Source organism: Mytilus edulis, chromosome 13 (assembly GCF_963676685.1).
Source record: "Mytilus edulis chromosome 13, xbMytEdul2.2, whole genome shotgun sequence".
Taxonomy (NCBI): Eukaryota; Metazoa; Mollusca; class Bivalvia; order Mytilida; family Mytilidae; genus Mytilus; species Mytilus edulis.
In genome coordinates this window covers 33,889,135-34,033,313 of record NC_092356.1, presented here as the reverse complement: position 1 = coordinate 34,033,313, position 144,179 = coordinate 33,889,135, and the positions used below count along the sequence as shown (strand labels likewise).

The window sequence follows — 144,179 nt, the reverse complement described above, 5'->3', positions numbered from 1 at the left end:
TTTTTGGACAAACAATCGATTGTCGTTTTCAAAATATTTCGGGTTTAAAGGCATCTTTTGTTCTAGGTATTGGAGAAATCATTAAAATTGATAAAACTGCTTTATGACCAGCGGCAAATATTACAGTCATAATGCAACATATATAGTAACAAGTTTGTGATGCAAAACATTGCTCTAGTGAAATAACAATTCCAGTTAATAGTTTCTTGTTTACCAAACCAATGATCGATGTAGAAAAACGTCTGAAATAAACAATGATTGATTTATTGATTATTGGTGTTTAATGCCACTTTCATCACTATGGGATATTTCATACGAACAGTAATTTTTATTATCTGAAAATGCCGAAAAATTGACAGAAAAATAAATTTGTGGTAGCATGAGCCAAGTGAATAGTTCATGCATACATATATTTTGTCGCTGGGATGCTGTCCCATTGAGGGAAACTCACATCTCTCTTTCACGTCAACTTTGCGCATGTCTTTTGGGTTGTTTTTTTTTTTTGTCGTTAGGTTGCGGTTCATTGACGTTTACACCACACTTGTTTTTGATGGACATTGTAAATTTTCAAACATGCAGTAAAGGAGTTATTGTAGGCTGATAAAAGCTGAAGAGAAGATAAATAGACCTGACAGAAAAAAAAAGAAATGATCTTATTTTCAAACATGACCTGTTGGGTCGCTCGTATTTCGGTTGTCCATAAATATAGTTCCTGTCATTTTTATGAATGTAAACTATGAGTACTGTGTCTTTTAGGTGGACATCAGTGGCTTAAAATTATTAGTTATGCTATTTCTTTTATAGGGAAGATGATCGTCATTTTTAAATATTTATTTTAATCAGATGGCATTGTGAATTTAAGTGGCAGAGTTGTATGGATGGCAAATCTGTCTAACTAACAAACGAAATAGAAAATCGTAGGTTAAAAAATGCGACTTTTCCAATGTGTCTATTGACTCCATTTAAATATCTAAGCAGTTCAAAAATGTTCACAGTCGAGTATAAGTCAAGATTTTCCAGAGATTTTCATCTTTTGTTTTCCTTTAGTAGCTGTATACTTCAAATGTGTAAATGCCAAAAAAATGTCTTCACTGGGAGCCCCAGAGCTGAAACATGTAGACTTCAGTTTAGCAGGGACGTAACTCTAAGGCTAGTTTTTGGTCATTTTGCACATAGGAACTTTACAGAAACAGTTAGTGTTAAACCATTGTGCTTCACGACGACGTGTCTTCTTAATTACAGAATGATGCATTGAAATAGAGACCGCGCGATACATTTACAGAATTTTAGAAGTTTTTCGACATATAAAACACCCTTTCACTTTGAAAATTAATATTCTATATTTAATGGTGTCGACTTAAAGTTGCAAGACGAGTTTACTTTAAGTATGAAAAGTTTAACTCAGTATATATTTATAAACAAAAGGTCTCCACACATAAATTGTAATGGACACAAAGACCTTAAAAAGCAGCTCCTACCTATATTTATTTGTCCGTAAAACCCTTTATCATTAGTTAATTATACTTCTTTTCGTGTACAATTTTTTTGGACAAACAATCGATTGTCGTTTTCAAAATATTTCGGGTTTAAAGGCATCTTTTGTTCTAGGTATTGGAGAAATCATTAAAATTGATAAAACTGCTTTATGACCAGCGGCAAATATTACAGTCATAATGCAACATATATAGTAACAAGTTTGTGATGCAAAACATTGCTCTAGTGAAATAACAATTCCAGTTAATAGTTTCTTGTTTACCAAACCAATGATCGATGTAGAAAAACGTCTGAAATAAACAATGATTGATTTATTGATTATTGGTGTTTAATGCCACTTTCATCACTATGGGATATTTCATACGAACAGTAATTTTTATTATCTGAAAATGCCGAAAAATTGACAGAAAAATAAATTTGTGGTAGCATGAGCCAAGTGAATAGTTCATGCATACATATATTTTGTCGCTGGGATGCTGTCCCATTGAGGGAAACTCACATCTCTCTTTCACGTCAACTTTGCGCATGTCTTTTGGGTTGTTTTTTTTTTTTGTCGTTAGGTTGCGGTTCATTGACGTTTACACCACACTTGTTTTTGATGGACATTGTAAATTTTCAAACATGCAGTAAAGGAGTTATTGTAGGCTGATAAAAGCTGAAGAGAAGATAAATAGACCTGACAGAAAAAAAAAGAAATGATCTTATTTTCAAACATGACCTGTTGGGTCGCTCGTATTTCGGTTGTCCATAAATATAGTTCCTGTCATTTTTATGAATGTAAACTATGAGTACTGTGTCTTTTAGGTGGACATCAGTGGCTTAAAATTATTAGTTATGCTATTTCTTTTATAGGGAAGATGATCGTCATTTTTAAATATTTATTTTAATCAGATGGCATTGTGAATTTAAGTGGCAGAGTTGTATGGATGGCAAATCTGTCTAACTAACAAACGAAATAGAAAATCGTAGGTTAAAAAATGCGACTTTTCCAATGTGTCTATTGACTCCATTTAAATATCTAAGCAGTTCAAAAATGTTCACAGTCGAGTATAAGTCAAGATTTTCCAGAGATTTTCATCTTTTGTTTTCCTTTAGTAGCTGTATACTTCAAATGTGTAAATGCCAAAAAAATGTCTTCACTGGGAGCCCCAGAGCTGAAACATGTAGACTTCAGTTTAGCAGGGACGTAACTCTAAGGCTAGTTTTTGGTCATTTTGCACATAGGAACTTTACAGAAACAGTTAGTGTTAAACCATTGTGCTTCACGACGACGTGTCTTCTTAATTACAGAATGATGCATTGAAATAGAGACCGCGCGATACATTTACAGAATTTTAGAAGTTTTTCGACATATAAAACACCCTTTCACTTTGAAAATTAATATTCTATATTTAATGGTGTCGACTTAAAGTTGCAAGACGAGTTTACTTTAAGTATGAAAAGTTTAACTCAGTATATATTTATAAACAAAAGGTCTCCACACATAAATTGTAATGGACACAAAGACCTTAAAAAGCAGCTCCTACCTATATTTATTTGTCCGTAAAACCCTTTATCATTAGTTAATTATACTTCTTTTCGTGTACAATTTTTTTGGACAAACAATCGATTGTCGTTTTCAAAATATTTCGGGTTTAAAGGCATCTTTTGTTCTAGGTATTGGAGAAATCATTAAAATTGATAAAACTGCTTTATGACCAGCGGCAAATATTACAGTCATAATGCAACATATATAGTAACAAGTTTGTGATGCAAAACATTGCTCTAGTGAAATAACAATTCCAGTTAATAGTTTCTTGTTTACCAAACCAATGATCGATGTAGAAAAACGTCTGAAATAAACAATGATTGATTTATTGATTATTGGTGTTTAATGCCACTTTCATCACTATGGGATATTTCATACGAACAGTAATTTTTATTATCTGAAAATGCCGAAAAATTGACAGAAAAATAAATTTGTGGTAGCATGAGCCAAGTGAATAGTTCATGCATACATATATTTTGTCGCTGGGATGCTGTCCCATTGAGGGAAACTCACATCTCTCTTTCACGTCAACTTTGCGCATGTCTTTTGGGTTGTTTTTTTTTTTGTCGTTAGGTTGCGGTTCATTGACGTTTACACCACACTTGTTTTTGATGGACATTGTAAATTTTCAAACATGCAGTAAAGGAGTTATTGTAGGCTGATAAAAGCTGAAGAGAAGATAAATAGACCTGACAGAAAAAAAAAGAAATGATCTTATTTTCAAACATGACCTGTTGGGTCGCTCGTATTTCGGTTGTCCATAAATATAGTTCCTGTCATTTTTATGAATGTAAACTATGAGTACTGTGTCTTTTAGGTGGACATCAGTGGCTTAAAATTATTAGTTATGCTATTTCTTTTATAGGGAAGATGATCGTCATTTTTAAATATTTATTTTAATCAGATGGCATTGTGAATTTAAGTGGCAGAGTTGTATGGATGGCAAATCTGTCTAACTAACAAACGAAATAGAAAATCGTAGGTTAAAAAATGCGACTTTTCCAATGTGTCTATTGACTCCATTTAAATATCTAAGCAGTTCAAAAATGTTCACAGTCGAGTATAAGTCAAGATTTTCCAGAGATTTTCATCTTTTGTTTTCCTTTAGTAGCTGTATACTTCAAATGTGTAAATGCCAAAAAAATGTCTTCACTGGGAGCCCCAGAGCTGAAACATGTAGACTTCAGTTTAGCAGGGACGTAACTCTAAGGCTAGTTTTTGGTCATTTTGCACATAGGAACTTTACAGAAACAGTTAGTGTTAAACCATTGTGCTTCACGACGACGTGTCTTCTTAATTACAGAATGATGCATTGAAATAGAGACCGCGCGATACATTTACAGAATTTTAGAAGTTTTTCGACATATAAAACACCCTTTCACTTTGAAAATTAATATTCTATATTTAATGGTGTCGACTTAAAGTTGCAAGACGAGTTTACTTTAAGTATGAAAAGTTTAACTCAGTATATATTTATAAACAAAAGGTCTCCACACATAAATTGTAATGGACACAAAGACCTTAAAAAGCAGCTCCTACCTATATTTATTTGTCCGTAAAACCCTTTATCATTAGTTTATTATACTTCTTTTCGTGTACAATTTTTTTGGACAAACAATCGATTGTCGTTTTCAAAATATTTCGGGTTTAAAGGCATCTTTTGTTCTAGGTATTGGAGAAATCATTAAAATTGATAAAACTGCTTTATGACCAGCGGCAAATATTACAGTCATAATGCAACATATATAGTAACAAGTTTGTGATGCAAAACATTGCTCTAGTGAAATAACAATTCCAGTTAATAGTTTCTTGTTTACCAAACCAATGATCGATGTAGAAAAACGTCTGAAATAAACAATGATTGATTTATTGATTATTGGTGTTTAATGCCACTTTCATCACTATGGGATATTTCATACGAACAGTAATTTTTATTATCTGAAAATGCCGAAAAATTGACAGAAAAATAAATTTGTGGTAGCATGAGCCAAGTGAATAGTTCATGCATACATATATTTTGTCGCTGGGATGCTGTCCCATTGAGGGAAACTCACATCTCTCTTTCACGTCAACTTTGCGCATGTCTTTTGGGTTGTTTTTTTTTTTTGTCGTTAGGTTGCGGTTCATTGACGTTTACACCACACTTGTTTTTGATGGACATTGTAAATTTTCAAACATGCAGTAAAGGAGTTATTGTAGGCTGATAAAAGCTGAAGAGAAGATAAATAGACCTGACAGAAAAAAAAAGAAATGATCTTATTTTCAAACATGACCTGTTGGGTCGCTCGTATTTCGGTTGTCCATAAATATAGTTCCTGTCATTTTTATGAATGTAAACTATGAGTACTGTGTCTTTTAGGTGGACATCAGTGGCTTAAAATTATTAGTTATGCTATTTCTTTTATAGGGAAGATGATCGTCATTTTTAAATATTTATTTTAATCAGATGGCATTGTGAATTTAAGTGGCAGAGTTGTATGGATGGCAAATCTGTCTAACTAACAAACGAAATAGAAAATCGTAGGTTAAAAAATGCGACTTTTCCAATGTGTCTATTGACTCCATTTAAATATCTAAGCAGTTCAAAAATGTTCACAGTCGAGTATAAGTCAAGATTTTCCAGAGATTTTCATCTTTTGTTTTCCTTTAGTAGCTGTATACTTCAAATGTGTAAATGCCAAAAAAATGTCTTCACTGGGAGCCCCAGAGCTGAAACATGTAGACTTCAGTTTAGCAGGGACGTAACTCTAAGGCTAGTTTTTGGTCATTTTGCACATAGGAACTTTACAGAAACAGTTAGTGTTAAACCATTGTGCTTCACGACGACGTGTCTTCTTAATTACAGAATGATGCATTGAAATAGAGACCGCGCGATACATTTACAGAATTTTAGAAGTTTTTCGACATATAAAACACCCTTTCACTTTGAAAATTAATATTCTATATTTAATGGTGTCGACTTAAAGTTGCAAGACGAGTTTACTTTAAGTATGAAAAGTTTAACTCAGTATATATTTATAAACAAAAGGTCTCCACACATAAATTGTAATGGACACAAAGACCTTAAAAAGCAGCTCCTACCTATATTTATTTGTCCGTAAAACCCTTTATCATTAGTTTATTATACTTCTTTTCGTGTACAATTTTTTTGGACAAACAATCGATTGTCGTTTTCAAAATATTTCGGGTTTAAAGGCATCTTTTGTTCTAGGTATTGGAGAAATCATTAAAATTGATAAAACTGCTTTATGACCAGCGGCAAATATTACAGTCATAATGCAACATATATAGTAACAAGTTTGTGATGCAAAACATTGCTCTAGTGAAATAACAATTCCAGTTAATAGTTTCTTGTTTACCAAACCAATGATCGATGTAGAAAAACGTCTGAAATAAACAATGATTGATTTATTGATTATTGGTGTTTAATGCCACTTTCATCACTATGGGATATTTCATACGAACAGTAATTTTTATTATCTGAAAATGCCGAAAAATTGACAGAAAAATAAATTTGTGGTAGCATGAGCCAAGTGAATAGTTCATGCATACATATATTTTGTCGCTGGGATGCTGTCCCATTGAGGGAAACTCACATCTCTCTTTCACGTCAACTTTGCGCATGTCTTTTGGGTTGTTTTTTTTTTTTGTCGTTAGGTTGCGGTTCATTGACGTTTACACCACACTTGTTTTTGATGGACATTGTAAATTTTCAAACATGCAGTAAAGGAGTTATTGTAGGCTGATAAAAGCTGAAGAGAAGATAAATAGACCTGACAGAAAAAAAAAGAAATGATCTTATTTTCAAACATGACCTGTTGGGTCGCTCGTATTTCGGTTGTCCATAAATATAGTTCCTGTCATTTTTATGAATGTAAACTATGAGTACTGTGTCTTTTAGGTGGACATCAGTGGCTTAAAATTATTAGTTATGCTATTTCTTTTATAGGGAAGATGATCGTCATTTTTAAATATTTATTTTAATCAGATGGCATTGTGAATTTAAGTGGCAGAGTTGTATGGATGGCAAATCTGTCTAACTAACAAACGAAATAGAAAATCGTAGGTTAAAAAATGCGACTTTTCCAATGTGTCTATTGACTCCATTTAAATATCTAAGCAGTTCAAAAATGTTCACAGTCGAGTATAAGTCAAGATTTTCCAGAGATTTTCATCTTTTGTTTTCCTTTAGTAGCTGTATACTTCAAATGTGTAAATGCCAAAAAAATGTCTTCACTGGGAGCCCCAGAGCTGAAACATGTAGACTTCAGTTTAGCAGGGACGTAACTCTAAGGCTAGTTTTTGGTCATTTTGCACATAGGAACTTTACAGAAACAGTTAGTGTTAAACCATTGTGCTTCACGACGACGTGTCTTCTTAATTACAGAATGATGCATTGAAATAGAGACCGCGCGATACATTTACAGAATTTTAGAAGTTTTTCGACATATAAAACACCCTTTCACTTTGAAAATTAATATTCTATATTTAATGGTGTCGACTTAAAGTTGCAAGACGAGTTTACTTTAAGTATGAAAAGTTTAACTCAGTATATATTTATAAACAAAAGGTCTCCACACATAAATTGTAATGGACACAAAGACCTTAAAAAGCAGCTCCTACCTATATTTATTTGTCCGTAAAACCCTTTATCATTAGTTTATTATACTTCTTTTCGTGTACAATTTTTTTGGACAAACAATCGATTGTCGTTTTCAAAATATTTCGGGTTTAAAGGCATCTTTTGTTCTAGGTATTGGAGAAATCATTAAAATTGATAAAACTGCTTTATGACCAGCGGCAAATATTACAGTCATAATGCAACATATATAGTAACAAGTTTGTGATGCAAAACATTGCTCTAGTGAAATAACAATTCCAGTTAATAGTTTCTTGTTTACCAAACCAATGATCGATGTAGAAAAACGTCTGAAATAAACAATGATTGATTTATTGATTATTGGTGTTTAATGCCACTTTCATCACTATGGGATATTTCATACGAACAGTAATTTTTATTATCTGAAAATGCCGAAAAATTGACAGAAAAATAAATTTGTGGTAGCATGAGCCAAGTGAATAGTTCATGCATACATATATTTTGTCGCTGGGATGCTGTCCCATTGAGGGAAACTCACATCTCTCTTTCACGTCAACTTTGCGCATGTCTTTTGGGTTGTTTTTTTTTTTTGTCGTTAGGTTGCGGTTCATTGACGTTTACACCACACTTGTTTTTGATGGACATTGTAAATTTTCAAACATGCAGTAAAGGAGTTATTGTAGGCTGATAAAAGCTGAAGAGAAGATAAATAGACCTGACAGAAAAAAAAAGAAATGATCTTATTTTCAAACATGACCTGTTGGGTCGCTCGTATTTCGGTTGTCCATAAATATAGTTCCTGTCATTTTTATGAATGTAAACTATGAGTACTGTGTCTTTTAGGTGGACATCAGTGGCTTAAAATTATTAGTTATGCTATTTCTTTTATAGGGAAGATGATCGTCATTTTTAAATATTTATTTTAATCAGATGGCATTGTGAATTTAAGTGGCAGAGTTGTATGGATGGCAAATCTGTCTAACTAACAAACGAAATAGAAAATCGTAGGTTAAAAAATGCGACTTTTCCAATGTGTCTATTGACTCCATTTAAATATCTAAGCAGTTCAAAAATGTTCACAGTCGAGTATAAGTCAAGATTTTCCAGAGATTTTCATCTTTTGTTTTCCTTTAGTAGCTGTATACTTCAAATGTGTAAATGCCAAAAAAATGTCTTCACTGGGAGCCCCAGAGCTGAAACATGTAGACTTCAGTTTAGCAGGGACGTAACTCTAAGGCTAGTTTTTGGTCATTTTGCACATAGGAACTTTACAGAAACAGTTAGTGTTAAACCATTGTGCTTCACGACGACGTGTCTTCTTAATTACAGAATGATGCATTGAAATAGAGACCGCGCGATACATTTACAGAATTTTAGAAGTTTTTCGACATATAAAACACCCTTTCACTTTGAAAATTAATATTCTATATTTAATGGTGTCGACTTAAAGTTGCAAGACGAGTTTACTTTAAGTATGAAAAGTTTAACTCAGTATATATTTATAAACAAAAGGTCTCCACACATAAATTGTAATGGACACAAAGACCTTAAAAAGCAGCTCCTACCTGTATTTATTTGTCCGTAAAACCCTTTATCATTAGTTTATTATACTTCTTTTCGTGTACAATTTTTTTGGACAAACAATCGATTGTCGTTTTCAAAATATTTCGGGTTTAAAGGCATCTTTTGTTCTAGGTATTGGAGAAATCATTAAAATTGATAAAACTGCTTTATGACCAGCGGCAAATATTACAGTCATAATGCAACATATATAGTAACAAGTTTGTGATGCAAAACATTGCTCTAGTGAAATAACAATTCCAGTTAATAGTTTCTTGTTTACCAAACCAATGATCGATGTAGAAAAACGTCTGAAATAAACAATGATTGATTTATTGATTATTGGTGTTTAATGCCACTTTCATCACTATGGGATATTTCATACGAACAGTAATTTTTATTATCTGAAAATGCCGAAAAATTGACAGAAAAATAAATTTGTGGTAGCATGAGCCAAGTGAATAGTTCATGCATACATATATTTTGTCGCTGGGATGCTGTCCCATTGAGGGAAACTCACATCTCTCTTTCACGTCAACTTTGCGCATGTCTTTTGGGTTGTTTTTTTTTTTGTCGTTAGGTTGCGGTTCATTGACGTTTACACCACACTTGTTTTTGATGGACATTGTAAATTTTCAAACATGCAGTAAAGGAGTTATTGTAGGCTGATAAAAGCTGAAGAGAAGATAAATAGACCTGACAGAAAAAAAAAGAAATGATCTTATTTTCAAACATGACCTGTTGGGTCGCTCGTATTTCGGTTGTCCATAAATATAGTTCCTGTCATTTTTATGAATGTAAACTATGAGTACTGTGTCTTTTAGGTGGACATCAGTGGCTTAAAATTATTAGTTATGCTATTTCTTTTATAGGGAAGATGATCGTCATTTTTAAATATTTATGTTAATCAGATGGCATTGTGAATTTAAGTGGCAGAGTTGTATGGATGGCAAATCTGTCTAACTAACAAACGAAATAGAAAATCGTAGGTTAAAAAATGCGACTTTTCCAATGTGTCTATTGACTCCATTTAAATATCTAAGCAGTTCAAAAATGTTCACAGTCGAGTATAAGTCAAGATTTTCCAGAGATTTTCATCTTTTGTTTTCCTTTAGTAGCTGTATACTTCAAATGTGTAAATGCCAAAAAAATGTCTTCACTGGGAGCCCCAGAGCTGAAACATGTAGACTTCAGTTTAGCAGGGACGTAACTCTAAGGCTAGTTTTTGGTCATTTTGCACATAGGAACTTTACAGAAACAGTTAGTGTTAAACCATTGTGCTTCACGACGACGTGTCTTCTTAATTACAGAATGATGCATTGAAATAGAGACTGCGCGATACATTTACAGAATTTTAGAAGTTTTTCGACATATAAAACACCCTTTCACTTTGAAAATTAATATTCTATATTTAATGGTGTCGACTTAAAGTTGCAAGACGAGTTTACTTTAAGTATGAAAAGTTTAACTCAGTATATATTTATAAACAAAAGGTCTCCACACATAAATTGTAATGGACACAAAGACCTTAAAAAGCAGCTCCTACCTATATTTATTTGTCCGTAAAACCCTTTATCATTAGTTTATTATACTTCTTTTCGTGTACAATTTTTTTGGACAAACAATCGATTGTCGTTTTCAAAATATTTCGGGTTTAAAGGCATCTTTTGTTCTAGGTATTGGAGAAATCATTAAAATTGATAAAACTGCTTTATGACCAGCGGCAAATATTACAGTCATAATGCAACATATATAGTAACAAGTTTGTGATGCAAAACATTGCTCTAGTGAAATAACAATTCCAGTTAATAGTTTCTTGTTTACCAAACCAATGATCGATGTAGAAAAACGTCTGAAATAAACAATGATTGATTTATTGATTATTGGTGTTTAATGCCACTTTCATCACTATGGGATATTTCATACGAACAGTAATTTTTATTATCTGAAAATGCCGAAAAATTGACAGAAAAATAAATTTGTGGTAGCATGAGCCAAGTGAATAGTTCATGCATACATATATTTTGTCGCTGGGATGCTGTCCCATTGAGGGAAACTCACATCTCTCTTTCACGTCAACTTTGCGCATGTCTTTTGGGTTGTTTTTTTTTTTTGTCGTTAGGTTGCGGTTCATTGACGTTTACACCACACTTGTTTTTGATGGACATTGTAAATTTTCAAACATGCAGTAAAGGAGTTATTGTAGGCTGATAAAAGCTGAAGAGAAGATAAATAGACCTGACAGAAAAAAAAAGAAATGATCTTATTTTCAAACATGACCTGTTGGGTCGCTCGTATTTCGGTTGTCCATAAATATAGTTCCTGTCATTTTTATGAATGTAAACTATGAGTACTGTGTCTTTTAGGTGGACATCAGTGGCATAAAATTATTAGTTATGCTATTTCTTTTATAGGGAAGATGATCGTCATTTTTAAATATTTATTTTAATCAGATGGCATTGTGAATTTAAGTGGCAGAGTTGTATGGATGGCAAATCTGTCTAACTAACAAACGAAATAGAAAATCGTAGGTTAAAAAATGCGACTTTTCCAATGTGTTTATTGACTCCATTTAAATATCTAAGCAGTTCAAAAATGTTCACAGTCGAGTATAAGTCAAGATTTTCCAGAGATTTTCATCTTTTGTTTTCCTTTAGTAGCTGTATACTTCAAATGTGTAAATGCCAAAAAAATGTCTTCACTGGGAGCCCCAGAGCTGAAACATGTAGACTTCAGTTTAGCAGGGACGTAACTCTAAGGCTAGTTTTTGGTCATTTTGCACATAGGAACTTTACAGAAACAGTTAGTGTTAAACCATTGTGCTTCACGACGACGTGTCTTCTTAATTACAGAATGATGCATTGAAATAGAGACTGCGCGATACATTTACAGAATTTTAGAAGTTTTTCGACATATAAAACACCCTTTCACTTTGAAAATTAATATTCTATATTTAATGGTGTCGACTTAAAGTTGCAAGACGAGTTTACTTTAAGTATGAAAAGTTTAACTCAGTATATATTTATAAACAAAAGGTCTCCACACATAAATTGTAATGGACACAAAGACCTTAAAAAGCAGCTCCTACCTATATTTATTTGTCCGTAAAACCCTTTATCATTAGTTTATTATACTTCTTTTCGTGTACAATTTTTTTGGACAAACAATCGATTGTCGTTTTCAAAATATTTCGGGTTTAAAGGCATCTTTTGTTCTAGGTATTGGAGAAATCATTAAAATTGATAAAACTGCTTTATGACCAGCGGCAAATATTACAGTCATAATGCAACATATATAGTAACAAGTTTGTGATGCAAAACATTGCTCTAGTGAAATAACAATTCCAGTTAATAGTTTCTTGTTTACCAAACCAATGATCGATGTAGAAAAACGTCTGAAATAAACAATGATTGATTTATTGATTATTGGTGTTTAATGCCACTTTCATCACTATGGGATATTTCATACGAACAGTAATTTTTATTATCTGAAAATGCCGAAAAATTGACAGAAAAATAAATTTGTGGTAGCATGAGCCAAGTGAATAGTTCATGCATACATATATTTTGTCGCTGGGATGCTGTCCCATTGAGGGAAACTCACATCTCTCTTTCACGTCAACTTTGCGCATGTCTTTTGGGTTGTTTTTTTTTTTGTCGTTAGGTTGCGGTTCATTGACGTTTACACCACACTTGTTTTTGATGGACATTGTAAATTTTCAAACATGCAGTAAAGGAGTTATTGTAGGCTGATAAAAGCTGAAGAGAAGATAAATAGACCTGACAGAAAAAAAAAGAAATGATCTTATTTTCAAACATGACCTGTTGGGTCGCTCGTATTTCGGTTGTCCATAAATATAGTTCCTGTCATTTTTATGAATGTAAACTATGAGTACTGTGTCTTTTAGGTGGACATCAGTGGCTTAAAATTATTAGTTATGCTATTTCTTTTATAGGGAAGATGATCGTCATTTTTAAATATTTATTTTAATCAGATGGCATTGTGAATTTAAGTGGCAGAGTTGTATGGATGGCAAATCTGTCTAACTAACAAACGAAATAGAAAATCGTAGGTTAAAAAATGCGACTTTTCCAATGTGTCTATTGACTCCATTTAAATATCTAAGCAGTTCAAAAATGTTCACAGTCGAGTATAAGTCAAGATTTTCCAGAGATTTTCATCTTTTGTTTTCCTTTAGTAGCTGTATACTTCAAATGTGTAAATGCCAAAAAAATGTCTTCACTGGGAGCCCCAGAGCTGAAACATGTAGACTTCAGTTTAGCAGGGACGTAACTCTAAGGCTAGTTTTTGGTCATTTTGCACATAGGAACTTTACAGAAACAGTTAGTGTTAAACCATTGTGCTTCACGACGACGTGTCTTCTTAATTACAGAATGATGCATTGAAATAGAGACCGCGCGATACATTTACAGAATTTTAGAAGTTTTTCGACATATAAAACACCCTTTCACTTTGAAAATTAATATTCTATATTTAATGGTGTCGACTTAAAGTTGCAAGACGAGTTTACTTTAAGTATGAAAAGTTTAACTCAGTATATATTTATAAACAAAAGGTCTCCACACATAAATTGTAATGGACACAAAGACCTTAAAAAGCAGCTCCTACCTATATTTATTTGTCCGTAAAACCCTTTATCATTAGTTTATTATACTTCTTTTCGTGTACAATTTTTTTGGACAAACAATCGATTGTCGTTTTCAAAATATTTCGGGTTTAAAGGCATCTTTTGTTCTAGGTATTGGAGAAATCATTAAAATTGATAAAACTGCTTTATGACCAGCGGCAAATATTACAGTCATAATGCAACATATATAGTAACAAGTTTGTGATGCAAAACATTGCTCTAGTGAAATAACAATTCCAGTTAATAGTTTCTTGTTTACCAAACCAATGATCGATGTAGAAAAACGTCTGAAATAAACAATGATTGATTTATTGATTATTGGTGTTTAATGCCACTTTCATCACTATGGGATATTTCATACGAACAGTAATTTTTATTATCTGAAAATGCCGAAAAATTGACAGAAAAATAAATTTGTGGTAGCATGAGCCAAGTGAATAGTTCATGCATACATATATTTTGTCGCTGGGATGCTGTCCCATTGAGGGAAACTCACATCTCTCTTTCACGTCAACTTTGCGCATGTCTTTTGGGTTGTTTTTTTTTTTGTCGTTAGGTTGCGGTTCATTGACGTTTACACCACACTTGTTTTTGATGGACATTGTAAATTTTCAAACATGCAGTAAAGGAGTTATTGTAGGCTGATAAAAGCTGAAGAGAAGATAAATAGACCTGACAGAAAAAAAAAGAAATGATCTTATTTTCAAACATGACCTGTTGGGTCGCTCGTATTTCGGTTGTCCATAAATATAGTTCCTGTCATTTTTATGAATGTAAACTATGAGTACTGTGTCTTTTAGGTGGACATCAGTGGCTTAAAATTATTAGTTATGCTATTTCTTTTATAGGGAAGATGATCGTCATTTTTAAATATTTATTTTAATCAGATGGCATTGTGAATTTAAGTGGCAGAGTTGTATGGATGGCAAATCTGTCTAACTAACAAACGAAATAGAAAATCGTAGGTTAAAAAATGCGACTTTTCCAATGTGTCTATTGACTCCATTTAAATATCTAAGCAGTTCAAAAATGTTCACAGTCGAGTATAAGTCAAGATTTTCCAGAGATTTTCATCTTTTGTTTTCCTTTAGTAGCTGTATACTTCAAATGTGTAAATGCCAAAAAAATGTCTTCACTGGGAGCCCCAGAGCTGAAACATGTAGACTTCAGTTTAGCAGGGACGTAACTCTAAGGCTAGTTTTTGGTCATTTTGCACATAGGAACTTTACAGAAACAGTTAGTGTTAAACCATTGTGCTTCACGACGACGTGTCTTCTTAATTACAGAATGATGCATTGAAATAGAGACCGCGCGATACATTTACAGAATTTTAGAAGTTTTTCGACATATAAAACACCCTTTCACTTTGAAAATTAATATTCTATATTTAATGGTGTCGACTTAAAGTTGCAAGACGAGTTTACTTTAAGTATGAAAAGTTTAACTCAGTATATATTTATAAACAAAAGGTCTCCACACATAAATTGTAATGGACACAAAGACCTTAAAAAGCAGCTCCTACCTATATTTATTTGTCCGTAAAACCCTTTATCATTAGTTTATTATACTTCTTTTCGTGTACAATTTTTTTGGACAAACAATCGATTGTCGTTTTCAAAATATTTCGGGTTTAAAGGCATCTTTTGTTCTAGGTATTGGAGAAATCATTAAAATTGATAAAACTGCTTTATGACCAGCGGCAAATATTACAGTCATAATGCAACATATATAGTAACAAGTTTGTGATGCAAAACATTGCTCTAGTGAAATAACAATTCCAGTTAATAGTTTCTTGTTTACCAAACCAATGATCGATGTAGAAAAACGTCTGAAATAAACAATGATTGATTTATTGATTATTGGTGTTTAATGCCACTTTCATCACTATGGGATATTTCATACGAACAGTAATTTTTATTATCTGAAAATGCCGAAAAATTGACAGAAAAATAAATTTGTGGTAGCATGAGCCAAGTGAATAGTTCATGCATACATATATTTTGTCGCTGGGATGCTGTCCCATTGAGGGAAACTCACATCTCTCTTTCACGTCAACTTTGCGCATGTCTTTTGGGTTGTTTTTTTTTTTGTCGTTAGGTTGCGGTTCATTGACGTTTACACCACACTTGTTTTTGATGGACATTGTAAATTTTCAAACATGCAGTAAAGGAGTTATTGTAGGCTGATAAAAGCTGAAGAGAAGATAAATAGACCTGACAGAAAAAAAAAGAAATGATCTTATTTTCAAACATGACCTGTTGGGTCGCTCGTATTTCGGTTGTCCATAAATATAGTTCCTGTCATTTTTATGAATGTAAACTATGAGTACTGTGTCTTTTAGGTGGACATCAGTGGCTTAAAATTATTAGTTATGCTATTTCTTTTATAGGGAAGATGATCGTCATTTTTAAATATTTATTTTAATCAGATGGCATTGTGAATTTAAGTGGCAGAGTTGTATGGATGGCAAATCTGTCTAACTAACAAACGAAATAGAAAATCGTAGGTTAAAAAATGCGACTTTTCCAATGTGTCTATTGACTCCATTTAAATATCTAAGCAGTTCAAAAATGTTCACAGTCGAGTATAAGTCAAGATTTTCCAGAGATTTTCATCTTTTGTTTTCCTTTAGTAGCTGTATACTTCAAATGTGTAAATGCCAAAAAAATGTCTTCACTGGGAGCCCCAGAGCTGAAACATGTAGACTTCAGTTTAGCAGGGACGTAACTCTAAGGCTAGTTTTTGGTCATTTTGCACATAGGAACTTTACAGAAACAGTTAGTGTTAAACCATTGTGCTTCACGACGACGTGTCTTCTTAATTACAGAATGATGCATTGAAATAGAGACCGCGCGATACATTTACAGAATTTTAGAAGTTTTTCGACATATAAAACACCCTTTCACTTTGAAAATTAATATTCTATATTTAATGGTGTCGACTTAAAGTTGCAAGACGAGTTTACTTTAAGTATGAAAAGTTTAACTCAGTATATATTTATAAACAAAAGGTCTCCACACATAAATTGTAATGGACACAAAGACCTTAAAAAGCAGCTCCTACCTATATTTATTTGTCCGTAAAACCCTTTATCATTAGTTTATTATACTTCTTTTCGTGTACAATTTTTTTGGACAAACAATCGATTGTCGTTTTCAAAATATTTCGGGTTTAAAGGCATCTTTTGTTCTAGGTATTGGAGAAATCATTAAAATTGATAAAACTGCTTTATGACCAGCGGCAAATATTACAGTCATAATGCAACATATATAGTAACAAGTTTGTGATGCAAAACATTGCTCTAGTGAAATAACAATTCCAGTTAATAGTTTCTTGTTTACCAAACCAATGATCGATGTAGAAAAACGTCTGAAATAAACAATGATTGATTTATTGATTATTGGTGTTTAATGCCACTTTCATCACTATGGGATATTTCATACGAACAGTAATTTTTATTATCTGAAAATGCCGAAAAATTGACAGAAAAATAAATTTGTGGTAGCATGAGCCAAGTGAATAGTTCATGCATACATATATTTTGTCGCTGGGATGCTGTCCCATTGAGGGAAACTCACATCTCTCTTTCACGTCAACTTTGCGCATGTCTTTTGGGTTGTTTTTTTTTTTGTCGTTAGGTTGCGGTTCATTGACGTTTACACCACACTTGTTTTTGATGGACATTGTAAATTTTCAAACATGCAGTAAAGGAGTTATTGTATGCTGATAAAAGCTGAAGAGAAGATAAATAGACCTGACAGAAAAAAAAAGAAATGATCTTATTTTCAAACATGACCTGTTGGGTCGCTCGTATTTCGGTTGTCCATAAATATAGTTCCTGTCATTTTTATGAATGTAAACTATGAGTACTGTGTCTTTTAGGTGGACATCAGTGGCTTAAAATTATTAGTTATGCTATTTCTTTTATAGGGAAGATGATCGTCATTTTTAAATATTTATTTTAATCAGATGGCATTGTGAATTTAAGTGGCAGAGTTGTATGGATGGCAAATCTGTCTAACTAACAAACGAAATAGAAAATCGTAGGTTAAAAAATGCGACTTTTCCAATGTGTCTATTGACTCCATTTAAATATCTAAGCAGTTCAAAAATGTTCACAGTCGAGTATAAGTCAAGATTTTCCAGAGATTTTCATCTTTTGTTTTCCTTTAGTAGCTGTATACTTCAAATGTGTAAATGCCAAAAAAATGTCTTCACTGGGAGCCCCAGAGCTGAAACATGTAGACTTCAGTTTAGCAGGGACGTAACTCTAAGGCTAGTTTTTGGTCATTTTGCACATAGGAACTTTACAGAAACAGTTAGTGTTAAACCATTGTGCTTCACGACGACGTGTCTTCTTAATTACAGAATGATGCATTGAAATAGAGACTGCGCGATACATTTACAGAATTTTAGAAGTTTTTCGACATATAAAACACCCTTTCACTTTGAAAATTAATATTCTATATTTAATGGTGTCGACTTAAAGTTGCAAGACGAGTTTACTTTAAGTATGAAAAGTTTAACTCAGTATATATTTATAAACAAAAGGTCTCCACACATAAATTGTAATGGACACAAAGACCTTAAAAAGCAGCTCCTACCTATATTTATTTGTCCGTAAAACCCTTTATCATTAGTTTATTATACTTCTTTTCGTGTACAATTTTTTTGGACAAACAATCGATTGTCGTTTTCAAAATATTTCGGGTTTAAAGGCATCTTTTGTTCTAGGTATTGGAGAAATCATTAAAATTGATAAAACTGCTTTATGACCAGCGGCAAATATTACAGTCATAATGCAACATATATAGTAACAAGTTTGTGATGCAAAACATTGCTCTAGTGAAATAACAATTCCAGTTAATAGTTTCTTGTTTATCAAACCAATGATCGATGTAGAAAAACGTCTGAAATAAACAATGATTGATTTATTGATTATTGGTGTTTAATGCCACTTTCATCACTATGGGATATTTCATACGAACAGTAATTTTTATTATCTGAAAATGCCGAAAAATTGACAGAAAAATAAATTTGTGGTAGCATGAGCCAAGTGAATAGTTCATGCATACATATATTTTGTCGCTGGGATGCTGTCCCATTGAGGGAAACTCACATCTCTCTTTCACGTCAACTTTGCGCATGTCTTTTGGGTTGTTTTTTTTTTTTTTGTCGTTAGGTTGCGGTTCATTGACGTTTACACCACACTTGTTTTTGATGGACATTGTAAATTTTCAAACATGCAGTAAAGGAGTTATTGTAGGCTGATAAAAGCTGAAGAGAAGATAAATAGACCTGACAGAAAAAAAAAGAAATGATCTTATTTTCAAACATGACCTGTTGGGTCGCTCGTATTTCGGTTGTCCATAAATATAGTTCCTGTCATTTTTATGAATGTAAACTATGAGTACTGTGTCTTTTAGGTGGACATCAGTGGCTTAAAATTATTAGTTATGCTATTTCTTTTATAGGGAAGATGATCGTCATTTTTAAATATTTATTTTAATCAGATGGCATTGTGAATTTAAGTGGCAGAGTTGTATGGATGGCAAATCTGTCTAACTAACAAACGAAATAGAAAATCGTAGGTTAAAAAATGCGACTTTTCCAATGTGTCTATTGACTCCATTTAAATATCTAAGCAGTTCAAAAATGTTCACAGTCGAGTATAAGTCAAGATTTTCCAGAGATTTTCATCTTTTGTTTTCCTTTAGTAGCTGTATACTTCAAATGTGTAAATGCCAAAAAAATGTCTTCACTGGGAGCCCCAGAGCTGAAACATGTAGACTTCAGTTTAGCAGGGACGTAACTCTAAGGCTAGTTTTTGGTCATTTTGCACATAGGAACTTTACAGAAACAGTTAGTGTTAAACCATTGTGCTTCACGACGACGTGTCTTCTTAATTACAGAATGATGCATTGAAATAGAGACTGCGCGATACATTTACAGAATTTTAGAAGTTTTTCGACATATAAAACACCCTTTCACTTTGAAAATTAATATTCTATATTTAATGGTGTCGACTTAAAGTTGCAAGACGAGTTTACTTTAAGTATGAAAAGTTTAACTCAGTATATATTTATAAACAAAAGGTCTCCACACATAAATTGTAATGGACACAAAGACCTTAAAAAGCAGCTCCTACCTATATTTATTTGTCCGTAAAACCCTTTATCATTAGTTTATTATACTTCTTTTCGTGTACAATTTTTTTGGACAAACAATCGATTGTCGTTTTCAAAATATTTCGGGTTTAAAGGCATCTTTTGTTCTAGGTATTGGAGAAATCATTAAAATTGATAAAACTGCTTTATGACCAGCGGCAAATATTACAGTCATAATGCAACATATATAGTAACAAGTTTGTGATGCAAAACATTGCTCTAGTGAAATAACAATTCCAGTTAATAGTTTCTTGTTTACCAAACCAATGATCGATGTAGAAAAACGTCTGAAATAAACAATGATTGATTTATTGATTATTGGTGTTTAATGCCACTTTCATCACTATGGGATATTTCATACGAACAGTAATTTTTATTATCTGAAAATGCCGAAAAATTGACAGAAAAATAAATTTGTGGTAGCATGAGCCAAGTGAATAGTTCATGCATACATATATTTTGTCGCTGGGATGCTGTCCCATTGAGGGAAACTCACATCTCTCTTTCACGTCAACTTTGCGCATGTCTTTTGGGTTGTTTTTTTTTGTCGTTAGGTTGCGGTTCATTGACGTTTACACCACACTTGTTTTTGATGGACATTGTAAATTTTCAAACATGCAGTAAAGGAGTTATTGTAGGCTGATAAAAGCTGAAGAGAAGATAAATAGACCTGACAGAAAAAAAAAGAAATGATCTTATTTTCAAACATGACCTGTTGGGTCGCTCGTATTTCGGTTGTCCATAAATATAGTTCCTGTCATTTTTATGAATGTAAACTATGAGTACTGTGTCTTTTAGGTGGACATCAGTGGCTTAAAATTATTAGTTATGCTATTTCTTTTATAGGGAAGATGATCGTCATTTTTAAATATTTATTTTAATCAGATGGCATTGTGAATTTAAGTGGCAGAGTTGTATGGATGGCAAATCTGTCTAACTAACAAACGAAATAGAAAATCGTAGGTTAAAAAATGCGACTTTTCCAATGTGTCTATTGACTCCATTTAAATATCTAAGCAGTTCAAAAATGTTCACAGTCGAGTATAAGTCAAGATTTTCCAGAGATTTTCATCTTTTGTTTTCCTTTAGTAGCTGTATACTTCAAATGTGTAAATGCCAAAAAAATGTCTTCACTGGGAGCCCCAGAGCTGAAACATGTAGACTTCAGTTTAGCAGGGACGTAACTCTAAGGCTAGTTTTTGGTCATTTTGCACATAGGAACTTTACAGAAACAGTTAGTGTTAAACCATTGTGCTTCACGACGACGTGTCTTCTTAATTACAGAATGATGCATTGAAATAGAGACTGCGCGATACATTTACAGAATTTTAGAAGTTTTTCGACATATAAAACACCCTTTCACTTTGAAAATTAATATTCTATATTTAATGGTGTCGACTTAAAGTTGCAAGACGAGTTTACTTTAAGTATGAAAAGTTTAACTTAGTATATATTTATAAACAAAAGGTCTCCACACATAAATTGTAATGGACACAAAGACCTTAAAAAGCAGCTCCTACCTATATTTATTTGTCCGTAAAACCCTTTATCATTAGTTTATTATACTTCTTTTCGTGTACAATTTTTTTGGACAAACAATCGATTGTCGTTTTCAAAATATTTCGGGTTTAAAGGCATCTTTTGTTCTAGGTATTGGAGAAATCATTAAAATTGATAAAACTGCTTTATGACCAGCGGCAAATATTACAGTCATAATGCAACATATATAGTAACAAGTTTGTGATGCAAAACATTGCTCTAGTGAAATAACAATTCCAGTTAATAGTTTCTTGTTTACCAAACCAATGATCGATGTAGAAAAACGTCTGAAATAAACAATGATTGATTTATTGATTATTGGTGTTTAATGCCACTTTCATCACTATGGGATATTTCATACGAACAGTAATTTTTATTATCTGAAAATGCCGAAAAATTGACAGAAAAATAAATTTGTGGTAGCATGAGCCAAGTGAATAGTTCATGCATACATATATTTTGTCGCTGGGATGCTGTCCCATTGAGGGAAACTCACATCTCTCTTTCACGTCAACTTTGCGCATGTCTTTTGGGTTGTTTTTTTTTTTTTGTCGTTAGGTTGCGGTTCATTGACGTTTACACCACACTTGTTTTTGATGGACATTGTAAATTTTCAAACATGCAGTAAAGGAGTTATTGTAGGCTGATAAAAGCTGAAGAGAAGATAAATAGATCTGACAGAAAAAAAAAGAAATGATCTTATTTTCAAACATGACCTGTTGGGTCGCTCGTATTTCGGTTGTCCATAAATATAGTTCCTGTCATTTTTATGAATGTAAACTATGAGTACTGTGTCTTTTAGGTGGACATCAGTGGCTTAAAATTATTAGTTATGCTATTTCTTTTATAGGGAAGATGATCGTCATTTTTAAATATTTATTTTAATCAGATGGCATTGTGAATTTAAGTGGCAGAGTTGTATGGATGGCAAATCTGTCTAACTAACAAACGAAATAGAAAATCGTAGGTTAAAAAATGCGACTTTTCCAATGTGTCTATTGACTCCATTTAAATATCTAAGCAGTTCAAAAATGTTCACAGTCGAGTATAAGTCAAGATTTTCCAGAGATTTTCATCTTTTGTTTTCCTTTAGTAGCTGTATACTTCAAATGTGTAAATGCCAAAAAAATGTCTTCACTGGGAGCCCCAGAGCTGAAACATGTAGACTTCAGTTTAGCAGGGACGTAACTCTAAGGCTAGTTTTTGGTCATTTTGCACATAGGAACTTTACAGAAACAGTTAGTGTTAAACCATTGTGCTTCACGACGACGTGTCTTCTTAATTACAGAATGATGCATTGAAATAGAGACTGCGCGATACATTTACAGAATTTTAGAAGTTTTTCGACATATAAAACACCCTTTCACTTTGAAAATTAATATTCTATATTTAATGGTGTCGACTTAAAGTTGCAAGACGAGTTTACTTTAAGTATGAAAAGTTTAACTTAGTATATATTTATAAACAAAAGGTCTCCACACATAAATTGTAATGGACACAAAGACCTTAAAAAGCAGCTCCTACCTATATTTATTTGTCCGTAAAACCCTTTATCATTAGTTTATTATACTTCTTTTCGTGTACAATTTTTTTGGACAAACAATCGATTGTCGTTTTCAAAATATTTCGGGTTTAAAGGCATCTTTTGTTCTAGGTATTGGAGAAATCATTAAAATTGATAAAACTGCTTTATGACCAGCGGCAAATATTACAGTCATAATGCAACATATATAGTAACAAGTTTGTGATGCAAAACATTGCTCTAGTGAAATAACAATTCCAGTTAATAGTTTCTTGTTTACCAAACCAATGATCGATGTAGAAAAACGTCTGAAATAAACAATGATTGATTTATTGATTATTGGTGTTTAATGCCACTTTCATCACTATGGGATATTTCATACGAACAGTAATTTTTATTATCTGAAAATGCCGAAAAATTGACAGAAAAATAAATTTGTGGTAGCATGAGCCAAGTGAATAGTTCATGCATACATATATTTTGTCGCTGGGATGCTGTCCCATTGAGGGAAACTCACATCTCTCTTTCACGTCAACTTTGCGCATGTCTTTTGGGTTGTTTTTTTTTTTTTGTCGTTAGGTTGCGGTTCATTGACGTTTACACCACACTTGTTTTTGATGGACATTGTAAATTTTCAAACATGCAGTAAAGGAGTTATTGTAGGCTGATAAAAGCTGAAGAGAAGATAAATAGATCTGACAGAAAAAAAAAGAAATGATCTTATTTTCAAACATGACCTGTTGGGTCGCTCGTATTTCGGTTGTCCATAAATATAGTTCCTGTCATTTTTATGAATGTAAACTATGAGTACTGTGTCTTTTAGGTGGACATCAGTGGCTTAAAATTATTAGTTATGCTATTTCTTTTATAGGGAAGATGATCGTCATTTTTAAATATTTATTTTAATCAGATGGCATTGTGAATTTAAGTGGCAGAGTTGTATGGATGGCAAATCTGTCTAACTAACAAACGAAATAGAAAATCGTAGGTTAAAAAATGCGACTTTTCCAATGTGTCTATTGACTCCATTTAAATATCTAAGCAGTTCAAAAATGTTCACAGTCGAGTATAAGTCAAGATTTTCCAGAGATTTTCATCTTTTGTTTTCCTTTAGTAGCTGTATACTTCAAATGTGTAAATGCCAAAAAAATGTCTTCACTGGGAGCCCCAGAGCTGAAACATGTAGACTTCAGTTTAGCAGGGACGTAACTCTAAGGCTAGTTTTTGGTCATTTTGCACATAGGAACTTTACAGAAACAGTTAGTGTTAAACCATTGTGCTTCACGACGACGTGTCTTCTTAATTACAGAATGATGCATTGAAATAGAGACTGCGCGATACATTTACAGAATTTTAGAAGTTTTTCGACATATAAAACACCCTTTCACTTTGAAAATTAATATTCTATATTTAATGGTGTCGACTTAAAGTTGCAAGACGAGTTTACTTTAAGTATGAAAAGTTTAACTCAGTATATATTTATAAACAAAAGGTCTCCACACATAAATTGTAATGGACACAAAGACCTTAAAAAGCAGCTCCTACCTATATTTATTTGTCCGTAAAACCCTTTATCATTAGTTTATTATACTTCTTTTCGTGTACAATTTTTTTGGACAAACAATAGATTGTCGTTTTCAAAATATTTCGGGTTTAAAGGCATCTTTTGTTCTAGGTATTGGAGAAATCATTAAAATTGATAAAACTGCTTTATGACCAGCGGCAAATATTACAGTCATAATGCAACATATATAGTAACAAGTTTGTGATGCAAAACATTGCTCTAGTGAAATAACAATTCCAGTTAATAGTTTCTTGTTTACCAAACCAATGATCGATGTAGAAAAACGTCTGAAATAAACAATGATTGATTTATTGATTATTGGTGTTTAATGCCACTTTCATCACTATGGGATATTTCATACGAACAGTAATTTTTATTATCTGAAAATGCCGAAAAATTGACAGAAAAATAAATTTGTGGTAGCATGAGCCAAGTGAATAGTTCATCCATACATATATTTTGTCGCTGGGATGCTGTCCCATTGAGGGAAACTCACATCTCTCTTTCACGTCAACTTTGCGCATGTCTTTTGGGTTGGTTTTTTTTTTTTTTGTCGTTAGGTTGCGGTTCATTGACGTTTACACCACACTTGTTTTTGATGGACATTGTAAATTTTCAAACATGCAGTAAAGGAGTTATTGTAGGCTGATAAAAGCTGAAGAGAAGATAAATAGACCTGACAGAAAAAAAAAGAAATGATCTTATTTTCAAACATGACCTGTTGGGTCGCTCGTATTTCGGTTGTCCATAAATATAGTTCCTGTCATTTTTATGAATGTAAACTATGAGTACTGTGTCTTTTAGGTGGACATCAGTGGCTTAAAATTATTAGTTATGCTATTTCTTTTATAGGGAAGATGATCGTCATTTTTAAATATTTATTTTAATCAGATGGCATTGTGAATTTAAGTGGCAGAGTTGTATGGATGGCAAATCTGTCTAACTAACAAACGAAATAGAAAATCGTAGGTTAAAAAATGCGACTTTTCCAATGTGTCTATTGACTCCATTTAAATATCTAAGCAGTTCAAAAATGTTCACAGTCGAGTATAAGTCAAGATTTTCCAGAGATTTTCATCTTTTGTTTTCCTTTAGTAGCTGTATACTTCAAATGTGTAAATGCCAAAAAAATGTCTTCACTGGGAGCCCCAGAGCTGAAACATGTAGACTTCAGTTTAGCAGGGACGTAACTCTAAGGCTAGTTTTTGGTCATTTTGCACATAGGAACTTTACAGAAACAGTTAGTGTTAAACCATTGTGCTTCACGACGACGTGTCTTCTTAATTACAGAATGATGCATTGAAATAGAGACTGCGCGATACATTTACAGAATTTTAGAAGTTTTTCGACATATAAAACACCCTTTCACTTTGAAAATTAATATTCTATATTTAATGGTGTCGACTTAAAGTTGCAAGACGAGTTTACTTTAAGTATGAAAAGTTTAACTCAGTATATATTTATAAACAAAAGGTCTCCACACATAAATTGTAATGGACACAAAGACCTTAAAAAGCAGCTCCTACCTATATTTATTTGTCCGTAAAACCCTTTATCATTAGTTTATTATACTTCTTTTCGTGTACAATTTTTTTGGACAAACAATCGATTGTCGTTTTCAAAATATTTCGGGTTTAAAGGCATCTTTTGTTCTAGGTATTGGAGAAATCATTAAAATTGATAAAACTGCTTTATGACCAGCGGCAAATATTACAGTCATAATGCAACATATATAGTAACAAGTTTGTGATGCAAAACATTGCTCTAGTGAAATAACAATTCCAGTTAATAGTTTCTTGTTTACCAAACCAATGATCGATGTAGAAAAACGTCTGAAATAAACAATGATTGATTTATTGATTATTGGTGTTTAATGCCACTTTCATCACTATGGGATATTTCATACGAACAGTAATTTTTATTATCTGAAAATGCCGAAAAATTGACAGAAAAATAAATTTGTGGTAGCATGAGCCAAGTGAATAGTTCATGCATACATATATTTTGTCGCTGGGATGCTGTCCCATTGAGGGAAACTCACATCTCTCTTTCACGTCAACTTTGCGCATGTCTTTTGGGTTGTTTTTTTTTTTTGTCGTTAGGTTGCGGTTCATTGACGTTTACACCACACTTGTTTTTGATGGACATTGTAAATTTTCAAACATGCAGTAAAGGAGTTATTGTAGGCTGATAAAAGCTGAAGAGAAGATAAATAGATCTGACAGAAAAAAAAAGAAATGATCTTATTTTCAAACATGACCTGTTGGGTCGCTCGTATTTCGGTTGTCCATAAATATAGTTCCTGTCATTTTTATGAATGTAAACTATGAGTACTGTGTCTTTTAGGTGGACATCAGTGGCTTAAAATTATTAGTTATGCTATTTCTTTTATAGGGAAGATGATCGTCATTTTTAAATATTTATTTTAATCAGATGGCATTGTGAATTTAAGTGGCAGAGTTGTATGGATGGCAAATCTGTCTAACTAACAAACGAAATAGAAAATCGTAGGTTAAAAAATGCGACTTTTCCAATGTGTCTATTGACTCCATTTAAATATCTAAGCAGTTCAAAAATGTTCACAGTCGAGTATAAGTCAAGATTTTCCAGAGATTTTCATCTTTTGTTTTCCTTTAGTAGCTGTATACTTCAAATGTGTAAATGCCAAAAAAATGTCTTCACTGGGAGCCCCAGAGCTGAAACATGTAGACTTCAGTTTAGCAGGGACGTAACTCTAAGGCTAGTTTTTGGTCATTTTGCACATAGGAACTTTACAGAAACAGTTAGTGTTAAACCATTGTGCTTCACGACGACGTGTCTTCTTAATTACAGAATGATGCATTGAAATAGAGACTGCGCGATACATTTACAGAATTTTAGAAGTTTTTCGACATATAAAACACCCTTTCACTTTGAAAATTAATATTCTATATTTAATGGTGTCGACTTAAAGTTGCAAGACGAGTTTACTTTAAGTATGAAAAGTTTAACTCAGTATATATTTATAAACAAAAGGTCTCCACACATAAATTGTAATGGACACAAAGACCTTAAAAAGCAGCTCCTACCTATATTTATTTGTCCGTAAAACCCTTTATCATTAGTTTATTATACTTCTTTTCGTGTACAATTTTTTTGGACAAACAATCGATTGTCGTTTTCAAAATATTTCGGGTTTAAAGGCATCTTTTGTTCTAGGTATTGGAGAAATCATTAAAATTGATAAAACTGCTTTATGACCAGCGGCAAATATTACAGTCATAATGCAACATATATAGTAACAAGTTTGTGATGCAAAACATTGCTCTAGTGAAATAACAATTCCAGTTAATAGTTTCTTGTTTACCAAACCAATGATCGATGTAGAAAAACGTCTGAAATAAACAATGATTGATTTATTGATTATTGGTGTTTAATGCCACTTTCATCACTATGGGATATTTCATACGAACAGTAATTTTTATTATCTGAAAATGCCGAAAAATTGACAGAAAAATAAATTTGTGGTAGCATGAGCCAAGTGAATAGTTCATCCATACATATATTTTGTCGCTGGGATGCTGTCCCATTGAGGGAAACTCACATCTCTCTTTCACGTCAACTTTGCGCATGTCTTTTGGGTTGTTTTTTTTTTTTTTGTCGTTAGGTTGCGGTTCATTGACGTTTACACCACACTTGTTTTTGATGGACATTGTAAATTTTCAAACATGCAGTAAAGGAGTTATTGTAGGCTGATAAAAGCTGAAGAGAAGATAAATAGACCTGACAGAAAAAAAAAGAAATGATCTTATTTTCAAACATGACCTGTTGGGTCGCTCGTATTTCGGTTGTCCATAAATATAGTTCCTGTCATTTTTATGAATGTAAACTATGAGTACTGTGTCTTTTAGGTGGACATCAGTGGCTTAAAATTATTAGTTATGCTATTTCTTTTATAGGGAAGATGATCGTCATTTTTAAATATTTATTTTAATCAGATGGCATTGTGAATTTAAGTGGCAGAGTTGTATGGATGGCAAATCTGTCTAACTAACAAACGAAATAGAAAATCGTAGGTTAAAAAATGCGACTTTTCCAATGTGTCTATTGACTCCATTTAAATATCTAAGCAGTTCAAAAATGTTCACAGTCGAGTATAAGTCAAGATTTTCCAGAGATTTTCATCTTTTGTTTTCCTTTAGTAGCTGTATACTTCAAATGTGTAAATGCCAAAAAAATGTCTTCACTGGGAGCCCCAGAGCTGAAACATGTAGACTTCAGTTTAGCAGGGACGTAACTCTAAGGCTAGTTTTTGGTCATTTTGCACATAGGAACTTTACAGAAACAGTTAGTGTTAAACCATTGTGCTTCACGACGACGTGTCTTCTTAATTACAGAATGATGCATTGAAATAGAGACTGCGCGATACATTTACAGAATTTTAGAAGTTTTTCGACATATAAAACACCCTTTCACTTTGAAAATTAATATTCTATATTTAATGGTGTCGACTTAAAGTTGCAAGACGAGTTTACTTTAAGTATGAAAAGTTTAACTCAGTATATATTTATAAACAAAAGGTCTCCACACATAAATTGTAATGGACACAAAGACCTTAAAAAGCAGCTCCTACCTATATTTATTTGTCCGTAAAACCCTTTATCATTAGTTTATTATACTTCTTTTCGTGTACAATTTTTTTGGACAAACAATCGATTGTCGTTTTCAAAATATTTCGGGTTTAAAGGCATCTTTTGTTCTAGGTATTGGAGAAATCATTAAAATTGATAAAACTGCTTTATGACCAGCGGCAAATATTACAGTCATAATGCAACATATATAGTAACAAGTTTGTGATGCAAAACATTGCTCTAGTGAAATAACAATTCCAGTTAATAGTTTCTTGTTTACCAAACCAATGATCGATGTAGAAAAACGTCTGAAATAAACAATGATTGATTTATTGATTATTGGTGTTTAATGCCACTTTCATCACTATGGGATATTTCATACGAACAGTAATTTTTATTATCTGAAAATGCCGAAAAATTGACAGAAAAATAAATTTGTGGTAGCATGAGCCAAGTGAATAGTTCATGCATACATATATTTTGTCGCTGGGATGCTGTCCCATTGAGGGAAACTCACATCTCTCTTTCACGTCAACTTTGCGCATGTCTTTTGGGTTGTTTTTTTTTTGTCGTTAGGTTGCGGTTCATTGACGTTTACACCACACTTGTTTTTGATGGACATTGTAAATTTTCAAACATGCAGTAAAGGAGTTATTGTAGGCTGATAAAAGCTGAAGAGAAGATAAATAGACCTGACAGAAAAAAAAAAGAAATGATCTTATTTTCAAACATGACCTGTTGGGTCGCTCGTATTTCGGTTGTCCATAAATATAGTTCCTGTCATTTTTATGAATGTAAACTATGAGTACTGTGTCTTTTAGGTGGACATCAGTGGCTTAAAATTATTAGTTATGCTATTTCTTTTATAGGGAAGATGATCGTCATTTTTAAATATTTATTTTAATCAGATGGCATTGTGAATTTAAGTGGCAGAGTTGTATGGATGGCAAATCTGTCTAACTAACAAACGAAATAGAAAATCGTAGGTTAAAAAATGCGACTTTTCCAATGTGTCTATTGACTCCATTTAAATATCTAAGCAGTTCAAAAATGTTCACAGTCGAGTATAAGTCAAGATTTTCCAGAGATTTTCATCTTTTGTTTTCCTTTAGTAGCTGTATACTTCAAATGTGTAAATGCCAAAAAAATGTCTTCACTGGGAGCCCCAGAGCTGAAACATGTAGACTTCAGTTTAGCAGGGACGTAACTCTAAGGCTAGTTTTTGGTCATTTTGCACATAGGAACTTTACAGAAACAGTTAGTGTTAAACCATTGTGCTTCACGACGACGTGTCTTCTTAATTACAGAATGATGCATTGAAATAGAGACTGCGCGATACATTTACAGAATTTTAGAAGTTTTTCGACATATAAAACACCCTTTCACTTTGAAAATTAATATTCTATATTTAATGGTGTCGACTTAAAGTTGCAAGACGAGTTTACTTTAAGTATGAAAAGTTTAACTCAGTATATATTTATAAACAAAAGGTCTCCACACATAAATTGTAATGGACACAAAGACCTTAAAAAGCAGCTCCTACCTATATTTATTTGTCCGTAAAACCCTTTATCATTAGTTTATTATACTTCTTTTCGTGTACAATTTTTTTGGACAAACAATCGATTGTCGTTTTCAAAATATTTCGGGTTTAAAGGCATCTTTTGTTCTAGGTATTGGAGAAATCATTAAAATTGATAAAACTGCTTTATGACCAGCGGCAAATATTACAGTCATAATGCAACATATATAGTAACAAGTTTGTGATGCAAAACATTGCTCTAGTGAAATAACAATTCCAGTTAATAGTTTCTTGTTTACCAAACCAATGATCGATGTAGAAAAACGTCTGAAATAAACAATGATTGATTTATTGATTATTGGTGTTTAATGCCACTTTCATCACTATGGGATATTTCATACGAACAGTAATTTTTATTATCTGAAAATGCCGAAAAATTGACAGAAAAATAAATTTGTGGTAGCATGAGCCAAGTGAATAGTTCATCCATACATATATTTTGTCGCTGGGATGCTGTCCCATTGAGGGAAACTCACATCTCTCTTTCACGTCAACTTTGCGCATGTCTTTTGGGTTGTTTTTTTTTTTTTTGTCGTTAGGTTGCGGTTCATTGACGTTTACACCACACTTGTTTTTGATGGACATTGTAAATTTTCAAACATGCAGTAAAGGAGTTATTGTAGGCTGATAAAAGCTGAAGAGAAGATAAATAGACCTGACAGAAAAAAAAAGAAATGATCTTATTTTCAAACATGACCTGTTGGGTCGCTCGTATTTCGGTTGTCCATAAATATAGTTCCTGTCATTTTTATGAATGTAAACTATGAGTACTGTGTCTTTTAGGTGGACATCAGTGGCTTAAAATTATTAGTTATGCTATTTCTTTTATAGGGAAGATGATCGTCATTTTTAAATATTTATTTTAATCAGATGGCATTGTGAATTTAAGTGGCAGAGTTGTATGGATGGCAAATCTGTCTAACTAACAAACGAAATAGAAAATCGTAGGTTAAAAAATGCGACTTTTCCAATGTGTCTATTGACTCCATTTAAATATCTAAGCAGTTCAAAAATGTTCACAGTCGAGTATAAGTCAAGATTTTCCAGAGATTTTCATCTTTTGTTTTCCTTTAGTAGCTGTATACTTCAAATGTGTAAATGCCAAAAAAATGTCTTCACTGGGAGCCCCAGAGCTGAAACATGTAGACTTCAGTTTAGCAGGGACGTAACTCTAAGGCTAGTTTTTGGTCATTTTGCACATAGGAACTTTACAGAAACAGTTAGTGTTAAACCATTGTGCTTCACGACGACGTGTCTTCTTAATTACAGAATGATGCATTGAAATAGAGACTGCGCGATACATTTACAGAATTTTAGAAGTTTTTCGACATATAAAACACCCTTTCACTTTGAAAATTAATATTCTATATTTAATGGTGTCGACTTAAAGTTGCAAGACGAGTTTACTTTAAGTATGAAAAGTTTAACTCAGTATATATTTATAAACAAAAGGTCTCCACACATAAATTGTAATGGACACAAAGACCTTAAAAAGCAGCTCCTACCTATATTTATTTGTCCGTAAAACCCTTTATCATTAGTTTATTATACTTCTTTTCGTGTACAATTTTTTTGGACAAACAATCGATTGTCGTTTTCAAAATATTTCGGGTTTAAAGGCATCTTTTGTTCTAGGTATTGGAGAAATCATTAAAATTGATAAAACTGCTTTATGACCAGCGGCAAATATTACAGTCATAATGCAACATATATAGTAACAAGTTTGTGATGCAAAACATTGCTCTAGTGAAATAACAATTCCAGTTAATAGTTTCTTGTTTACCAAACCAATGATCGATGTAGAAAAACGTCTGAAATAAACAATGATTGATTTATTGATTATTGGTGTTTAATGCCACTTTCATCACTATGGGATATTTCATACGAACAGTAATTTTTATTATCTGAAAATGCCGAAAAATTGACAGAAAAATAAATTTGTGGTAGCATGAGCCAAGTGAATAGTTCATGCATACATATATTTTGTCGCTGGGATGCTGTCCCATTGAGGGAAACTCACATCTCTCTTTCACGTCAACTTTGCGCATGTCTTTTGGGTTGTTTTTTTTTTGTCGTTAGGTTGCGGTTCATTGACGTTTACACCACACTTGTTTTTGATGGACATTGTAAATTTTCAAACATGCAGTAAAGGAGTTATTGTAGGCTGATAAAAGCTGAAGAGAAGATAAATAGACCTGACAGAAAAAAAAAAGAAATGATCTTATTTTCAAACATGACCTGTTGGGTCGCTCGTATTTCGGTTGTCCATAAATATAGTTCCTGTCATTTTTATGAATGTAAACTATGAGTACTGTGTCTTTTAGGTGGACATCAGTGGCTTAAAATTATTAGTTATGCTATTTCTTTTATAGGGAAGATGATCGTCATTTTTAAATATTTATTTTAATCAGATGGCATTGTGAATTTAAGTGGCAGAGTTGTATGGATGGCAAATCTGTCTAACTAACAAACGAAATAGAAAATCGTAGGTTAAAAAATGCGACTTTTCCAATGTGTCTATTGACTCCATTTAAATATCTAAGCAGTTCAAAAATGTTCACAGTCGAGTATAAGTCAAGATTTTCCAGAGATTTTCATCTTTTGTTTTCCTTTAGTAGCTGTATACTTCAAATGTGTAAATGCCAAAAAAATGTCTTCACTGGGAGCCCCAGAGCTGAAACATGTAGACTTCAGTTTAGCAGGGACGTAACTCTAAGGCTAGTTTTTGGTCATTTTGCACATAGGAACTTTACAGAAACAGTTAGTGTTAAACCATTGTGCTTCACGACGACGTGTCTTCTTAATTACAGAATGATGCATTGAAATAGAGACTGCGCGATACATTTACAGAATTTTAGAAGTTTTTCGACATATAAAACACCCTTTCACTTTGAAAATTAATATTCTATATTTAATGGTGTCGACTTAAAGTTGCAAGACGAGTTTACTTTAAGTATGAAAAGTTTAACTTAGTATATATTTATAAACAAAAGGTCTCCACACATAAATTGTAATGGACACAAAGACCTTAAAAAGCAGCTCCTACCTATATTTATTTGTCCGTAAAACCCTTTATCATTAGTTTATTATACTTCTTTTCGTGTACAATTTTTTTGGACAAACAATCGATTGTCGTTTTCAAAATATTTCGGGTTTAAAGGCATCTTTTGTTCTAGGTATTGGAGAAATCATTAAAATTGATAAAACTGCTTTATGACCAGCGGCAAATATTACAGTCATAATGCAACATATATAGTAACAAGTTTGTGATGCAAAACATTGCTCTAGTGAAATAACAATTCCAGTTAATAGTTTCTTGTTTACCAAACCAATGATCGATGTAGAAAAACGTCTGAAATAAACAATGATTGATTTATTGATTATTGGTGTTTAATGCCACTTTCATCACTATGGGATATTTCATACGAACAGTAATTTTTATTATCTGAAAATGCCGAAAAATTGACAGAAAAATAAATTTGTGGTAGCATGAGCCAAGTGAATAGTTCATGCATACATATATTTTGTCGCTGGGATGCTGTCCCATTGAGGGAAACTCACATCTCTCTTTCACGTCAACTTTGCGCATGTCTTTTGGGTTGTTTTTTTTTTTTGTCGTTAGGTTGCGGTTCATTGACGTTTACACCACACTTGTTTTTGATGGACATTGTAAATTTTCAAACATGCAGTAAAGGAGTTATTGTAGGCTGATAAAAGCTGAAGAGAAGATAAATAGATCTGACAGAAAAAAAAAGAAATGATCTTATTTTCAAACATGACCTGTTGGGTCGCTCGTATTTCGGTTGTCCATAAATATAGTTCCTGTCATTTTTATGAATGTAAACTATGAGTACTGTGTCTTTTAGGTGGACATCAGTGGCTTAAAATTATTAGTTATGCTATTTCTTTTATAGGGAAGATGATCGTCATTTTTAAATATTTATTTTAATCAGATGGCATTGTGAATTTAAGTGGCAGAGTTGTATGGATGGCAAATCTGTCTAACTAACAAACGAAATAGAAAATCGTAGGTTAAAAAATGCGACTTTTCCAATGTGTCTATTGACTCCATTTAAATATCTAAGCAGTTCAAAAATGTTCACAGTCGAGTATAAGTCAAGATTTTCCAGAGATTTTCATCTTTTGTTTTCCTTTAGTAGCTGTATACTTCAAATGTGTAAATGCCAAAAAAATGTCTTCACTGGGAGCCCCAGAGCTGAAACATGTAGACTTCAGTTTAGCAGGGACGTAACTCTAAGGCTAGTTTTTGGTCATTTTGCACATAGGAACTTTACAGAAACAGTTAGTGTTAAACCATTGTGCTTCACGACGACGTGTCTTCTTAATTACAGAATGATGCATTGAAATAGAGACTGCGCGATACATTTACAGAATTTTAGAAGTTTTTCGACATATAAAACACCCTTTCACTTTGAAAATTAATATTCTATATTTAATGGTGTCGACTTAAAGTTGCAAGACGAGTTTACTTTAAGTATGAAAAGTTTAACTCAGTATATATTTATAAACAAAAGGTCTCCACACATAAATTGTAATGGACACAAAGACCTTAAAAAGCAGCTCCTACCTATATTTATTTGTCCGTAAAACCCTTTATCATTAGTTTATTATACTTCTTTTCGTGTACAATTTTTTTGGACAAACAATCGATTGTCGTTTTCAAAATATTTCGGGTTTAAAGGCATCTTTTGTTCTAGGTATTGGAGAAATCATTAAAATTGATAAAACTGCTTTATGACCAGCGGCAAATATTACAGTCATAATGCAACATATATAGTAACAAGTTTGTGATGCAAAACATTGCTCTAGTGAAATAACAATTCCAGTTAATAGTTTCTTGTTTACCAAACCAATGATCGATGTAGAAAAACGTCTGAAATAAACAATGATTGATTTATTGATTATTGGTGTTTAATGCCACTTTCATCACTATGGGATATTTCATACGAACAGTAATTTTTATTATCTGAAAATGCCGAAAAATTGACAGAAAAATAAATTTGTGGTAGCATGAGCCAAGTGAATAGTTCATGCATACATATATTTTGTCGCTGGGATGCTGTCCCATTGAGGGAAACTCACATCTCTCTTTCACGTCAACTTTGCGCATGTCTTTTGGGTTGTTTTTTTTTTTGTCGTTAGGTTGCGGTTCATTGACGTTTACACCACACTTGTTTTTGATGGACATTGTAAATTTTCAAACATGCAGTAAAGGAGTTATTGTAGGCTGATAAAAGCTGAAGAGAAGATAAATAGACCTGACAGAAAAAAAAAGAAATGATCTTATTTTCAAACATGACCTGTTGGGTCGCTCGTATTTCGGTTGTCCATAAATATAGTTCCTGTCATTTTTATGAATGTAAACTATGAGTACTGTGTCTTTTAGGTGGACATCAGTGGCTTAAAATTATTAGTTATGCTATTTCTTTTATAGGGAAGATGATCGTCATTTTTAAATATTTATTTTAATCAGATGGCATTGTGAATTTAAGTGGCAGAGTTGTATGGATGGCAAATCTGTCTAACTAACAAACGAAATAGAAAATCGTAGGTTAAAAAATGCGACTTTTCCAATGTGTCTATTGACTCCATTTAAATATCTAAGCAGTTCAAAAATGTTCACAGTCGAGTATAAGTCAAGATTTTCCAGAGATTTTCATCTTTTGTTTTCCTTTAGTAGCTGTATACTTCAAATGTGTAAATGCCAAAAAAATGTCTTCACTGGGAGCCCCAGAGCTGAAACATGTAGACTTCAGTTTAGCAGGGACGTAACTCTAAGGCTAGTTTTTGGTCATTTTGCACATAGGAACTTTACAGAAACAGTTAGTGTTAAACCATTGTGCTTCACGACGACGTGTCTTCTTAATTACAGAATGATGCATTGAAATAGAGACTGCGCGATACATTTACAGAATTTTAGAAGTTTTTCGACATATAAAACACCCTTTCACTTTGAAAATTAATATTCTATATTTAATGGTGTCGACTTAAAGTTGCAAGACGAGTTTACTTTAAGTATGAAAAGTTTAACTTAGTATATATTTATAAACAAAAGGTCTCCACACATAAATTGTAATGGACACAAAGACCTTAAAAAGCAGCTCCTACCTATATTTATTTGTCCGTAAAACCCTTTATCATTAGTTTATTATACTTCTTTTCGTGTACAATTTTTTTGGACAAACAATCGATTGTCGTTTTCAAAATATTTCGGGTTTAAAGGCATCTTTTGTTCTAGGTATTGGAGAAATCATTAAAATTGATAAAACTGCTTTATGACCAGCGGCAAATATTACAGTCATAATGCAACATATATAGTAACAAGTTTGTGATGCAAAACATTGCTCTAGTGAAATAACAATTCCAGTTAATAGTTTCTTGTTTACCAAACCAATGATCGATGTAGAAAAACGTCTGAAATAAACAATGATTGATTTATTGATTATTGGTGTTTAATGCCACTTTCATCACTATGGGATATTTCATACGAACAGTAATTTTTATTATCTGAAAATGCCGAAAAATTGACAGAAAAATAAATTTGTGGTAGCATGAGCCAAGTGAATAGTTCATGCATACATATATTTTGTCGCTGGGATGCTGTCCCATTGAGGGAAACTCACATCTCTCTTTCACGTCAACTTTGCGCATGTCTTTTGGGTTGTTTTTTTTTTTTTGTCGTTAGGTTGCGGTTCATTGACGTTTACACCACACTTGTTTTTGATGGACATTGTAAATTTTCAAACATGCAGTAAAGGAGTTATTGTAGGCTGATAAAAGCTGAAGAGAAGATAAATAGATCTGACAGAAAAAAAAAGAAATGATCTTATTTTCAAACATGACCTGTTGGGTCGCTCGTATTTCGGTTGTCCATAAATATAGTTCCTGTCATTTTTATGAATGTAAACTATGAGTACTGTGTCTTTTAGGTGGACATCAGTGGCTTAAAATTATTAGTTATGCTATTTCTTTTATAGGGAAGATGATCGTCATTTTTAAATATTTATTTTAATCAGATGGCATTGTGAATTTAAGTGGCAGAGTTGTATGGATGGCAAATCTGTCTAACTAACAAACGAAATAGAAAATCGTAGGTTAAAAAATGCGACTTTTCCAATGTGTCTATTGACTCCATTTAAATATCTAAGCAGTTCAAAAATGTTCACAGTCGAGTATAAGTCAAGATTTTCCAGAGATTTTCATCTTTTGTTTTCCTTTAGTAGCTGTATACTTCAAATGTGTAAATGCCAAAAAAATGTCTTCACTGGGAGCCCCAGAGCTGAAACATGTAGACTTCAGTTTAGCAGGGACGTAACTCTAAGGCTAGTTTTTGGTCATTTTGCACATAGGAACTTTACAGAAACAGTTAGTGTTAAACCATTGTGCTTCACGACGACGTGTCTTCTTAATTACAGAATGATGCATTGAAATAGAGACTGCGCGATACATTTACAGAATTTTAGAAGTTTTTCGACATATAAAACACCCTTTCACTTTGAAAATTAATATTCTATATTTAATGGTGTCGACTTAAAGTTGCAAGACGAGTTTACTTTAAGTATGAAAAGTTTAACTTAGTATATATTTATAAACAAAAGGTCTCCACACATAAATTGTAATGGACACAAAGACCTTAAAAAGCAGCTCCTACCTATATTTATTTGTCCGTAAAACCCTTTATCATTAGTTTATTATACTTCTTTTCGTGTACAATTTTTTTGGACAAACAATCGATTGTCGTTTTCAAAATATTTCGGGTTTAAAGGCATCTTTTGTTCTAGGTATTGGAGAAATCATTAAAATTGATAAAACTGCTTTATGACCAGCGGCAAATATTACAGTCATAATGCAACATATATAGTAACAAGTTTGTGATGCAAAACATTGCTCTAGTGAAATAACAATTCCAGTTAATAGTTTCTTGTTTACCAAACCAATGATCGATGTAGAAAAACGTCTGAAATAAACAATGATTGATTTATTGATTATTGGTGTTTAATGCCACTTTCATCACTATGGGATATTTCATACGAACAGTAATTTTTATTATCTGAAAATGCCGAAAAATTGACAGAAAAATAAATTTGTGGTAGCATGAGCCAAGTGAATAGTTCATGCATACATATATTTTGTCGCTGGGATGCTGTCCCATTGAGGGAAACTCACATCTCTCTTTCACGTCAACTTTGCGCATGTCTTTTGGGTTGTTTTTTTTTTTTTTGTCGTTAGGTTGCGGTTCATTGACGTTTACACCACACTTGTTTTTGATGGACATTGTAAATTTTCAAACATGCAGTAAAGGAGTTATTGTAGGCTGATAAAAGCTGAAGAGAAGATAAATAGATCTGACAGAAAAAAAAAGAAATGATCTTATTTTCAAACATGACCTGTTGGGTCGCTCGTATTTCGGTTGTCCATAAATATAGTTCCTGTCATTTTTATGAATGTAAACTATGAGTACTGTGTCTTTTAGGTGGACATCAGTGGCTTAAAATTATTAGTTATGCTATTTCTTTTATAGGGAAGATGATCGTCATTTTTAAATATTTATTTTAATCAGATGGCATTGTGAATTTAAGTGGCAGAGTTGTATGGATGGCAAATCTGTCTAACTAACAAACGAAATAGAAAATCGTAGGTTAAAAAATGCGACTTTTCCAATGTGTCTATTGACTCCATTTAAATATCTAAGCAGTTCAAAAATGTTCACAGTCGAGTATAAGTCAAGATTTTCCAGAGATTTTCATCTTTTGTTTTCCTTTAGTAGCTGTATACTTCAAATGTGTAAATGCCAAAAAAATGTCTTCACTGGGAGCCCCAGAGCTGAAACATGTAGACTTCAGTTTAGCAGGGACGTAACTCTAAGGCTAGTTTTTGGTCATTTTGCACATAGGAACTTTACAGAAACAGTTAGTGTTAAACCATTGTGCTTCACGACGACGTGTCTTCTTAATTACAGAATGATGCATTGAAATAGAGACTGCGCGATACATTTACAGAATTTTAGAAGTTTTTCGACATATAAAACACCCTTTCACTTTGAAAATTAATATTCTATATTTAATGGTGTCGACTTAAAGTTGCAAGACGAGTTTACTTTAAGTATGAAAAGTTTAACTCAGTATATATTTATAAACAAAAGGTCTCCACACATAAATTGTAATGGACACAAAGACCTTAAAAAGCAGCTCCTACCTATATTTATTTGTCCGTAAAACCCTTTATCATTAGTTTATTATACTTCTTTTCGTGTACAATTTTTTTGGACAAACAATCGATTGTCGTTTTCAAAATATTTCGGGTTTAAAGGCATCTTTTGTTCTAGGTATTGGAGAAATCATTAAAATTGATAAAACTGCTTTATGACCAGCGGCAAATATTACAGTCATAATGCAACATATATAGTAACAAGTTTGTGATGCAAAACATTGCTCTAGTGAAATAACAATTCCAGTTAATAGTTTCTTGTTTACCAAACCAATGATCGATGTAGAAAAACGTCTGAAATAAACAATGATTGATTTATTGATTATTGGTGTTTAATGCCACTTTCATCACTATGGGATATTTCATACGAACAGTAATTTTTATTATCTGAAAATGCCGAAAAATTGACAGAAAAATAAATTTGTGGTAGCATGAGCCAAGTGAATAGTTCATGCATACATATATTTTGTCGCTGGGATGCTGTCCCATTGAGGGAAACTCACATCTCTCTTTCACGTCAACTTTGCGCATGTCTTTTGGGTTGTTTTTTTTTTTGTCGTTAGGTTGCGGTTCATTGACGTTTACACCACACTTGTTTTTGATGGACATTGTAAATTTTCAAACATGCAGTAAAGGAGTTATTGTAGGCTGATAAAAGCTGAAGAGAAGATAAATAGACCTGACAGAAAAAAAAAGAAATGATCTTATTTTCAAACATGACCTGTTGGGTCGCTCGTATTTCGGTTGTCCATAAATATAGTTCCTGTCATTTTTATGAATGTAAACTATGAGTACTGTGTCTTTTAGGTGGACATCAGTGGCTTAAAATTATTAGTTATGCTATTTCTTTTATAGGGAAGATGATCGTCATTTTTAAATATTTATTTTAATCAGATGGCATTGTGAATTTAAGTGGCAGAGTTGTATGGATGGCAAATCTGTCTAACTAACAAACGAAATAGAAAATCGTAGGTTAAAAAATGCGACTTTTCCAATGTGTCTATTGACTCCATTTAAATATCTAAGCAGTTCAAAAATGTTCACAGTCGAGTATAAGTCAAGATTTTCCAGAGATTTTCATCTTTTGTTTTCCTTTAGTAGCTGTATACTTCAAATGTGTAAATGCCAAAAAAATGTCTTCACTGGGAGCCCCAGAGCTGAAACATGTAGACTTCAGTTTAGCAGGGACGTAACTCTAAGGCTAGTTTTTGGTCATTTTGCACATAGGAACTTTACAGAAACAGTTAGTGTTAAACCATTGTGCTTCACGACGACGTGTCTTCTTAATTACAGAATGATGCATTGAAATAGAGACTGCGCGATACATTTACAGAATTTTAGAAGTTTTTCGACATATAAAACACCCTTTCACTTTGAAAATTAATATTCTATATTTAATGGTGTCGACTTAAAGTTGCAAGACGAGTTTACTTTAAGTATGAAAAGTTTAACTCAGTATATATTTATAAACAAAAGGTCTCCACACATAAATTGTAATGGACACAAAGACCTTAAAAAGCAGCTCCTACCTATATTTATTTGTCCGTAAAACCCTTTATCATTAGTTTATTATACTTCTTTTCGTGTACAATTTTTTTGGACAAACAATCGATTGTCGTTTTCAAAATATATCGGGTTTAAAGGCATCTTTTGTTCTAGGTATTGGAGAAATCATTAAAATTGATAAAACTGCTTTATGACCAGCGGCAAATATTACAGTCATAATGCAACATATATAGTAACAAGTTTGTGATGCAAAACATTGCTCTAGTGAAATAACAATTCCAGTTAATAGTTTCTTGTTTACCAAACCAATGATCGATGTAGAAAAACGTCTGAAATAAACAATGATTGATTTATTGATTATTGGTGTTTAATGCCACTTTCATCACTATGGGATATTTCATACGAACAGTAATTTTTATTATCTGAAAATGCCGAAAAATTGACAGAAAAATAAATTTGTGGTAGCATGAGCCAAGTGAATAGTTCATGCATACATATATTTTGTCGCTGGGATGCTGTCCCATTGAGGGAAACTCACATCTCTCTTTCACGTCAACTTTGCGCATGTCTTTTGGGTTGTTTTTTTTTTTTGTCGTTAGGTTGCGGTTCATTGACGTTTACACCACACTTGTTTTTGATGGACATTGTAAATTTTCAAACATGCAGTAAAGGAGTTATTGTAGGCTGATAAAAGCTGAAGAGAAGATAAATAGACCTGACAGAAAAAAAAAGAAATGATCTTATTTTCAAACATGACCTGTTGGGTCGCTCGTATTTCGGTTGTCCATAAATATAGTTCCTGTCATTTTTATGAATGTAAACTATGAGTACTGTGTCTTTTAGGTGGACATCAGTGGCTTAAAATTATTAGTTATGCTATTTCTTTTATAGGGAAGATGATCGTCATTTTTAAATATTTATTTTAATCAGATGGCATTGTGAATTTAAGTGGCAGAGTTGTATGGATGGCAAATCTGTCTAACTAACAAACGAAATAGAAAATCGTATTTTAAAAAATGCGACTTTTCCAATGTGTCTATTGACTCCATTTAAATATCTAAGCAGTTCAAAAATGTTCACAGTCGAGTATAAGTCAAGATTTTCCAGAGATTTTCATCTTTTGTTTTCCTTTAGTAGCTGTATACTTCAAATGTGTAAATGCCAAAAAAATGTCTTCACTGGGAGCCCCAGAGCTGAAACATGTAGACTTCAGTTTAGCAGGGACGTAACTCTAAGGCTAGTTTTTGGTCATTTTGCACATAGGAACTTTACAGAAACAGTTAGTGTTAAACCATTGTGCTTCACGACGACGTGTCTTCTTAATTACAGAATGATGCATTGAAATAGAGACTGCGCGATACATTTACAGAATTTTAGAAGTTTTTCGACATATAAAACACCCTTTCACTTTGAAAATTAATATTCTATATTTAATGGTGTCGACTTAAAGTTGCAAGACGAGTTTACTTTAAGTATGAAAAGTTTAACTCAGTATATATTTATAAACAAAAGGTCTCCACACATAAATTGTAATGGACACAAAGACCTTAAAAAGCAGCTCCTACCTATATTTATTTGTCCGTAAAACCCTTTATCATTAGTTTATTATACTTCTTTTCGTGTACAATTTTTTTGGACAAACAATCGATTGTCGTTTTCAAAATATTTCGGGTTTAAAGGCATCTTTTGTTCTAGGTATTGGAGAAATCATTAAAATTGATAAAACTGCTTTATGACCAGCGGCAAATATTACAGTCATAATGCAACATATATAGTAACAAGTTTGTGATGCAAAACATTGCTCTAGTGAAATAACAATTCCAGTTAATAGTTTCTTGTTTACCAAACCAATGATCGATGTAGAAAAACGTCTGAAATAAACAATGATTGATTTATTGATTATTGGTGTTTAATGCCACTTTCATCACTATGGGATATTTCATACGAACAGTAATTTTTATTATCTGAAAATGCCGAAAAATTGACAGAAAAATAAATTTGTGGTAGCATGAGCCAAGTGAATAGTTCATGCATACATATATTTTGTCGCTGGGATGCTGTCCCATTGAGGGAAACTCACATCTCTCTTTCACGTCAACTTTGCGCATGTCTTTTGGGTTGTTTTTTTTTTGTCGTTAGGTTGCGGTTCATTGACGTTTACACCACACTTGTTTTTGATGGACATTGTAAATTTTCAAACATGCAGTAAAGGAGTTATTGTAGGCTGATAAAAGCTGAAGAGAAGATAAATAGACCTGACAGAAAAAAAAAGAAATGATCTTATTTTCAAACATGACCTGTTGGGTCGCTCGTATTTCGGTTGTCCATAAATATAGTTCCTGTCATTTTTATGAATGTAAACTATGAGTACTGTGTCTTTTAGGTGGACATCAGTGGCTTAAAATTATTAGTTATGCTATTTCTTTTATAGGGAAGATGATCGTCATTTTTAAATATTTATTTTAATCAGATGGCATTGTGAATTTAAGTGGCAGAGTTGTATGGATGGCAAATCTGTCTAACTAACAAACGAAATAGAAAATCGTATTTTAAAAAATGCGACTTTTCCAATGTGTCTATTGACTCCATTTAAATATCTAAGCAGTTCAAAAATGTTCACAGTCGAGTATAAGTCAAGATTTTCCAGAGATTTTCATCTTTTGTTTTCCTTTAGTAGCTGTATACTTCAAATGTGTAAATGCCAAAAAAATGTCTTCACTGGGAGCCCCAGAGCTGAAACATGTAGACTTCAGTTTAGCAGGGACGTAACTCTAAGGCTAGTTTTTGGTCATTTTGCACATAGGAACTTTACAGAAACAGTTAGTGTTAAACCATTGTGCTTCACGACGACGTGTCTTCTTAATTACAGAATGATGCATTGAAATAGAGACTGCGCGATACATTTACAGAATTTTAGAAGTTTTTCGACATATAAAACACCCTTTCACTTTGAAAATTAATATTCTATATTTAATGGTGTCGACTTAAAGTTGCAAGACGAGTTTACTTTAAGTATGAAAAGTTTAACTCAGTATATATTTATAAACAAAAGGTCTCCACACATAAATTGTAATGGACACAAAGACCTTAAAAAGCAGCTCCTACCTATATTTATTTGTCCGTAAAACCCTTTATCATTAGTTTATTATACTTCTTTTCGTGTACAATTTTTTTGGACAAACAATCGATTGTCGTTTTCAAAATATTTCGGGTTTAAAGGCATCTTTTGTTCTAGGTATTGGAGAAATCATTAAAATTGATAAAACTGCTTTATGACCAGCGGCAAATATTACAGTCATAATGCAACATATATAGTAACAAGTTTGTGATGCAAAACATTGCTCTAGTGAAATAACAATTCCAGTTAATAGTTTCTTGTTTACCAAACCAATGATCGATGTAGAAAAACGTCTGAAATAAACAATGATTGATTTATTGATTATTGGTGTTTAATGCCACTTTCATCACTATGGGATATTTCATACGAACAGTAATTTTTATTATCTGAAAATGCCGAAAAATTGACAGAAAAATAAATTTGTGGTAGCATGAGCCAAGTGAATAGTTCATGCATACATATATTTTGTCGCTGGGATGCTGTCCCATTGAGGGAAACTCACATCTCTCTTTCACGTCAACTTTGCGCATGTCTTTTGGGTTGTTTTTTTTTGTCGTTAGGTTGCGGTTCATTGACGTTTACACCACACTTGTTTTTGATGGACATTGTAAATTTTCAAACATGCAGTAAAGGAGTTATTGTAGGCTGATAAAAGCTGAAGAGAAGATAAATAGACCTGACAGAAAAAAAAAGAAATGATCTTATTTTCAAACATGACCTGTTGGGTCGCTCGTATTTCGGTTGTCCATAAATATAGTTCCTGTCATTTTTATGAATGTAAACTATGAGTACTGTGTCTTTTAGGTGGACATCAGTGGCTTAAAATTATTAGTTATGCTATTTCTTTTATAGGGAAGATGATCGTCATTTTTAAATATTTATTTTAATCAGATGGCATTGTGAATTTAAGTGGCAGAGTTGTATGGATGGCAAATCTGTCTAACTAACAAACGAAATAGAAAATCGTATTTTAAAAAATGCGACTTTTCCAATGTGTCTATTGACTCCATTTAAATATCTAAGCAGTTCAAAAATGTTCACAGTCGAGTATAAGTCAAGATTTTCCAGAGATTTTCATCTTTTGTTTTCCTTTAGTAGCTGTATACTTCAAATGTGTAAATGCCAAAAAAATGTCTTCACTGGGAGCCCCAGAGCTGAAACATGTAGACTTCAGTTTAGCAGGGACGTAACTCTAAGGCTAGTTTTTGGTCATTTTGCACATAGGAACTTTACAGAAACAGTTAGTGTTAAACCATTGTGCTTCACGACGACGTGTCTTCTTAATTACAGAATGATGCATTGAAATAGAGACTGCGCGATACATTTACAGAATTTTAGAAGTTTTTCGACATATAAAACACCCTTTCACTTTGAAAATTAATATTCTATATTTAATGGTGTCGACTTAAAGTTGCAAGACGAGTTTACTTTAAGTATGAAAAGTTTAACTTAGTATATATTTATAAACAAAAGGTCTCCACACATAAATTGTAATGGACACAAAGACCTTAAAAAGCAGCTCCTACCTATATTTATTTGTCCGTAAAACCCTTTATCATTAGTTTATTATACTTCTTTTCGTGTACAATTTTTTTGGACAAACAATCGATTGTCGTTTTCAAAATATTTCGGGTTTAAAGGCATCTTTTGTTCTAGGTATTGGAGAAATCATTAAAATTGATAAAACTGCTTTATGACCAGCGGCAAATATTACAGTCATAATGCAACATATATAGTAACAAGTTTGTGATGCAAAACATTGCTCTAGTGAAATAACAATTCCAGTTAATAGTTTCTTGTTTACCAAACCAATGATCGATGTAGAAAAACGTCTGAAATAAACAATGATTGATTTATTGATTATTGGTGTTTAATGCCACTTTCATCACTATGGGATATTTCATACGAACAGTAATTTTTATTATCTGAAAATGCCGAAAAATTGACAGAAAAATAAATTTGTGGTAGCATGAGCCAAGTGAATAGTTCATGCATACATATATTTTGTCGCTGGGATGCTGTCCCATTGAGGGAAACTCACATCTCTCTTTCACGTCAACTTTGCGCATGTCTTTTGGGTTGTTTTTTTTTTGTCGTTAGGTTGCGGTTCATTGACGTTTACACCACACTTGTTTTTGATGGACATTGTAAATTTTCAAACATGCAGTAAAGGAGTTATTGTAGGCTGATAAAAGCTGAAGAGAAGATAAATAGACCTGACAGAAAAAAAAAGAAATGATCTTATTTTCAAACATGACCTGTTGGGTCGCTCGTATTTCGGTTGTCCATAAATATAGTTCCTGTCATTTTTATGAATGTAAACTATGAGTACTGTGTCTTTTAGGTGGACATCAGTGGCTTAAAATTATTAGTTATGCTATTTCTTTTATAGGGAAGATGATCGTCATTTTTAAATATTTATTTTAATCAGATGGCATTGTGAATTTAAGTGGCAGAGTTGTATGGATGGCAAATCTGTCTAACTAACAAACGAAATAGAAAATCGTATTTTAAAAAATGCGACTTTTCCAATGTGTCTATTGACTCCATTTAAATATCTAAGCAGTTCAAAAATGTTCACAGTCGAGTATAAGTCAAGATTTTCCAGAGATTTTCATCTTTTGTTTTCCTTTAGTAGCTGTATACTTCAAATGTGTAAATGCCAAAAAAATGTCTTCACTGGGAGCCCCAGAGCTGAAACATGTAGACTTCAGTTTAGCAGGGACGTAACTCTAAGGCTAGTTTTTGGTCATTTTGCACATAGGAACTTTACAGAAACAGTTAGTGTTAAACCATTGTGCTTCACGACGACGTGTCTTCTTAATTACAGAATGATGCATTGAAATAGAGACTGCGCGATACATTTACAGAATTTTAGAAGTTTTTCGACATATAAAACACCCTTTCACTTTGAAAATTAATATTCTATATTTAATGGTGTCGACTTAAAGTTGCAAGACGAGTTTACTTTAAGTATGAAAAGTTTAACTTAGTATATATTTATAAACAAAAGGTCTCCACACATAAATTGTAATGGACACAAAGACCTTAAAAAGCAGCTCCTACCTATATTTATTTGTCCGTAAAACCCTTTATCATTAGTTTATTATACTTCTTTTCGTGTACAATTTTTTTGGACAAACAATCGATTGTCGTTTTCAAAATATTTCGGGTTTAAAGGCATCTTTTGTTCTAGGTATTGGAGAAATCATTAAAATTGATAAAACTGCTTTATGACCAGCGGCAAATATTACAGTCATAATGCAACATATATAGTAACAAGTTTGTGATGCAAAACATTGCTCTAGTGAAATAACAATTCCAGTTAATAGTTTCTTGTTTACCAAACCAATGATCGATGTAGAAAAACGTCTGAAATAAACAATGATTGATTTATTGATTATTGGTGTTTAATGCCACTTTCATCACTATGGGATATTTCATACGAACAGTAATTTTTATTATCTGAAAATGCCGAAAAATTGACAGAAAAATAAATTTGTGGTAGCATGAGCCAAGTGAATAGTTCATGCATACATATATTTTGTCGCTGGGATGCTGTCCCATTGAGGGAAACTCACATCTCTCTTTCACGTCAACTTTGCGCATGTCTTTTGGGTTGTTTTTTTTTTGTCGTTAGGTTGCGGTTCATTGACGTTTACACCACACTTGTTTTTGATGGACATTGTAAATTTTCAAACATGCAGTAAAGGAGTTATTGTAGGCTGATAAAAGCTGAAGAGAAGATAAATAGACCTGACAGAAAAAAAAAGAAATGATCTTATTTTCAAACATGACCTGTTGGGTCGCTCGTATTTCGGTTGTCCATAAATATAGTTCCTGTCATTTTTATGAATGTAAACTATGAGTACTGTGTCTTTTAGGTGGACATCAGTGGCTTAAAATTATTAGTTATGCTATTTCTTTTATAGGGAAGATGATCGTCATTTTTAAATATTTATTTTAATCAGATGGCATTGTGAATTTAAGTGGCAGAGTTGTATGGATGGCAAATCTGTCTAACTAACAAACGAAATAGAAAATCGTATTTTAAAAAATGCGACTTTTCCAATGTGTCTATTGACTCCATTTAAATATCTAAGCAGTTCAAAAATGTTCACAGTCGAGTATAAGTCAAGATTTTCCAGAGATTTTCATCTTTTGTTTTCCTTTAGTAGCTGTATACTTCAAATGTGTAAATGCCAAAAAAATGTCTTCACTGGGAGCCCCAGAGCTGAAACATGTAGACTTCAGTTTAGCAGGGACGTAACTCTAAGGCTAGTTTTTGGTCATTTTGCACATAGGAACTTTACAGAAACAGTTAGTGTTAAACCATTGTGCTTCACGACGACGTGTCTTCTTAATTACAGAATGATGCATTGAAATAGAGACTGCGCGATACATTTACAGAATTTTAGAAGTTTTTCGACATATAAAACACCCTTTCACTTTGAAAATTAATATTCTATATTTAATGGTGTCGACTTAAAGTTGCAAGACGAGTTTACTTTAAGTATGAAAAGTTTAACTTAGTATATATTTATAAACAAAAGGTCTCCACACATAAATTGTAATGGACACAAAGACCTTAAAAAGCAGCTCCTACCTATATTTATTTGTCCGTAAAACCCTTTATCATTAGTTTATTATACTTCTTTTCGTGTACAATTTTTTTGGACAAACAATCGATTGTCGTTTTCAAAATATTTCGGGTTTAAAGGCATCTTTTGTTCTAGGTATTGGAGAAATCATTAAAATTGATAAAACTGCTTTATGACCAGCGGCAAATATTACAGTCATAATGCAACATATATAGTAACAAGTTTGTGATGCAAAACATTGCTCTAGTGAAATAACAATTCCAGTTAATAGTTTCTTGTTTACCAAACCAATGATCGATGTAGAAAAACGTCTGAAATAAACAATGATTGATTTATTGATTATTGGTGTTTAATGCCACTTTCATCACTATGGGATATTTCATACGAACAGTAATTTTTATTATCTGAAAATGCCGAAAAATTGACAGAAAAATAAATTTGTGGTAGCATGAGCCAAGTGAATAGTTCATGCATACATATATTTTGTCGCTGGGATGCTGTCCCATTGAGGGAAACTCACATCTCTCTTTCACGTCAACTTTGCGCATGTCTTTTGGGTTGTTTTTTTTTTTGTCGTTAGGTTGCGGTTCATTGACGTTTACACCACACTTGTTTTTGATGGACATTGTAAATTTTCAAACATGCAGTAAAGGAGTTATTGTAGGCTGATAAAAGCTGAAGAGAAGATAAATAGACCTGACAGAAAAAAAAAGAAATGATCTTATTTTCAAACATGACCTGTTGGGTCGCTCGTATTTCGGTTGTCCATAAATATAGTTCCTGTCATTTTTATGAATGTAAACTATGAGTACTGTGTCTTTTAGGTGGACATCAGTGGCTTAAAATTATTAGTTATGCTATTTCTTTTATAGGGAAGATGATCGTCATTTTTAAATATTTATTTTAATCAGATGGCATTGTGAATTTAAGTGGCAGAGTTGTATGGATGGCAAATCTGTCTAACTAACAAACGAAATAGAAAATCGTATTTTAAAAAATGCGACTTTTCCAATGTGTCTATTGACTCCATTTAAATATCTAAGCAGTTCAAAAATGTTCACAGTCGAGTATAAGTCAAGATTTTCCAGAGATTTTCATCTTTTGTTTTCCTTTAGTAGCTGTATACTTCAAATGTGTAAATGCCAAAAAAATGTCTTCACTGGGAGCCCCAGAGCTGAAACATGTAGACTTCAGTTTAGCAGGGACGTAACTCTAAGGCTAGTTTTTGGTCATTTTGCACATAGGAACTTTACAGAAACAGTTAGTGTTAAACCATTGTGCTTCACGACGACGTGTCTTCTTAATTACAGAATGATGCATTGAAATAGAGACTGCGCGATACATTTACAGAATTTTAGAAGTTTTTCGACATATAAAACACCCTTTCACTTTGAAAATTAATATTCTATATTTAATGGTGTCGACTTAAAGTTGCAAGACGAGTTTACTTTAAGTATGAAAAGTTTAACTTAGTATATATTTATAAACAAAAGGTCTCCACACATAAATTGTAATGGACACAAAGACCTTAAAAAGCAGCTCCTACCTATATTTATTTGTCCGTAAAACCCTTTATCATTAGTTTATTATACTTCTTTTCGTGTACAATTTTTTTGGACAAACAATCGATTGTCGTTTTCAAAATATTTCGGGTTTAAAGGCATCTTTTGTTCTAGGTATTGGAGAAATCATTAAAATTGATAAAACTGCTTTATGACCAGCGGCAAATATTACAGTCATAATGCAACATATATAGTAACAAGTTTGTGATGCAAAACATTGCTCTAGTGAAATAACAATTCCAGTTAATAGTTTCTTGTTTACCAAACCAATGATCGATGTAGAAAAACGTCTGAAATAAACAATGATTGATTTATTGATTATTGGTGTTTAATGCCACTTTCATCACTATGGGATATTTCATACGAACAGTAATTTTTATTATCTGAAAATGCCGAAAAATTGACAGAAAAATAAATTTGTGGTAGCATGAGCCAAGTGAATAGTTCATGCATACATATATTTTGTCGCTGGGATGCTGTCCCATTGAGGGAAACTCACATCTCTCTTTCACGTCAACTTTGCGCATGTCTTTTGGGTTGTTTTTTTTTTTGTCGTTAGGTTGCGGTTCATTGACGTTTACACCACACTTGTTTTTGATGGACATTGTAAATTTTCAAACATGCAGTAAAGGAGTTATTGTAGGCTGATAAAAGCTGAAGAGAAGATAAATAGACCTGACAGAAAAAAAAGAAATGATCTTATTTTCAAACATGACCTGTTGGGTCGCTCGTATTTCGGTTGTCCATAAATATAGTTCCTGTCATTTTTATGAATGTAAACTATGAGTACTGTGTCTTTTAGGTGGACATCAGTGGCTTAAAATTATTAGTTATGCTATTTCTTTTATAGGGAAGATGATCGTCATTTTTAAATATTTATTTTAATCAGATGGCATTGTGAATTTAAGTGGCAGAGTTGTATGGATGGCAAATCTGTCTAACTAACAAACGAAATAGAAAATCGTATTTTAAAAAATGCGACTTTTCCAATGTGTCTATTGACTCCATTTAAATATCTAAGCAGTTCAAAAATGTTCACAGTCGAGTATAAGTCAAGATTTTCCAGAGATTTTCATCTTTTGTTTTCCTTTAGTAGCTGTATACTTCAAATGTGTAAATGCCAAAAAAATGTCTTCACTGGGAGCCCCAGAGCTGAAACATGTAGACTTCAGTTTAGCAGGGACGTAACTCTAAGGCTAGTTTTTGGTCATTTTGCACATAGGAACTTTACAGAAACAGTTAGTGTTAAACCATTGTGCTTCACGACGACGTGTCTTCTTAATTACAGAATGATGCATTGAAATAGAGACTGCGCGATACATTTACAGAATTTTAGAAGTTTTTCGACATATAAAACACCCTTTCACTTTGAAAATTAATATTCTATATTTAATGGTGTCGACTTAAAGTTGCAAGACGAGTTTACTTTAAGTATGAAAAGTTTAACTTAGTATATATTTATAAACAAAAGGTCTCCACACATAAATTGTAATGGACACAAAGACCTTAAAAAGCAGCTCCTACCTATATTTATTTGTCCGTAAAACCCTTTATCATTAGTTTATTATACTTCTTTTCGTGTACAATTTTTTTGGACAAACAATCGATTGTCGTTTTCAAAATATTTCGGGTTTAAAGGCATCTTTTGTTCTAGGTATTGGAGAAATCATTAAAATTGATAAAACTGCTTTATGACCAGCGGCAAATATTACAGTCATAATGCAACATATATAGTAACAAGTTTGTGATGCAAAACATTGCTCTAGTGAAATAACAATTCCAGTTAATAGTTTCTTGTTTACCAAACCAATGATCGATGTAGAAAAACGTCTGAAATAAACAATGATTGATTTATTGATTATTGGTGTTTAATGCCACTTTCATCACTATGGGATATTTCATACGAACAGTAATTTTTATTATCTGAAAATGCCGAAAAATTGACAGAAAAATAAATTTGTGGTAGCATGAGCCAAGTGAATAGTTCATGCATACATATATTTTGTCGCTGGGATGCTGTCCCATTGAGGGAAACTCACATCTCTCTTTCACGTCAACTTTGCGCATGTCTTTTGGGTTGTTTTTTTTTTGTCGTTAGGTTGCGGTTCATTGACGTTTACACCACACTTGTTTTTGATGGACATTGTAAATTTTCAAACATGCAGTAAAGGAGTTATTGTAGGCTGATAAAAGCTGAAGAGAAGATAAATAGACCTGACAGAAAAAAAAAGAAATGATCTTATTTTCAAACATGACCTGTTGGGTCGCTCGTATTTCGGTTGTCCATAAATATAGTTCCTGTCATTTTTATGAATGTAAACTATGAGTACTGTGTCTTTTAGGTGGACATCAGTGGCTTAAAATTATTAGTTATGCTATTTCTTTTATAGGGAAGATGATCGTCATTTTTAAATATTTATTTTAATCAGATGGCATTGTGAATTTAAGTGGCAGAGTTGTATGGATGGCAAATCTGTCTAACTAACAAACGAAATAGAAAATCGTATTTTAAAAAATGCGACTTTTCCAATGTGTCTATTGACTCCATTTAAATATCTAAGCAGTTCAAAAATGTTCACAGTCGAGTATAAGTCAAGATTTTCCAGAGATTTTCATCTTTTGTTTTCCTTTAGTAGCTGTATACTTCAAATGTGTAAATGCCAAAAAAAGGTCTTCACTGGGAGCCCCAGAGCTGAAACATGTAGACTTCAGTTTAGCAGGGACGTAACTCTAAGGCTAGTTTTTGGTCATTTTGCACATAGGAACTTTACAGAAACAGTTAGTGTTAAACCATTGTGCTTCACGACGACGTGTCTTCTTAATTACAGAATGATGCATTGAAATAGAGACTGCGCGATACATTTACAGAATTTTAGAAGTTTTTCGACATATAAAACACCCTTTCACTTTGAAAATTAATATTCTATATTTAATGGTGTCGACTTAAAGTTGCAAGACGAGTTTACTTTAAGTATGAAAAGTTTAACTTAGTATATATTTATAAACAAAAGGTCTCCACACATAAATTGTAATGGACACAAAGACCTTAAAAAGCAGCTCCTACCTATATTTATTTGTCCGTAAAACCCTTTATCATTAGTTTATTATACTTCTTTTCGTGTACAATTTTTTTGGACAAACAATCGATTGTCGTTTTCAAAATATTTCGGGTTTAAAGGCATCTTTTGTTCTAGGTATTGGAGAAATCATTAAAATTGATAAAACTGCTTTATGACCAGCGGCAAATATTACAGTCATAATGCAACATATATAGTAACAAGTTTGCGATGCAAAACATTGCTCTAGTGAAATAACAATTCCAGTTAATAGTTTCTTGTTTACCAAACCAATGATCGATGTAGAAAAACGTCTGAAATAAACAATGATTGATTTATTGATTATTGGTGTTTAAAGCCACTTTCATCACTATGGGATATTTCATACGAACAGTAATTTTTATTATCTGAAAATGCCGAAAAATTGACAGAAAAATAAATTTGTGGTAGCATGAGCCAAGTGAATAGTTCATGCATACATATATTTTGTCGCTGGGATGCTGTCCCATTGAGGGAAACTCACATCTCTCTTTCACGTCAACTTTGGGCATGTCTTTTGGGTTGTTTTTTTTTTTGTCGTTAGGTTGCGGTTCATTGACGTTTACACCACACTTGTTTTTGATGGACATTGTAAATTTTCAAACATGCAGTAAAGGAGTTATTGTAGGCTGATAAAAGCTGAAGAAAAGATAAATAGACCTGACAGAAAAAAAAAAGAAATGATCTTATTTTCAAAAATGACCTGTTGGGTCGCTCGTATTTCGGTTGTCCATAAATATAGTTCCTGTCATTTTTATAAATGTAAACTATAAGTACTGTGTCTTTTAGGTGGACATCAGTGGCTTAAAATTATTAGTTATGCTATTTCTTTTATAGGGAAGATTATCGTCATTTTTAAATATTTATTTTAATCAGATGGCATTGTGAATTTAAGTGTCAGAGTTGTATGGATGGCAAATCTGTCTAACTAACAAACGAAATAGAAAATCGTAGGTTAAAAAATGCGACTTTTCCAATGTGTCTATTGACTCCGTTTAAATATCTAAGCAGTTCAAAAATGTTCACAGTCGAGTATAAGTCAAGATTTTCCAGAGATTTTCATCTTTTGTTTTCCTTTAGTAGCTGTATATTTCAAATGTGTAAATGCCAAAAAAATGTCTTCACTGGGAGCCCCAGAGCTGAAACATGTAGACTTCAGTTTGGCAGGGACTTAACTCTAAGGCTAGTTTTTGGTCATTTTGCACATAGGAACTTTACAGAAACAGTTAGTGTTAAACCATTGTGCTTCACGACGACGTGTCTTCTTAATTACAGAATGATGCATTGAAATAGAGACTGTGCGATACATTCACAGAATTTTAGAAGTTTTTCGACATATAAAACACCCTTTCATTTTGAAAATTAATATTCTATATTTAATGGTGTCGACTTAAAGTTGTAAGACGAGTTTACTTTAAGTATGAAAAGTTTAACTTAGTATATATTTATAAACAAAAGGTCTCCACACATAAATTGTGATGGACACAAAGACCTTAAAAAGCAGCTCCTACCTATATTTATCTGTCCGTAAAACCCTTTATCATTAGTTTATTATACTTCTATTCGTGTACAATGTTTTTTGGACAAACAATCGATTGTCGTTTTCAAAATATTCCGGGTTTAAAGGCATCTTCTGTTCGAGGTATTGAAGAAATCATTAAAATTGATGAAACTGCTTTATGACCAGCGGCAAATATTACAGTCATAATGCAACATATATAGTAACAAGTTTGTGATGCAAAACATTGCTCTAGTGAAATAACAATTCCAGTTAATAGTTTCTTGTTTACCAAACCAATGATCGATGTAGAAAAACTTCTGAAATAAACAATGATTGATTTATTGATTATTGGTGTTTAATGCCACTTTCATCAATATGGGATATGACATACGAACAGTAATTTTTATTATCTGAAAATGCCGAAAAATTGAAAGTTTTTTTTTTATCAGGTCCATTTATTTTCTCTTCAGCTTTTATCAGCCTACAATAACACATTTACTGCATGTTTGAATATTTACAATGTCCAACAAAAACAAGTGTGGTGTAAACGTCAATGAACCGCAACCTACCGAAAATAAAACCAAAAGACATGTGCAAGTTTGACGTGAAAGAGAGAGTTTCCCTCAATGGGACAGCATCCCAGCGACAAAATATATGTATGCATGAACTATTCACTTGGCTCATGCTACCACACATTTATTTTTCTCTCGATTTTTCGGTATTTTCCGAGAATACAAATTACTGTTCGTATGAAATATCCAATAGTGATGAACGTGGCATTAAACACCAATAATCAAGAAATCAATCATTGTTTATTTCAGACGTTTTTCTACACCGATCATTGGTTTGGTAAACAAGAAACTATTAACTGGAATTGTTATTTCACTAGAACAATGTTTTGCATCACAAATTTGTTACTATATCTGTTGCATTATGACTGTAATATTTGCCGCTGGTAATAAAGCAGTTTCATCAAATTTAATGATTTCTTCAATACCTCGAACAAAAGATGCCTTTAAACCCGGAATATTTTGAAAACGACAATCGATTGTTTGTTCAAAAAAATTGTACACGAAAAGAAGTATAATAAACTAATGATAAAGGGTTTTACGGACAAATAAATATAGGTAGAAGCTGCTTTTTAAGGTCTTTGTGTCCATCATAATTTATGTGTGGAGACCTTTTGTTTATAAATATATACTAAGTTAAACTTTTCATACTTAAATTAAACTCGTCTTGCAACTTTAAGTCGACACCATTAAATATAGAATATTAATTTTCAAAATGAAAGGGTGTTTTATATGTCGAAAAACTTCTAAAATTCTGTGAATGTATCGCGCAGTCTCTATTTCAATGCATCATTCTGTAATTAAGAAGACACGTCGTCGTGAAGCACAATGGTTTAACACTAACTGTTTCTGTAAAGTTCCTATGTGCAAAATGACCAAAAACTAGCCTTAGAGTTAAGTCCCTGCCAAACTGAAGTCTACATGTTTCAGCTCTGGGGCTTCCAGTGAAGACATTTTTTTGGCATTTACACATTTCAAGTATACAGCTACCAAAGGAGAACAAAAGATGAAAATCTCTGGAAAATCTTGACTTCTACTCGACTGTGAACATTTTGAACTGCTTAGTATTTAAAGGGAGTCAATAGACACATTGGAAAAGTCGCATTTTTTAACCTACGATTTTCTATTTCGTTTGTTAGTTAGACAGAATTGCCATCCATACAACTCTGACACTTAAATTCACAATGCCATCTGATTAAAATAAATATTTAAAAATGACGACAATCTTCCCTATAAAAGAAATAGCATAACTAATAATTTTAAGCCACTGATGTCCACCTAAAAGACACAGTACTTATAGTTTACATTCATAAAATGACAGGAACTATATGATGAGTTTATGTAACGTTGGAATGGTAGACATTTTTATGTTCTGAGACTTTTGGGATTTAAACGTACAAAAACGAGGATTAAGTAGAAAAAAGTAATTTTCAAACTGTTTTCTTAACGGTGATTGACAAGTATTTCATGAATATTAAAAAAATATACCACAATGACAATGGATGCCGCGAAGAGAATCGATTAACTTTTTTGGATTTTATAAAAAGAGCCATTTGCCAATGTTATAAAAATAATAACTAATCAAAGAATTCAAATATCGAAAAATATTCAACGAGTGACCGAACAACACATTAATTCACGAATGCGCGTAGCGCATGAGTTAAATATCAGTGTTGTTCGGCCACGAGTTGAATATTTTTCGATATTTGAATTCTTTGATTAGTTATTATTTTTATTACATTGGCAAATGGCTCTTTTTATAAAATTAATGTAGAAAATGTAAGGAACTATATGTTTTTCCTACACATGTTTTGGCGTAATTGACGTCTTGACAACGCCTATTGTTGTATGACGTCAGAGAGTGAAATAACCACGTTTATTTCACATGTGAAATTATCGGTTTTTATTTGACTGGGAAATCAATGTAATTCATTGCAACCAATGTAATAATTATAGTATAACTAATCGCCGTATTTGAATATCAAAAATAAGACAACGCGTGACCGAACGACGCATGGATTAAACGAGTGCGCAGCACGATTTTAATCCATAGCGGCGTTCGGTCACAAGTTGTCTTATTTTTGATATTCAAATACGGCGATTAGTTATTCTTTTTATTACATTGGCAAATGGCTTTTTTTATGAAATTAATGTAGAAAATGTAAGGAACTATATCTTTTTCCTACGCATTGACAATTTGTTTTGATCCGACGTTATCGACGTCTTGACAACGCCTATTGTTGTATGACGTCAGAGAGTGAAATAACCACGTTTATTTCACATGTGAAATTATCGGTTTTTATCTAACTGGGAAATCAATGTAATTCATTGCAACCAATGTAATAATTATTAGTAACTTATATTTTTATTTATTTTTTTAAACAATTTTGATCTAATTCTTATAGGTTTTTCATTATCATTTTTAGTATGGAAGTGAACGCAGGAGAAGCTAGTGAAAGGACCAGCACCAGTAACTTGCATAACAAACCAGTCGTAACATTTGTCAGTTGAATATGGGTTTTCGACCAAAATTGACAATCTGAATTATATCTTAAGATGTGATTGTATATATAACGTATAGCAGTCTTTAAAATGTAAATATAAAAAAGTCCTTCATATTTTTGAAATTTTTTGAGCAGTTCTTGAAATCATTTTCTTGTTGATGGTTCATAAAAATAAGAAGATATTGTATGATTCTTCAGATTGGATTTACAGAATTTTTCACATGTATTTTTGCAGTACTCACCAAAGCTACCTATGCAACAAATAAACAGTTTTCGTTTTTTTTTACTTTTACATGTCTGCTTCAATTGTGTAATTGGTGTTGTTTATTCAATCTATTTCCTATCAGATGATTTGAAACATTAATATCAATAACCCATTAGATTGTCAGTGCATATGGTTGCTTAAACGATTTAGCAATTGGTTGTTGTTTGATATACGTCAAATGGCAATTAATGCATGCATATTCAGAACGAGAAACTATTTAAAACTAATTCAATTGGTAGATTCTTTAAAGGAGAATACCGCAAGGATATTTTTTGGGGTTTGTCACTGGAAAGCAATGATAATCGGAATGGTCACAGACTATTTCCATTCTACCAGGGCACCTGAGGGGCCCTCAAATTATTGCAATGATTCTAAAACGTGAAGATCTAGTTGTTATCTCTGATCAGACAATGCTACAAATTCGTAATCTAACACAGCGATACTGATGCCCAACTACGGCAATGGTTTTACTATCTGTTGGAAGACGTCTAGTGAAAATATTTCTGATAAAGCAATACGATTGATAGACAAATCATGGTTTCTGAAGTGTTAAGTGAGTAGATTGTGCATGGGTGATACAGGTATATTCAATTTGGCAGTTTATTTTCAATTTGTACAACTTATCTGTAAAAAGAAGTATTTCATTACTCAAAATAAACTCTTTAAAGGTAACAGGTTTATCATTTGGGACACACATTTTCTCTACAAGAGACTTGTTAGTGATACTTAAAGCCAAAATCAAGTACAAAGTACCACAGCTTTGAGGACCAATAATCCTGAAATATTTCACCATATACGCATAAGTTATGAGTAGAACTAATTGCTAAATGCAGCATATTTGTAACTAAAATATTCTACTTAAAGATCTAACCGAGACATTGGAATCCATGGACAGTGTTAGAAAGCAATATTTATCAAAACAGACAGATTGAATGGAATCTAAGTAACTCAAAATATTTCAATTATTTTATTCTTATATAAAAGTTTACAACTATAATACTAAACACACAACTTTCTATTTAAATATTCTATGAAATTAATATAACTAAAATGCAAAAAGTCTATTTAGATAAATGCTAATTAACTAGATGTATTCTGAAATCCTGAAACATTAAAAAGTATAAAAACAAAAATACTGAACTCTGAGATATTCAAAACAGAAAGTCTGTATGTAGTCAAAGATAGTGTGATATGTAGCAGATACTTTAAATTCATTAATTCAGAAAATGTGTTTTCTTATATGGAAAAATATTATGACATTGAATTTCTTAGAAAAAAAGCTCCACATGCAATAACCATATGAACTATACAAATAACTTCTATCAAGAGTTTGCAAATTTCATTATTTCGAGAATTTTCAAATTGAAATACATCAAAAATAAATTTTAGACAAAATAGTATTTAAACTATCACAAAGTGACGATCTATCAACACTTTTGTGGTATAGATGAGTAGCTTAGACATTCAGTACCCTATCATTATAGAACACTACTAGCAAAATGCTAAATATTTTATTGAATTATTGTAATGTTCATGTTCTTCATGTCAAGTTTTTTTTTTACATTGATGACAACACTGCCTTAATTTCTGAATTAATATGGACTGTAGTAAACAGTTCAAAATGACACTGAGACATACAAATCATAATATCCAAGAGAATGAAATAAATGATAAAAATGTACAAGTATTGAAATAAAATGTTGAAAGTAAAGAGGGCAAAACAAAACTATATCATGAATGAAAATTACCTGATTATTTTTTGTTGATTGCACATTTGTTAATCATAACCTAAAACTGTTAAAAAATTAATGTAATTGATATGAAAAAAAAAACATCATGCTTAGCATCATGTTATATCTTAACTAACAACATACTGCTCAATATTTCAGTACCTTAATATTGTTTTTCAGTAAAAAAAAAACCTACTAAACTGCATCTTGCTTTGATTTTAATAAACTCATTATAGATACCAGGATTAAATTTTTAATTTACGCCAGATGCGCGTTTCCTCTACAAAAGACTCATCAGTGACACCCTTATCCAAAAAAGTTAAAAACACCAAATAAAGTACGAAGTTAAAGAGCATTGAGGACCAAAGTTCCTAAAAGTTTTGCCAAATACAGCTAAGGTTATCTAATCCTGAGGTAGAAAAGCCTTAGTATTTCAAAAATTCAAAAGTTTTGCAAACAGTTGACTTATAAATATGACCACATCAATGATCATTCTTGTCAGCATGCACAGAATGCTGACTACTGGGCTGCTGATACCCTCAGGGAATTAAAACTCCATCAACAGTGTCATCAATATACAGAGTGAATTTGGTGATTAAAGATAGAGATTGGTAAAGAAATTTGTTTAACTATCATCCTTTAAATGGTTATTTTTAGACTTGTGATAGTTTATCAAGCTGTAAATGTAATAATTGGAATTGTGTAGGGTTAAATACGTGTTGACTATAAGGAAAATTCACAACTTTAATATGATAGATACAATATTTACCTTTTTCAAGATTTTTGATAGCTCTCGTAATTAATTTTTTATTTCAATGAAATTGTCTTTGAAATTCAGGATTGGGAGGGGTGGTGTGCGAGGGGTCCTGATCCTAAAATCCCAGGCTTCCTGAGGTCCCCAATTTAAAAAGAAAATCCTGACATCCTGAAATTCGAAAAAAGAAATCTCAGATTTTGGAAACACCTTATCCTGATGTCCTGAAAAGGTCCTGCCCCCTCTCCTGATTGGTTCATGGATTTTCCCTTAAAGGAGATAATTTAAAATAGTTTCAAAGAAATATCATTTCAATGTTATATGTATTGCTTATTTATTCATATAGCTATAAATATAATAAAAATATGATTGTACAAAGGTAAACAATGAAAGACAGAAAAGTAGAAAAAAGAAACAATGTTTTATTAAAATTTGTTTCTAAATATATATACAAGTAAGATAGTATGGATAATTCAATAAAAAAAAAAGTTCTGTATAGAAAAACTAACATTTGTTCTTGTATTGCCTTTACAGCTTTTAATTGTATAGACTACAATAAAAGAACAATACGGCATCCAATTAAAAGCAGAAAAGAAGTTTCCATGAGAAGACCATTTTTAAGATTAACTAATGATTAAAATATATACTGTAAATTCAGAAATTATTGCGATGTTTTTATTATTGCGAAAATTGCAACAGGGTTATCATAGCAATATTTAAAACTTGCATTTTGAAAATTTTTATATGAATCAAACAGGATTCTTCTGAATATCGCAAACATTAAAATCGCATATTAGTCTTAAATGACAAAATCGTTAAAATAAATGCACGCAATAATTTCTGAATTTACAGTCTTTGAACACGATCCAGTTTATTTTTCTATGTTTTTTACAAAGGAGTATGTTCGGTAAGGTCCTAAAATGGCCCCCTTTTTTAGCTTAAATTTCAAATTCGGATTTATTAACAAATATCACAATAAATTATAGCTAATACAGTGACTAGATAGGAAATAAGCCATTTTGTTGAAAATTTTACGTTTCTGCGTTTCATTATGACGTCACAAATTGTACTCATATTGATTTTCACGAAAAATTCAGTGAAAATGGGTGAATTTCCATAGATTACTGGACAGGAAACATAGAGCACATACGTCGACAACAAAGATCTTTTAAAATAATGTTTGTGAAGACATTTTAAATGTCTTATTTGAATATTAAGTTTGTCGACGCCTGCGCTCTATGTTTCCTGGTCCTAAATTTGGTTGAAATCCAGCTGATTTTGTCAAATTTCACCAAAATCCCTTATCTTGACCGTTTTGGGATGAAAAAATCCACGTGTTAAAATTAAACTTTGACAAAAACGGTTCTGTTTTACTTTCTCACATGTCTTTAAGGCATCTTAAAACATTTATTGTCTTGTAACTATGCACTTTATAATTGGGGCCAAATATGGCCCTTACCAAACTTACTCCTTTGATTTCAAAGCTACATGTCTAGGAATAAGTTTGATCTATAAGCAATCATACTGTACAATATCATAATTCATAAGTAATTTTTCTATTCTCTATAAGGTGTCAGACCACCAATTCAAAATCGCTATTTTATCCCAACAAAATATTGCAATATTCACAGCTTTCAAAATATTTGACCTTAAGTTTAACTTCATAGCTATATAAACCATGTATATCCTGAATTATACATGTGCCACCTTTCTACATACAAATTTTGAACCAATGTTTAAATTATTGTCAGAAAGAAAAATTGTTCGAAAGACAAACTACTGAAAATAACTCCTCGTTTTCTAGAAATCTTATACTAGTATACTACGGAGCACATTAATACTAAATTTTTAATGTAAAGTAAAGTACACTTCTTTTTAGCCCACAATTGTCTAAATAATACTCTTTCACTAACAATTTTATTTCTGCAAATTTGTTGGTTATTGAAAGTGAACAATGACATAGAAGGCACTATTTTTTGTCAGGAAAAGGCTACTTTTACATGTACGTTCTAAATTGGAGTGGGTGAATTGGTGGTCTGACACCTAAAACCACATAATATGCACAAGAAATTCTAAACTATAATTGAAAAATTATCAAAATCTAAAAATAAACACATTACTGAGCAAAGATCAAAGAAATACTGATAAAAAAACAGCCATACTTATGGATTACCTGATTAACATAAAATTTAAAATTTTTATAATATTAAAAACAATCATAAATGGTCAATTGTAAAGTAACATACATGTATTTACTTTAACATAGCATGTTGAAGATTGTAGATCTGAGATAATGATTTTCTATTTTAATCTTAAAACATAAGCATAAAAAAACTTTAAAACGTTGTTTAAAAAACTTATCAAAATGACACTCATCTCCTTTCAAGGTCCTTGATTTGCTAATGGAAACCCCAAAAATAATTTAGAACAAATATTAAATTGGTTTAAAATAATTCTAGTTAAATGCAAAATATAAGTATTACATAAATTGCAAACATAAATGCATTATACAATAAAATGCAATATAATATGATAATCTTGCTGGCAACTACAGGTAGTATAATGAAACAAGAATGTGTCCCAAGTACACAGATCTCTGTACTATCATTTTCTATGTTCAGTGGACAGTGAAAATGGGATAAAACCTTTAATTTGGCATTAAAATTAGAAATATCATATCATAGGGAACATGTTTACTAAGTTTCAAGTTGATTGGACTTCAACTTCATCATAAACTACCTCGCCCAAAAATTTAACCTCAAGTGGGATGGAGGGACAGACGAATGGATGGAGGAATGGACGGATGGACGCACAGACCAGAAAACATAATGCCCATAAATGGGGAATAAAAATATGTTTTGAACGCCAATGATATTCTTCACCTAACATAAATGTATTGTTCAACTAGAAAAAGTAAATATTTTCCTTATTACTGTATGACATCAACAATATTGCAATTCTTGTAGTGAATTTTATTGTCTTGTAATATCAAGATCACAAATAGATAAACTAATTGTTTTTTTCTTAACATCTAGGGGCTCTTTTCACAAAATGATCTTATAAATAAAATTGATCGTTAGCAGTGCAGAAATGTTTATGACTTAAAAGGTGTTTTTTTTCATAAGATATTTAGTGAAAAAAAGACACAACTTTAATCAATTGTACCAAAAATTTAAAGTATACGCAATTTACAAATAGAACAAATATCACTATAGAAACTTATATGAGGTATAAAATAAGGTATAACATACAATGATACATGTATAAATTAATTGAAGACAAATTGCTTGGGCAGTATACAACTCTGAGTATATAAAATACATACATGTAAAAAATAATACAAATAAACATATAATTTACAATTTGCACTCTAAATGAGTATTTATATTTAGTATAACTATAAATTGCTGATATGTTCTGTTTCAAGTCTATAAATTATCTATATGACTCTTATGATGTGGAATATAATGAATCTTTTTCCAATTTTCAGAAAAATCAATATACATGTACTAGTGAATCAAAAATGGTTTCCTTATTTTACAACATTTGTACAAGTGCAATTCCTTTCAGACAGAGGCTTCCATTGTGTTTCCAATATTCTTGAAATGTGTATATTTGATCACCAAAAAGTAACATAAAAAATAAGAACTTAACCCTCTTTCACAGGTATTAAATATAGTTTCCATATTAGAGTACTCGTTCAAATTTGGGTTCAATAAAATAAAATTTGTTTGGTATTAAAGATTCATACATCTTAAATAAATGATAGAAATTTCACTAAATGTATTATTCTTATTAATAAAAAGATGATATATAGCAATACTATTAGTTTTAAATTAATCTTTCAAAAAATCTTAGAATTATACCATTATTTTATTAAAATTCGAGAGTTATCTCCCTTACAACATTTCTACATTTTGAAATATTACAGGTGGTACCAAGGACACAGTTATCGTCTATTTCTTTATGTCTTATGAACGAAATATTAAGTAAGGGGATAATAATTTTGGGTGCTGATAATTTATGTTAAGAAGTGATTTGGTTTAGTTAAAAAAGGTCAAAAATTAGTAATTCTGAAGCTGTCAAACTGAACTTTAGACCCCCCTTACATAGAATTGTCAATCTTTTGAGTTATAGTTGGTAGACTTTATTTATTATTTTGATATTATTTGTCCATAGTAGTAGTGCAGTACACTGTAAAAATCTTTATAAATTTGAATTTATTGTCTAAAAGAAATGCACTACGAAATAACTGTATTTTAGGCCAAGTGTGTGAAAATGTGCTCCTTGCATACTCTAAGACAAATGTAAAAATCTTATACAGTAGATTAGTAAAAACTAAATAAATGCCAAATGTTATTGCGTAAATATTAAATGCAATAAAAAAAATCTGACTGTATCAAAATCTTTTTCAAATTTCAATTTCTTTTTAAGTTAAGTTTTAAATTTCTTCATTTTTCTTGTCTTACACTCAACCACTGAACACTTTGTATGGAATATACACACCTATAAGGCATTTCACGTTAGCGTATTACATCTACATTTACATATTATAAACTACATGTATATATTAACTGTATACCACAACATCTATTACATGTATTTAAATATACATTACAATATGTATTATATAAGCTACATATATACTATGTCTACTTTGATCTCTTCCAAACCCTCTTAGGCTTGGAAGGTTTCTGTTTTCCTGTTGTTTTCTTTGACGATGACAAGCTGGTTTTCTTTTGAAGACTTTGTTCCCACAGTGGTTTCAGACTCTTCACCATTGACCAATAATTGTTCTACAATGAATAGGCAAAGCTGCTATATTATTTGTAAATTGAATTAGGAGTCTAACATTTTATTCACACAACATCTTTTAACTGAAACTAATTGTAAAATACACTAAAATGTTCATGAATCACATGTATTTTAACTTGTGAGATTTTTTGTGAAATAAGTCGCTCTTCACACTCCTTACCCAATTGACCAATATTTGTCCTAAAATGAAAAGTTTATCAAGTTTTAGTAAAATACTATCCTTTTTTGAAAACAGATGACCTACGTTATGCCAAATAAATGTATAGTGTAGCTTCAAAAACATGCACACCAATAGAACATTAAAATATATATCTACAGTAACAGTTTGAACTTTTTCCAATATCCAAATATATATTGAAATATACTTGTTAATATAATGGAATTTTATGTGACTGTCTTACAAGTGAAAGGTTTAGTTACCTATAAAACCAGGTTTAATCCAACATTTTCTACATAAGAAAATGCCAGTACCAAGTCAGATATATATTGTTATCCATTCATTTGATGTGTTTGAGCTTTTGATTTTGTCAATTGCTTACAAATTACAGACAAATGTAACACAAAAACTTAATAACTTAATACCCTATAAGGAAAAGGGAGGGGGTATTAAAAAGTCTGCTGAAATATTAAGGGCACCAAAATGACCTGAAAACATCACTATAATGGAAAAAACTTGTGAACATTTTTAAAAATACTTAAAAATCATAACATGCCATGCATAATCTGTTCTTTATAATGTCATTTGAATTTGTAAAGTTATTTGCATACATAAAACAAGTGTTATACGCTCTGAATTTTACCTGTAATGTCGTTAGTCTAGGGCTAGGTGGATTACAAGCTTCCTGATAAAGTCGATCTTCTGTGCTTTCCAAATCCTGTAACAAATGTCTGATTATTGTTCCCGGATATATTAGAAATATGGACATTTTGTGTGAAAGGTTAAAACAAATAAAGTCATTTGAACTACGTATACTTCAATTAAGAATATGATACAAGGTATAATGATACATGTGTAGGTGTTTTTATGTACATATGCCTTTCCAGCAAAAGATGAATTTTTGAAAATATAAATAAGTAATGCCACCTACAGTTCAATTTTCGCGAAAGCCATCCCAAACTCCAAACACCGAGTTTTTTGCTGGTGTGACACCAGGAAACTCCGACATCACTCCCTAAATTGTCGGAGAAATTTGGGAGTATTCCCTCCGACTTCCGCGTAAATCCGTTACCTTTTGTTTATTGTATTAGCGACATCTCTCCCAGTCTGGAGTGACGCGGTGTCACACCAGGTAATTAATTGCCCTAATCCTTCTGATCTATGCCGGCACTCGACAGTCAAGGTATGCGAGATTTCTAATGTAATTAAACAATTGTATTTCCTGTCTATTGATTATCAGGTTATATCTGATTGCTTGAAACAAATGAAAGATTAAAATAAAAGTCAAAACGTTGTTGTTAATTCTTTCAATTACACTGTACATTTAAATCAAGTTAAAAAAAAAAACTATATTTGATTTTGACTTCCGTTTTTTATCAGGAAATAAATATTTAATTTACTAAAAGAGATATAATTGTGTAACAATAAACGGAGACTAACGTTGAATAAATTAGGACAGTTTAAAGAAAAATTACACGTCTCAAAGTTTTTTATACAAGTAAAAAAGAAAATATTATTCACTATCTGTTATGCTAATAAGTTTCCATTTCCATTTTACGATTACAAAATAAAAGTTTTAAAAAGCATAAGATTGTTGTTAATGCTTTCAATTGCAGTAAAGTTTTATAAAAAAAAAATCTATACTTGATTATGATCTCTTGTTCTTTTTATCGGTAATTTATATAACTTGCGAAAATAGACGGAAATTAACGCTGAAGTTATAAAATGTGAGAAAAAAAGAAAATTACGTGCCTTTAAACTTGTATATGCAAGAAAAAAAGAAAATACTATTCACAATTCGCTATGCTTAATAAGTCTACGGCATTTTCTCTTCACAATTTGTTAGCATTACTTTAGGATAAATAATACATTTCGGCTACAACAGGAATACTTCTATAGCTGCATCAAATCGTCGTTGCATAATATTCATTTACGCACAATGAATGTAAACTCTTGTGTTGTATTTAGAACAGTAATCTTTAAATATTTCTAAACCAATAAATTGCCGTGGGAAGACAATACGCAACTCAGTGATCAACAGTGCGTGGTTGAACTTGACTTCGCTCACAATATTGAATGCTAAAAATAGTGACATCAATTGTGTCCACGAGATTTTTATTTGGCGGGAAATAGTATCATGTAACAGTTAACTCAGGTGACCTTTCTGGGTAACCGTGGGAAAGTTCATTCAAGGTTTAAACTTGCTTTGTAATGATTGACATACATTTGTGTGCGTTAAGATTGAGGCTCTAGAAGGTCCTTTTACAATTGATTAACCGGATTCTAAATTATATTCCTTTTCTGAATAAACCAACATCAGCCTTTTATTTTTACGTTTCTCAGTCAACAGAGGACATGAAACCGGACATTATTTATACGTCTATAGTCAACACTATTAACGGTATATGAAAACAGGATGCATGTTCATGATGGGCGTTGGTAGAGACCTCTGTGAAAATTTGTCGATCGTTAAAATCCGATCTATTTTTTTTTTTACATATTTCTTTCTTGTAGAACACGATATAATTTCATTTTAATATTCTATTGTATAAATTGTTGAACTACTTCTTTTTATATTTCGCCGATGAGTTTTAACGAGCAGTAAACTACGGATTGCGCCAATCCAATTTTATTTTAAATAATTAAAGATCAATAACAGATTAAAAACACATGATTTCTTTTCTCCATATAATTAAATAAGGTTGTGATTATTATGTTGTGTCTTCTCAGTATTTATGAATATAGGGCTGCCACATTGCATACAAAACTATTTGTCACTTTACAGTTTCTTTTTAAAATTCAAATATTTCAAGTCGGAGGTAGTGAAACATAATATTTTACATTTCAAAATAAATTGAAAGTAACAGAGTTCACTTGTTGATCCGATAAATTAACTCTTGGGTTTAATTAAGATTGGACAAATTACCGTAAAAACATCATTTTGTTTTAAGCCAGTTGATATTAATTTTATAATATTGAACTATTAATGAACCGAATATTGCTCACTGAGTAGGTCATAAAAGGTTCTAATTGTGGTAAAATCGTCTTTGTTGAAAAAAACAAAAATTATGACCTGATCGGACTATAATGAAAATACAAAATAAGTGTTTTATACGTCTGTACGCTGTATGTCATATGACAATGACATGGGCATATACATACAAGAATAATAATCTTATTTTAAATAGAAATGTCACACTTTTATCTGACAATGAAAGGACATTTAAATAACGTATTTTAAAGCACACAGGTGCAATCAAGATCGATTAAATGTACAAAGGTAATAAATCTGGCTAATCCGATGATGTTGTCACGCGTCATTAATTTTCAGAACATCCGATGGGCAATAAACCAATTAACAGCCACGCGGTGTTGGGAGAGAATCTTTGGAGGAAATTGGGAGTATAATCCGTGATTCGCGGTGTCACACCGCTACACTCGGAAATCGGTGATTAGAGTTCGCGATTACATACTCTCTGGGCGTACTGTAGGGCTTCCTTTTTTAGGAAATTAAGAAAAAATTTACTGATCTTTTAATTTAGGTCATGACTGGCAAATTAATGTGACCATTTCTGGACCTTTGATTGAAATGTGTTTTACTGACCTGGGTTATATGTAGGTCTGTGGCTTTATCAGGAAGAAGGGGCAATATTTTCTCAAAAGTTGTGTTTTTACTCGACAATGTCTACTACATGTATGTGCATTATTGTTTTACTATTCATGGTTTTATATAAACTTTATTTGTATTTCAATATTTATATATATATAAATATCATCTATATTATATCTGCAACTTTATTTAGTCTATAATATAAAAAGATATCTACCTCCAACAACGCTGTGTTTCTAATTGTAGCTGTATTCACATGGGTTTTCACATTCTGACGTCTGGCAAGCTGACTTTCTACATATGTCATAGAATAATGAACAAGAGTCTCCCTCTTGGCAACACTAAAAAGAGAAATATTTAAATAAAATTATACTTAAGGTGTATATAACTGTTAAGGAGTTAATTCACAAATGAGAAGCATGCTATGATGATAAGTTCAATTATCTCCCCTTGGAGATGTCTAAATAAAATTATTTTGCTTATCATTATTATATAGTCAAATGCGTGGTAATACAGCAGAGTTCTGATTTATGTTTAAAAGATTAATGGTCAAATACATGTAAATGGGACAGATATATATAAAGTAATTTCTAAAATGCATAAAAAAATTACCATAGCCTTGGAGTTTTAAAAGATGTTACTTCTTTACTTATTCTGAAAATGTTTTTTTGTGTTGAATATATCGTTTATCATACCAAGCTACCTACTTGCAGTATTTACACCAAAGCTAGTTTTAACAACAATCATGATTTTCAAACACTTAACAATAAGAACAAGTTTAGCTGTGTAAATACCAGTTAGCAGTAATCATATCCTCGTGTGATTTTAATGTGACTTTAATAATAACAATTTTCACTGCCTACTGTTTTCACTGCTGTGTTTCTATTCACGCCAGTACTCAAATTTAAAAGCATGTTCTGTCAAATGTTTTTAGGCATCTAGATTTTTCAGTCAGGGTTACTTTGATTTTTTAATGTTTCCGATTACTTTGCAATTTTCGTATGTCATACAATAACATCATATATGTTTTTGTATGAAGTAAAAATTAAATCAGTTCACGTTTTGAAAATGATTATTAAATACAGAAATGAGTGCTTTGGAAGTTAATTGTCGTTCTGGTGATTGCTTGAATAAAAAAAAATAATAATATTTAATAGTCAATACTAAAAATGGTTTGTAATAAGTACGATCAAAATCACATGACAGTCATGAAACTTGAAGATCTGGTGTCTGACAAGCAGAAGGCATAGCAGTATTATATATATGTATTACCCTTTAGAAATTTTCTAGTGATGCATACATGTATTTTAACATAAAATAAGACTGGCTGGACAAATAAGTTTGATTAAATTTGTTCTTCCATCTTTAAAGGGACTTGGATATGTTTGACATTCGTCACGTTGTAGTGTTGTTGTTGTTCCAAATATAGAAACCGGAAACACATCAAAATGTATGTGAGCGCAATCGACTGATTGAATATGAATGATACGAAAACATATAACACAACGATACATAATTAACTTTTAATAATTTATCATCAATGATTAATGAAAAAATACATTTCAATATAATAATTCCCTAATTTTTATTCAGGAAAATATAAGTATTTTGGTATTAACATGTACATGTACATGTACATATTTAAAAAATATGTAATACACAATATGAAATACACACGAAAACATGTTTACTTCACAGGCACTTGTTTTCTATCCATTGGAAGGTCGACTATCCATATAAATTCTATTTATATGGATAGTCGACCTTCCAACATTTGGATAGAAACAAGTGCCTGTGGTTTCCGGTATCAGGTCCGTTCGCGCCCAAAACACTTTCGCATCCTACACGTTCGCACCTCGCACGTTCGCACCCAAGGTCCGTTCGCACTCTACACATTCGCGCCCAATTTTAATTCACATTCCAGTTGAATAAATAGACAAGAGTGCACACACTGAAATGTCTCGCCTTCTATACTAATCATTGATATTATGTTGATAGTCCTTAGTATAAAGCTAAGCTTTATAACAACTGTCACATAAACTTAACATTAACCAAGATAACTAAACATAGACCAATGAACCTTGAAAATGAGGTCAAGGTCAGATGAACCATGCCAGGCAGACATGTACAGCTAACAATGCTTCTATACAACATATATAGTTGACCTATTACTTATAGTTTAAGAAAAATAGACCAAAACACAAAAACTTAACACTGTGCAATGAACCGTGAAAATAAGGTCACGGTCAAATAAAACCTGTGCGACTGACATAAAGATCATAAAATATTTCCATACACCAAATATAGTTGACCTAGTATGGCATATAGTATTAGATAAAAAGACCAAAACTCAAAAACTTAACTTTGACCACTGAACCATGAAAATGAGGTCAAGGTCACATGACATCTGCCCGCTAGACATGTACACCTTACAATCGTTCTATACAACAAATATAGTAGACCTATTGCATATAGTATGAGAAAAACAGACCAAAACACAAAAATTTAACTATAACCACTGAACCATGAAAATGAGGTCAAGGTCAATTGACACCTGCCAGTTTGACATGTACATGTACACCTTACAGTCCTTCCATACGCTGAATATACTAGCCCTATTGCTTATAGTATCTGAGATATGGACTTGACCACCAAAACTTAACCTTGTTCACTGATCCATGAAATGAGGTCGAGGTCAAGTGAAAACTGTCTGACAGACATGAGGACATTGCAAGGTACGCATATATCAAATATAGTTATCCTATTACTTATAATAAGAGAGAATTCAACATTACAAAAAATTTGAACTTTTTTTTCAAGTGGTCACTGAACCATGAAAATGAGGTCAAGGACATTGGACATGTGACTGACGGAAACTTCGTAACATGAGGCATCTATATACAAAGTATGAAGCATCCAGGTCTTCCACCTTCTAAAATATAAAGCTTTTAAGACGTTAGCTAACACCGCCGCCGCCGCCGGATCACTATCCCTATGTCGAGCTTTCTGCAACAAAAGTTGCAGGCTCGACAAAAATTATGATTGTTGTTTAAAGTTGCTTTGGTGTAAATACTGAATGTATTCATGTATTTATAGCTTAATATGAGTAAAACTTTGAAGATTTTAAATGAAAAAAACAAAAGATAATTGTTTTTAACAGCTTGGTCCCTTTGACCTGAAACAATAACACAATTAAATAAGCAGTACACTATTATAACCAAAACATGATAACATTTATTCAACACAGAAGAAAAAACTTAGTCAGAATCTCCTTTCATTTTAAAACAAGTTGACCAATGAAACAAAAGTTATAGCAATACACTAACCAAAACATGATTAAGAGTTATTCAGCACAAAATAAAACGTTGACAGAATCCCACTTCATTTAGAAAGGATTATTACACTATCCAAAACATGATAAAGATTTGCTCAACACAAAAAAAAATGCTGTCTCACTTTATTTTGAGACGATGACAACAATTATACTTATTAGAATACACTTGCCAAAAATTTGATTACAAAGTTATCAAACACAAAACCAATTAAAATAGGGCGCGAACATGTAGGGTGCGAACAGACTTTGGGTGCGAACATGTAGGGTGCGAAAGTGAAAGGGGGCGAACATGAGTGGGTGCGAACGTGAATGGGCGCGAACGGATCCGGATTTGTGGTTTCCGTTGCAATATAAACATACAGTAATGTGTACATGTACATATATATATATGTTTCTGATGAAATATTGAGGATATATCAGGTTTGCAAGAATAAAGAATTGAATTAATTATTTGATAGATCAGAGAATATTATATACATGATTTGCATAAAGAAATTCAGAGCTTAATTATTTATAATTATATGACAACAACGTTAACAGAAACTTGCAGTTCTTCATGAAGACGACTCAGCTGTATTTCTCTTTTTGTCCATTCATTCAGCCTATCATGGTACACATTTTCAGCCGAGCTATTTAATGTCATCACTTTCATTTTTTGAAATCAGTAGCATTGCTTCAAAGCACCGATTTTTATTTTTTACTCTGCATACTAACTCGGTTGTCCGAGACGCCTTACTCTTTTTCGATCTTCTTTTTTGAAGAGTTCACCGGTCTAGTGGTTGAAGGCTGTCTGTAAATCAACTGCATAATAACCTACCTGTGCATTATTTGTGTATGACAAGCGTTGCAGAGGTAGCAGGTGCACTATTTTTAATTTAACTCATATAGAAAGTGGTATATTGAACTTCTTACATGAAAAGCAATGACGAAAATAAAATGAAACATTTGTAAACAAATGACATGGGGTTATCTCCCATGCCAATGAATTCTTATTTTTGCTCTAATCGTGCTAATGATCTTTAGTGCTTCATATGACATAAACAATTATTTGATTGATTTCTGGTTTCCTTAAAATCCAGTTGCAAATATTACATGCATGTTCAGGACGAGAACAAATTAAGTTCTATAAACACAAAAGACAGGTCCATCCTGTTAATGTTATTCAGAGTCAGAACTAGTCCAAATAATTATGACGTCTGGCAAGGCTATTTTAATTTTTTCTGGGACGCCTTCCTAAAAAAATTTAAAAGGCCTTGCCAGACGTCATAATTATTTGGACTAAGTCAGAACCAGAGGCAGTCTGATAAAAGAAATTTAGACTGCCACAGGAAAATAATGGTTAATTGGATAGAAATAGTGTTTTTGCCTTGAAACACACCACTGATGGACGCTTCATAAAGTTGTCGCAAGGGTTTTTAAAGGACATGACAATTGACATATCAGATTTATTTAATATCCAATTCTGACCGGATACTCTTCCCCTGTCTGGGATCCATACAAAATTGTATTAGGAAGAAGAAGATGTGCATGGCTGTGTACATGTACATCCCACACAGCCAAACAGACACCCTGGATGATAATTTGGCAAGGGTTTTACTGCCATTTGAAAGAAGACCTGTAGTGGCCATAATTTTATTCCACAGTCACCTTAAGGCTGTGGGGGTTAGTACAACATTAGACAGTGTATTGTTATTATACTATTTGAAAAACATAAAATTGTCAAGATATATTCCAATAAACAATATATTATATACACATGATATCTAACAAATGTATAACATGTATAAGCATGATAAGTAAGTCTATATAATTCAAATGATTTTGTAATTTAATAAGAATTAGTTCTTTGCACTTGCTCAGGGACTTCTTTTCGTTTGGTTGATCATATACGTTATATATGTTGCTCATTTCCTGTGGGTGACATGATAAACAACCCAACCAAAATGTTACGGAGGGGGTCGATGACGACACCTCCCAGGACATGTAGTGGCCAGTACTTTGCCCTATTTGACCATCGGGATACCTGATATCAGATTATGGCTGAACAACAGACAATGAATCAAATGAAACTATATTTTATTCACAAATGTACAATATTTGCATGAATTTAAACAAAGTCGGATAAACAAGAGTCAGAAAACTTTCTTAAATGAAGTTCAAAAATAAAGAGTTTAAAATGTAAAATGAAAATAGTGTTCCCAGAGTTAGTCTTAAAAGTAAAGCAAATTTGCTTCGCTTGTGTTTTTAAAGAAGTAAAAGTTGCACCTAGAAGGGGTGACTAACTTTGGCGAACTGCACCGAAGTGGTGGCTAACTCTAGACGGCGAGTATTTGGAGGCCTGTGCAAGGCCGACTTTGACTCAATAATACTTAAAATCCTAAACTTGTCATTAATCAGGACAACTTTAACATAAAAGATAATGAAGAAAAGATGAATAAATGAATATTCTTAAAACATTATAAAACCAGATGCTCCCCAGGGCGCAGCTTTATACAACCACAGAGGTCGAAACCTGAACAGTTGGGGCAAGTATGGACACAACATATAAGCTTGATACAGCTCTGAATTTGGATTGTGATTAAATAGTTGACACAACATAGGATTCTGACACAGAATGAATGTGGTCTAAGAACTTAAACTTAAAAACTTAAAATTTTTAAATTGGACATTTACCTATTATGGTCCAATATCCAAAATCTAAATACATGGTTAGATTCAGCAGATCATAGAACCCCAAGAATTCAATTTTTGATGAAATCAAATAATGTTCAATTTTAGACCCTTTAGACCTCAATGTGGACCAATTTGATAACCGGGCCCAAATATTAAAAATCTAAATACATGGTTAGATTCAGCATATTGAAGAACCCCATATATTTAATTTTTGTTGAAATCAAACAAAGTTTAAATTTTGACCCTTTGGACCTTAATGTAGACCAATTTGAAAATGGCACAATACTGTGCAATTGAATATTTCTTGCTATTGCGCAAAACTGTGCAATAGAAAATTTCTTGCTATTGCGCAATATTGTGCAATTAGATATTTCTTGCTATTGTGCAATACTGTGCAATTGAAGATTTCTTGCTATTGTGCAATACTGTGCAATTGAAAATTTCTTGCTATTGCACAATACTGTGCAATTGAAGATTTCCTGCTATTGCGGAATACTGTGCAATTGAAAATTTCTTGCTATTGCACAATACTTAATATAATAATTTTGGACCCCAATTTGGACCAGCTTGAAAACTGGGCCCATAATCAAAAATCTAAGTACGTTTAGTTTCAGCATATCAAAGAACCCCAAGAATTTGATTTTTGGTAAAATCAAGCTAAGTTTAATTTTGGACCCTTTGGACCTTAATGTAGACCAATTTGAAAACAGGACCAAAAATAAGAATCTGAATACACAGTTAGATTTGGCATATCAAAGAACCCCAATAATTCATTTTTTGATGAAATCAAACAAAGTTTAATTTTGGACCCTTTTGGCCCCTAATTCATTGGGACCAAAACTCCCAAAATCAATCCAAACCTTCCTTTTGTAGTCATAAACCTTATGTTAAAATTTCATAGATGTCTATTAACTTAACCTAAAGTTATTGTACAAAAACCGAGAAAAATGCTTATTTGGGACCTGTTTTTGACCCCTTATTCCTAAACTGTTGGGACTAAAACTCCCAAAATCAATCCCAACCTTCCTTTTGTGGTCATAGACCTTATGTTAAAATTCCATAGATTTCTGTTTACTTATACTAAAGCTATTGTGCAAAAATCAAGAAAAATGCTTATTTGGGCCCTTTTTGGCCCCTAATTCCTAAACTGTTGGGACCAAAACACCCAAAATCAATCCCAACCTTTCTTTTATGGTCATAAACCTTGTGTTTAAATTTCATAGATTTCTATTTACTTCTACTAAAGTTAGAGTGCAAAAACCAAATGTCTTCGGACGACAACGACGCCAACGTGATACCAATATACGACCAAAAAATTTTAAATTTTTGTGGTCGTATAATTATCAAAAGTTAAATACTAAAACTGTAAAATTAACAATCCTTACTTTTATCTTCCAATGTTTAAATCAAATTTAACTTAAAATAAACATTTTTAAAAATACTAAATAATTAATCTGTCCAAATTAAGGGGAATTAACCTAGGCACATCAAGGCACATCTATCACAAAAATAAGGGGCATGTGCAGAGAACCAAGTTTTATTAGAATGAGGATCATGATGATTTTACAGTATCAATTGAATATATTTGAGAACACTGGTTCATGCTGAGAATATTTTTTATACTTTCAGATCAATAGAAATTTAAACATCAATGGGTGTAAGAGGACTTTTATCCACATGTTTGAGAAGACAGGATGAATGTGTAGAGGAGGTTGACCTAATTGAAGTCGCAAGAGAGAGAAATGGAATTGAGATTTTAGTAGACTATTATGCATTTCAGCAGTTTCTTATTTACAAATTCTGGTACGGTTTACAGCAGTATCATAATAATGAGTTTTTAAGAATCTGTGGCGGAGAGTATGGAACTTTGGAAGCTTATATTACAAAATTTGTAAAAGACTTACAAACGCTTGATATCACTCTTTTATTTTATGTTGATGGTGCAAAAGGGACTTGTACAGAAACGACAAGACAAAAAATTGATACATGGATGAAAAGGCAGTATGCAGATGTTGAAAAGTTAAATCAAATAATGGACGTTTGTCGTGGAGTGACATTTATTCAAGATCTGCCAGAAGATATATTAGTACGACCAGTACTGCTTGAAATTGAGATATTTCACACATTAAAACAGCTAGGATGTTCAATAATTCATGCAATAGCTGGGGAAGCTGACTATGTTATTGCTAAAGCTTTAAAAGATAGGCCTAAGGCATATGCAATATTATCTAATGATTCTGACTTTTGTATCTTTAAAGACTCTTGTTTTGTTCCATTAGAACTATTTGATAAATACCATGATATGAAATTAGGATATCCAGGAGATTTACCAGAACAGCCACAAAGACTTATGGTAGGAGTCATAAGACCTGCAAAGGTGATGGAAATGTTAAAGGTATTTTTATATTTAAAATTGTTTTTAATTATAACAAAAAAAGAACGAATTCTGCTTACAAAGTATATTTTCCATTAGCATGATTAGCCATTTGAATTCAGAATTAAAAAAACTATTGATAATTCTATTGTTTATACCATGTATACCCACAACTCAAAATAACGTTTAACATTTATAGGTGATTGGAGTTATTAAATGTATTCTAAGTATAAAAATTTCCGATTAACTTTTTGTGTGAAAAGGTTATTTTTTACAACTCAAAGCTGTATCATAAAAAGATTTTCAGGGTGTGCTAGTTTACAGAAAAATGAATCTAACATGGTACTTAGAAAATTTTACCATATATGTGAAAATGTATCGTCTTTGAAATGACCCATCATACATCATTGTACATTGTCAGACATATGTCCAAGTTCAAAATATGGACTGAGCTACAGAAGAAAACGTTACCATTACCAGCTATCATCATGGAAATCAATTACACCTCCTGACCCACTTAAACCCCTCAGCCAACAAGGCCCCTCCTATTGAGGAAACAATGAATATTTGTATAAAAACTGTTCTTTATACTATTTTTAAGCCCCATTTATGGGCATTATGTCTTCTGGTCTGTGCGTCAATCTGTTCGTGTGTTCATCCATCTGTCACATTTCAGTTAAAGTTATTGGTCGATGTAGTTTTTGATGAAGTTGAAGTCCGATCAACTTGAAACTTAGTAAACATGTTCCCTATGATATGATCTTTCTAATTTTAATGCCAAATTAGAGATTTTATCCCATTTTCACGATCAACTGAACATAGAAAATGATAGTGCGGATGGGGCATCCATGTACAAATTTACTTGGGACACATTCTTGTTTATTTATTAATTATATATTTTTCAGTTTAGAAATTATCATTTATTGGTTGAATTGGCAGTTGTTGCTGGTAACGATTTTACAGGACCATTCATGCATAATGGACTTCAGGCACAGCTAGACATCCGAGGGCATCCTAATATTCAGACCATAGCAGGTTGGTTATGGCATTATAAAAGTGCTGATCATCACCCTGTTCTTGATAATGCAATGGTAAGAAAAGTTTACATGCTAAATACGTTTAAAACTATAAATAAAATCGCCTTACATTAACTTTTGGCTCCTTATTATTCATGGGTTTTCAAACTGCATAGAATTTTGGGTAAAGGTGAACCACAATTTTTTTTTTAAACAAATTTGTAATTTTTTATAGACTTGTATGCAGACTTTTACGAAACCATGAAATAAAATATTCACATAATAAAATTTTTCCTCATTCAACAAAAATTGGTACACATGGAAATAAAGAATCTGCAGTATGTGCAATTCACTTTTTTTTTTAAACTTTTGTTACAATGGTTACATAGTATCCTTTTAGTAATATTATTTTGAATGGAGAATAAATACAAATGATAGATTTTTTCTTATTTTAATTTTTATTATGCACATTTCAATCTTATAAAAAAATGGATACATGTCAGTTTGTTTGTTTTCACCATACATTTTGTACATCATTTGTACATGATGAGTAAAATTCTCAGAATTTTTGTTTATATAATTATATTGGTAAATCATGATTAAAAGAATAGAAACCTTATACAAATGTTATAGAAATAAACACTAAGTGAGAGATTTACAATTTTACAAAATAAAACAATTTTCAGTATAAATTATTTATTATAAAATTATGAGTTATCTCCCATTGTAAATCAAATTTTAAAGAAAAAACAAAATTTTTTATTTTATTTTTTTGAACATGTTGAATGAAAAATTATTTGAAAGAAAAGTCCTGAAAACACTGCATTTCTGTATTAAACTTCATTTGAAAGATTTTACTGTCAGTAAAACTGACATGCTTTTTATCATAGTAGTTGAACTTTTTAGAACTATGTGCCATAAGGACCCTATTGGTGGTCAAAACTTCTAGGTCTCCTGTGCCTATCCTGTGGCAGAGTAGATATGCATATCATCATAATAATTAAACAAACGATACTTTAGAAAAATTAAGTAAAGCTTTTGAATTTAATATTTTTTACAATTTAAATAATAAGACAGGAGTTGGCTCGAGCTCTGCACCATAAAAGGCCAGGCCGAAATGTGAAATGACAAAATCCATCACATGAACTGAAATGTATATCTACCCTTTGAATAATAACTCTGCAATATTTGGTTGAGTTTACTATAGATTGTTGCTTTTAAAAAAACACATATTATTGACAATGAAAGTCCTTAAAATGTGACATGAAAAATTTAATATAATCCAGAAGTTGAATTCATAAGTGTTTTTTTCAGAGCTATCCTTGTATAATCTTCATTATATTCTAATTCGTTACCTCAAACGAATATAAAGTATTTAAAATATAAACAAACATTTGTTTCATAGGAATAGCTCGGCAGCATGTGCAGCTTACTATGAAAATTTTATTAAAAAGAAAATTTGAATCCCGATGTCATCAGATACCGGATCACCGCTGTGTAGTACACGCCAGCCTACAAAATAGAAAATCATAATGAGAAATCATATATACATATACCTATATATTATAGGTCTTCATGATCAACCAAACAATGTCATACTGGTAGTATTAATATCTATCTATCTATGCATAAAATATTTCATAAATACAAGCATACAACTGGGGGGGAGGAGGGTCTTTACTTAAAATAAACTAATAAACTGCACTTTTCTGAACAGTATACGAGCGTCGAATGACATTATATCTTAACTTACTTTAACAAGAAAACTATTCCCGTTTTAAAAATCCTGTGCTATTTACAATATATTTACCCAATGCGACAAATATTGACCAATCCGAAATATCATCTATAATACTAAAATTACGAGGTCCAATTTGTCAGCCGTCATCACGTAGAAATGACGAATCAAAGAATTCAACTTTATATATAACTAATATAGTACAAAGGTGTAGATTAAAAATTACACCACTCCAGGCCCTTTTGTTTTCCACGTAATTAATATTGCCAATAATTAAGAAGTTCCGGGTCGAGTCCGATACCGATACCAATAGTATATTCACCTGTTACCGATTACCTTATCTGTACGTTCCGCATCTGACAGACGAACCAACAAACGGTGTTCAGGAATAATATGCTATATACAAAAATGTAGTATTACACGGGTCATAATCACAGGGTTGACATGTACACTACTCTATTGTCAAATTGTTACCTATTGTAGTATTTTAATCAGTTAAACTTTCTAAGATAACAATACGAATCTATAATACTAAAATTACGAGGTCCAATTTGACAGCCGTCATCACGTAAAAACGATGAATAAAAAAATTCAACTTTATATATAACTAATATAGTACAAAGGTGTAGATTGAAAATTACACCACTCCAGGCCCTTTTGTTTTCCACGTAATTAATATTGCCAATAATTAAGAAGTTCCGGGTCGAGTCCGATACCGATACCAATAGTATATTCACCTGTTACCGAATACCTTATCTGTACGTTCCACATCTGACAGGCGCACCACCAAACGGTGTATTCAGGATTAATATGCTATATATAGTATTACATGGGTCATAATCACAGGGTTGACACTACTTAATTGTCAAATTGTTACCTATTGCAGTATTTTAATCAGTTAGACTTTCTAAGATAACAATACGAATACTAAAAATCTGGACTAAAATAAGGCGTATAGGTACAGTTTTCAATTTGTTAGCGGGCATGACGTAAAACAGCAAATCAAAGAATTCAACTTTATTTATAACTAATATAGGACAATGCTGTTGATTAAAAAGTACTCCATTCCAGGACCTTTTGTTTTCCAAATAATTAATATTATCAATAATTGATAAGTTCCAGTTCAACGGGTTCAAACAGAAAGATTTGAAAGCAGAGAAAACTGTGTATCTCATAATCGGTATGACTTTATCAGATGACAATACTAATACTAAAATAAGGCTTGCGCATAGTTATATACTTTAATTCAGTCACGGACCCGCGATATCACAGGTGTGTTCTAGTATATTTTAAACATAAACCTGTTTATCTTATATAAACACCAATAGATCAACACTATGCGGACACACACTCATGTGTGATTGTTTACAAAATAGAAACACATGTAAGCTCAACTTTAATAAATACATTCATACTGATTTGCTTGATCTTTAAAATGTTTTTTACTTAAATTTTTTTATTTTTTTCAGAGACATAATCCTCAGTTTTGTAATGCTGTCCAGCATAGTCGCAATTTTTATACATTATCCTACCCAGAAAATACAGTAAAACCTCCACAGAAAGGTTACTTTTCACAGCTGATTGGAGAGAGAATAATTAATGGTACACTTCCATCAAACATCATGGCTATGCATAATAACTTTTACTGGCATAGGATGTGTCTTGAAGACAACTCTCAAGGATGGCCTTGTGTTGAAGTCTCATTGGCAGAATTAAGAGGTAGAATTTATCGCATAGTTCTTCCAAGGCAGGAATGTCTGGTTAATGAACATGGGAGAAATCCGTGGGAGCCTTTTAAGTCTGCTGGAGTAAGTAGTTGTGGGTTTTTTTTGTAATAGGTTACTCCCCTTTAACTCAAACCCCTCTGAGTGAGAACTTTTCTCAGGCCTTCGTTTAGTGGCATGTATGAGTTTTTATACAAGATAGCTTCACAAGTAAAGGTACAAAACTGACCATAAGATTTTATAATTGAAGCAAATTTTTAACATGAGGGTCTGATTGGGGGTCAATAGAATAGAGGAAAATTACCAAAATGTGCAGAATAATTGGTGAAAATAATTGAAGAATGATAGAATAAAAACTAAAGAATAAAGAATAACTGGTTATTTAAAGAGGAAGTACAGAAAAATGGACAAAATAGATAGAGAAAAGAAACAAATGGTATAAAAAATTTAAGAATGAAATGAGGGACCCTCATAAAGATTTGTATAAGAGCGCTGTTCTTGTTTCCTACACAATTCAATAAATTGAAATACTTGTATTTATTAACTCTTTTAGCGATACATAACAAAATCTTAAAAAAAATGTGCTGACAATAAAACAAAATTCTGCAAGTTTGGTCCATGAACATTGACATCACAAAACAGAGGATATAGCTTTTTTGCTTAAATTTGATGCAAATTTTACCTGTTGGATAATTAAGTTTTTAATGAAAGAAGTGAGGCTCAGTAGAGAAAAAAAATCATGTACATGCTTTTAAGTAAAGGAAATATTGAAAATTATTTTTAAATGGAATAGCCTTAATTTAAAACAAGTATTCAAAATTTCAAATTTCAAATAAAAAATACTAAACTTCTATTTTACATTTAAGATAATGGCATCAGATGATCCTGACCTCCCTGTTATACATAAAATACAACAAGATAAGATATTCTGGAACCTGAAACATTTTCATCATGTCATGTCTCATCAAGAGGAACGTGAGTAAAATACAAACAGGGATACAGAAATATCAGCATTTTTGATACTCAAACCTAAAAAAAAAATACATTTACAAAATTGATCAATTTGGACCTCTTTTTCCTTTCGTTCTTATATTTAGATACAATGCAAGTGGCATCTGCAACTTAAAGGTTTTCAAAATGTATTAATTACTAGAAAACTATCCCTCAGACATATATTTCAATTTGAAAGAGTTTTGAGATTAAAACATTGTTTAAGAATACAAGTATCGCTTCAGGTACACAAAATCCCAAACATTAAAAAAAGCTAAATACAAATAAAAGATGTTAAGGCTGGACTAAAATATTTCTGGGTTCTGGTTAATACCTTACATTTTATATGTTATTTCACTTTTTTTTCAATTTTAAATTTCTAAGACATTTAATTACTATTTCAGAAGACATTTAAAAATTAACTGAAAATAGTAAGATTGTTCAGAACAGTTTTAGTAGTTTTTCTTTCGATAAAAAGAGATGAGACAGCCACCCAATGATACTATAAAGTTTTAGTAGTTTTTCTTTCCATAAAAAGAGATGAGACAGCCACCCAATGATTCTATAAAGGTTAATATATGGTTATTTTATATAATGGTATATATCCAAACAGCAACATAAACAAATTTCTAAAACAAATTTGAATAACAGATGTCATTGCTTAAATAGAGGTTACAGTAGATATAAAAATAAATCTGCTTAAATTTCTGACCTTCATAAGGTTCATTTGATACAATTCAAGCAATTCAAATATGAAGCTTTTTATAGAAATAATTGAAAAAGCAAGTCTTATGTCCAATTTTGAAAAACAAGAGTTAATTCCCCTAGCATATATGTATTTTATGTTATTATAAAGAAGAAATAACCTATATTGTGTTTCACAAATACCCCTTTTGTGCATGTACCAAACTATTTTAATTGAATCTTAATTGCTGCAAATTATCGAATCTGATAATCAATATCTTTTTAAGGAGTAGGAGATCAACTTAGATACCCAATAGGCAATTTGATTTGTATTTAGAAAAAGTTAATATTTTTAAATGATTGGCTATAGCTAGATATGAGGTATATACTGGTACACAAAGTCAGACAGCTACCCAACAACAGCTTTTTTTTTTTGCAGCTGGTAAAGATGTAGTATGGTTTGACAGATATGGTAGAAAGAATGGTTTTATAGTATACCTGCTGAGGTACTTCCTTCTACAGAACTGGGGTAGAAATCTTCATATCATTGACAAAGAATTCCTAGCATTGGCGGCTTTAGCACTCGGTAGACCTAATGAGAAGCACTACCAACAAATTCCTCTCAGACCTACACCGAGATGTGTGTCCATTGGTTCATGGTTTCAGGTAAGTCATAGAATGTAATTTTTTGCTGTTAAAAGAACCTTAGCAATACTTCTAGTCCCTTATTTATAGGCTCAGACCATAACTTATTTTTCTGAAAAAAAATTCATTAAGATATTAATATGACTGTTACCAAAATTTTGATGGGAAAATGTGATACCCTGGATTTATCTATTTTCATGTATACCAATTTTCATGTATAGATGAAAATAGTATTTTCCAGAATGTTTAATTTTGAGTATGTTTTTTTCAAAGAGTTTGTATACTGGCCTATAGTCAATTTATACTTCATTGAACATTTGAATTTATTGTTTACCTATACCCAGAAAATCAATGAAAGTGGTATTCAATGATAAGTAATGAATTGTATAAAAAAACCTACTCAGTACTGTTCTACAGGGAAGTACCCATGAACTGTGACATTTCAAGTTTTCATGTGAAATTTTCATATTTGAAATATCAGAAAAGACAAAATGTCTGTAGTAAAAGATTATGCCACCATAACTTTACAACTTTCTTCACACTTTTGAAGGGAATTACACTTGACTATTTTTACCTTAGGTGCTTGTCACGAAAACATTTCCCTCCTGTCTTAAGTTCAATATAGTACAGGTTATTTCTCTGCCAGGGGCTCATTTACTACTGTGTTAAATTTCTGTCACTACATTCATACGTAGCAAGGTATCAAAATTTCCATGAAGACCCAATGCCTCTCATAAAGATAAGGGTCTGGATGGGGATTAACAGAATAGAGAATAATGGTCCAATAAGTGCAGAATAAAGGACCAAAAATATAAAAAATAGCCAAAATATATGAAATATAAAGAATATTAATGAATAAGGTTAAAACAGATCAAGAGTACAGAAAATTGGTCTAAAAAGTTAAATAATAATACAATGAAGGACCCCTATCCATACTGTCATGCATGGCATGAAGTTCTTTGTTTTTGAATGAGTATATTTGTTCTTATTGCCTTAAAGTATTATATCTCCTTGAAATGCCTTTTTTGAGGGTACATTCTAAAGTAGGTCATATGATTGACGATCTCAAGTGTAAGGTTAATGCCTCTCATAGGGGAAAACCCTCACAAATTGGGTTGAAAGTAGGGGTGTGTATAGTACATTTCCCATTCACCATGTGTATTTAGGAAATAATTTAGTATTCATATGGTGACACTTTAAAATTTAGCCCCAAATTTATTCTTAAAAAAATATTAAGTTTAACCTTTTAAATATGGCATTGGTCAGCTAGTTTTGGTATATATATAATTTTATGGTTGTTGCTTTGAATGCTGATGCCTTGAAAATAGTGAAATCCAAGTCATTTATTTCACGAAAAATGTCAAAAATTTTGGAAAAAAATTACGATATTATGATTGATTCTTTCTAGGATTCTTTAAATACCTTAATATTGTGCATGTATTATGACAGAGTCATTCATAGAACAAAATTACTCACTAAGGTTGGGTTAAAAGAATAAAAATAAATCGTGTTGTATGAATGCCTTAAGTTGAAATGTGTCTATACTTGTTTGAACATAATTATTTGTCAGGAATGTTTTGATTGGTTGATTTTAACTTCCTTGTCTAATATGAGATGTATTATGTCAGATGTTAAACGGCCAGATTTGATTTAGGAGGGTCTGAATGAGGGATCCTTCATTTCTAATATTTTTCTTTTTACATCCTCAAAAATAACTCTTATGCATGTATGCTAAACATGCTAAAAATTCTCACCAAAATTATATTATTATTAAATAAGTCTGTAATGTATATGATTTCTTCAATCCATAAATGGTTCATGTCTGTAATCAGTACTATACACACGTATTACCTAATTCTTTTATTTTTCACAGATATTTAATCTTTTTGCGCTCCATTATTCTCTATTCCTTAATATGTTTTCTTGTTTTTCTCTATTAATTAATTTTATTTTTTTGCATTTTTTTTTTATCCTCCCCTCTTTAAACACCATGAAGAGCTTCATACATGTACTAATAGTATTTTGGTAGAATGTGGTTCTGTTAAACATTCATGCATTAGTGTCCTGATCAAAAATATCTATCTAGATCTGTATGATGATCATTTCAAAGAATTTAACAAAAGAAATAATAAAAAAAAATCAATTAAAAAAATATCTGATTATGTTATATATTGAATAGCTTGGGTATTAGAATAATATCAAATTTGTCCAAACATATTTGGTAATCATATCCTCTTTAATTGACACCTAGACGTCACTTCCTGTGTGGTTAATGTGATAATTACGTGACTTTATGTCATCGTTTCTTGACCTGTGAATTAGTAATGACAAGCAAATATTCTCTAAAGTACATTTGATAAAGTGGGAGCAAAATGTTCTACACATATATATGCAAAGTTTTAATCTGTAGTCTATAGGTAAAAGTCCTTCAGCTTTTGAAATCATAAATTTTAAACATAACTGAAATATTAAAACTTTTAAACAATTGCATGTTATTGCTTTTTTAAACGATAAAACATGAAAGTTAAAATTCAGAAGATAGATTTGCAGGTGCAATATCATGAATATTGATATTCATACTTGTATGTATATTAAAAAAATTCAATGAGATACCAACAATATTAATAAGGTGCCACATGCGGAGCAGTTTAATGTTTGTGAATAAGATATAACAATGCTATTAAGTTTCATGGTTGTGCCCAGAGGCGAATTTAGGGGGGCCAGGGGCCCGCCCCCCCCCCCCCCTTTTGGGAAAAAAATTGGTTGAACTTGCTTATATAGGGAATCATTGAAGTGTGACTGGAGCCGGCCCCCTCTCAGGTCAGTCAATGGGCCCCCACTTATGAAAATTTCTGGATCTGCCACTGGTGCCAAAATCTGCATACAAGCCTAGAGAAAAATTGTACTTTTAAATTTAATTCACCTATAATCATGAAATTAACCAAATATGGTACAAATGTATTCAACTCATAATACTGTACATGCTGTATAGCGGGTTATTTTTGCAGGTGTGAAATTTCGCAATTTTCATTGAATAAGGTATACGAAATATTTTGCCAGATTCATAACCTTTATTAATACCTTTAATTTGCATGTACACTTTTAAATTGGCGGAATTTATTTTGGCGATTTTCTTCTATCCGCGAAAATAGGCAAAACTTTACACCCTGCGAAAAATTAACCCGCTATACGGTAATGAATTCACAGAAGAACCATGATGGCCTTCTTATTTACTCCAAATGAAAAGCCATGTCCCCCTTTATGTTGTTAAAGTATGTACAAAAAAGAAAAATCCTTGCCATATATATAAGTGTGGAATTTGATATGTTGCCAGAGGGCATAAAATAAAAAGACATTGGTTATTTATGATGGCTTTGAGTTGTATTCTTCCCTAAGATCAAATAACCAGTTCTCCTTTGATGAAGTAATGAAGGTACCGAGGTGGTGTCATTTGAAGGTGACTGAGAAATCTGTGTGTAAGCAATATCTCTATGTGTGGTCTCAATTCTTGCAAATAATCTTTATAGAAAATTTGAATTTACTTTCTGCAATATCATTGACCCATATTACTTTGAACATTTATTCTAGGAAAGTTTAGCAAACTGTCATAAAAAAAAATGTCACCGAGACCTATATGTTATGCTTCATTGACTGATATTAGATAACTACAATGTAATGTTGCATTATTGTCTTTGGTTTATTTTATATTAGAATAAAGACTTTTCTAAAAGCAGTTGCATCTTATTTGACAATGCCTTTGTCATATTTTCTCTTGACAAGAACTAGCATAACCTTCAAACTCTCATTCCTGGACCTTGAAATAAAGGAGTCAAAACAACAGTCTCTGTCATGTGGAACAAACTATAGCATAGAATGTAAATCTAACTAAATCTGCACCCAGTTAACACAAAATAATGCTACAATATGGTTTATTATATGCAGTAAATCCAAGATCTTATAGTCAACTCGGTGGCTTATCAGTGTAAGTAGTTCAACTTCTACATTAATTGCCACATGCAACCAAAAATAAATCAATCAACTGCATCACTAGATTGTCAACACTTAGGTTGTGAGTTTGAAACCCACACATGGCAGGGTTGTTTGACTCCTCCCAATAATAAACACTGGCTGCCATTATGTAGCTCATTGTTCTGAAAGTGGCATTTAACACCAATGGTCAATCGTTATTGCATCAATCTATAATTCCCCCTTTCTGTTTACCTGTAAAGCATGGTCAATAAGTGTTGATTTTATTATTATTTACAGGATATATACAGACATGCTTACAGTTTTCTAGGAGAGTTACTGTATCTGACCCATGAGTTTCCATTACCCAGGGAGATATACTCAGGAGCTGCTTGGACAGCATTCTATACCTGTTGTAAGGACGAAAGTAAGTAGATAGTTTTCAAAGTTCTCTTGAGATCCTGGAATTACCCCCAGTTTTTGGTAGAGTCTAGTTGCTCAGTCTTTATATTTCTATTTTATGTTTTGTATAATGTTGTATGTCTTCTGATGGTTTTTAACCAGATTTTTGTGTCAAAAATGTCGGTTATTGATTTGGGGATGTACGGCGGCGGCCGGGCGACCGCCGTCAACCAAATGTTGTCCTTGCATTTACTCATGAAGCGTTCAACCAAACCTTTTAAAATTTTAATATGTTGTTACTGACAACAAAATGGAGGTCAAGTTCAATAATGACGATTTTGACTTTTACCGTTCAGGAGTTACAGTTCAAAATTTAAAAAATGTTGTGTCCGTGCATTTACTCATGAACCGTTCAACCAAACCTTTTAAAATTTCCTATTAGGAGTTTTGGTCCTTGTAATATTGATAAATGCCAGAACACAAATAAATGTTAAAGAATCCGGTTTACTGTCATTTTGACAGCTCTTGTTTTTTTCTTTTTTAACAGGGCATTGTCAGTTGTTTTTAGCTTATTAGTTTGAATATCTTTTCTAAATCTTTAACCTTTCTCTTACTTTGGATTATAAAAAGTTGTGGTATGATTGACAATCAGACAAATATTCACCTGTATGACCTTTAACAATGAGCAAAACCTGTATTGTATAATCAGATGTAAAAGGCCATGATATAATGAAATGTGAAACTGTATACCAATGAAATAACCAACAAAACATATAAGGCAACCCAAAAAAATGAGGGAAAGCAACCAAGCAAAACCACTGAATTACAGATAACTGACTTTGGACAGGTACATTAAGAATGTGGTGGGGTTAATGTGTTCACTACTCCTTCACTGGGACATTGGCTTAGCAGCGCAGCATTAAAACAAACTGTTAAAAAACATGGGAAATTATCATCACTTAAGCATATTAAAAACCCTCACAAAAACACAGGGTAACAATCTAAGAGTAATGAACATGCATGACAGATTTGCCACTGCACTCACATAAATTTGGTGCCTTTGTTAATTAGTTCTTATTTTTTTTAAATTTCAGCATATTACATGGGTGTAAACCAGGTACCTATGAACTTCTTGCTACAGACTCAGGCTGAAATGAATAAGATCACCAAAGAAAAGAGACACATGATTAGATACATTGTTGAAGGAGTATTCCCATTTGATGATAGATTCTGAAACTATTGCATTGTGGGAGCTGTCATTTCTTACATCAGATTCAGGTTTAAAAGAACAAGATCATTAACGAAAATAGACACATGATAAGATATATTGATGAAGGGATTTTCCCAATTCATGGTAGAGTCAGAACCAGTGCATTGTGGGAAATTTTATTTCGATGAGACAAACTTCTTAATGTTGTCCCTTTGGTGATTGGTGAATATGCAGTGTTGGAAAGGGAAAGCAATTGAGGAGCTTTATTTGAAAACATTTTAAGATGTTATCAGAATTATTATAGTTAGAACTAATGAAGATGAGTTAAAGAAATTTTGTACTGAATTTAAACCTTAACAAATGTTTACAGTTCTTATAGTGTAAATGATGGTGGAGTAAATAAGTTCTAAAGGTTATCATGTCATTATTAACAAGGTGGAGAAAGATTTTCCGCATGACTGCTATATAGTTGTCAGGCTAATTTTTACGTTTTTAAAAATATGCTTGTTTAATTTCTGTGAAATTTTTATTTTTGTGCTGTATACTGCAGGATGTATATCGTAGTGAAAATTGTTCTAGCCATGTTATGTTGTTGTTTATAACTGTATATACTTCGGTAAAATATTGAAAGAGAGAACTGATTAATACTAAAGAGAAATTTTCCTTTTTTTTTTTTTTTTTTTTTCATTCTAAATCAGAAAGTGTACAAGAAGTTACTTATTATAGATTATTTTCTAGAAATCCTTATTTAAAATGAGACAGAAGTAATGTGGATATTGATTATATTGAATGCACTTACCTGTATAAGTAATAAGTTAGAGGAACAATGTAATAACTTTGTTTTTTTCACACAATTTTCTTTCCTTTCTAGACACCTAGTATAACAAGATACTTGATGACCTACTTCTTTGTGTATAAGTGGTTGGTGCATGATCAAATTGTGATAATTTTTCATCTCTAACTTTGTGAATTTTATTTTTTTAGTGTTTGAACTTCAGTTCAAAATTTTGCCCCAATGTGTTCCCTTGTTCAAATCAATGCAATGTTTAAATTTAATTTCCCATTGCAGAATGAAGGCACTCTGTCCTACAGTGCTCACAAGCACTTTGATTTTTATAGGATATTATTTAAATATAGGTTTTTGATCCTTAGAATAGTATTTCAGTACATTGTAATTATCAGTGGCAGATTCAAAACTTTTTATAAAGGGCGGGGGTCCAATCATGCAAAAAAAAATCCCCCAAAAAGGCGGACATACAATGCTAAACAAGTCTCTAGAAATAATTTCATTTGTTTCATAATGGCATTGGCATAACACAGCTCATATGACCAACTTCAGCCTTAATAATTATATATGTATTACAACAGTTGAAAGATAGAAACATTTATATTTTTTTTTTGCTCTACAAACTATTTATCAAAAGTACTTAATTTATTATGCAGGTCATTCTGTTGCATGTATGTTTGTCATTTTTATTTTCTTATTACTAGTATATAAAAAGTTTGAGAGTGATTTTTCATGCCACGCAATAAAACCAGTGGTAAGAAGTTTGAAATAGTTATTATTATGCCTCACTCAAGTCTCTCCCAGAAAGATACTCTTAAAGTTCTTATCGCCCTTCTAAAAGGAGGAAGCTGGATCGAAAAGACAACCTGAATAAGCATATTTAAATAAACCAAAATAGATGTGCAGAGGTCACCATATGATCTTTAATTGACAATTAACCTGTACTACTGTGATTTCACTATTATTCATTGGATACCAATTTTCATGGATTTCGTGGGTACAGGTGAACCACGAAATTAAATGTTCAACGAATATCAAATTTTCTATAGGCTTTGATTCAGACTTCGGCAAAACCACGAAATCAAATATCCACAAAAATTTAAGTTTTCCTTAATCAACGAAAATTGGTACCCACGAAAATAAATGAATCCACAGTATTAGTTTTTGTCGAGCCTGCAACTTTTGTTGCAGAAAGCTCGACATAGGGATAGTGATCCGGCGGCGGCGTTAGCTAACTTTTTAAAAGCTTTATATTTTAGAGGGTGGAAGACCTGGATGCTTCATACTTTGTATATAGATGCCTCATGTTACGAAGTTTCCGTCAGTCACATGTCAAATGTCCTTGACCTCATTTTCATGGTTCAGTGACCACTTGAAAAAAAAGTTCAGATTTTTTGTAATGTTGAATTCTCTCTTATTATAAGTAATAGGATAACTATATTTGGTATGTGCGTACCTTGCAAAGTCCTCATGCCCGTCAGACAGTTTTCACTTCATTTCATAGATCAGTGAACAAGGTTAAGTTTTGGTGGTCAAGTCCATATCTCAGATACTATAAGCAATAGGTCTAGTATATTCGGTGTATGGAAGGACTGTAAGGTGTACATGTCCAACTGGCAGGTGTCATCTGACCTTGACCTCATTTTCATGGTTCAGTGGTTATAGGTAAGTTTTTGTGTTTTGGTCTGTTTTTCTCATACTTTATGCAATAGATCTACTATAATATTTGTTGTATGGAATGATTGTAAGATGTACATGTCTAGCACGCAGATGTCATCTGACCTTGACCTCATTTTCATAGTTGAGTGGTCAAAGTTAAGTTTTTGAGTTTTGGTCTTTTTATCTAATACTATATGCCATAGGTCAACTATATTTGGTGTATGGAAATATTTTATGATCTATATGTCAGTCCTGCAGGTTTTATTTGACCTCGACCTCATTTTCACGGTTCATTGCTCAGTGTTAAGTTTTTGTGTTCTGGTCTATTTTTCTTAAACTATAAGTAATAGGTCAACTATATTTGTTGTATGGAAGCATTGTTAGCTGTACATGTCTGCCTGGCATGGTTCATCTGACCTTGACCTCATTTTCATGGTTCATTGGTCTTTGTTTAGTTATCTTGGTTAATGCTAAGTTTATGTGACAGTTTTTAATAAAGCTTTATACTTAGGACTATCAACATAATATCAATAATTAGTAAAGAAGGCGAGACATTTCAGCGTGTGCACTCTTGTTAAATGTTGTGAATAATAGACAAGGTACACTTTGGGGCTTATTTGGTCCTATTAATTCAATAGAACTAAAACATGCTAAGCATGCAAATTACATTGTTAAGCATTGGAAGAAAGACTTCAAAGATTTTTTTAGCCACGCCTTAATGACACTTTTTAGTTTTATGACAACTTAAAACTTAAAAGCTTACTGTTTGATGTGAGCAATCCTCTGTGTTAAAGACCATACTTTGTCCTATAATAGTTTACTTTTATAAATTGTGACTTCGATGGAGAGTTGTTTCTCTGGCACTCATACCACATATTCTTTTATTTATTAAGAAGCTAGATTTTTAGCATAAAGTAGGCTCATTGTCAAGAAGATTTTGGCTTAATTAACATACAATACAAGTGTTCACCAAAAAAGATTGATCATGAATAAACACAAATAAAATACACTTAATATCTTTTAAATATCGTTTTAGAAATCAGTTGTGCTCCATATTTTGTTTATGCTGTATAGCCTTTGCTTATTATTGAAGTCTGTATGGTGACCTATAGTTGTACATTTTTGTGTCATTTGGTCTCTTGTCGAGAGTTGTCTCATTGGCAATCATACCACATCTTTTTTGTATGTGTAAAGGTCAAATAGTCAAGTCTTTTCATGGTTTTGCAATTTTATTGAATTTACTCTATTTGTGGCTTGATAATTCATGAAAAGGGCATATTTCTATAAAAAAAAACCAGCATAGATTTAATAAAATACATACATTTGACTTTAACTCTAAAAGACCCATATAGTATTTTTTTGACAACAAATTATACCCTACCCTTAAGTAGAAATAACAAAGAAACAGATTCACCAAGTACTAGTATGTTCAAATAGTCATCTGGCCTAAAAGGCCATTTGAGTTTTTGCAATCACTTTGGTTCTGTCATTGTCGTCCATCCATCAATCTGTCTGTTTGCTGTCGCCATCAACTTTTAATACGACTGCAAAAATTGAAAATTTTTTGGTCGTATCTTGGTATCACGTTTGCGTTGGCGTCGTCGTCCGAATACTTTTAGTTTTCGCACTCTAACTTTAGTAAAAGTGAATAGAAATCTATGAAATTTTAACACAAGGTTTATGACCACAAAAGGAAGGTTATGATTGATTTTTGGAGTTTTGGTCCCAACATTTTAGGAATAAGGGGCCAAAAAGGGCCCAAATAAGCATTTTCTTGGTTTTTGCACCATAACTTTAGTATAAGTAAATAGAAATCTATGAAATTTAAACACAAGGTTTATGACCACTTAAGGAAGGTTGTGTTTGATTCTGGGAGTTTTGGTCCTAACAGTTTAGGAATAAGGGGCCCAAAGGGTCCAAAATTGAACTTTGTTTGATTTCATCAAAAATTGAATAATTGGGGTTCTTTGATATGCCTAATCTAACTGTGTATGCAGATCCTTAATTTTTGGTCCCGTTTTCAAATTGGTCTACATTGAGGTCCAAAGGGTCCAAAATTAAACTTAGTTTGATTTTAACAAAAATTGAATCATTGGGGTTCTTTGATATGCTGAATCTAAAAATGTACTTAGATTTTTGATTATATAAATGGTGAAGTACTGAAAATCGGATGACCGCAAGGAATAATTCGATTTTTCTAGTAGAGTAGGTTTTAGTAGGCATCCATATTATCCGCAAAACGTTCTTGAGGTATCGGTCATCGCGATGTAAAAATTGCAAATTACGATAAACGAATAAAACGAATAAAACGAATAATTGACAAACAAGTCCAGAAAATGCTACACAGAACCTAAACACAAAGAAACACGAATAACATATATGGATGGCCTTTGATGTAAAAATTATTATACCCCACGCAACGGGTTGCAGAGGGTATAATGTTTTTGACCCGTCCGTCCTCAATCCTCAGTCCGTCAGTCCTGTTTCTTGTCATCGCAACTCCTCTCAATCCACACAACAGAATTTCACGAAACCTTTTCAGATAATAAGGACATACTATGTAGTTGTGCATATCGACGGGAAATTGCGATTCAATTTTTTTCTAGGAGTTACGCCCCTTTGAACTTATTTACTTTAATGTACTACTGCAACAGTTTGTCATCGCAACTCCTCTCAAACCACACAACAGAATTTCACGAAACCTTTTTCAGATAATAAGGACATACTATGTAGTTGTGCATATCGACGGGAAATTGCGATCCAATTTTTTTTCTAGGAGTTACTCCCCTTTGAACTTATTTACTTTAATGTACTACTGCAACAGTTTGTCATCGCAACTCCTCTCTAACCACACAACAGAATTTCACGAAACCTTTTTAGATAATAAGGACATAATATGTAGATGTGCATATCGACAGGAAATATCGATTCAATATTTTTGGAGGAGTTGTGCCCCTTTGAACTTATTTGCTTTAAAAGAGGGACGAAAGATACCAAAGGGACAGTCAAACTCATAAATCTAAAACAAACTGACAACGCCATGGCTAAAAATGAAAAAGACAAACAAAAAAACAATAGTACACATGACACAACATAGAAAACTAAAGAATAAACAACACGAACCCCACCAAAAACTAGGGGTGATCTCAGGTGCTCCGGAAGGGTAAGCAGATCCTGTTCCACATGTGGCACCCGTCGTGTTGCTTATGTGATTACAAATCCGGTAAATAGTCTTATTCGGTAGGTCACATTCATGAAAGGGAAGGGGATTGTAGTTACGACGCAAGGAACATATCCGATATCATTTGTGAAACGGTTATTCCATAACGGTCAACCAACTCGTGATGGCGTCCGTAAAATTTACGAAGAGATGACTTCAACTTTACCATTTGGAACTCTTGGTTTAATAGCTTCCTTGTGAGCAGTAACCCTCTATCAAGAAAATCATGATAGGAAATGCAAGCACGGGAGTATCGTATCAATTGGGAGATATATACCCCGTATGCAGGTGCTGCTGGAATGTTGCTACTTAGAAATGGAAAGTTCAGAATTGGAAAGCTGAAATCATCTCTTTTGTCGTAAAGTTTTGTTTTCAACCGACCCTCATTGTCAATTTCTAGTATATACTACTGCAACAGTTTGTCATCGCAACTCCTCTGAAACCACACAACAGAATTTCACGAAACTTTGTAGATAATAAGGACATACTACGTAGATGTGCATATCGACAGGAAATTACGATTCAAATTTTTTTCCAGGAGTTACGCCCCTTTGAACTTATTTGCTTAAATCATACTACTGCAACAGATCGTCATCGCAACTTTTCTGAAACCATACAACAGAATTTCATGAAACTTTGTAGATAATAAGGACATACTACGTAGATGTGCATATTGACAGAAAATTATGATGCAATTTTTGTTTCTTATGCAATTTTCTTTTCTTACAATTATTTCATTTCTCCAATGACAATGTGGGGACGTGGGGTATGTGAGCGCGCTCACTAAGGTTCTTTAATTTTATCACGAATTATCTAAATACATTTTATAGATTCACATTCACAAATAGGATACAGAAACAAGCCTACATATGTTACTCTGTCTCCTATGGATTTTGAATGAGGTGATTTAGTTTATCCAATTTATATTGAAATAATATGATTACCATTGAATCAAAGATACCTAATGGCTTAAAAGAAGTTAGCAACTATATAGGCTACCGACTTTAACAATGAGCAAAACTGATCATGATTGCATAACAATCAATAAAAGGTCCTCACATGACAAATTTGGCATAAATCAAACGAGAAAATAAAAAATAAAGGAGATGAGGTATAATTGCTGAGACAACTATCCACCAGAGTTTAAATGACTAGGATACAAACAATTATGTCAACATATGTAAGTAGCCTTCAACAACGAGAAAAAAATCATATTGTATGACCAGCTATAAAAGGACATGAATGCACAAAAATATGAAACAATTCAAACGACATTCATATTAAAAATACAATAGAAAACAATATAACAGATATCAAACAACGTCGATAACTGAATTACAAGCGACAACCACATAAACAAATGGAAAGGGGTGTAGCAGCTCAATATAAGAACATTTTACCAGAGGCGAATTTAGAGGGGACCAGGGGGCCCGTCCCCCTTTTGTGGAAACACTCTTATGTAGTCAGTACCCCTCCCCCCACCCTTTTATGAAAATTTCTGGATCCGCCACTGTTTACAATAAAACTCAGTTGTAGTTGTCGTAACTTAATATATCATTACGAAGCATAAGAAATGTTATTTATTTCCATATAATAAACAGGAAATGCTTGATATATACACCAGTTTTACAGTAACTACCCGCTTATCAATATATATAATTATGATGTTATGTATGCTATGCTATGTTGTGATTTGAATTTTTTTTTTATCAATTTAGTCACATCAGAATCCATTCAATCAACATTTTTTACTTTGAATTAATTTTCAATAAGTAAAAAATGGAATATAAAGTTAATCATTTGTATATCAACGATCATGTAAAATTACATGCTGAAGACGTAACCATAACGGTCTGGATATGTAATATACTTGTTCGAAAACTTCCGAGTAATCCATCAATACAATTTGGCATTTGAGTACCGTGGGAAAAGTCCCTTTTTTACAATCTATTTCACAGAATTTTTAATTAAATTAAATTATATTACACGTCCGATTTCTTGTTAGTTAATCCTATATTTAGAAAAATTCCAAAAAAGAATATTTGAAACCGGCATATATTTGGCCTATTTTGAATCGAAAATTGCTATGACGATTTTTTTTTCTTAAATATTCATCGAACAAAAATATAATTTGGGCATCAACTTTTAAAACTATTATTGTAAATATAATAACTTAAATGTCCAGCATTTAAGAAAACAACTCGCACTGTGATCAAAACTGCCTCTCCTTCACATAAAAGGGAAGCTATATGTAAACATATTCCCGAAACTTTGACGGAAATGACCGAATGATGATACGATTGCACGATAGCCTGAAGCAACTTTTTGACATTTTTCTGGTTTTACGAAAAGTTATTCCACGGAAGGATAGCTCAGAAATTGCGGAAGAATTTCTCACATGAAGATGATTAAATGAATTTTCATAAGTTTTATTGAAAAAAAGGCAATTAAAATGAAGGGAGATATTTTTCTGGTGACTTTTGTTCTATTTCTGTGTTATTTTTCCGTTGATGGTAGTGGATATTTAAAAAATCCAGCATCCCGTAATTCTATATGGAGATATTTTGGAGCTGCATCATTTGCTAGCAATATTATTGCAAACCACGATGACATGAATGTAAACTGTGGAGGTACATTTGTAAGTATATACTCTAGATATTTTGTTCAAATTGGTAAATGCTATATACTAGTCAACAAAATGTACAGAAAAATTGTATACGTTTTCGATATATTATAAAATTGCATACAAGTTTCCAATTGCAAGCTTATAAAAATATGCTCAATTGGTACAGTAAATATGTGCTGATGTGGCATAAAGTAATAAACCATCAACCAATCTTGTCAATATCATTAACATTATTTACGGCAACTTGATACGTGATTTTTTGGATATTTATTCATTTCAAATATAAATTTTTATCCAAAATATAAAAAGCGATAGTTTAACTGAAAAATTGAAACGTAAACATGTACTTATTAACATATGAGATATTGAAATAGTAAATTATTTACCCCGAAATTACGGAGAGTTTTTTGGCAACTATATTCCGCAAAAGGATTTTACTTTCTTCAAAACTTTGACATATTCTGGAAATATGCATTTGATTTTGCAAAAGATTTTTTTTGGCTAAAGATTTTCAAGGTTTTTTTTGTACCCTTTACCGTTTTATTTTTGATGAACCGGAGTACAAACTTGTGTATCGTTTCTTGTGTTGATTAGTATATTTTGGCTATTATTTTATTCATTTTCATTTTTTTTTAAGTAGAAGTACACTTTAGTTACTTATATATATTTAGCTATTTTCAAAAAGTCGACGGATTGTAGTGGTTTCAGAGGCGGATTCAGAGGGTGCCAAGAATCCTCCCCTTTTTTGGGGGGTAAAACTTTGTTGATTATATAGGAAATTGAACTTTTTTTTATTCGAATGTCACTGGTCAGTCTTTTGTATACGAAACGCGCCGCGTAAATACAATATCTATGATGAGTTTTATAAGAAAAATTTCTGAATCCGCCACTGCGGTTCAAGTTGCCATTGCAGAAGGCATACAACAGGACACAAACATAAATTTATAAATAAAAACACTAACAAAATAAATTACTTACATATTTAAGTAGAAGAAGACATGAAACCTTAAACAAAATCGCAAAATCATGATTTTGATGATCCTAGCTCCGAGTTGAATAAAAGGGGCAAATAAAGTTCACTAAATGCAAATAACAATAGTGGAAATATTATTTATTATTTATTATTCATTATTTATTATTTACTATTTATTATTTATTATAAATGAATATGTAAAATTAATACATTAAATATAAAAATTGGAGAAAAACATATTTAACAATGATCAAAGTGCCAATTTTTATTTGTACACAATGAACGTCTTTTTTTTTTGCTTTTATCCTTTAAGCACCTCGTGATTTTACCATATGTTTGGTCATGTTTTCCTTTAGATTATTCTTAATTATAAAATAGGCAAACCAATTTCAATTTACATTTGCTGTAAAATTCAGTAAACGTGTGACAACACACGTACTTCTTTTCGATTAACAAAGGATAGTTTTCAATTTTTGAAACTCATTATTCACTTCAATTCGATTCAATAATATATTTATAACACCTTTTTTTTATATGTACATTTATTATTAACAATATAAAACATTTCTACGTCTATTTAAAAAAAAGATTACAGGCTATTTTCATCTGTGAATAAAAAACTCATTGCTGTTTATAATAATAATTAAAAAAAAAATATAAAAAAAAACATAGAATCACAATCAAAATGTTTTCAAATATTTCACTAAAATCGTCATATAATATAATGGACACTTTAACATTGCATGGGCTTCGTCGTTTGAAGTCAATTTTCAAATCTTCCTGTTTCGTTTCCTAATGATGCCACTCCACATACAGCTTTCCCTGGCGGCAAATTGCATTTCCAATTACAACATCATACTTACTGAATGTTCTTGACATAATATTATCAACTACTGAGGTAATATCAATATAGTCTGTAATGTTACCCAAATGTTCAACGATGTAATCAGAAAATGTTTTCCTTATATAAAAATTCCATGCACTTGTGGTTTCTACTCAGAATATATATGCCCAACTGAAAACCTTACTGTTTAACCAATTAGAACTTATATTGTTCCAATGGCCCCAAAGTCGAACTAATTAATTACCTTTGATTTTGAAAGATGGATATATAATTAACAGTAACTGTAACTGCAGCGTATGGATTAAATTTACATACTCCGAGGAATAATTTGCAAGCTCTGCTATGTATGGCATTTGTTCTTTTTTTTCAAATTCCTGCGAATAAATATCATCACAATATAAAATATTTTTAAAACTACATTATGAATAACGCAACATAATAATTTACATTTTCTTATAAACAAAATCAAATGTTATATTTGCAGAAGGTGCAACAGGTTTACTTTAAGAGTTAAATTATGCTATAAAAGTTCACTTAAAACTAGATCAAAACCAAATAAGTATAAGGAGTTGATTTTTCAATGATAAGATATACTTGTAATTTTACAATGTTCTTAAATGCACAATATCACTCTTTTCGGAATGAATTGAATGAATCTTTATTGCATTAGCAACAACATTGCTTTAGCATAATACATATATACATATATGACAAATATGACAGAATACAGAGAACAATTAAATAAATTAAATAATGCAGAGATAACTTATAATAATATGAATAATATATTAACTGATAATTTGCAATCTTAGTTTCCATGCAGCTTTAAGATAATTACATAGATTTTTAGTTAAGCTTTTTGACCCAGCTTGTAAAAGAAAAATTAGCTTTCGTGTATTTGGCCATGAACAATAATACTTTGGCAAAAAATTACATCTAAGTGTTCTATATGCAGGACAAATCAACACAAAATGATATTCATCTTCAATATTATTCATTTTACAACATCTACAAATACGATTGTCTCTAGGAATATTGTCATAGCGACCTGTTTCTAAATATAATTTCAAGCTTCCACTACGTAGTTTTGTAAGTATATTGGTATTAAAATCATATTGTAAATAATTCTCCAAACAAAAATCTAGTTTGAAACATTTATAGATAGACAGTTTTTCACAAGCATTAATATTATCATACCAGCTTTGATAATATTGATCGTTGATACGTGATTTAATAAGGTCAAATGACACATTTATGTGATCCTGGTTAATCCATATATAATTCAAACCTAAACTAAACAAAAGGTCTCTTACATTGGATGCCCAATTTGTTTTGCCATTAGTAGCATCAATACATAAAACTTTATATACATCATACACAATATTTGGTTGGTCCTTAATTAAATGCAACCAATATTTAACAATTCTATATTTTCTTGAAATACACATCGGAAAGTGTCCGAGTTCCCCACATAAAAACAAAATTGGTACAGTTTTACCCAAGTTGAGTATATATCGACAAAAACGATTATGAACATATTTTATTTCGTTGGCCCGATGAAATCCCCACACCTCAGACGCATAGTTCAGAACGGATCCAACCATACTATTGAATAAAAAACACTGTTGACTTGGACCAATGAATACTCTTTTCATCGAGTTGATTAAAGATGATAGAGCTCTAGCTCCTTGTTGTGCCATTCTTTTTTGAGTTTGAACAAATTTACCATTGAAATGTAGCAGCATACCAAGATATATATATGATTTGACGATTTCAAGTTCTTGGCCTTCGAAATAAAAATGGTCAGTTACAGGCTTCCAACCATTTCGAAATACGACAATTTTTGTTTTGTCCCTTTTTACAGTTATATTCCATCTCCTACAGTAGAATGACAGTTTATCTAATAAAATTTGCAATGCTTCGGGAGACATATAATTATCTCCACACCATTTCCAGACCCTCATTTATCTTATGCATTTAATAGAGTTTGCCATTCTTTTTATCGCCTTCTAGAATAACCACATCATCATCTTAGTGTAATATGCAAACTTTATCATCGTTAATATCAACACACACTCATATCATTTAAAGTGTGAGACTAAATCATTTATAAAGAAATTAAATAGCATAGGTGATAATGGACATCCTTGGGTAAAACTGTTGTTGACATTTAATTTTTCTGATAAATGACTTTTAATCGTACTGAATATTTATATGAATAGACTGTATAGCAGCACACATTTTGCTGCACTGAACACCAAGCCTATTTAGCTTTGACCACAATATTTGTTTGTAGTATCATAAAACTTTATAAAATCAATAAATATTTACTCGTACTGAATAAAAAATCTTGAAGGTCACAAGAAACTATGGAGTAAATGTTTAAAATAGAAAGATTATTATTATCAATTCATGTTTGCGGTTTCCAACGACATTGGTACATCGTCTATATATAGTAGAGCTCGATTAACTCCGATTACTACAACATTGATTTAATTTTGTGGGTTTTATTTCAGGCTTTGTCTTGATTCTGAAATGTAATTGCCATTGAAAAAAAATATCACCATATAACCAGAATTTTACTCGAAGTATATAAAATGACACATTTTTCTATACATATGACTTTATAACGGATTAAATCTTTCCCTAACTCTGGCTAATTGTTGTTATACTAACAGTGAGCAACGAACACAAGGACGAATAAAACAATCATAACTGAATAATTTTGCTCTCGGAGATTTGATATCTACTTTTCTGACAGTTTGGAATAGAGGTTAAAACTACTCCAAACTGTACACGGCCATGTTTTGGCCCGTAAACAAGACATTAATGTGTTAAATATTTCGCATTCATATTTTAGATGTGCTCAAGGGCTTCAAGCTTCGTGTATCACATACAAAACTGCAAATAGTGCCAAAATATCTCATATTGATATCTTATTATTGATATTAAGATGCAAGAAAATGTCTTAGACATTTTGCTACAGAGGTGCTCTATGTATCATTCTGGGAAAAACCACAAACAGTTTGAAAAAAAAAATCTGTTTATATAATTTCAGAAACCAACCATTGTCTCTAATCATACCTACTCCTTTATCTCTAGAACGGATTATATTTTATATTATTGATAACTGGTTTGTCAGAGTAGTAGTGTCAATGGCGAACTTGTTTGCCTTAACGTTTCTTGGTCAACATTGGTACAGAGTTTTAAAAAGAACTCGTATTGCATTGGCTGTTATTTGAATATTGACTCTATTATACAAACTTATGACTTGTATTCTTGTGCAGATTTCAAGGATATCTCTAGATATAGAAGATCAATATCAGAGAGCAATATCTCCTGCACCGTCACGTAAAGTCACCCTTGTAGATTTTCGAAAAAGAACGGTCTAATATCACTACAAGGCAGCACTCACACCAGAAAAGTGGAGAGGAATTAGTATAATTTGCAATAACTTGTTTCCCTATCCCCTATAAATAAATATATTGAAATAAAAAAACTAAGAAGATGTGGTATGAGACACAGAGTGCCAAATTACAACTCTCCATCCAAGTCACAATTTGTAAAAGTAAACCATTATAGGCCAAAGTATAGTCTTAAACACGGAGGCTTGGCTCACACCTAACAGCAAGCTATAAAAGGCATAATGTACAGAAACTTAAAAATGTTTGAGTAAAATTTTGTGTCAGCTGGTGCTAAAAGGGATTAAAACCAGATTTATTCATACAAGCAATCTTATCAAAATACAGATCCCGAGTCCAAGCTTGTCTTACAAGACTATAACAATACTCCATGTTACTTTCTGATCTAGTACAAGTTATTGATCAGCCAAAGGATCACAAGCCAATGAAGTTGAAGCCTTCAAATTTTTAAGGTGTGTATTAGCCTGACAAAATCAGAGGATCCCAAAAGGTCTTTGTTCCATTGAAGTATCGACAAACTTATGTATTCCTCTTTGGCTTTTGTAGGTTAAAGATCACAATGACCTACCACAGAAATGCGGAATATGTGGAGACCCTAAAAATGGACCGCTTGACCACGAAGACCCGTCAAAATACGCAAAAGGATATATTACTCAGGTATACCACGAAGGCACCACCATCAATGTTACAGTAACCGTGACAGGAAAGAAAGAAGGGGGCTTCTTCATGCTGGATCTCTGTTGTCCAGCTGGCAACAGCCCAGTTACAGAGCAATGTTTTCAACGTCTTATATTTAAGGATACCAATTCAAATACACTTCCAATCAACAACTTCGAAGGGGATGGATCATTCGAAGTAATACTACCACCTGGAGTGACCGGCGATCGTTGTGTCATGCGTTGGATTTGGATTACAGGTAAAACAGAAATGCTAAAGCAATTAATCTTATCAAAGATAAATTTCCTGAAGAAAAAAAATTGTTCAATCGAAAAATGCTTCAGCAAACTTGCGACCTCTGTTCACCTAAAAGTTCTTAAAAAATAAATATTTTAGTCGTTTTGCCGACAAATTAAAAATAAACATGTCAATGTTTTATACATCATTTGTAAGTAGAAAAGGTTTAGAAATTCTTAATTTTACCTCGAGAAATCTCCGAAAGGGATTTAAATCATGCTTAAAATCTAATTTTGAAAGAAAAGAAATCGTTTAAAAGTTTTGAAATTTTAAATTTAAATTATAAAACAAGTTCATGCTAATTTTATAGCAATACCGAAATACTAAAGAAATATCTATCAATGAAAAATTATGTTTAAATATACTTTAGATCATTTCGAATAAGTAGATTTTAATTTCAGTTCAGTATATGTAAATATAGTCCCGAGAAACTATCGTATGGCGACATGAATCCCAATATTGAATTAACTTGAAAATAGTAGGTCATATTATACAAATCGAAAACTTTTTAAGAATATATTCAAGGAAATGTATGATGGGTAATTGTATTTGCGTAGGCTTCAAGTAAGAATAGGGGGAAAACGCCAGATATTTTCAATTGAACACATTCAAGTACATTTTTTAACAAATCGGAGTAACTTTTTCGCGCTTTACGTGGATCATAGTCAGCAGACGATTTTTCTGAGACACGTTTTATAGGTATTTTTATGTGCTTGGGTTAATTAAGAATGGTAAAAATCCGTCAGATATTTTGCGCTGGAACACATTCAAGTACATTTTTTTTTTAAATCGGAGTTACTTTTTCGCGCTTTAATTGGATCATAGTTAGCAGACGATTTTAACACGAAGCTTAAAGACAGAAGAACAAAAGGTAGGACAACTGCTTTTGTATATATACAAGTATTTATAAACATGTAGCTATAAAAAAAAAACACACATGAATTTGTATATATACGTCATTTATAAACATGTAGCTATCGAACCAAATATCATTTTGGTTCAAAATCAAGGTATATATAAACATGTAGCTTTAAGAAAAAAAACAGAGAATGGATTAGAAGACAAATTCATTGTATGTGAGAATAAAACAGCAGAGAGGGCTAAATTTCTATATAAAAAAAAAGAACTATGGCACAGTTGCCAAAAAAGCCTGTATGCTGATATTGCACTGCCTGTTGATTTCGGGCTGTCTTGATGACGTTTACAATTGTATAAAATATGTGTCTTAGTTCATATTATTTACTATGTTTTGCCATAACTGCAGTCATGCGCTATTCTATCATAATGTTTTACAGCAATTAATTGACTGTAAGCACAACATTTATATGAAAGCTTGCGATAGAACTATATGTACGATAGTGATGAAACCAATTCTATTTGTGCTTTTTGCGAGCTGCTTGCAATATGAAATATAAAGCCCAACAATTACTTTTAGAAATATTGATGCAAAATTTAGTAAATAGTTTCATGTACTGAATTATAGTCATCTGTATTGTTCTGGGTTGTTTTAACGATCCTGAGGTTCTAGGAATTTTTTACCACATTTTCACGTGTTTCCCGCTAAATGTTTTTGGAAAAGTTGACCTTGACATAATTGGAAAAACAGATTCTACAACTTTAAATAATGTATTATTATAGTCACCCCTTATCAAGCCTCAGCTTCAAAATTTGACCAATTCAACAAATCTTGCGCAGTATTCAAGAGAGACATGTATTTTTCCAACCACATAAAAGTTCGTTTTTATGATAAAAATATAATATAATTTACATGTAAACCTTAAATGTTGAAATTTTATCATTCACATTATTGATTACAAGTGTGGACACAAAACAATGTGGATAAAAATTATTTGATGTGTGCATCCAATCTAATTAAAAACCGATCTCTCATCGCTCCTGTTTCTGATATGTCGCGTGGGAGATCTAACGAAACCCGCTTTGAGGTCACATGTGAGTGACCTCGTAGGTGTGTCTTTTTCGACCAATGAAATTGAGTCTTCCACGATCTTGGAAGTTTAACATAAGGCAAAGGGATGTAACTCATTTTATTTACGACGAAATCGTCAGTCAAAATAATTCATAAACTTTTTTGATTGGCTTATTAATAGGTCGTCAACTCATTTGCATATCTTTATAAATTCATAACTTTTAGTTCACTCACATGTGACCTCAAAGCCGGTTTCGTTAGATCTCCCACGCGACATATCAGAAACAGGAGCGATGAGAGATCGGTTTTTAATTAGATTGGTGTGCATCAATAGTTGCAATCGTGAAACTCGGGGATTGATTGTTGCTTCTTAAATTCTAGTGGCAAATATCTCGTTCATTTTCAAACAAATACAAATTAACAATTACAACAATATGTAGGAGGTTCCAGTTAGGTCAACTGGGTTGATAGCCTGGAAATTAAGACTGCCACTCGAAATGAAAGGCACAGAAATTTTGCCACCTATATAGATTCTTAGATAGTTAGTGTGCCCAAAGCATCTGTTTTAACCTCCCCATCCCAACCGGACGTTACTGTATATATTCCAAACAGTCCAACTGTGGTTGTTACTTAAAATATAATTAATGTATGGGGTGGTAAATTCAATTTATTTGGACCTGTTCAGATTGAGGCCTTTTTGTTTAAAAAGAAGCATCGGTTTCAACCTCCCCATCCCAAACCGGACGTGCCTATATATATTCCGAACAGTCCAACTGTGGTTGTTACTAAAAATATAATTAATGTATGGGATGGTAAATTCAATTTATTTTAACCTGTTCAGATTGATGCCTTTATGTTAAAAAACAAGCTTCAGTGCGAAATTCGTTTTGTAAGATTTTCTGCCACTAAAAAGTATTCAGGTGAACCACTAGCTTATTTATTTAGCTTTAAGATTAAATTTGGCCTAGATATGATGTATCGAAAAATAAATTGGTAAAATGTACACACATGTATAAGTGATATACATTTTCTAAAATAACATGTATATAAATAGCCTGCAGTTAAATGTCAACCATATCTATAGCTATCTTCATTTTCTCACACGGAAGTACATATAAGTTATAGATTTCTAATTACATTTTAATCTAATATTTTGCTACATTTTTGCTGCACTGCATATTTTTCTGCGCTAAGAAAATATTTGCACATATTTTGTCAAAACCTTTCAAAGGTTTTCTTTCATGCTTATTTTTTATTTGTTTCATTCTTTATGCGTTTTTGCACTTAATGTGCATATAGATTTGTTTTTACATTTCAATTTAACACTTTGCTGCTTTATTGCTCCACTGCATATTTTCCGCGCTTATATAATTTACTTGCTCATATGTTTCCCAAGCCTTTGAATGTTTTTCCCTCGGCCTTATCTTGTATTTGCATCATGATTTTCATGAGCTTGTGTACAATATGAGCATCAATATGGTGAGTTCAAATTCTTATTTGCTCTTCTGCTGCATATTATGCGCTTACATACATTTGCCCCATTAGCGCAATCGTAGAGTAAATGACAACAAACGAATAGAAAATAAATGCGAGCACGTATATTCAGCACTTTACCACCTGCGAATAAGAAGCGCACATATGCAATAGGTAAGCATAAATTTATAAAAGATATAGACCAACCTATTAAAAAAGGTTTCAGATTTATATAAGTTGTTCAGTTTTTATATCAGATGAGACATGAGAACCAAAAAGAAAGATTCATTTGAAGTAAAAAATAAATAAAAATAGAATAATGTAATTTTGGATGTAACACGTCTTCTAATTGGCTGAAATGTTTTAGTCTACTAGCTCATAGACAAAATTTTGTCATGTGACCGTGACGTCATCAACGTTTTTTTTTCATGATTTACTCCTTTAAATATAAGAAATTACAGATTTTTTCTGTCTATTAAAAAAAAACCACAAAAATGAGCTGCAATCCATTGGTTGGTGATATTTATTCGAAAATTAAAATATTAAGTCGTTCCTCAAATAAAATAATACAGAAGACATATTCTTCTTTTACTTCAAACATATAATTCATAGCACAAATTAACCCGATATCAATTTAACTTCTTTTTGATTTTGATGTACAAGATAATTTCAATAATAATAACTGAATTTTAATGTGCGTATTGTTATGCGTTTACTTTACTACATTGGTTAGAGGTATAGGGGGAGGGTTGAGATCTCACAAACATGTTTAACCCCGCCGCATTTTTGCGCCTGTCCCAAGTCAGGAGCCTCTGGCCTTTGTTAGTCTTGTATTATTTTAATTTTAGTTTCTTGTGTACAATTTGGAAATTAGTATGGCGTTCATTATCACTGGACTAGTATATATTTGTTTAGGGGCCAGCTGAAGGACGCCTCCGGGTGCGGGAATTTCTCGCTACATTGAAGACCTGTTGGTGACCCTCTGCTGTTGTTTTTTATTTGGGCGGGTTGTTGTCTCTTTGACACATTCCCCATTTCCATTCTCAATTTTATGAGTATGATATTTTATCTTTATCAATTAGAAGAAACTTTTCTATTTCGATAATGTCAGCAGATTTTGTTTAAATTAATATTTGCGAATCTTCATAAAAAAGTATCCGTGTTTTTTTCATTTTTTTTTTCTGAAATTAATTGTATTTCTATATCTGCAAACTTGTGTCATACTTGCTTAAAATAAATACTTATTTAATGCGTCAAATCTGGTTTATGACAGTCGTGTCATATGCTGCGCTCATGATATACGCAGAATAAATTTGTCAAAAGGGCCAATAATATACATCATTTATCTACATGTATGTAGATTAAAAAAAGAAAAAATCGTATAACCTATTAATTTACAAGGATCGAAGAACAAATGTACAATAAATTCAATCATAAATTTAAAAAGTTTCATTTTGAATCTTTTTCAGCGCTCACGATATACGCAGAATAAATTTGTCAAAAGGACCAATAATATACATCATTTATCTTCATGTAGATATGTAGATTGAAAAAAAAGGAGAAATCGTATAACCTATTAATTTGCAAGGATCGAAGAACAAATGTACAATAAATGCAATCATAAATTTAAAAAGTTTCATTTTGAATCTTTTTCAGCGAACGAATACAGTTGTGACCCGACAGGACTGTGCGGAGTAGGATACTGGGAGCAACCAGCTTTTGTAAACTGCGCAGACGTTATTGTTTTAGCTACTGGAGATCCAATACCACCAGATTTCGAGTATCCTGATTACACATCGACCTATAGTTCAATCAATGGATGCTGTGATAATGGGACCTCATCGACATCAGCGACACCTGTCCCGACTGACTTGTCAAGTGTTCCAATCGGAGGCTCGACAACACCAGTTGCCACAACTACAATGTCACCGACTACTTCCATTGGAATATCAATTGTTACCGTCGATCCAACAGGCGTAACGGGGACGACTGATACACCACCAAGCACCCAAGGTCCTATTATTGGCCCAGTTGGTCCAGTAATTGCCTCATCTGGGTTAGGTCTGCCAAGTTTGGGATTTTTCGCACCGTTTTTACCATTTGGGTTGCCGGTTTTGGCAAAGTTTGGTTTTGGATGGTGGGCAAATAGGCAGGCAGGAGGTATTGCACCACGTGTAAATATTCCACCGCCCCCTGGTCCAATTGTATATGAACCAATGCCGCTCTTTGGAGGTCCTTCCTACGTTCCGGCACCTGTTCCGGTTTCAAAACATTACAAGTCTTATGGGAAATCGGAAAGCGTACATGGATATGGAAACAATTATAATAGCTATAATGGTAACTATGGCAACAACAATTACGGAAACAACCGTAACAGTTATCGTAGCAGTTATGGTAGTGGCAACTATAACGGAAAGAAAAAGTAAAAATATGGTATTGATAATGCAACCATATTCTTCGGGAACAGTCGTTAGAATACTAGGTATATAAAATACTGGTAATGAGGTTTGATGTGTTTTTATGCAATGTGTGATTATGAAAAATTAAGTTTTTATATCAAATTTTTTAGTATAATTAATGATATCACAAAAAAAAATAGTTTGACCTGCTGAGATTATTTATTCTTGGTGTTTGTAAATTATGTCTTTATTGCATTATCTGATAGATTATGCATCATGTATTATGCCCACGTTTTGATTTTCAATACTTTGCTGAAAAATGACCATGTACTTCCTCTCTGCTGCTCCTAAATAAGAAAAGGATGCTTTTACTTATTTGTTATAGTATATAGGGTAATAAAGAGATTATACAAATTGACTCGTTTTATTTTCGAAACCTCGGACATTAATTGTACTGTCAATCAAGTGAACCTATATTGGAATTAGAACATGGCTTTGTTTACCCGGCAAAAAAAGGACGTTATATTCTTTTTAAACTACTGAAATGTAAGATGTGAATAAAGTATGATTGAATGATGCCAAAAAACATAAACTCAACAACAATTAAAAAAAAATACAGTAGAAAGCAGCTGAGCAATCTTACACCGTAATTTTTGTATTTTTTTCTAAAATTTCACCAAATGATTAAATCTGCACTTTTAAAATGATACAGAACACAAAACCTTGTTTATGTCTAAATGTACATAGGGTTTTTTTTTTTTTTAATTCATCTTAAATTTGAAAAAATAGCTTAAGTAGCAAAGTATGCTTAATTTTCCCGTATCCTATATAGTAATGTCTGGATGGGGTCCTTCATAATGTTCACTCTCTTTTTTTTTATCTCATTATCTCATTTCAGTCTATTCTTTATTTAACCGTTATTCTCCATTCTTTCTATTTCAGCACCCTATTATTCTCCATTCTTTATTTCCTTGGCTTAATTTTCTCTTTAAATTTTGCCCTTAATCTGTATCTATTTGTCCACTTTTCTCTATTCTGTAAACCCCATCCAGATTATCATTACAATGTATATAGTTTACCTATTACCTAAACATGAAACGATGCTGTTAAAAGGAGTAGGTTCAGTAAGACCCCATTTTGGCCCCAAAATATAGCAGTTTTGCAAAATTGTGAAAATGTAATCCTTTAGCTATTTATTGGAAAGTAGAATGCTTCTGCTACACAAATATGGTCTGTTTTTGACAATATAATGCACATATATCGGGTACTAACATCATTAAGTCATGCTAAATTACTGAAATCTTCACAATTTAAGCATTTTGGTTAAATTTTAGACGGTTTCCGTCTCAAATGAAAGTGGCCACATTCGTGTTCATTCATAATATTGAAATGTAAGTTGTATTTAATGACAATACATGACATAGATAAAGGTTGAGGATGAACACGGATGCGGCCACTTTCATTTTTGACAAAAACCATCTGAAAAGTGACGATTTTTGCATATTTGATAGATTTTTCATATTTTTGCTTTAATCGGAGGGTTTTTAATGACTAAATCAGCTAAAATCTTTCACATATACTAATTGAATCAATTGAAATAGACACTTAAGTGTTTAAAAAGTGTCCAAAATCTTTCGTTAGATGAACCTGAAATTTGAGGCCAAAATCGGCCCTTACCGGACCTACTCCTTTTCCGGTTTATATAGCTGTCATGAATTTGTCACAATGATGCATATTAAAACTGTCAACAAATTGATAAACAAAAAAACATTATCAACTATACTATTTTCTATAGTAAAATCTACAGGAATTAATTTCGAACAACGCCACACTGACAAATGATTTCAAATTGCATCAATATAAGAAATATGACATTCGAAAAATTACAATTTACCGAACACAAATAAAGGTGTACAAAAAAGGTCGTTATAATTGCCAATGTGACAACAGAAACTCAACGAGGGACAAAAATGTTGTAGAGGTAAGCAACTATAGATCACCGAACAACCATCAACAATTAGCAAACCCAAACAGCAAAGCAAGCCATAGAAGGCCCCTGATGACAAATGTAAAACAATTCATACAGAAAACTAAAGATCTGATTAATGTACAAAAAAATTAAGGAAAAACAAATATGATATGCAACAAACTATAATCACTCATAGAGGCTGCTGACTTGGAACAGGTACATACATAATAAGTTAATTAAGTCATAGACTTTCCCCGACAAGTACTAACATGTAAAAATACATGTTATGTTTCATCTGCATATACTACTTATAACATGGAAATCATGCATACAAAGTAAACCATCCTACAGGGACATACATGAATAAGATTTTAAAATATTGAAAATACAAACACAGAGAAACAGACAAATAAAGGAAACATATTGGTATGAGTGAAGAAAGACATTTACCTAATGATTGCAACCACCGATATTAGAGCGTGAGCGAAATGGTTTCATTCAGCATATTTCGTTTGATAGATATAAGAAGATGTGGTACGAGTGCAAATGAGCAAGCTTACAGTAATAAAAATATGATAATGATGATGACTATATGCATGCAATCCGTGATTCTTTAATGACCTTCGCCATATACGCTCGGTTATAAAAGTTAAAAAAGCAGAAAAGTATATAAACTATTGGAGTGCATAAAACCAAAAAGGCATTCATTGAACAGTCCAAGGGACGACATCAAAAGTTCAATGAAGGATAAAAAAAAATTAATTCACATAGTTTTTTTCACTGACCCCCCCTACCCCCCTCTTCACTTAATTTGGGAAAAATTGATTGACCCATATGGATATATGTAAAAAATTAATGTCGGATAACCAAATCTTGCAGCAGTTCAACCCCCACCCCCAAACTATTTGAATTGAGTTTGGTTTTTTTTTTTTTATCTTACATTGATCTTTTGATGTCGGCCCTAAGGTTGACACTGTTTAAGAGAGTTGAAGCATTAGGTGGACATTGCCTGAGGGAGTTTAAACATAAGATCAACAGTGCCAGGATTAGGGGGGGGGGGTCAAATTTTCACGTATCCTGAAACTTAAGGGCAATTTTCTCTACTCTGTTTTTCGGGGTAAAGTATTCTCTATTCGTTATATTTTGACTACATACTTTTCTCTTTTCTTTTTTATTTGCTTAAAATTCTATTTTCCTAAAATTCTCTTTACCTTTTTTTTTATCCTTTATTCAGTTTGATTGCCTGTTATTCTTCATTCTGTAAACGCCATCCAGACCTTCCGTATAAGTAACCATCAATACTTCATCACAACAGATGGCAAAATGAATTTAGCTTGATACCATAAATTGAGCAATTCAAGTTTTTAAAAATAATACTTTAAAAAAATGTTGACGATACAAACTGGAATCACACACAAAGTGAAAAACATATAAATAAACAAACACACTAAGAAAGCCATTCGATTTTCAGTTTGAGTCTGTAAAAAGAGAGAAAGGAATACAAATATAAAAAAGAAGATGTGGTATGATTGCCAATGAGACAACTATCCACAAAAGACCAAAATGACACAGACATTAACAACTATAGGTCACCGTACGGCCTTCAACAATGAACAAAGCCCATACCGCATAGTCAGCTATAAAAGGCACCGATAAGCAAAGTTCACTATGACATACGCATTAACTGGCAGCGTAAGTTATATTTTTAAACCGATTTTTGTAAGCATATTAGTGTTTTAAATTGTATTCAGTCTTTTCTACTTTTTTCACTTTATTAAACAAATATTTCACTGTATAAATAAACGTCTAACGCTGACTGAATTAGACGTAAGTAGTATGTTTCAATGCCTCCATGGCCATCGTAAGTCAGTTCAAGGGAGAACACACAAATATCTATATCTGTTTAGCAAGAGAAAAAAAAAATAGATCTACTAGAAGATGCCCACGAAATAACGATACAATTGAGCAGGTGTTTACCCTATCGACTTCTCAATGTTTTCATATATTGTTGTTCATGTGTTTCGTGGGAAGTACTTCGACTGAACATGCACGATAGCGTAATATACACGGTTCGATTACAGTCTCCGATGTTTTCTTAAAAAATGCGTTTTCTGTGAAAAAAAGACTGTTTCAAGTACAAATTTAGAAAGTACAAATCACTACATTTGTACGTCATATCACACATATTTCCAACTTTGTATGGTTATAGAGGAGTTGCGGCTCAATGCAATCGGTCTCTTCCTTTAAATAGTAGTAAAGACATCAACGCATTGCTTCTTTGTGAATTAGCTGGTGGAAGGTCTACTTGCTTTGCTTTTTTTTAATTTACACTTTTGAGAAATCTTAGCATGTGCAACATAGAACCAATGTATTGCACGTATTAACATTGGTCAAATTTTTCTTGTCTTAATGATAATGTCTAAACATTAACTTAACCATACATACGTTTTAAGTTAATCAACATTGGTCAAATCATTTTGTTCTCTAGTAAATGCCTAAAAATAAACTGAATCTTGATATATACGTTTTCTTTCGATATCCATCGATGACGAAGACGTCAAAAAGTAAACTTTTGTATTATGGTCATAATAGTCTTTTTTTTTTAAATACTAGAGAATTTTTGCAAATACCAACAAAGGCCGGGATATTACTGTGTTCACTGTCAGTACAAATATTATGGAAGTAGCATGTCTAGGTGTACATTAACTGATAAGAATTTCAATTCCGTACCCCCTATTCTATAATTCTCTTGTTCTGTATATGTTTGACGCTTTTCCGAAGTCAAAATCATTGCCAATGTCAGCACTGTTCACCATATTTCTGCATATTTACCTTGTTTGGGCAGTTACCAATATGAAAAATTGGTAAGGTATGACTTTTAATGAGACAAAAAACCATCGAAAACCGAAAAGAAGAATATGTCAACAACTTTCGGGCACTACATGACATTCAGCAATGAGCAAAACCCATTCCTTTTAGTAAGCCAGAAAAACACCCCTGGCAAAATGTGAAACACATAAACAAAAAAACCTCATATCTATGATAAAAACAACAAACGAAAAACTAATAAGGCAATCAAGGGTAATCGCTGAAAGCTCCTTGCTTTGGACAGATGCATACAGAAGATGGGCTCAATCCTACCCAACCGAGATTCTGGCGTAGCTGCACAACATAAAAACAAACTTTCAAAAACAGTTACAAAAGACTCGTCTCTTCGAATCGACACCAGGCTAACTAAAAAACATAGCAAATAGACGAAAAACACAAGGTACCGTGAAAGAGAAACTATTCAAACGAATAGCATCCTGTTATTCAGAGATAGCCATGGATGCTATCTGTTAAATTTGTTTTTCGTTTATTTTATGTCATGAATTGGGCCGTTAGCTTTTCGTTTGAGTTGTTTAAGATAATGTCATGTCTAAGCATTTTATAGCTGACTATATATTTTATTTTGCTCAGTGTTGCTTATGTCGATAATTTTACTGAGCCGGAGAAAGAAAATCATTAGAATTGATTATTTGTTTAAAACTTCTTTTAATTAATCCATGCCAGAGGAATTATACTTTAACATGGTTGTGATAAATTCATTTCCAATTTTGAAGAATTTAAGATATTTTCATCCCTCAGTTAAAATACTAAAGGGTCGATTATTTTTATTTTTCAGTTTATTGTATACTATTTTGTGAAAAACACATGTCACTTTGATGAATAATTTACTTACTTACTAACTAATACTGACACGTGCATACTCCATAAGAAACATCAAAACGGAATCTCTCACCAAAGAAAGGAAAATTAGCTAAGGCAAAGGAGAAATTGTTCCACATATCATTTATAACACGATCGACATAAAAGTGCATTTCAGATGTGGTCCATTTAAATCTTTGTTAGGAGGCTCTAGAATATTTAAGGGCATAACCTCTGATTTTTTTTCGTTTGTGCTTAGTTTAATCATACTTGCCTTCTTTTTAATTTGAGTTTTTTTTTTATTTGCACGTGTGTTCCGAGATATGACAGTAAGACAAAACCATTTGCAAAGTCTAATTCTTCTAGACAGACAAAGAGATCCCACATGATGCCTGTATGGTTGATTGCATTATCGAAAAGAAAAGATGACATAATGCAACCTTGTCTAACTTATGATCTTACAGGAAATTGTCTGATGTGATGGTCTTACAGTGCATCTGAATTCTGTATAAAACATTTTAATATCTATTTTGGCTGGCATCCCATAGCGTAAAGATCCTCCTTAATCATCTTTTATGTGTACATGCTGTCAAAGGCTCTTTTTTCAAATTAATATCTTTGAATTTAACCAGTCAGTAGTCTTAATCGAACTGTGCGCTGTTCAATACTATTTTGTTTACACACATAGTCGCAACAGCTCTGTGCTTTTCTAAAACCTGTCTGTTCCCTTTGGATCTTGTAATTTGTTACTTTTTTAACCCTCTCTATCAGTATTTTGCAGAATGTTTTATTTCGGATCGATACCAGGGTAGTTCCGCTACAGTTTCTAATATATAAGATCACTTTTCTTAGACAATGATGTTTCCTTCTGATCAGTGTAAGTATCCTGTTGTATCGCCAAGTATGTTTGAAAGATGGGTGTAGCATGTTAGCTGTTACTGTTCGATCTACATTTAAAAAGTTTTGCTGATAGTTTACCATTTTCATGAGCTTTGTAATTCGTAAGGCACTTAACTGTTCTCAATAACTATCTTGGACTTCGACGTTATTACTGTGTTCATTTTAAAATCTTGTTCTCAAATAGACAACTTTTGCAGTTGTTGCTGGTTCTGACATATTTAAAATTTCTATGAAAATTTGCTCTCTTTCAAATAGTATTATGATCTATTATGTGACCCTGTTTGTCTTTCACTGGCATGTTGACTTATCTTTTGTGGCGACGCAGCTTCTTTGTGATATAAAAAAACACCACCCAGTCTTTCCTCTGAAACAGCTTTTTAGCCTCTTTTGCCATCCCTACAATGAACACTTTTTTTTAGATATACTTTGTTTTCATTTCCTTCTACCGTTGGAGTACGCATTGTCCAAATAATCTCTCTTTTAGTCGATCAGGGAATGGTTGAAATGTCTTCTTATTTAGTTGTTTTATCAAAAATGCATGTTCCTGGTTTGAACCAAAGAGTTTTTCACTGAATTTTTTGTTATTGAAAATTTCTTCCACTTCATCTACTGTTTCATTTCATTTTATCCATGCAGGTATAATGTTTTAGGAGTTGAAAGCAGTTCTTCAGATTTCATTTAAAGTCATATTTTGTATTTATATTTCCGTGTTTCCCTGTGTCAAATATCAACATGTTGCAATTTATCTTGGTTGGTTTTTGTTTATTTTTAGATGTGTCAAGAAGCTTCCTACATCAGCAACTCGCCTTGCTCTCATACCCACTCAGGATCCCTTTCCTTTTTCGTTGATTGGTATGTGATCAATATGGTTTTTGTCTCTCCCTCGAGGTGCTTTCCAAGTCAGTTTATTGACTTTACTGTGTGGGACCAATGTTTCACTTGTTATCAAGTTGTCGTGCAAACAGACATCAACCTGAAATTCTTAATGCATGCTACCAAAACCCAATTATTTATATCATGACGGTTGTTAATATCATCGGCTACTTTATAAATCTCCAATGAAGATTTTTAAATGTTTTTGTGGTATTTTCTATATTTCAGCTAGGAATATTTTATAGAATTCCGTGTTCAGCTTTATTTGCTGGAGAACGAAATCAAAATATTGGTTTCGTCGTAGGTTTTATATGTAGTCGTGCAATTATTAGTCTTTGTTTATTGGACTACTCTATAAGTGATTTACTTAAGATGATGAATACTCCTCCCTGATTTCAATTAATTGTTATTTGTTAACAAGAGTATATGATTGTGCTTCTCAAGTTTTTATTGCAGAACCTTGTCCATTTCCATTCACTTATTCATAGTATATATATACTACCATTCCCAAATCAAGAAAAACATACTATTAAAATGAGTACAAATGGTTATTAAGCATATTTATTTTCGTTCAAACCACTTGTTATATGACTTCATAATTCATAAGAAAGTGACAGGTATGATACCCCGCCCGAGTATACTGTAAATTAAAATAAGAGAGCCACCTCTTAGCCTCAAGAGGGGGTGGTGGTGTTTTTTTGTCTGAGTCATACTTTCTTTTTTGTGCCCACAAATATTTTTTTCCGAACATTAATTTCATCACCCTATTTTTTTCTTCTTCAAAATTTAACAATACAAGGTATGGGCAATCTATATTCACAATATATTTTTTTTGTTATCTGCTTTACCACAATACCTCTTTCTATCAAATTGAGGATCAGGATATATTTTTAAGGGGTGAGGAATAAAACACTCATCCCCCTCATTTGAAGTGAAAGGATTGTTCCCTAAGTAAGTTCGATTATCTTCCCTTTTACAGGTAGGACCAATCTTATATATCTGTATGCAGTTTTAGTTTGTCATTTTATTTTCGACTTATTCCCACTGGTATCTTTCTCTTTTAGATGTTTTTTTAAAATGTGTCATTTTCAACAATATCTATCTATCAAGTTTCCATGAGCTTTGTAATTCGTAAGGCACTTAACTGTTCTCAATAACTATCTTGGACTTCGACGTTATTACTGTGTTCATTTTAAAATTTTGTTCTCAAATAGACTTTTGCTGTTGTTTCTGGTTCTGACATATCTAAAACTTCTATGAAAATTTGCTCTCTTTCAAATGGTTTTATGTGACCCTGTTTGTCTCTCACTGGCATGTTGACTTATCTTTTGTGGCGACGCAGCTTATTTGTGAAATAAAAAAACACCACCCAGTCTTTCTTCTGAAACAGCTTTTTAAGCCTCTGTTGCCATCCCTACATTGAAAACTTTTTTTTAGATATATTTTGTTTTTATTTCCTTCTGCCGTTGGAGTAAGTATTGTCCAAATAATCTCTCTTTCAGTCGATCAGGGCATGCTTGAAATGTCTTCTTATTTAGTTGTTTTATCAAAAATACATGTCTGGTTTGAACCAAAGAGTTTTTCACTGAATTTTTTGTTGTTGAAAATTTCTTCCACTTCATCTACTGTTTCATTTCATTTTATCCATGCAGGTATAATGTTCTAGGAGTAGAAGCGGTTTTTCAGATTTCATTTAAAGTCATATTTTGTATTTACATTTCCGTGTTTCCCTGTGTCAAATATCAGCATGTTGCAATTTATCTTGGTTTGTTTTAGTTTATTATTAGCTTTGTCAAGAAGCTTGTACATTCCTACATCAGCAACTCGCCTTGCTCTTATACCCACTAAGGATCCCGTTCTTTTTCCGTTGATTGTTATGTGATCAATATGGTTTTTGTCTCTCCCTCGAGGTGCTGTCCAAGTCAGTGTATTGACCTCCCAGTGTGGGACCAATGTTCCACTTATTATCAAGTTGTTGTGCAAACAGACATCAACCTGAAATTCTTAATGCATGCTACCAAAACCCAATTATTTATATCATGACGGTTGTTAATATCATCGGCTACTTTATAAATCTCCAATGAAGATTTTTAAGTGTTTTTGTGGTATTTTCTATATTTCAGCTAGGAATATTTTATAGAATTCCGTGTTCAGCTTTATTTGCTGGAGAACGAAATCAAAATATTGGTTTCGTCGTAGGTTTTATATGTAGTCGTGCAATTATTAGTCTTTGTTTATTGGACTACTCTATAAGTGATTTACTTAAGATGATGAATACTCCTCCCTGATTTCAATTAATTGTTATTTGTTAACAAGAGTATATGATTGTGCTTCTCAAGTTTTTATTGCAGAACCTTGTCCATTTCCATTCACTTATTCATAGTATATATATACTACCATTCCCAAATCAAGAAAAACATTCTATCAAAATGAATACAAATGGTTATTTAGCATATTTATTTTCGTTCAAACCACTTGTGATATGACTTCATAATTCATAAGAAAGTGACAGGTATGATACCCCGCCCGAGTATACTGTATATTGAAATAAGAGAGCCACCACTTAGCTTCAAGAGGGGATGGTGTTGTGATTTTTTGTCTGAGTCATACTTTCCTTTTTTGCGCCCACAAATATTTTTTTCCGAACATTAATTTCATCACCCTATTTTTTTCTTCTTCAAAATTTAACAATACAAGGTATGGGCAAATCTATATTCACAATATATTTTTTTGTTATCTGCTTTACCACAATACCTCTTTCTATCAAATTAGGGATCAGGATATATTTTTAAGGGGGAGGAATAAAACACTCATCCCCCTCATTTGAAGTGAAAGGATTGTTCCCTAAGTAAGTTCGATTATCTCCCCTTTTACAGGTAGGACCAATCTTATATATCTGTATGCAGTTTTAGTTTGTCATTTTATTTTCGACTTATTCCCACTGGTATCTTTCTCTTTTAGATTTTTTTTTAAATGTGTCATTTTCAACAATATCTATCTATCAAGTTAGGAGGATTTGCGCTTACTAGACAAATAGAGTTATAAACAGAAAGACAGACATACAGGGTTATTCCTGTATATATTCATCCTCATTAAAAAGGGGTATAATAAAAAGAAGACACAATCACGGAGAGATGACTAGCCACTTAACAAGACTTTTAAGAAGGATATATTGGGCCAAGATTCTCTGTCTTTAAGCCCTTATTGTTATGTGTTATAAGTGTTGGTGTTTCACTCTCTGTATTTAGCGGTCTTCCTTCGAACATTTCTCTTGATGTTTTAGGGTAATTTTTTTGTATTTTCTATATAACTTATATCTGGTATATTTTTTCTTCTCTATAAATTGTGTTGTTGTAAACTAGTATTATGATATATTTGTGTTTCTGTAAACATTTCAAGGATGTGTAACAGATCATAAAATTGTGTTAAAAATAAGTTACCTTTAAACGGTATTGTCAGTTTCAGTCAACTGGTGTATAAAAATTGATGTATATACCATACTCTGATCTCCACATATTTGAAGGAAGTCAATGTGTGTATGCTAAATATTAATCCTTATTTTATCATGTAATGACATTTATTTCAGGTACCATAAAACAATTATTCGAAACATTAAGAGAATACTATTCAAATTCCGTTGTGTAACTTACATTATTTTTTATACTAACACTATGTACTACAATATAAATGACCAAATATGAACAAATTAACCATAAAAAACTAAACTTAATGGTTATTCCCCATTGGGTGGTTAATACTCAAGTACAAATCAAAAGTCTGTTTTTTTTAAGCTAAACAACATTCATAAATATCTACTCCAATTTGTATTTTAAACGACAATTATTTCGCACATGTATGTTATAATTTGTTTTTCATAATCACTTTATTCTGGTCGTCCCTTTTTAATTTCAAAAGAAAAGTATACTTTAAAAGGAACATTTTAAAACACTACTTATCAAGAAAAAATATAGACTTCTATTGAAGATTCGATTTTAATATAATATTTTTGCATTTGCAGCAACTGAATGGAATTGCGAATTGAACATTTGTGGAGTAGGATATGGTGCACAACCAACTTTTGTAAATTGTGCTGACGTCACGATTTTGCAAACTGGTCAAGCTATACCTACGTGGTTTCAATCAGCAGATTATCAGTCTCTGTATGCGTCCATTTATGGAACTGGACCATGGTTAACAACACCACCAATGCTAAGTACAGATAAAATCCAAGTCACAACAACTAAGAAACCTGTACCACTGTCAACAGAAAAAATCCAAGATACAACAACAACAAAAAATCCGATCATAATAGTAACTGTCCCATTAACAACACAGAGCACAGGTTCATCTACCAGCGGCACTACTGAGACTCCACCTTCTGAGGCACCACCTTTAGTGATCGCTACTACGACACCTGTGCAACCGACAGGGCCAAATGGTGTGGTCATTGTTACCCCAGGACCATCTGGTACAACAGGACAACCAGGACCAAACATGGGTACAACTACTCCTGGGACTGTTCTCGAACGCATATTCGGTGGAGTGTTTGGTGGAACCAATGCTGGAACCTCTACAAACAACAACCAGATTGTTTCTTTATTGCCTCTTTTGATTGGAGCGCTGCTTCTCGGACCTTTCTTTGGTAGTTCTGCGTCTGTTTCGGATCCATCTTCTCTTATTATTGTGGATGCGGTAAATGACGGTCCTGTTGCAAATCCAGTTATAACAGGAATGGGGATGCCGATGTTTGTACCTGATCCTCAATCTGATGTTGTAAATTGGCATGATACCCGAAGCTTTGCTAACTACAGATCATATGGGACGGGAAACTCTGGCTCTGTTCGTGGGTCCTATGGTGGGAACTATAAACCGTATGGAACAAAAACGGGTGGAGTGCATCGCATGTCTAATACTGGTTGAAAGGAGTCAGTGAAACATCTTATACATATATTTGTATTTAAATATGTTAACTTTATTTTAATTTCGAATAAATACAGATGCATCCAAATATAGCTTATTTTAGTAGACCCAAAATGTATATTGAATCCATTGCACGTCATTTCCTTGCTCATCATTCTTCATTAGATTCATCTCTTAGAATAAGTAAAATCACAAAAATATTGAACTCCGAGGAAAATTCAAAAAGGAAATTCCTTAATCAAATGGCAAAATCAAAATCTCAAACACATCAGACGAATGGATAACAACTGTCATATTCCTGACTTGGTACGGGCATTTTCGTTTGTAAAAAATGGTGGATTGAACCTGGTTTTATAGCTAGCTAAACCTCGAACTTGAATGACAGTCGCATCAAATTGGCTTGCTTTTTTTACAATTGGTCAAACTTACTATAAGACATATTGCATCTTAAGATGTCTTTAACCAATTGATTTATAATGACAAATAATCGTATACCTCCAGCAATGTCATTGACTATGAAGATTTTCATTTTACAATGTAACAATAAATGTATATCAATCGTTCTTCGTCCAAAACTGATATATGTCTGTGGTAATGTAAAACAATGTGTTTAGGTATAATTAATATTGATAAACTACGTGATTTTTAAAAGCAAATTACAAGAGGCAACCTCATTTTTCTTATATCTACAAAGGGGGGGGGGGGTCTACTATTATTCTTCATTCTAAATTTTAAGACTAGATTCGGGTGATGATAGTTTACCGATGTTAAAATTTTAGATCGAATAGAAAGAAAAAAATCAAGGTAAACAAAACAAACTAAGACTTGCATGAACTTCAAGAGGTAGAAGACTTTAGGTCAAAAATATCCAATTTGTACTTGAAACACCGAATCCTGTATTTTGAATGGTTTATTTTTTAGTTGGGGAACGATAATCGTTCTCAAAAGTTGTATGACTTTTAGCCCAAATGTGTCGACTAAAAGTAGCCATTTTGTCTATCATTTACTCCCAATTTCGATAGAATTCCTATTACAGAATATGTTTCATTCCCTTATTTAGACATATTAGTATTACGCTTTTGTTTATGAATTTTTTGTTCAGTACTTGCGTTCATTGCATGCACCCCATACTTTAAAGACAATAACCGAGAAGGTTTGTATCACATTAACCTATTAGAATGATTACAAAGCAAAAAGCAAAATATAAAATCTAAGTAGAATGCAAGTATAAATATTTCTAATGTTTATTAATTGCTTTCAATTTTTGTGGGTACATGTGATATGATATTCTATATGATGTCTGTTGTTGATTCATGAAAAAACTCTAAAATTTTATTAGGATAATAATGACAGGTTTATCTGTTTTTAGAAGTTAACTATATTATGAAGAAGGGAAATATTAAGAAATCCAATGTTTATAAATGACTTTCCATCGTTGGTCTTGATCACGAATTGACTGATTGCTACAGTATAAAGTAAAATAATAAAAATGCCGAACTGCAAGGAAATTCAAAACGGAAAATATGTAATAAAATGTCAAAATCAAAAGCTCAAACACAACTAACGAATAAAAAACAACTTTCATAACACTGACTCGGTACAGGCATTTCCTTGTGTAAAAAATGGTGGATTTTTATCATCACCAAAACGTTGTTAAAGTTTATCTCAAGTTTTATATCAATTTTGTCAAGTAACTGACTACAATAACATTAACGGTACCAATTTTCCTGCACCAGATGCACATTTCGACAATACATGTCTCTTCAGTGATGCTCGTGGCCAAAATTTTGAAATCCAAAGCTTATATAAAAGACAAAGAGCTTTAATCCAAAAGGTCCAAAAAGTATAGCCAAATCCGTGAAAGGGGTCAGAGCTTTGCATGAGGGAGATACATTCCTTAATTTATAATATTTTCTAACATTTTGTAACAGCAAATTTTAATAACACAAAAAAAATCCGTATTTTCATGCCAGTACCGAAGTATTGGCTACTGGGCTGGTGATACCCTCGGGGACTAACTGTCCACCAGCAGAGGCATCGACCCAGTGGTAGTAATAACATTAACGGTACCAATTTTCCTGCACCAGATGCGCATTTCGACAATACATGTCTCTTCAGTGATGCTCGTGGCCAAAATATTTGAAATCCAAAGCTTATATAAAAGATGAAGAGCATTAATCCAAAAGGTCCAAAAAGTATAGCCAAATCCGCGAAAGGAATCAGAGCTTTGAATGAGGGAGATACATTCATACAAAATTGGCTAAAATCTATCACCTACAAATCTCATGGACAGATGATAACTTTACAACTATAGTTTCATCCTCTGTCATAGCCCTGGTGTAATTCCATTTGAAGTTGATGCGATATTCTTTTTTACACCCCTTCACGCCTTTCCTTATAGTTTTTTTTATTGTACCTGTACGAGTTACTTACGTATTCAATCATATAAAATTTGAATATTTATTCGAAACCTTTAGGATTCTATCCTCAGTACTGATTCCTTACCTTTATTTTGGCATAAATTGGCTTTTAATGCTCGTGAACTACTATTTGGTGTGGCCTTCCGACAATTTTAATTCGAGCAATGTTTTATACAGATGGAATGTGCGTTTAATATCTGCCAAATTATAAAGAAACGCTGATTTAACTTCAAGGGGGTATGGGTTTTTTTCTTAAAAAAGTATACTGATCCCCAAATTAATGAAAATATTCAGTTCAAGCAGAGGGAAATTTTTTTATTCTGAATAAAGATTTTCCACATACCATATTTGTTGATGTTCTGTCACTCAATAAACAACATTTCAGTGAGTGCTTACATCTCATATATTCCAGTGAACTTGATATAAATGATACTACGATGTGTTCCTCGATATTGACACATGGGGACGACGTCAAATAAGATTTTACGACATGCGTTATGATTTCAACTTTCCAATAGTCAACCTTCCCTTTCTCAGCAGGAAAACAACTTCTGCTCTATCGTATTGATACGTATCTTAATTGAAATGTTAGGTTCTTGTATGTCTGCACTCCTCATTAAAAGTGGTGGTATCCTCATACAGAGACTGCCCCAACAAAGTTATGAGGAAGAACAAAATATAATCCTCACGTTAATAAGTTGATGATCATCATCTGGTATTTATTGACCTATACAATATGTATGTTTTTTTTTAATCACTTTCGACATGTTATCGCAGAATCAGATCTTCAGATAAAACAAAAAGCATTTAAACTTTACCCATAGTGTTCTATTGTCAACGTATATTTGTTCCACCCAACAGAAGTTCAAATGGAAACTTTGTTATAAACATTGTAATAATATCTATTCCTGTTGGAACAAATATTCTATACCATTTATTTCGTTAGGAACATAATTATACTGTAATATTTATTCCTGTGGAAATGAAATTCAAAAGAAATTGTTTTCCTTTTGGAGCTTATATTATTAAGGAACTTCCATTCCGTGACACTATTATGATATTTGAACATTGGTAACTAACTGTTGCCTAGATTAACTATGTTTTTGCTTTATTCTTCACATATTTGTTACATTTGGGTTATGTGTTATTTCAACAGTTAATCGACATTCCAAAGAGAACCAACAGTGCACCTCATTTTGCCGACTTGTTACTTTATATTAAAATTAGACAGACTTCGCATAAAAGTTGCTAAGGAATATTGAAAAGAAGAAATTGCATTTTCATCTAACTTCATTTTACGGCTAAATAGATGACGCCGTCTCACTTAATTGATAAAAGTTACTACAAATGTATGTTAAACTCATCTATCTCACCGAATCCCATGAAAAACATTACACCATAAATGCAGTTTAGTCTTCCTTATATCTTAATTTGAATTTAGAAATTGACAATGAGGGTCGCTTGTGACCACATTTTACGAAAATAGAGATGAATTCATCTTTTCTAATTGTAAACTTTCCATTCTGTGCAGAAACATTCCAGCAGCATAATAGGCAAAAATTGCAAAATAGAGGACAAAATATAAACAGGGTAGTGATGATTAAATAGACAGAATAGAGATAAAGAGATGCTAGAATATACAAATAAAAAAGATAATAATAGGCAAAATAAACAAAAAATAGAAAAATATATCTAAAGTTAAAAAAAAAATAAACCAAACAAATGAGACATCCCGATAAGTGATTGTATTTGTCTGGTTTTAGAAATGATAACAGTTCGATTCAAAACATCATAGTATCAGATGTCAAACAATTTTGAGGTTGTGGGTGCCCCCTTTTTCTCTATTCTTTATTTTAAAACACTAAATTTTTCACGGTTTTACTTTTTCGGCTTTTGTTTTCCTTTTTTCATTTGTTTGTCCTTTTTTCAGCACATTCTGCCCATTACATTTCTTCAAGGATGAGTTAATCAATATCGATAATGCGTCCATTTCCTACCAATATTTGTAAATCACAAACATTGGAAATAAAATAATTTTATAACATATATACATAAGCCACATGGCAAATTTTGCTTAAACATACTTCAAAAAAAGGCTTTACCTCATGATAAATATAGTAAATGTGTTTACAGAGGGTAAATATGATGTCAACCATAACATTCTTTATTAATATTTCCAAAGTCCTAAATAAATTTTTGAATCGGCAATATTTGATGGAATATATGATATGCTTACTCTTCCTTTCGCAAACATACTTATCGTCTCCATTTGCATATGCATTCTGTATGCAAGAGGTCTTGATAGGGGTTACAGAACAGAAAATCAAATTAATAAACAGGGAAAAATGAGCGAACAAAATAAAGAATGGAGAATAATAGGGTGCAGAAGTACATTATATAATTAAAGAATAAAAAAGGGAAATAACCGAGTTATGTAGTACAACAAGGATAACAGAAATGAACGATGTATTACAGCATATGATAAAGAAATCATATAAGACATCTTAATAATAAGACATCTTAATATTTTTACCATTATTCTCAATTCTGAAAAACCCATCCACACCCTCATGCACGTGGCATAATTTATTAGGCAGCAACCATTTGATTTTCGGGGGGAGGGGGGGGGGGGGTTTGGAGGAGGCTATGAATTTTTTGGGAAAAACGTTTGTTTTCCATTTTTGGGAGAAAAAAATAATTTGTTTTTGACCCAGAGAAAAAAAAAATGTTTGTTTTACCCTCAGCTGCCACTATATGTAATGCTAAAATTGAAAGAAAAAAATTGTTTTCGACTTGTCGCTAAAAAAATAGATTGGTTTTCGCCGCAGGCGTAAAAAAAGTTTGTCCAGAAAAATCCATAGACCCTCCCCCCCCCCCCGAAAATCAAATGGTTCCTGCCTTACTGGAGAATACGGAAATCGTGAGTTGCTTTCATACCACTGGTACGTTAAAACGACCTCCTATTACAAATGCATTGAGTTTTCTTAAGAATTAAGGGGTATACATTGGTTCAGGGAGGTAACTCTTTAATTCAGTTGTGCGTTTGTTAAAGTAAAGTTTCATCTATGAATTGTACGCATTCACCTGAAACAGATTCGAAATAATCTTTGTATCATACATAGCTGCTTAGAAAAGAGGGACGAAAAATACCAGAGGGACAGTCAAACTCATAAATCGAAAATAAACTGACAACGCCATGGCTAAAAATTGAAAAGGACAAACAAACTATAGTACACATGACACAACATAGAAAACTAAAGAATAAACAACACGAACCCCACCAAAAACTAGGGGTGATCGCAGGTGCTCCGGCAGAGTAAGCAGATCCTGCTCCACATGTGGCACCCGTCGTGTTGCTTAAATCCGGTAAAAAGTCTAATTTGGTAGGTCACATTTATGAAAGGGAAGGGGATTGTAGTTACAATGTCAGGAAAATATCCGATATCATTTGTGAAACGGTTATTCTATAACGGTCAACCAACTCGTGATGGCGTCCGTAAAATTTACGAAGAGATTTAATAGCTTCCTTGTGAGCAACAACCCTCTATCAAGAAAATCATGATAAGAAATGCAAGCACGGGAATATCGTATCAATTGGGAAATATATACACTGTATGCAGGTGCTGCTGGAATGTTGCTACTTAGAAATGAAAAGTTCACAATTGAAAAGCTGAAATCATCTCTTTTGTCGTAAAGTTTTGTTATGCATCGACCCTCATTGTCGAATATACTTATAAAAATGGTTGACACTGTAAACGTACTGATGAATTTAAGAGTTATTTCCCTTAGCCGAGGTCTTCTCCCGTAATATGTTGTAACGTTGGTACATAAATTTATTTAAAAACTGAATATCTTTGTGGCTATCCAAATTCCGGATACTTTTAGTGGTTGTGTGTTGCTGTCTGTAATAATTGTTTAAATTCGTTTTAGTCTATGAGCATAGATTTCTCTTTTGTATTGTTTTACATTTTATCATCCTTATTAGCGAGGCCCCTCATGGGGGGGGGGGTCCTAGTAATCACATAATCACCATTTTTTTGCCAATATAATCACATAATCATTAAATATTTGCTTATCTTTAGTAATCAAATAATCATAAACTAAAAATACAGTCCTAGGTAATCAAATAATCATGAAATATTTGGCTTAATAATCAAATAATCATAAAAAAAACGGCCAAGTAATCACATAATAAAAAACCCCATGAGGGCCCTCATTAGCTGACTATACGGTGTGAGTTTAAATCGTTTTTTGACAAGTCGTGGGATGAACTGTAGCTGTTAACATCCTTGTCTTTCGGTCTTTGTTTGATAGTTGTTTCATAGGCAATCATACCACATCTTCTTTTTTTATATGCACTGTGGCACAAATTTGAACAATCAAGACAATTTTGAATTACATGGTTTTATTATATAAGGGGTAAACAGTGATGGTTTGGGAAATCGTGTTTACAAAAGTGGAATGGGGACCAAATCATTAAAACACGTTGGAAGTAAAAAAAATAACAAAACAGCGACATTTGGGAATAAGCACTCCTTGTTGCCCTCTCGTTAGAACTATAAACGAATTGACAGTGTTGTCCGATTTAAATTCTAGACGTTCAATTTTCTTTTTCAGCTGCTGAGTATGGATGTGATGATGACAAACCACCACCGCAAAGATTATGTGGCAGAGGGTATGGTAACCAGCCAACATTCGTCAATTGCGCAGACGTCAAAATTGTTCAAAAGACCACGCAACTCCCATTAGCCGGTTTCGAAGCTCCGGTTTACGAAGCATTGTATTCTAGTATGGATGGTACAACAAAGTCCACCAACAAACCGCCAGTATTTACATTATCCCCGTCAAAGGAACCCGTTATTGGACAATCATCGACAACGACAGAAACACCACCAACTAAATCTGGAAGTTTAATTGGACCAATTATCCCTGGAACAGGTGGTCTTCTTGGTGGTGGTGGATTACTTGGTGGTGGTGGTGGATTACTTGGTGGTGGTGGTGGTGGATTACTTGGTGGTGGTGGATTAGCAGCTGGTAATAATGCTGGAAATGCCATATCAAATTTATTCAATGGAGGAACAGGGACAGCAGCAGGAACCGCAGCCGGAACTGGAACCAATACTGGATTATTTGGCGGAACTGGTAACGGCTTGGCATCTTTGATACCCTTGTTGCTCCTGTTGTCAATATTCCCTGCATTAGCAGGTGCCACAGGTGGCAGAGGAGGTGGAGGTGGAGGTGGAGGACAACGAATTATCATTACAGGAGATGATCCGCCTCCGAGAATACAAACCAGTCCTTTATTTCCCGGACGAGGTGGTCCTTTTCCTCCATCGCGTTGGATGCCACGGTTCGGTAGTCCTGTATTTGTTCCTGGTCGACAAGCATGGGTATCAGCGGCACCACATGTATCAACGGGTTACCAGAGGAGGAGGGGTTACGGGAAGTCTAATAGATATTCTAGCTATAACGGTTAATTTGAATAAAACCTAAACCGGTTGTCAATATTATACAGATTTATTTTCTATGATTTGTTAACATAATTCTACTAGTACATGATGAATGGGATCAATTCACAACTTCTAATAAATGTCTTATTAATATCATAGAATTCGGTACTGGTGTCATCTCATCCATTTTATTATTATCCGTAATTTGTGACATTAAAATGAATTTCATATCTCTTATATACATGATATAAATATCAGAAGATGTGGTATGAGTGCCTATGAGACAACTCTCCATCCAAGTCACAAATTACGAAAGTAAACAATTATGGGTCAAAGTACGATCTACAACACGGAACCTTGGCTCACAACGAACAGCAAGCTACAAAAGGCTCCAATAATTACTATTATAAAACCATCCAAACGGGAAAACCAACGGTCTAATCTATATAAAAAAAACAAGAAACGATAAATACTTATAACCCACATCAACAAATGAGTTTTTTTTTTTTATCAAACTCTTAAAACCGGTATTGTCATAATATGTAAGTAAGCTAGAAAATACGTTATTTTTATTCATGTTCAGACTTAAATAAAGGCAAAGACTGTTCAGCTCGTCAGTCAGAATAACATGTCTGTGTGTGGTGAAATGTCCTGATGCGCACTATAATCTTGTGAACTACCGCCTGGCTCGGCTTGTCAGCCTAAAGAATAATGTGGTACAAAAATATTAAGAACAGAAAATAAATTTCAAAAGAGAATAAAAATGTAGTAAATTCGCCTAAAAGATAAAGAATACAGAATTGAAGGACCTTTCCTACAGACCTTCATTTATAATGCCTAAATAAAGATGTCAACCAATCAAACTGGATGTGAAATGTTTTTTGTATTGAATAGAGATCGCATTATTCAAATAAAGGCAACAGTAGTGTACCGCTGTTCAATAGTCATACATTGATTAAGCGAAAACAAAGGCGGGTCCCAAACCAAAACCGAGAGAAACACATCAACTATAAGAGGAAAACCTGAACTGCAACAAAACAAATACCAACAAACATAGAAACGGACTATTTGATAACAACTGCCATATTCCTAACTTAGGACAGGACATTTTAAGAACAAATAGTGAGTTTAACCTGGTTTTATTGCTAGCCAGAATTCCCGCTTGTGTACATGCTAAAATACTTCTAACATGAATACAGTACAAATAAACACAATAACACTCATTACAGAGAAACGGGATAGACAAACAACTGTCCAATGTATTGATCCTACCTGTCATCTGTGGTCAATATGAAGATAAGGTTGTATCGATATCTAACAATTGATTACGCTCGAATCAATTTAAAACCAGTCTTGAACTTGCTGAGGCGTGACCTATTCATAACTTTTGGTGCGAGAAGAAGAATAGCAATAAACAGTGGGGTTTCCAACGGATTGCTTTCATTTTGTCAAGTACGTGTAGGACAGTCCGAATCGGGTTCAATCAATTCTGTAATCTTTATTTTTTTTCTTATTAATTTCTTTGTAGTCATTCCATTTCAATTTTATTCAGTTACACATAAGAGTTAAATTAAAGGATCTGTAAAGGACGACTATACAAATCCTTGGAATCTTTTATTAAAAATTGACTTCTCTCGGCTTCAATTGAAATCAGATGAATATCATTGATGAATAAAATGTACAAGATAGATAGTTTGTGGGATCTGGTCACATATATTTCCTCGTAGACCCATGGATTTTATATCATTTTTCAACAAAATGGTGTTTGTTTTTATTGCACTTCTGTTCAGTGGTTTGTTATTCCGTTGTTCTCCTCTTATAATTGATGTGTTAACCTCAGTTTTAGGTTTTTGTAACTCGGATTGGTTTTCGCTCCATCGATTCATGACTTTTGAACAGCGGTATACTACTGTTGCCTTTATTTACAACAATGCAAATAAATATAACTTCAACATCGCGGTTCAAATCTTAGAGCGTTTAACGATAGCTAAAAAAAACTATAAAGTATAGAAAGTCCCTGGTTTGACTGTCCCTTTGGTATCTTTCGCCCCTCTTTTACTATTAAAGACAATCCGACATGGAAATAATTCAGAAAAGATTATACGATATCCAAAGAATAGAAAAACCAAATAACAAAGCCAAACGGTTTATGAAATGCAGGCACATAGTTTATTTCTTCGTAAATTATACGGACGCCATCATGAGTTGGTTAACCGTTATGGAATAACCATTTCACAAATGATTTCGGATATGTTCCTTTCGTCGTAACTACAATCCCCTTCCCTTTCATAAATGTGACCTACGGAATTAGACTATTTACCGGATTTGTTATCTCATAAGCAACGCGATAGGTGCCACATGTGGAGCAGGATCTGCTTACCCTTCAGGAGCACCGGAGATCACCCCTAGTTTTTGGTGGGGTTTGTGTTGCTTATTCTTTAGTTTTCTATGTTGTGTCATGTGTACTATTGTTTTTTTGTCTTTTTCATTTTTAGCCATGGCGTTGTCAGTTTATTTTCGATTTATGAGTTTGACTGTCCCTCTGGTATCTTTCGCCCCTCTTTTAAAGCAACAGTTCAGTTTTTGAGGAAAATAAAATTTGTAGAGAGATAAGATAAAAAAGTAAGATTACAAAAATACGGAACTGCAAAGAAAATACAAAACGGAAAGTCCCTTATCAAAGGGCAAAAAATAAAAAGTTCAAATACATCAAAATGTAAATTCACAAAAATACTGAACTCCGAGGAAAATTCAAAAATGGCAAAATCAAAAGATAAAACACATCAAACGAATGGACAACAACTGTTATATGCCTGACTTGGTACAGGCATTGTCTTATGTTGAAAATGGTGGATCGAACCTGGTTTCATAGCGCTAAACCTCTAACTTGTATGACAGTCGCATCAAATTGGATTATATTGACAACGAATGGACAAACACTGTTATATTCCTGACTGAGTACAGGCATTTTCTTATGTAGAACCACCCAAAAACAAATACGTTTTGAAAACCAGAAACACTCAGTCGAAGATAACTTAAATCTGTCAATTGAAATATCTGCTTCTGGGGCAAAATAATCAGTAAAGACCTTTATTTCTGTACAAAACTAACTTACTTGAAAAAAAAATACAATTGGAAACGACAGATGTGGAATAATAACCATGCCCCTTTACTGGAAGGAACATTTTAAAAACAACAAAAGAAAACCTTAAAAGAAGCCGGAATGAATGAATCTGAATATGAGGGGTTAAAAAAGGAAAGTACATGGAACCCACTTAAAAATAAAACGATAATTTGGAATTATATTTACATCGGTAAAGCTGGAGCCAGATTTTCAATCAATGGTAAACAAGTACTGAATATTTCAGAAAGCTAAGCCAATTTAAACTTAAACGACAGAGAAGAAAAAGTTATTTGACAAGCAGATAAATGAATTGCAGATATTGTGTGATGAAATTGACCAACTACATCGAAGATGGGAATCATCAGTTCGTTTCAAGTTGTTAACAAATGTTATTATGTTCAGTGTTTCTGTTGTTTCGTTTTCCTCTTCTGTTGATGTGTTTCCCTCAGTTTTAGTTTGTTACCCGGATTTGCTTCTTTTAAATGATTAATGAATTTTGAACAGCGATATACTACTATTGCCTTTATTTATATTAATTTGTATGAGTAATCAACGTGTAATCATACAGAAGAAATCAGCTAAAAAATAAAAGATGTCCTCTCAGTAATGAATAAATCTGAAGATGCTGATCATTTTTTAATTTAAAAGTGGTCTATAAATAAAAGTTTTCAAGATCAAGGTAATAGACAAAAACACTAAAAATGGCTAAAAATCGGCATTAAATAGCAATATTTCCAATAAGGAGTTGACTGATGATTTCGGCCATAAGATATACTAGTAGATCTTGTCTTATTGACCATTTTGCTAATTAAATATTTCACAAATTAGTAGCTTTTGTAGACAAAACCTGCGTCTGTCGTACAAAATCTATTCCTGGTGTCTATGAATATCTACTGACGGTGTTGATGCAAGAAGACATTATGTAAATCTCAATATTATGAACATCTTTGCTCATTCAGGTTATCTCTATCTATAAAAAAATTCATTTGAACCATGCACCAAAATCTCTGTAGACTTCTTTTTACATATTGTGTCATTGTACATTGATCGGTGTTGTATTGATGTATACAATACTCTCTTTTTGTTCTTTTAAGAGTTCGTGTAATATATACAGTCCTACGTCCGGAACCTGTTGTTTCAGTGGTTGTTGTTTATTGATGTGGTTCATTAGTGTTACTTGTTTCTCATTTTTATATATATTAGACTGTTCGAATGGTTTTACACTAGTAATTTTTGGGGCCCTTTATAGCTTGCTGTTCAGTGTTATCCAAGGCTTCGTTTTGAAGGCCTAAATTTGACCTATAATGATTTACCTTAACAGTTTGTGAATTGGAAGGAAAGTTGACTCAATGGCACTTATACTACATCTTTTAACATATACTAGAGAAATAATTGCATATTCAACAAAAGCAACTGTTTATTTAACAAGACACATAAACACATTCAAAAACATACTTTACCATAAAGTATAGCATATATATAAACAGCATGAAAATATTCAGATGGTTACAATTAGTAATGTCATGATATGAAGATTCTGAAGGAATAAAACATGACACTAATTGAAACATTTAAAAAAATATTTGTAAAATAAACCAACTATTTCATATCATAATTATATTATGTCATAAGCTTGCTATCAGGTTAATTCCTGACTAAAACGTACTTCAAGCCTATAAGCAAAAGCCAAATAAATAATAAAACATTAAAATATAAGGATTAGAGGTGATTTCAAGGTTTATTGTCCATACAACAAATTAAATTAGTCATTTTCAAGTAATTTGGAGCAAATATTAATAAATAATGTGTGTCCTATAAGTCACAAGCCATTTCCATGATTTTCCATTCATTTCACCATATTATGACTACACTGGGTCGATGCCACTGCTGGTGGACGTTTCGTCCCCGAGGGTATCACCAGCCCAGTAGTCAGCACTTCGGTGTTGACATGAATATCGATTATATGGTCATTTTATAAATGTTCTGTTTACAAAACTTTGAATTTTTCGAAAAACTAAGGATTTTCTTACCCCAGGAGTAGATTACCTTAGCCATATTTGGCACAACTTTTTGGAATTTTGGGTCCTCAATGCTCTTCAACTTTGTATTTGTTTGACTTTTTAATTATTTTGATCTGAGCGTCACTGATGAGTCTTATGTAGACAAAACACGCGTCTGGCGTATAAAATTATAATCCTGGTACTTTTGATAACTATTATCATCCTGAATATGGAAGGAATATTTGTCAGTGGACATTCAGTAAGAAAAAATCAATCAATCAATCAATCAATGTGATGTCAATTAAAACAATACAGCAGGAATTAGCAACTATATAGGTCACTTTGTATATATCAAAATATATATAAATATCTATCTATAAACAATACATCAAAATAAAATTATTCTAAGAAATAATAACCATCATAAATAAGAAAATGATATTATAGAAAGAAAACTAGCACAAAATATCTGCCATGATGCATAGCTACAAACAAGCATTTACTTTCAAAGAAGCATGTTTTGATTATGCTCATATGAAAAACAAAAATACCATTTACTACAATTTTGGGACTTTTTTTCTTGTCGTATATATATATATATATATACAATTAAGCATTTTTTTCTTAATACATGTGTTATAATTTGTAGGTTTGTTAGCAAACTTCTTCAAAACTATGAAAAAAAATATCCAGGAAAAACAAACAATTGTTCCTCATTCAATAAAATTTGATACCCACTGAAATAAATGAGTTGACAGCACTAGAGTAGCTAGCAAATCCTAAATTGAACTTTTTTAAAGAAAACATTTGTAACAGCTTTACTTTTGTACCGCTTAATTTGCTATCAAAATTAACAGTAAAATAGAGAATGGAAAGGGCCATCAATGGGTCGTCAACATAGCGAGAAAATCCTGCATCCCGAGGCCAGCTTTAGTGATTGTCTCTTTTATTGTAATAAGGAGAAAATTTTAAATATGGCACAGGGAAACACATCAAAAATGTTTTTTTCAATATCTGAGCATGAAATTGACACATTGAGTGTTTCATCTTTAGAGAGAGAGAGAGATTCCTAGTGTACTCTAGTACTTGTTGCCATCTTTACTGATTACCAAAGTACATCACAAAACTAATACAGACTTAATCATCGTTTATAGGTAACACCTGCCTCATATACCATAGAATCAACATTAAAATTAAAGTATACATGTAAATGCTAGTGAAATTTATATTGAAAAATAACTTCCTGTATTCAAAGATTCAGAATAAAAAATTAAAATATAATAAGAGATACATGTATGTTAGACACATTAAAATCCATATACTATAAACAAAAATATATTATGGACATATGGCATTATGTAAATCTTTGGTCCTTCTATCAGTATCAGACTTTCACTTAATAAACACACTTAAACATATTAAAATATTGTATTCTGGGTTTGAAAACAGTGAAAAACATTTTTAGAGCTAATTTCCTAACGCGTGTAGGGTTAGACTTTAGTTGACTTTTCTCATGCAATGTTATTAAGATAGACAAATGAAAACAATATAGGCAAGTGGAATTTTCTCATTGGCAATCATACCACATCTTCTTTTTTATATTTAACCTTTTAACATGTACACTTCAGTCTTACTAGCTTCTAATCAAATTTAAGTATATATTGTTTACAAGTTTAACTCAAATAACTTACAAAAAATGCAAGCAAGCAAACCAAAGTCTTACTCTACAACCATTAGAAAATTGCCACTAAATATTCTCTTTTTGAAGGATGTAGGTAGGTCTTACAGAAATAAAAAATAGGTAGCTTTATTATTTAGTCATGTTAGGGTTTAGAAAAATTAGAAATAGTACATTTCTTATCTATAAATGTCATTGATGTAAAAAAATCTACAATTCAGATCTTTATTTTTTCAGAAGATATGATGCACAATACTGGTATAAGTCTTTAATAAAAACAAGATGATTATACCATACAAAATTAATTTACGACAACTCTCACACATTAGAGATCACAATCAAGAATTCAAGGTATTTTTTGCACTCACACAAATTTCACCCTACCACACAATAACCCACATCATGTGTTGGTTTGTAATTATCTAAATTATCAAAGAGTTTTCCAGGAACATTTGGAGGCATTTGTAATAAGATATGATGGATGTAGATAAAAATTCTTTAAAAAGAGGTAAAGTAAATACATATATAAAATTCAATGCATAACAAAGATAAAATATTAAGTGCCTCTCATTCTAAAAAGCCCCTCTACTTTAATTTGTCTTCCTCCCCTTGTCATTTTTTTTTAAAAGAAATCATACAATTTAAGTATAAAATTATGTGAATAAAAAAAAATATATATCATTTATAAGTAAACTTAATTTGAAACATCAATTTAAAAGGGAAACAATCTATTAATTTATGATTTTTTTCTGTTCTCAATTTGCAAGAAATAAGCATTATACAAATAAAATAATGAATGTGACTGTTTGTTGAAAAAATTATATTTGATATAAAATATTAATCTGATCAAATGTTTCATTAGAAAACTGAAAATTAAAAGTTTTTAAAATCCACAAGTTTAAACCATCATGCTGTACTGAGACTGAAACAAAAAACTTATAAGTGAAAAATAATTGCATAAATTGAAAACATGAAAACAAATTGATAAACACATAGGTCATGGAAAATGATAATGAAGCATTTTAAAAACAAACATCATATTTAAGATTTTGTTCATTAATGTCCATCAGATTTTTTATCAAAAAGGAAAAACCTTGTAATAAACACTGAGCTACTTTAAAATTATGCAGAACATGGAAGCATGAATAATTGGAGGTATCAAGACACTTAAACCATTTGTATTTATTCAAATAAATGAATAATTAAGATTAAAACATAAAAAAAATATGTTCATTTCATTTCATACTCGTTGGAATGTATTAATACTGATCTTCTTCAATAAAAATTTTACCGGTTTCATTTGTCCAAAATAGAAAAAAAAAATAAACCAATAATCTATTACCCTAAAAAATATTATGAGGTAAGCTTATGATTACTCCTACTTGATGACATCTATATTTGCCAGCGTATTATAAAATTTCTATGATAACATGTAAACCTCAAATCAAGAATTTAAAACTCTCAATAAGTTCAGCTAAAATTGTAAAAATTTCACACTCACAAGTTTAAATTTGACTATATATGGGCTAGAAAGTTATCACATGCATCAATTTATATACTGTGGATTCACTTATTTTCGTGGGTACCAATTTTCATGAATTAAGGAACACTTACATGTTCATGGATATTTAATTTCATGGTTTTACTGAAGTTTGCAAGGAAATTTGTCATTCTTTGAATATTTAATTTCGTGGTTCACATTTACCCACGAAATCGATGAAAATTGGTATCCAATGAATGATAGTGAATCCACAGTAGTAAAATATTATTCAGGAAATAAAGCACCACCATTTGGTCCTGGTATGAAAATACCACATTTGCTGATGATAAACAATCCAAGGGCAGATAAACCTATCACTACACATGTACCGATAGTCATTTTCAATGTTGATTTCCATTTACATACAAATTTACTCGGTCCCATAAATGCTAAAAATGCGGCACAAATAGTCAGACAGTAAACAATGGATACAGATGAATTTATGGCAAGAATTTGTCCAAATTTGGAAAATGGTAATATTGTTGTCTGGGTTAAAGGTATTGCAGCAATTATGGTTGTCATGGCACTGCTAAATATAGATACTCCAATATGGCTGATGGCAGCTTTTGTTCTCCACTGTCTAGAACCAGCATGATCCTGGATAAAGAAAAATATGATCTTTATCATAATGCCAAAAAAATAGCTTAAAGGGTGACTAAGATACAATACAATACAAAGTTTTTTATTGTCAATTATGACGACAAAAAATTTGAGCAGTACAATAAAGTTCAATTTCATACAAGTGATTACATATTGATTACATTGATTATTAAACAATTAAACAAAATCAAGTCTTTTTTTAGCAGAATAATTTCTACAGGAATAATATAGATAGTTTTACAATATAATATAGATGGACAAACTACTGGTGACTAAACTGTATCTAGAATTAAATTTCTCTTTTTGAATAAAGTACACAATAATAAAGATGAGAAAAATAAAAATAAGAAGATATGGCATGATTGCCAATGAGACATATCTCCACAAGAGATCAAATGACATATTAATTAACAACTATAAGTCACCATGCTGCCTACAACAATGAGTAAAACCCACACTGTAAAATCACTATAAATCAAACTAGAGGCTCTCAAGAGCCAGTATCGCTCACTTGATTCTACTTAAGATTTTGAAATCATATAAAAAAATATAGATTTTGCTAAAAGTAACATCACTTGGCCAGCACCTCATAAGGAAAGGAACATTTATGCTATGTTTGATTTCATTCAATTCAGTGGTTCTTTAGAAGAAGACTTATGTATGCATTTCCCATAGGGTCCTATGTTAAACTAAGTCCCCCCACTGGTGGCCATCTTGGATGTTGCAATGACAACAAAGTAACAACACTTGGTCAGCATCTCATTAGAAACATTCATGCTATGTTTGGTTTCATTCCATTCAGTGGTTCACTAAAAGAAGACATTTGTATGTATTTCCCGTGGGGTCCTATGATAAACTAAGTCCCCTGGCCGCCATCTTGGATGATGGATCGGCTACAAAGTAACAACACTTGGTCAGCATCTCATAAGGATCATTTATGCTATGTTTGGTTTCATTCCATTTAGTGGTTCTCTATAAGAAGAAACTTGTATGTATTTGCCATAGGGTCCTATGTTAAACTAAGTCCCCCACTGGCGGCCATCTTGGACGTTGGAATGGCGACAAAGTAACAACACTTTGTCAGTATCTCATTAGGAACATTCATGCTATGTTTGGTTTCATTCCATTCAGTGGTTCACTACAAGAAGACATTTGTATGTATTTCCCATAGGGTCCTATGTTAAACTAAGTCCCCCTGCTGGTGGCCATCTTGGATGCTGGATCAGCTACAAAGTAACAACACTTGGTCAGCACCTCATAAGGAACATTCGTTCCATTCAGTGGTTCTCTAAAAGAAGACATTTGTATATATTTCCCATAGGGTTCAATGTTAAACTAAGTCCCCCGCTGGCGGCCATCTTGGATGATGGATCGGCTACAAAGTAACAAAACTTGGTCAGCACCTCATAAGGAACATTCATGCCATGTTTAGTTTCATTCCATTCAGTGGTTCTCTAAATAAAAGAAGTCATTTGTATGCATTTCCAATAGGGTCCTATGTTAAACTAAGTCCCCCACTGGCGGCCATCTTTGATGATGGATCGGCTACAAAGTAACAACACTTGGTCAGCACCTCATAAGAAACATTCATGCCATGTTTGGTTTCATTTCATTCAGTGGTTCTCCAGAAGAAGTTCAAAATGTAAAAAGTTAACGACGACAACGGACGCAAAGTGATGAGAAAAGCTCACTTGGCCCTGTGGGCCAGGTGAGCTAATAAAAAGGATTAAAAATTCCAGAATATGAACAATTTAAAAAATGATAATTTAGTGCAACTCTTTCATGAGGAGATTAAAGATGCTAAAAGACAACCATATACTCTAAGCTCAAGAAAGAAAGACGATAATATACCCCAAATATTACATAGACAAGAAACCATCCACAGAACATTACATAGACAAGTGGCAGTCAAAATGACAGAAAACTATATTTTATATAGATTTCTTATTCAAGCATTTAATACAAACAAATTGGCATAACTCTATTTGTCATTAGAAACAATATATTTGAGTTTGAAAAGGATTGGTGAAATGGTTTTGACTTATGGCAAGGAAACAACATCAAGTGCTATTTGGTGAAATGGTTTTGACACTTATGGCAAGGAAACAACATAAAGTGCTATTTGGAGAAATTATGACAAGGAAAACAAGAATGTGTCCATAGTAAATGGATGATCTACTCGTACTATCATTTTCTATGTTTAGTGGACTGTGAATTTGGGGTAAAAACTCTTATTTGGCATTTAAAGTTGGAAGATCATATCATAGGGAATATGTATACTAAGTTTCAAGTTGATTGAACTTCAACTTCATCAAAAACTGCCTTGACCAAAATCTTTAACCTGAAAGGAGTAGGTCCGGTAAGGGCCGATTTCGGCCTCAATTTTCAAGTTCATCTAACGAAAGATTTTAGACACTTTCTAAACACTTAAGTGTCTATTTCAATTGATTCAATTAGTCATTTAAAACGCCCCGATTCAAGCTTAAATATGAAAAATCTATCAAATATGCCAAAAATCGTCACTTTTCAGATGGTTTTTGTCAAAAATGAAAGTGGCCGCATCCGTGTTCATCCTCAACCTTTATATATATTATGTATTATCATCAAATACAACTTATATTTTAATATTATGAATGAACACGAATGCGGCCACTTCCATTTCAGACGGAAACCGTCTAAAATATAACTAAAATGCTACAATTGGGAAGATTTCAGTAATTTAGCATGACTTAATGATGCTAGTACCCGATATATGTGCATTGTTTTGTCAAAAACAACCGATATTTGTGTAGCAGAAGCATTCTTCTTTGCAATAAATATCTAAACGATTACATTTTCACAATTTTCTAAAACTGCTATATTTTGAGGCCAAAAAGGGGTCTTACTGAACCTACTCCTTTGCACTATCGTTTTCTATGTTCAGTGAACCGTGAAATTGGGGTCAAAACTCTAGTTTGGCATTTAAGTTAGAAAGATCATATCAAAGGGAACATGTGTACTAAGTTTCAAGTTCAACAGACGGACGAACATAAGCGATTGCAAGGGGTTACCAAGGGGTAATTGCAAATGCAGAAAACATAATGCCCCTCTACTATAGTAGGTGGGGCATAAAAACTATGTGACATTTTTCAATCAATCAAGGACATGAACTACTGTAATACAAACAAGAAGGTGTCCCCAAAGTACACGGATGCCCCATCCGCACTATCATTTTCTATGTTCAGTGGACCATGAAAATGGGATAGAATCTCTAATTTGGTATTGAAATTAGAAAGATCATATCATAGGGAACATGTTTACTAAGTTTCAAGGTCAGATGACATCTGCCAGGCAGACATGAATAGTTAACAATTCTTCCATACAACAAATATGGTTGACCTATTGCTTATAAAATAAGAAAAACAGACCAAAATACAAACACTTAACACTTAGCAATGAACAGTGAAAAGGAGGTCAAGGTCAAATAAAAATTGTGCAACTGACATATAGATCATAAAATATTTCCATACATCAAATATAGTTGACCTATTGCATACAGAATTAGAAAAAAAAGACCAAAACTTAACAAGAGTGCACACGCTGAAATGTCTCGCATTCTATACTAATCATTGATATTATGTTGATAGTCCTAAGTATAAAGCTAAGCTTTATTACAACTGTCACATAAACTTAACATTAACCAAGATAACTAAACAAAGACCAATGAACCTTGAAAATGAGGTCAAGGTCAGATGAACAAAGCCAGGTAGACATGTACAGCTAACAATGCTTCTATACAACATATATAGTTGACCCATTACTTATAGTTTAAGAAAAATAGACCAAAACACAAAAACTTAACACTGTGCAATGAACCGTGAAAATGAGGTCACGGTCAAATAAAACCTGCGCAACTGACATAAAGATCATAAAATATTTCCATACACCAAATATAGTTGACCTATGGCATACAGTATTAGATAAAAAGACCGAAACTCAAAAACTTAACTTTGACCACTGAACCATGAAAATGAGGTCAAGGTCACATGACATCTGCCCGCTAGACATGTACACCTTACAATTATTCCATACAACAAATTAGTAGACCTATTGTATATTGTATGAGAAAAATAGACCAAAACACAAAAATTTAACTATAACCACTGAACC

The 144,179-nt window shown here is 32.3% G+C and overlaps 4 protein-coding genes across 7 annotated transcripts in view; 2 read left to right on the top strand and 2 right to left on the bottom strand.

The window, feature by feature from the left end:
* Positions 1-59,716: 59,716 nt before the first annotated feature.
* LOC139500903 (centrosomal protein 15-like) lies at positions 59,717-73,932 on the bottom strand. Its single transcript, XM_071289809.1, has 4 exons — positions 73,712-73,932; positions 70,047-70,170; positions 66,863-66,937; positions 59,717-66,043 (listed from the first exon to the last, which is right to left on the bottom strand). The coding sequence occupies exons 1-4, from the start codon at positions 73,813-73,815 to the stop codon at positions 65,900-65,902; spliced, it is 447 nt and encodes a 148-aa protein (XP_071145910.1). The 5' UTR covers positions 73,816-73,932; the 3' UTR covers positions 59,717-65,899.
* LOC139500897 (uncharacterized) lies at positions 73,916-91,792 on the top strand. Of its 2 annotated transcripts, none has more exons than XM_071289792.1 (8): positions 73,916-74,022; positions 77,466-78,231; positions 79,116-79,301; positions 82,434-82,772; positions 83,555-83,663; positions 84,802-85,028; positions 89,274-89,400; positions 90,470-91,792. In XM_071289792.1, the coding sequence occupies exons 2-8, from the start codon at positions 77,488-77,490 to the stop codon at positions 90,607-90,609; spliced, it is 1,872 nt and encodes a 623-aa protein (XP_071145893.1). In that variant the 5' UTR covers positions 73,916-74,022; positions 77,466-77,487; the 3' UTR covers positions 90,610-91,792. The 2 variants fall into 2 exon arrangements, with proteins under 2 accessions (XP_071145893.1, XP_071145895.1); XM_071289794.1 differs by lacking the exon at positions 73,916-74,022 and adding an exon at positions 74,335-74,825.
* Positions 91,793-98,588: 6,796 nt separating this feature from the next.
* On the top strand, positions 98,589-131,137 carry LOC139500900 (uncharacterized). Of its 3 annotated transcripts, none has more exons than XM_071289804.1 (3): positions 98,589-98,889; positions 104,663-105,032; positions 130,256-131,137. In XM_071289804.1, exons 1-3 carry the CDS (start codon positions 98,704-98,706, stop codon positions 131,113-131,115), a joined length of 1,416 nt encoding a protein of 471 aa, XP_071145905.1. In that variant the 5' UTR covers positions 98,589-98,703; the 3' UTR covers positions 131,116-131,137. The 3 variants fall into 3 exon arrangements, with proteins under 3 accessions (XP_071145905.1, XP_071145904.1, XP_071145906.1); XM_071289803.1 differs by lacking the exon at positions 130,256-131,137 and adding an exon at positions 122,317-123,303; XM_071289805.1 differs by lacking the exon at positions 130,256-131,137 and adding an exon at positions 110,127-111,284.
* A 5,984-nt stretch (positions 131,138-137,121) lies between these two features.
* The window catches only part of LOC139500255 (protein dispatched homolog 3-like), a 13,279-nt gene continuing 6,221 nt past the window's right edge, over positions 137,122-144,179 (bottom strand). The window contains exon 5 of the mRNA XM_071288995.1: positions 137,122-140,027. Coding sequence (XP_071145096.1) covers positions 139,656-140,027 — 372 coding nt within the window. The 3' untranslated portion in view covers positions 137,122-139,655. The remainder of the gene's footprint in view (positions 140,028-144,179) is intronic.

Excerpts from the sequence above, each read along its gene's own strand:
- LOC139500903 (XM_071289809.1), bottom strand. The coding sequence starts at position 73,815 with ATGAAAGTGATGACATTAAATAGCTCGGCTGAAAATGTGTACCATGAT. Across the intron at positions 70,171-73,711 it reads AGTCGTCTTCATGAAGAACT|TGTTGCCAAGAGGGAGACTC; the intron begins GCAAGTTTCTGT and ends TTCTCTTTTTAG. Across the intron at positions 66,938-70,046 it reads GAAACACAGCGTTGTTGGAG|GATTTGGAAAGCACAGAAGA; the intron begins GTAGATATCTTT and ends CATTTGTTACAG.
- LOC139500897 (XM_071289792.1), top strand. The coding sequence starts at position 77,488 with ATGGGTGTAAGAGGACTTTTATCCACATGTTTGAGAAGACAGGATGAA. Across the intron at positions 83,664-84,801 it reads CATGTCTCATCAAGAGGAAC|CTGGTAAAGATGTAGTATGG; the intron begins GTGAGTAAAATA and ends TTTTTTTTGCAG. Across the intron at positions 89,401-90,469 it reads TACCTGTTGTAAGGACGAAA|CATATTACATGGGTGTAAAC; the intron begins GTAAGTAGATAG and ends TTTAAATTTCAG.
- LOC139500900 (XM_071289803.1), top strand. The coding sequence starts at position 98,704 with ATGAAGGGAGATATTTTTCTGGTGACTTTTGTTCTATTTCTGTGTTAT. Across the intron at positions 98,890-104,662 it reads TAAACTGTGGAGGTACATTT|GTTAAAGATCACAATGACCT; the intron begins GTAAGTATATAC and ends TGGCTTTTGTAG. Across the intron at positions 105,033-122,316 it reads GCGTTGGATTTGGATTACAG|CAACTGAATGGAATTGCGAA; the intron begins GTAAAACAGAAA and ends TTGCATTTGCAG.